The sequence below is a fragment of the Euprymna scolopes genome, chromosome 45, assembly GCF_053919585.1.
Source record: "Euprymna scolopes isolate OS-2025 chromosome 45, ASM5391958v1, whole genome shotgun sequence".
Lineage (NCBI taxonomy): Eukaryota > Metazoa > Mollusca > Cephalopoda > Sepiida > Sepiolidae > Euprymna > Euprymna scolopes.
Window position 1 is genome coordinate 36,611,328 of NC_136526.1, and position 138,907 is coordinate 36,750,234.

The following is a 138,907-nucleotide window of genomic DNA, read 5'->3' on the forward strand; positions in this document are numbered from 1 at the left end:
TCTTAAATGTGACTTAGTTGTTTAAAGCAAATTATTCATATAGAATGCTATGCCTCTAAAATTAAATGTAGTTTTTTTAAAGCAAATTACTGACCTGGCCCTTAAATATGATGTATTTATTATGGCTAACCAGTCCCGATTCCAAGGCCAGAGACCAAATTCTTGTGGACCTGAGAATACAGCCAGGCCGTGCTTAATTGTTCTTGACCAGATCTTCACCTGCCCACTGACGCATTTCTGCCATCAAGCAGAGACGAGAAAGAGAGGATCTTGTAAACGAGCTCACCCTCTGGTTGAAGAGCCACATGTCCAAATCATAGGCAACGTCATTGAAGAAGGACGGACGGTAGGGAGGGGTAAATACTAGCCGGGGTGCCCAGTGTTGCCCGGGTGTTTGGAGGTGTGTGTTGAGCAAAAACAACAAAAAAGTAGTAATAGGCAGGCTCGAACATACATACATACACATATACATACACTTAAACAGACAGGTTAAATTTATATCATTTTTTATTTATTTTTTTTTTTAATTACATTTTCACCCCAAACAAGGCACATTGCCACTTTTGTGTAGGGGGCTACTATCAGGGGCAGCAACTACTGGGGCACTATGTTAGGATTTGGGCAGCAAGATGTCGGTTCACGTTACACTTGAACTTCTGCATGTCAGTACAGTTAAGGAAGCAAGGACCTGGAATGGAATTCCAGAGTCTAGCGGTTCTGGGGAAGAAACTACTGGAGTAGAAAGATCTTTTACATCTAGGGATCTCTACTGTGTGGGGGTGGGATTTAGCTGCCTGTCGGGTTTGTCGAGGGTGTCTACATCGTGGGGGCACAATTATGTGCAGTTCGTCAGAGCATTCACCATTAAAATACTTGTAGAACAGGCAGAAGGATGCAACGTTTCGTCGATGGGACAGAGGCTGAAGCGTAGATGCCAGTTCAGGGCCTATCAGATTTGCGACTCTTTTTTTAACCTTGTCTAGGAGCAAGAGACTAGTAGCAGATGCACCAGCCCAAATGTGACAGCAATACTCCATACATGGGCGAATGGTGGCCTTATAGAGGTACAGGATACTTTCAGGTGTCAGTAGTTTTCTAGCACGGTAGAGAGAGCCCACCTTTTTCGCAGCGGCCCTAGCAATGTTTTCAATATAATTGTTCCAACTCATGTTTCCTGTGAACGTTAGGCCAAGCAGTTTGAAAGATGTACTCTCAGACAGAGAGTCACTGGCCATTGCTATTGGTGGCAGAGAAGGTCTCTTGTAATTATTGAAGGAAACCAGTTTAGTCTTGGCAGCATTGAATGTGACCATCCATTTATGTCCCCCATTCCACTACAGATTGGAGGTCATCCTCTAGTGTTATAGAAGATGTAGTTTTTTTCCCACACATTATTGGTATGGCCCTTAAATTTGATGATTGCGTTTGAAGCATATTGTTGGTATTGTTCTGAAATCAGACGTACTTGTTGAAATAAGTCATTAATACAGCTGTTACGTTTAATGCAGGCATTTGAAGGAAATTGTTGGTATGACCCTTAAATTTGACAAAGCCATTTAAAGCAAATTGTTCATATGACCCTTAAATCTGATGTAGCCGTTTGAAGAAAATTATTTATATATGCCTAGTATTTGAATGTATCGTTTTAAAGGAAATTGTTGGTATAGCCTTTCAATTTGATGGAGCCCTTTAAAGAAAATTTCTGATATCCCTCCATTCCCTCCATTCATAGCTAATTGTTGATATAGCCGTTACATTTGATCTTGTCCTTTGTTGAATATATTTTGTTTATTGAGTATATCTTTGGTTTTGAATATATTTGTATATATTGAATATATTTTTATTCATTGAATATATGTTTATTTATTGAATATGTTTTTATTTATTGAATATATTTTTATTTTTAGAATATATTTTTAGTTATTGAATATACTTTTATTTATTGTATATATTTGCATTTATTGAATATACATTTATTTATTGAATACACTTTTATTTATTGCATATATTTTTGTTTATTGAATATACTTTTATTTATTGAATATATTTTTATTTATTGAATATAGTTTTTTTATTGAATATATTTTTATTTATTGAATATATTTTTATTTATTTAATATACTTTTATTTGTTGAATATACTTTTATTTATTGAATATATTTTAATATATTAAACATATTTTTACTTATTGAATATATTTTTATTTATTGAATATACTATAATTTATTGAATATACTTTTATTTGTTGAATATATTTGAATTAATTAGTCCTTTGTAGAAAACTGGTGGTAAATCTCTTTAATTTGGTGCAGCCATTTGAAGCAAATTCTTGCTAAGTCCCTTAAATTTGACATAACTGTTGGAAGCAAATTGTTGGCGTGGCCATAGTTGTTGCGGTTTTAACCAAAAGAAAACGCCCATCAAGAAAAGATCCCGATTCAAAACATAAAAACCACGGCCAACGACCCCTCAATGAGTACTTCAACATGAATAATAATCCCGTGGACCTCTGAATAGTACAATTCCCGCTAGAATAATATTCATAATTTTCCCAGCTTCAATTTGATATGACAAATGAATATAAACCTCAAACAGATGACTCCCTACAGCACTTTAAAAGCTCCAAAACAAACACAAATCAAGAACGAAAAATGATGACCAGCACTGCAAAGCCACGGTGTCTACAACTATGTCCGCCAGACAAGTATAAATACAGCGAGTTATTCCAACCAGGCATAGATCATCCCAGCTTGTCAGGCAGCGAGGATCCCTCCATTAGGAGCCTAATCCAACTCAACAACAGCAGCAGCAGTCGAGTCTACGCGGAACGGTTTAGACTACCTCTCCGACAATGGCTGAACCCAGTAGCAGCAGCAGCAACCACTTGCCATAGACGCGCTCGATTCCCAACAGTCCAGCTTCTCAAGCCAGCACACATTCCCCATAGTCACTAGTGATGACTTCGTAGATGTGCCAGTTCAAACACCAGCTGGATACAGGCTGAGACCTCCTTCCACCATTCAGTTTCTTTATAAAAAATAAACCTGAACGGATTTATATTCCTTCACGATGGTACCCACTACGTTTGTCATCTCTTTTTTGCCATTGTCGTTTTTCGTTTTCTTCTTGCCTGTGTCATCTTTTAGTTGTAGGGTCGATTGCTACTGATATTCGGCCCCGCAACATAATTCTTTGATGAAAATTTTGATAAGGTCCTTTAATTTGACATCATCTTTTGAAACAAATTATTGATATGACTCTAATATTTGACTAGCGGGACTTTTGGAAATTCCACAGTGGACTCATTCGTATGTAATATATTGATGTTGGCATTCTGTAGATGTTCAGTGTAAATGGAGACATTCTGATATTATTGTAGCATTTTGTTAAAACTGCAAAAGTATTTGAACGTCCGGCAAAGCCCGGTCATAAAGTATGTTTAAATATGATATTTTAATTCTTGCAGATTTCGTTTATATTATTATAGAGTCAATGTTCTATCAATTTTTATATATTATAAAGTTGCGATTTCAAAAATAAAAAAAATATATCCATATGTCTTGGGTGCATTAGCTTGAATCAAAACTGAAATAAAACCTTATGAAAAAACAATAAAAAATTAAAAAAAGTGTATATATATATATATTTTATTCAATTTTCACCCCAAACAAGGCACAGTGCCACTTTGAAGTAGGGGCTACTATTGGGGACATGAGTTGCAGGGATATTATGAAGGGAGATGAGTGGCAAGATGTCTGTTCACATTACACTTGAACTTCTGCATGTCAGTACAGTTGGTAAAGCAGGATCCCGGAGGGGAGTTCCAAAGTCTAGCAGTTCTGGGAAAGGAACTATCGGAGTAGAAGGTTTTCTTACACCTAGGGATCTCTACTGTGCAGTGGTGGGATTTAGCTGTTTGTCGGGTTTGTTGAGGTTATTTACATTGAGGGAGGTATAAGTGCTTGTAATTCAACAGATCATTCACCATTAAAGTACTCGTAGAACAGGCAGAGGGATGCAACATTTAATCGATGGGACAGGCACTGAAGCTTAGTTGACAGTTCAGGATCTATCAGGTTGGCGATCCTCTTTTGAAACCTGTCCAGGAGTTGGAGGCAAGTAGTAGATGCACCAGCCCAAATGTGATAAAAGTACTCCATACATGGGCGAATGGTAGCCTTATAGAGGTACAGGATAATTTCAGGTGTGAGTAGTTTTCTAGCATGGTAGAGAAAGCCCACCTTCTTCACAGCAGCCTTTACAATGCTTTTTATAAATCTATTCCAGTTCATGTTTCCTGTGAACGTTAGGCCGAGGAGTTTGAAGGAAGTACTTTCAGGTAATGTGTTTTTGGCCATTGCTATTGGTGGTAGAGAAGGTTTCTTGTAATTATTGAAGGAAACAAGCTTAGTCTTGGCAGCATTGAATGTGACCATCTATTTTTGTCCCTATTCCACTACAGATTGGAGATCTTCATCTAGTGTTTCTGCCATTTCCTTAGATGTGTGCTCATTTGTTTTCCCCTTGTGCCTACTATAGAGAGTGGTGTCATCAGCAAATATAGTCATCTCAGAAACAATTTTATCAGGAAAGTCATTTATGAATATCAGGAATAATAAATGTCCCAGGATAGACCCCTGAGGTCCTCCCCTTTAGATGTATAACCATCGAGGACAACCTGGATTTTTCTCCTAAATTTAATTACATTATGTATTCTTCTAGTGATACCATATGATCTGACTTTCCTTAGAAGACCCTCGTGCTATACTCTGTCAAAAGCCTTAGATATATCTAGGGCTACAGCTCTACCCTCCCCTGTTTTGTCCAGTGAATAGTATATACGTTTATAGATTACAGTTAGAATGTCTGCTATGGAATGGGCTTGCCTAAATCCGTATTGATTGTCGGTCAGAAGTTTAGCAGTTGTAAGGTGATGGCCTAGAGCTTGATTAATTCTGGTCTCAAATATTTTGGTGAAAACCGGGAGCAGGTTAATGGGGCGATAATTTAATGGATCAATTCTTTTGGCAGAATTCTTGAAAACTGGTACCACAGAAACAGTTTTCTAGCAGTCAGGAAAAACTTGAGGTCTTCCAGCTATAATCGAAACCAAAACCAAACTTATGAAGAATTCTTGGGAAAATTATTTATGACAAGAAATGGAAGTACATAACAATTAAACGACCCGGATGTAAGCATGACACAGAAAATAACACACACACACTATCATATTAATAAATAGATATAGCCATTTAAAGCAAATTATTGGTATGGCTCCTTAAATTTGACATAGCCTTTGAAGCAAATTGTAAATATGGTCCTTATATTTAACATAGCTGTTTGAAGCAAACTGTTGGTATCCACTGAAATTTAACATAGTTTTTTTTTGTTTTTTTTTAAGTAAATCGTTAATATGACCCTTAAATTTAATCTAGGCGTTTAAAGCCTATTGGCATGGCCGTAAATTTGATCTTGCTGTTTGAAGAAAATTGTTGAAGCTAGTTTGATATTTAGATGTAACCCTTTGAAGAAAATTATTATTATGGTCCTAAAATTTGATGTCGTCATTTGAAGCGAATTATCAGTATGGTTCTTAAATCTGGCATAGCCCTTGAAACGAATTGTATGGATTGCCCTTAAATCTGGCGTAGAGGTTTTAAGCAAAATGTTAGTAAGGTCTTTAAATTTTACATAACGACTTAAGGAAAATCGTAGGTATGGGTCTGACATTTAGATGTAACTGTTTCATGGAAATTGTTGGTATGGACCTTAAATATGATGTAACCGTTTAAAGCAAATTGTTGTTAGGACCCTTAAATTTCACATAGTCATTGAGACAAATTGTTAGGATGGCTCTTAAATTTAATGCAGCCATTTAAAGTACAGTATTGGTATGTTTCTTAAATTAGTCAAAGTCTTTTGAAGCTTTTGATATATGACATAATCACGTTTGACACACCAGTTCCCATCAGATCACCAAAGTTAAGCAACGATGAACCTGCCCAGTATCAGATGGGTGACCGTTTGGGATTTTCAGGTGCTGTATGTACCCTCTGTATATCTCGGCATTGTTTCCAGTTGTTCTGGACTTCTCCTTGCCACTGGACTCAAACAGTGCCGATTCAGGAGAGGTGTGGTTGGGAATTGCGCAACCTTTGCCTCACAATTACATGCTCAGCTATCCCTACAGGGGGTATCCTTTGTCTCTCGAGACTAAACAGAGGCATCGAATAGTGTGCAAATTTTCATGACTGTCAAAAGCTTTGTATATATCAAGTAGTATCACTTTATCTTCACTTGTCTCTCTAACTGTATGCTACGTGCATTCAGAGATAACTATTAGGATATCTGTATCAGAATCGGCCTGCCTAAATCTATACTGTCGGTCATAAAACAGTCTAAGAGTATTAAATCGGCAATCTAAGAGTAATCTTGCTATCACTAGATTAAGTAAAGATTAAAAGTTTTAGCAAAGCCTAGCAAGAAATTTATAAGGCTATGATTATGCAGGTTATTTCTTTTCCCAGATTCATTGAACACTGGTACAACAAAGGTAATTATTCGGCTACTAGTGAAGCAAGATTCAGCAAAGCATTCCTTATGGGATTTGGATTGCGCAACCCTAGCCACACAATTACACACGCACAGCTATCCCTACAGGGGGTATCCTTTGTCTTCCAAGACTGAATGGAGGCATCGATTTGAAGCGCATTGTTGTTGTTGCCATTCAATTTGACATAGCTGCTCAAAGCAAATCGTTGGTATTCCCCTTCAATTTGGCATAGCCTTTAAAGCAAATGGTTGGCGTGGTCCTTTAATATGATGTAACTGTTTAAAGAAAATTTTTGATATGGCCCTGAAATTTGTAACATTTGAAGCAAATTGTTGTTTCGGCTCTTCAATTTGACATAGCTGTTTGAAATAAATTGTTGGTACATTTTATAATTTGATGTAGCCGTTTGAAGCACATTTTTATGATTGACCTTAAATTTGATGCATTTTTTTTTAAGCAAATTGTTGCCAAGGCCCTTAAATTTTATGAAGCCTTTGGAAGAAAGTTTTTGGGATGGTCCTTAAATCCCATGTAGACTTTTGAAGCAAATTCCTGGTATGGTCCTTGAATTTAATGTAGTTTTTCAAACAAATTCTTAGTATTGCCATTAAATTCGACAAGTTTCTTTGAAGCCAAATGTTCAGTAAATTGGTCGTAGCTCTTTGAAGCCAATTATAGGTATCTTCCGTAAGCCATTCACTCTGACTTTTTGTAGTCAGCTAGAAAGCAGGCAAATGGAAGAGTTCCACAGGTGTGTAGTTTTAAGAAACAATCTTTGTTCATGGAATCTATGTTTAGGTTTAGGCACACATAAAGATTGGGGGAAATTATTGAGAGAGGTTTCAGCTAGGTGGGTGTTTTTGTGAAAGTTTGGTGGGGATAAACCATATATTGGAGCTCAGACGAGCACTTGACATGAAAACAGCGATAAAACAGAGACAGGTTTGCAACATTTATTCTGTGGAAAGAGGTTGCAGGAAAGAGAAAAAGCATCTTCCACTAAGCTACAAAGTCTATTTTGAACTCAGTCAAAGCAGGATAAACTGCTTCTAAGCCCATATGTGGCAACAGTACTCCATCCTTGGATGTACCTGGCGCTTGTATAGGTAAGGAATTGCATCAGCAGTGAGATATCTACTCAAGCAGTAGAAGGATCCCACTATTTTTCCAGCTATCTTGGCAACAGATTTGATGTACATATTCCATTTCAGATCAGAAGTAATGGTCAAGCCCAGAAGCTTGTCAAAACATGGTGCCTTGCCCAGATGAGAGCCATTCATTTCAATTGATGCCAGATGGGGATCAGAGCATTGACGATGTAAAGATAAAAGCTTGGGTTTAGATGCATTAAAAGCAACTAGCCACCTTTTTCGCCAGTGTACCACATGTTTAAGATAAGATGAGAGGGAATCAGAGAGAAGTTCTCTCTGATTCTCTCTCCTCTGATCTTGAGCATGTGGTACAATGGGGAAAGTAGTGGCTGGTTACTTTTAATGCATCTAAAACCAAGCTTCTCTCTTTACATCATCAACATTCTGATCCACATCTGGCATCAATTGAAATGAATGGCTCACGTCTTCAGGAGGCCTCAAGTTTTGACAAGCTTCTGGGCTTGATAATTACTCCTGATCTTAAATGGAACACGTACATCAAATCTGTTGCCAGGGCCGCTGGAAAAATGATGGCATCTTTCTATCGATCCAATAGATATCTCACCGCTGATGCAGTTCTTTATCTATATAAGAGCCAGGTACGTCCAAGGATGGAATACTGTTGCCACATCTGGGCAGGAGCAGCTAGAAAGAACTTGTCTTGCCTTGATAGAGTTTAAAATAGACTTTGTAGCCTCGTAGGAGATGTCCTTTTCTCTTCCCTGCAACCTCTATCTCACAGGAGAGATGTTGCGAGCTTGTCTCTGATTTATCGTTATTTTCATGGAAAGTGTTCAACTGAGCTTCAGTCTAGTGTCCCCCCCTCGCCAAACTTTCACAAAAAACCCTCGTCTAGCTGAAAACACTATCAGTAATTCCCCCCACTCTTTATCTGTGCCTAAACCTAAACGTAGATTCCATGAACAAAGCTTCTTACTTAGAAGTGCACGCCTGTTGAATTGTTTTCCGTTTTCCTGCTTTTCAACTGACTACAATCTGGTTGTCTTCAAGTCTAACATAAACAAGTTCTTGATGAGCCGTTCCACTTAAGTTAACAAATTTACTGAATTTCCATTACTCAACTCACGATTACTATATTATCCAATTGACTACTGTACATTCTTAACCCTTATCCTCGAGTGGTCTCTGGGCCTTGATAAGTGGTGATGTCTATGTAAAAAAAAAATGCTAGTTGACTGCATCTTAGTATATATTTCTCAAACATTCTTAAAGGTGCTTGATAATAGTAGTTAATTAAAAATTGTTCTTTTATTAAATAGGCACTAGTTTTCATGCTTAAGCAACCATCAGTGTAGGAGCTGACAATTCCTGTCAGCTGGGAGATTTGAACCTAGCAGCTACAAAGTCCCCTTTTGCACCATTTTCTAAACCTTTACCTCCAGGCCACCAAACAAAGTAGCATTTTTTTAAGCAAAAATTATTGAACATAACAGAATTCTCGAGTTTTTTTTATTACATCATAAAGTATTCAATTTTTTAAATAATTTTTTGTGTCAAAGTACAAAAAAAAAAAACACAACAATAATCAATAAATATTCCATAAGTTGTTAACATGAAAATGATAAAGAAAATAGAAAGCAAAAGAACTGTATAATCTTGCAGAAAAATTTTGTTGATAAAATATATACATATAGAGAGAATAGACGTCTTATAGGTGTTGCGGACCAGGATATAAAATACCCTAACTCACTACAAGAAAAAATAATGAAACGAATTAAATGAATAAAACACAGAACTCAAATGCTGGAATAAAATAAACATGTTTATTTTATTCCATATACATATACATATAGAGAAAATAGACGTCTTATAGGTACATATACGGGGTATTTTCAATAAGTTTCCAGACTTTTCCATATGGGGACTTTTATTGATAGTACACACATGAAACTCTAGTCCCCGTTGAAATAGTCTCCTCTAGCTGCAATGCACAATTTCTGCAAAACCCCATGGAGGTCCTATTGTGCGAACGTGTCAATAACCCTTGTCACAGCTCCTTCCATCTCCTCAATTCTGTTATAACGACAGCTCCTAAGGTTTTCCTTGAGCTAAAAGAATACCCAAAAGTCACAGGGAGCAAGGTATGGATTATGGAGAGGGTGAGAAACTGTCTTGATGCCCGTGGCAGCATATTTCTTTCTGATCTTCTCTGAACACCTTGGGGCAAACTTTGTGCAGATCTTCTACATCTATGTCAACAGTTCCCACACTGATATCAAATTTTGCACTTATTGTGTCTATAGACACATGACAGTCCTAATCAATGAAATTCTATATCTGGCCAATCAACTCTGATGTTCTGACTTCCTCCCAAACCTCACAGATTCCCTGTCTTCCTCGAATCTCTTATGTCACTTAAAAATCGATGCTTCATTCATGCAAGATGTTTCAAAGTCAGACTGAAATATTACAATAAAATCTTGTAACTGATAGAAGGCACCTCATACGTCAGCTTATAATGTCTATGTTCAAAGCAGTAAAAAATATCTTTGATTAGATGAAAACCTGCCAATTATTTCTATTTTTTAAAATTAATCTTGGATTAGAGGAAAAGACACCAATTATTTCTATTTTTTAAAAATTAATCTTGGATTAGATGAAAAGCCACCAATTATTTCGATTTTAAAAATTAATAACTAACCTGAAAAAAAAAACAGCATGAAACAAAAGAGGGGGAGGGGGTAGAGAATAAAATATAAACGTCTTGCTTTGAAACGAAGAAGAAATTTTATTTACAATAATCAGTTGCAAATTTTTCCCTTTGCGGGCATTAAACTTATGAAACGCCAAGGTAACATATTATGAAAAAATAACACTGGTTCTTATAAAGATGTGTGTATCCATTAACGAATACAATAATAGTATTCAAAATAGTATCTCCTAATCACACTCGCATATGAAATTAATTTTAGGAGCGTACTCACAAATTGAAAGCCAGTCAGGCACGTGCCTTTTTCTTTTTTTTTGTTTAAAGTCCTTTTAGAATTTTCTCTCCCTCCATATTTGCGTACAAACCGTAGACATACAGATGAATTTCAGAAGCAAGACATCGTCGCTTGTCCGGATAGGAGATTCTAAAATTCCTTGTCACGTAACAAAAGGTATTTTCTTTAAAATAATTTCATTCCTAAAATATGTGCAAAACCGTAGTCACGTATTTAGTTTTCATAAGTATGCCTTGTCACATATACGGGTATTGTTGCTGGGGTGTTCTTCTTTGAAGAATGCTCGTCAAAATTCCATTCTCAGCGCCTGGCAATGAAACAACGTTCAATCTCCACATGAGCGGAATTTCAAAAGAGAAAGAATCTCGCGCTGGGTTCGTGACGTCATTACAGAGCTAGCATTTTCCTTTTCTCTAATTAAAGGGAGTGTCGTACAAATCCAAAATATACGAAACTGAAAATCATAAAGGATACGAAATACAGAAAACCATATATAAGAATCAGATAAAAAATAATAAATGTAAACAGGGGGGATGCACCATTATTGGTACAAAAAAAAAAAAAAATTCCAACAAGCTCGCCAAAAAGTACGCCACAGGCCAAATTTCATTCCGTCATAAAAACAAATTTCTACAGAAAAAAAAAACAACTTATTTTTACACTTTTATCTCGCGAATAAACATGAAATTATATATTGAAAACCGCGTTTATTATTTTTAATATCCAACAACGGAGTTGAAGTCAATGATTTCGATTTTGAAACAAAACTAATTTTTTTGATAAATCTCTGTTTGGCGCACTCATGAATTATTTTTTCTAAAGAATAAAATTGAATAAAGTTTATTTTTACAAGAATGTTTAGGCCTTTACCTAGCAAATAAGTATAAAATATATAGGAAAAAACGCGTTTATTATTTTTTAAAATCCAAATTATACATCGGGTATGAAGTTGACTTCATTTTTTTTTTTTTTTCCTTAAACGAAAGTGGCTTTGTTTGATAAAATTGTGTTTGGCTTACTCATAAATTATTTTTTTCTAAGGAATAAAACTGAATAAAGTTTATTTTTACAATAATGTTTAGACATTTACCTAGCAAATAAGTATTAAAATATATGTGAAAAACCGCGTTTATTATTTTTTAAAAATCAAAATTATACGCCGGGTATAAAGTTGGCTTCTTTTTTTTTTTCTTTTTTTTTTTTTTTTTCTTAAACGGAAGTGACTTTCATAAAATTGTGTTTGGCGTACTCATGATTTATTTTTTCTAAAGAATAAAATTGAATAAAGTTTATTTTTACAAGAATGTTTAGACATTTCTCTAACGAATATGCATAAAAATATACATGAAAAACCGCGTTTATTATTTTAAAAACATCAAAATCATACACGGGGTATGTAGGTGGCTGTGTTTTTTCCGGTGCCCGGAAAACTTGTCCCGGGAAAACTCGTCTCGGGAAAACTCGTCTCCGGAAAACTCGTCTCCGGAAAACTCGACCCCGGAAAACTCGTCCCCTTTCGCTAGGTAGGAAAACTGGTCCCTTATTGAATAAATATCGATTGAAAACACTTTTATGGTCGTTCTTGAAGGAGATATTGTTTTTTTAAAATAGACTATAGCCCCCCCCTAATATTTTTTTACAAATATTTTTACTTGTTTAATGTTTTTGTTTTTTGTTTTTTAAATAAAATCGATTTTCTAAGTGTCCGTTTTCTACCTAACTGGCTAAGTTATTAGTGGTTTCACTTCTTTTAAAGCGTTTATTATGTTCATACAAAGTTAATTACAAATTTTTTTTTGTTCTTATTTTAATGATGTTTTTTGGAGTCATAAAAACAATAATAAAAACAAAACCAAAAAATTAAAAAACAGGGAGTGATTATTTTTCGTTACTTTTTTGTTTTGGTTTTTTAATTATGATAGTTTTTTGTTGTTATGTTTTTGTTTTCTCTCATACCAAATGCACTCATGCGTTATTTAAAATTATAATTTTATCAATTATCAACATTTATTGTCGTCCTGTCAAATTTTGCAAAAAGTAACTAATAAATTAAAAACGAAATATTTTTTTGGCGCGAGAGATGCCATGTGCTAACAATCTCTCGTTAACTCATTTTTAATTTTTTAAATTTTTACTTCAAAATTCTAAAATCAATCATTAAGAGAAAAAGTAATCACTAAATAAATTTATTAATCAATTTTATTGAAAACTCCGCTATCGTTTATCAAGAATCTTTTTAATTTCATTTTTTGTTGGTTGCTTTTCGAAGGGAGATATAGGTTTTATCCCCCCCTCTCTCTCTCTCTCTAAATTATATTTTAAAAAATATTAAAATTTATTATTTTCTTTTTAAGACCAAATCTCCCTCAGTAATTTCTTTAATTTTCTATTTTTTAGCGATAATCAAGACCCATAAGATGTGATACCGGACATTATTTCTCGTTCTCACGTAACACTCGACATGTTTTTTGTTTGTTTTCTGTGTTTTTTTTTCTTTACCGAATAAACGATTCTAAATAAATTAAACAACATAGTCGGCGAGGTAGAAAAATCGATTTTACCCTTTTATAAACGACAGTAAATAAGTAAATTCTTTTTATATTAATATAAAAAAAAATGCGGTCTCGTTTATGAACATAATAAACGCTTTAAAAGAAGTGAAACCACTAAGAACTTAACCAGTTAGGTAGAAAACGGACACTTAGAAAATCGATTTTATTTTAAAAAAACAAAAACATTAAACAAGTAAAAATATTTGTAAAAAAATATTATGGGGGCTATAGTCTATTTTAAAAAACAATATCTCCTTCAAGAACGATCATAAACTGTGTTTTCAATCGATATTTATTCAATAAGGGACCAGTTTTCCTACCTAGCGAAAGGGGACGAGTTTTCCGGGATCGAGTTTTCCGGAGACGAGTTTTCCGGAGATGAGTTTTCCGGAGATGAGTTTTCCCGGGACGAGTTTTCCTAAATTCGTTTTTTCCTAAACGAAACTGACTTTCATAAAATTGTGTTTGGCGTACTCATGATTTATTTTTTCTAAAGAATAAAATTGAATCAAGTTTATTTTTATAAAAATGTTTAGACATTTACCTAGCGAATAAGCATAAAAACATATAGGAAAAACCGCGTTTATTATTTTTTAAAAATCCAAATTATACACCGCCATGAGGAGTGATTCTTTTCTGGGACGCCAGGACGCCAGCTCGCCAAAATGTACGCCACGGGCCAAATTTCATTCCGTCATAAAAACAATTTTATACAGAAAAAAAAAAACAGCCCATTTTTACACTTTTATCTCGCAAATAAACATGAAATTATATATTGAAACCTGCGTTTATCATTTATAATATCCAACAACGGAGTTGAAGTCAATGTTTTCAATTTTAAAACAAAACTAATTTTTTTTTTTTATAAATTTCTGTTTGGCGTACTCATGAATTATCTTTTTTAAAGAATAAAATTGAATAAAGTTTATTTTTACAAGAATGTCCAGGCATTTACCTAGCAAATAAGCATAAAAATATATAGGAAAAACCGCGTTTATTATTTTTAAAAAATCCAAATTATACATCGGGTATGAAGTTGACTTCATTTTTTTCTCTTAAACGAAAGTGACTTGCTTTGATAAAATTGTATTTGGCTTACTTATGAATTATTTTTACTAAAGAATAAAATTGAATAAAGTTTATTTTTGCAAGAATTATCAGACATTTACCTAGCAAATAAGCATAAAACTATACAGGAAAAACCACGTTTATTATTTAAAAAAAAATACAAATTATACACCGGTATCAATTTTTTTTGTTGTTGTTTGTTTGTTTTTCTTAAACGAAACTGACTTCATACGCGGTGTATAATTTTGATTTTTTTTCAAGATAATAAACGTGGTTTTTCCTATATATTTTTATACTTATTCGCTAGGTAAATGTCTTTACATTCTTGTAAAAATAAACTTTATTCAATTTTATTCTTTAGAAAGATAATTCATGAGTACGCCAAACAGAGATTTATCGAAAAAATTAGTTTTGTTTTAAAATCGAAATCATTGACTTCAACTCCGTAGTTGGATATTAAAAATAATAAACGCGGTTTTCAATATATAATTTGATGTTTATTCGCAAGATAAAAGTGTAAAAATAAATTGTTTTTTCTGTAGAAATTTGTTTTTATGACGGAATGAAATTTGGCCTGTTCGCACATGTTTTTCTTCACATATACACACTTACACGTAGACACACATGCATGCATATACACATCCTCATACACACACTCACATTCATGCGCATACACACACACGCCCGAGCTGTGACGTCACTTCCTTTTAAGTGAAAGCCAGACATGCACAGCCAGAACACTAACCCCAGTATAAAAGTCAACAAAACCTGTCAACTACCTTTTTTCGTCCAGACCAGCATTCGACCTGTTGAATCGATGAACCGACCGCGCGCCCTAACGTCACTTTCCCTGCTACTGTAATGTGGGATAAGCGCACGTACACTTTATACGCTTTCTCTCTCCATGAACTGGATTGACTTTCTCACTCTATCTCCCATTCGGCTTTGGTCCATCAACACAAACATGTGCGCAACTCTCTACTGAGCTTAACCTTCTCTTTCTACAGGCCGGCTTGCCACTTTGCATTTCTCTATTGCATTCCTCTTTCCTTCCACGCGCGTAGTCGTCAACGGCCGAATGAACACGTGTACACCCAAGACTTTCATTTCTCAACAGAAAATAAACGACATGTTTATTTTATTCCAGCATTTGAGTTCTTTGTTTCCTTCATTCAATTTGTTTCGTTATTTTTTCTTGTAGCGAGTTAGGGTATTTATATCCTGGTCTGCAACAGGCACGTGGCGTACTTTTTGGCGAGCTGGCGTCCCAAAAAAGAATCACTGTTCACAAACGTTAAATGGGTAAAATATAAGCACATAATGTAACGTGCATCCAGGAGATAAGCGCCCGCATGTTTGCGTGTTGTGTGGGTACGTGGGAGAGACGGATGAGGGGAAAAGACTTACCTCGAGACCAGCTCCGCGTTACCGACCAAAAATAGAAAAGAAAGACCAAGATGGCGGCCGCCGTCTTTTGTAAAGTATGATGTCTCGCAAAGTCACACAAATTCTCGGAATATGCAAATTTAGCCGGCCTAGAACGACGATGAAAAAGGGTGAGGAAAAAGACGTGGGGAGAGCGACGATTGAGTTGGCTGGGGAATCGCGTGGCTGTTGCTTCTTGTGCCGTGTGAGGATATTTTACCGTTGTTGGATTCCGTGCAGAACCGGTGTAAAAAGATTATTGAATTGCTGCAACATTTATAACATCTTTTCCTGAACTTACCGTGTTAAAGAGAGAGTCGGGCGCCATCTTGAATTTTTCCTTACACATTTCTGTTACACATAATTATTGAAAATGTGATCTTGTGATTAAATTTAATTAAAATTAACCACGTTGTTTAACAAATTAAAAAAAAATAATGCAAGATGAAGTATTAAAATGATTAAATGTATTTTATTTTATAATTGAAAATTAAAAACATTGACCAATAAAAATGATATTTTGGGTACTTATGTATTTTTGGTGCCGTGCTGAAATGATAACGTTATTAATTTGAAAACCATTCTTAATAGGGAGGTGAAGATGTTTTGTAATTATGTGCTTACAATTAAAAAAAAAGGTATCGTGAAACTTGAATTTAAACTGGAAAGAAAGAAAAAAAAGAAAAGAAAAACTACATAAAAATAGCGTGTTACCATCTGCCATCGTATGCTGCATCCAAGAACAATATATACTGTAAAATTAAACCAAACTTTGGTGCTTATGCATTTTTGGTACCATGCTATTTTAAAATATTTTTTCAGGTTAAATTAAAGTTTCACGATATCTTTTTTTTTTTTTAATTGTAAGGTGGAAGCACAGAATAGTTACAAAAAACACCCTCTCCATGTTAAGAATGACTTTCAAAATAATAACATTATCACAGTGCCAAAAATATATAAGTACCCAAAATTTTATTTTCATTGTCCAATGTTAAATTATAAAATAAAATACGAAACGTCCAAAAGTAAGGGACAAAAATGAGAAAAACAATGTAAACAGCCAAAAAACAATAAAAATACATGTACAATCAATATTTAGTAAAAGAGACCTTTCGCTCAATGACAGCTGCACATCTTCGACTACAAAAACAAATTAGTTCTTCACAATCCTCGAGATTAATTTTAGACCATTCTTCTTGAAGTTTTATCCACAAATCCTCCGTGTTAGTGGGATTTCCTTCCATAACTTTCACTCCTAAAGTCTTCCAAAGATTTTCTATTGGATTTTAGTCAGGATTTTGCGGTGGCGAATCCATAATTTCGAAATCTTGCTTGCTAAGGTAACTCATTTACCACCTTTGCCTTTTGACATCGGGCATTATCTTGCATAAAGGTAGTCGTATCGAAACTTGAATTCTGTATGATTGGCAGAACATGATCTTAAACAATGTTTTTATAGATCTGTGTGTTTACATGAGTTTGTAACCGGACAAGAGGTGTTGTACCTTGGCTAGAAAACATTCCAAATACCATGATGCTTCTTCCCCCCCCCCAAACTTGACAGTCTTCTTAGTACACCTTGCACTTAATCTTTCACCAATATGTCTCTTTACATTGTTTTTTTTTCCATCATTTCCAAATAAATTAAACTTGCTTTCATCACTGAAAAATACTTTTGCCCAATTTTCATATGTCCAAATTATATACCTGTTTGCAAATCTTTTCTTCTTATTCTTCAAACTAACAAGTGGTTTCTTCCCTGGGGTTCAATTAAACAGCCCTATTTCTTGCAGTCGTTTAGAAACAGTGTCTTGACGCATTAACACATGAGGTACTATTCATAACCCTTTTAATTTCTGTGCAAAACTTAAAACAGTCCTTTAATGACATACGCTGCATTATTCAATCTTCTCTTGCCAAAGTTTTGCGGGGTCTGCCGGTTTTAAAAGCACTATTTTGCCAGTATCATTACAGGATTTAACAAGCCTGCCTACAACACTATTGGAACGTTTCACTTTCTCTGAAATCTCTCTAATGGTGTGTTTTTCCTTGCGTAGCTTCACAATAGCTTGTCTCACAGGGTAATCAAGGTTTTGGCGTTTCGCCATGGTGCCGGCTGATACAACATTTACAAATGACTAAGTAAAGCTTATTCTTTAAAGGAAATAAAAAAAAATTGAATATAGCAAATAGTTTACATTGTTTTCCTCAATTTTGTCCCTTTCCTATTTTGAAAATAAATTGTTATAATTCTTTTTCTATCCTTTGCAAATGATTCAAATTTTAGTATGTTATTATGGACGATAACGACTACCAGTTGTCAAAATTTCAGAATTTCACAGTTATTATTTCTAACAAATATTTGGTTTTAAAATGTTGTCCCTTAGTTTTGGACGCTATTGTGTATATATATATATATATATATATATACACTTGTGCCCGATATTATTCATACCCCTCGGATCTTTGAGATTTCTATAAGAATATTGCTCAAACCAGAAGGTAGACAATATTAAAGGGATTTCAAACAATAAATCAAGCATAAGCATTTAATTTAAACTCAACAAATAAATAAATTATGCAAGTTTGAAACATTATACAAAGAAAAACAATAATGGCACTAGTTCAAAATTATTCATACCTCTCTTACTAATAGTCAATAGCATGCCCTTTATTCTTAATAACTGCCTGTAACCGTTTTGGATATTTATCAACAAGGTTTTTACAAGCATCAACACTGATTTTTGACCATTCTTCAATGCAGTAGTTCTCCAAATCCCTCAAATTTCTAGGTTTCCGCTTTTTAACCTCAGTTTTCAATATGTGCCAGAGGTTTTCGATAGGGTTCAGGTCGGGACTCTGGCTAGGCCATTCCAAAACATTAATTTGATTATCCTCAAACCATTTCTTGACTATTTTGGCAGTATGTTTTGGATTATTATCCTGTTGAAGGACCCAGTTTGGTCCTAAATGGAGCTTCTCCGCATCCTGTCTAATGTTTTTCTGGAGTATCTCCAAATATTGCTCCTTCTTCATGGTTCGATCTATCTTGACCAAACTACCTGGACCACTAGCCGAAAAGGAGCCCCAAAACATTAGGCTACCACCACCATGTTTCACCGTGGGTATGGTGTTCTTTGGGTTGTAAGCTTCTCCTTTCTTCCTCCAAACGTAAGAAGCATCCATATGGCCAAACAATTCAATTTTTGTTTCGTCAGTCCACAAAATACTTGAGAAAACGGACTCTGGAGAATTCACATGGGTCCTAGCAAACTTTAGACGTGCTGCAAGGTGTTTTCCGGTGTGCAATGGAGTCCTTCTTGGTCTTCTTCCTTTCAGACCATTTTCATGCAGAGTCCTTTGCAATGTTTGCCTTGATATTTTTATGCCAGAAGACTCCAGATTTTCTAAAATGTCCTTAGTAGTGGTGGTTAGATTTGCATTAACACTTCTTACAATATTCCGGGTGGCTCTAGCAGACAGTTTCCTTTTCCTTCCTCTACCAATCAAGTTGTTTGTTGTGTGGTGGCTCTGGAATTTTTTGATGATGCTCTGTACTGTTGCTGTAGGGACCTCAAATTTCTTGGAAATTGACTTGTAACCTAAACCATCCTTATGTGAATTCACAATTTTAGTCCTAAGATCATTACTAAGTTCTTTTTTCTTCCCCATTCTAATAATTTTTATTCTTTTATTGGTTTTCAGTTGATATCATTTTAATTTCTGAAAAAATGCAAAAAACGCAATGAAATTAATCAAAGGTTGTATAAAAGCATTCAAAATAAGAATCAAACAGGAAACAAACAATCAGAAACTCGATTAATACTGAAAAAATAAGGGGGTATGATTATTTTTGAACATTGCAGATTTTATAAATAGCTGTATATTTCTTTTATTACAAGTATCCCGAGATTTTAAAATGACAAAAATGATCAGAAGAGGTTCATTAAGAATATGTATCAATATGGACGTAAACAATAAATTCTTACAAAGTTACACCTAATAAACTCAATTTTCAAGGGGGGGGGGTATGAATAATATCGGGCGCAAGTGTATATGCACATAAAATTATGAACAGTACATGGGGCCCGAGCAAAGCTGGGCTGAACTGCTAGTATATATATATATATATATATATATATATATATATATATATATATTACTTCTGATCTAATCAGTATAGTTCTTTTTTATTTTAGTTCATCCTTTTTTTTTTTTTCCACCCTAAACGAGGCACAGTGCCACTAAGTATTTTATTTTTATTTTTATTATTCGAAAGTATTGAAATTTTTTTTTTTTATCGATATTTTTTTTTTTTTTTTACACGGTGGTCACCACTTATCAAGGCCCGGAAGCCACTCAGGGATAAGGGTTATTGCAAGTACAGTACGTTAGTTTGGAGATTTAATGAAGTGTTCACTTAAGGGGGCGGTTCATCAGGAATTTGTTTATGTTGGACTTGAAGACGTCCAGGTTGTACTCAGGTGGGAAGCAGGCAGACGGAACAGAGTTCCACAGGCGTGCAGTTCTAAGAAAGAAGCTTTGTTCATGGAATCTACGTTTTGATTTAGGCACAGATAAAGAGTGGGGAAAGTTTTTCACAGTGAATTCAGCTAGACGGGTGTTTTTCGTGAAAGATTGGCGAGAGGGGACCAGAGATTGGAGTTCAGACGAGCACCTGCCATGGAAATAACGATAAAACAAGGATAGGCTCGCAACGTCTCTTCTGTGGGAGAGAGGTTGCAGGGTAGAGAAAAGGGCAACCCCCACTAAGCCACGAAGTCTATTTTGTACTCTGTCAAGGCAGGATAGGCTGTTTTTAGCAGCTCCTGCCCAGATATGGCAGCAGTATTCCACCCTTGGACATACTTGGCTTTTATATAGATAGAGAATTGCATCAGTAGTGAGATATCTTCTGGAGCGGTAGAAGGATCCCACCATCTTTCCAGCGACCTTGGCAACAGACTTGATGTACGTGTTCCATTTCAGATCAGGAGTAAAGGACAAACCCAGAAGCTTGTCAAAACATGGGGCTTCTCCTAGATGAGAGCCATCTATTTCAATTGATGCCATATGGGGATCAGAGCGTTGGTGATGTAAAGATAGGAGTTTGGTTTTAGATGCATTAAAGGTAACCAGCCATGTCTTCCCCCACTGAACCACGCGCTCGAGATCAGAGGAGAGAGAATCAGAGAGAACTTTGTCATTTACAGCCTTTGATGTGTTGCCATAGATGGTCGTGTCATCAGCATAGATGTCAACAAATGATTTAAGTATGTGTTTAGGGAGATCATTGATGTAGACCAGGAAGAGAGTTGGGCCCAGGATTGACCCCCGAGGGACTCCAGCATTAATACTGCAGGCTTCTGATTTTTGTCCATCGACTACTACTCTTATGAGCCTATCGGAGAGAAATGATTTAATGATTGAGAAAACATTTCCAGTTATACCGTAGCTGGAAATCTTGTGAAGTAGGCCCTTATGCCATACCTTCATGGCCTTCAGCAGTGTAAAAGGGAGGTAGGAAGTCAGCAGTCTTCGTTAATCTATGGCATTTATGTTACCCCTTCCCTTCTCTCTTGGCCCCATTTTTTTGTCCAGCAGTCATAAGATGGAAGGGCCTTTTTGTGGGCAATTGTGTGTGTGTGTGTGTGTGTGCCACTCTCTCTCTCCCCCTCCTTTTTTTGTCATTTAAGACCTTGCGGACATTTCTCTCTCGCCCTCACCCTTTCGCTTACGGGATAATTGCCGTGTACTGATCTCTGAAGAGTGGAAGAAGCTTGTTAGTGATTGGCTGTTTAGGAAACAATCCCCCCAGCGATCCTCTTTTTTTTGCTGATATTTCATATCAGTTCCAGACAAACGCGTGGTGGGAGGTCGATGGCTGCAGGGGCCAATCACTGATTTGGCGCCCCCCCCCCCCAACGGCTGAGCGAAGCTGGATATCAGCGACGAAGTCGCGAAAAAATGCAGCCGGGGGTCTGGGGGGCGCTGTAAGCCCCCCAGCAGGGTACGTGTAGGAATACACAATGTCTTTTGGAAAAAACAGAATTTTGTGGTTGACTGTATCAAATGCCTTTTCAAAGTCTACAAAACTAACACAGGCCACCTCCTTTTTGTCTAATGCATTAAAGATTCGTTCAGTTATTTCTAAAAGAGCATGTTCAGTAGAATGTTTCCTTCTGAAGCCAAATTGGTATTTATAGAGGCACTTGTGTTTCTCTAAAAACTTGTAGACGCGGTCGTGTACAACTTTTTCAAGAAGTTTATTAATATTTGATAATAGAGAAATAGGCCTGTAGTTACCTACCTCTAGTTTTGAGCCCTTCTTGTATATGGGGATGACTTTGGCCAGCTTAAGCATATCAGGAAAAACTCCAGTATTGAGGGAAAGATTGATACACATACACTCCAAATGATGATACACATACACTCCAAATGCATAGAAATGCTAAATTTGCCCTCCAAACAGCCTCAGAAATGGAACAAAGTTGTGTTTAAGGTATTTATTTTAAACTTTCTTGGGTCTCCTACAAAGAGTGCGCCCCCTAAAACCCCATTTTGGCGCCCCCCCAGAAACCTTGGCTAATGGTTCCAGATAAGATTTCTTGAGAGCAAGACTTGTTTTAACAATTTAATCGTGTTAGCAGGTAAAAAATTGCAGCCATCTTGTTTTTATAAAATAAATCAAAACGGAAAATTACCTCCCTTTTGAACTCTCCTGTGTCTTAAAACAATCGTATTTGCTTATGCCATAAGCAAATACGATCATTTTCTTCAAATTCTATTGTCTTTAATAATTTTCTACCTTGTCAATTTTCGTAATTTTTGGATATAATCGTCTTAAAAATACGAGGAATTCTTAGATATCATTATTTTCATATTAAATTCAGTATTACGATTTCCGAAATTTCGTTCTGATAGTTTAGAAACGCCAAAAAGTTTCGGTAATAATGTTTACAAAATGCCTACGCACGTTCGTAGACATTTTGTAAACATTGTTTATAAAAAATAAAAAATAATACTTCTATTATGTTTTTAACGACTGTAATAGTTTATTTTGGAAGTATATTTCATAAAGAAAATTGACAACCCACTTTAAAAACAGAAATTACGAGTTTTATATATTTTATTCGCAGTTTTTTGTTGACTCTTCTGGCGGCCATGTTGTAAGCCCTAACGGTATTTTTGGAGATTACCAAAGTTTCAACTTTTCTTTCGTTCTAATTTGTGTATTTGTTTTACAATAAAACCGGAAGTTCGGTTTAGTAACAGGACGATTATTTCTTCAAGCCAAGGTACAACCGGATGTAGGGTCTCCCATGCATGCTTGCTTCTCTAATGCCAACTATAAAATACAAAGTTAACTATCTGGATATAAGAATCAAACATTTGTCGCGGTATCGATTTACATCCTCATTAGTTTACGTTGGAACAGTACAGATACAAACCGACTTTTGTAAATGTGTACATTAGCGGCGTAAATTAGTTGACAAACAAAAATTTATAAAAACTATTTATTTTTATATAAAACACATTAGACCCAAAGGCTGAAAAAAAAATCATCTTTATTATTTTTATTAGACTAAATGTACGACAATCGTAGCCACTACTGTATTGCATTTAAAATTTGGCCTTTCTAAGGTTTGACAGATTGGCCTTTTTAAGGCCAAATTTGGCCCTTTTTCTTTTTTTACGCTCTTTCATTACAAAAACATATGGCGGCCAAAAACAGTTCATGAAAGAACGCAAAACAGGCTAAAAAAAAAAAAAAAGGCCAATCTATCAAACCTTAGAAAGGTCAAATTTTAAAAACAAGGCCTCGATTGTCGCACATTTAGTACAATAAAAATGATATAAATATTAATAAAAAATTACCTTTTTCCGGCGTTATTTCAGCCTTAGGATCTAATAATGTGTTTTATATAATAATGAATAGTTTTTATAATTTTTTGTCTGTCAAATAATTTACGCCGCTAAACTACACATTTGCCCATACTTTTTTCTGTCAAAAACGTATGTGTTAAGGCACGCCCCCAAAACATTTTCAAAATCACTGCTACGTTTTTTTCTTAACGGTTGTTTTCATTCTGAAAGTGACGAAAACGCGCGTTTCATCTTCCTCACAGCAGTACTAAAAACTACGTAATTAATATCCCAGATATCCCCAATAAATTCCGTCATTGATTAATTATAGAGTGGTTATTCAGATTGGCACTTTTGGCGGCATTTAAAATTTAAGAAAAAAATGCAGAAATGTCTGCATGATGTACGTATCAGTCACGAGACAAAGATGAACAATTTTTTTAAATATCACGTAATTTTATTAAGTATATATATATATTTTATTTTTTATTTATTTCAAGAGAATCAAGTTTTACTGTTTCGACGAGGGTGAAAAAAGCGTTATATTACAATCAACGAATCGGTAGACAAGGGAAGGGCAGAGAACCGTAATCCACGTGGAAACTGTCAAAATAATCATTGATTACCCAACCTTGTTATGTTCTTTAAAAAAACATGGCATCATCTTCTTTTTCTTTTTTTTATATGAAGTTCACCACTTATCAAGGCCCAATGACCACTCGAGGATAAGGGTTATTGTGTGTACAGTAATCAAAGGGATAGTGCAGTAATAATATTGGAGAATTGGTAAGGTGTCATTACTTAGGGGGACGGTTCATCAGGAATTTGTTTGTGTTGGACTTGAAGACATCCAGGTTGAAGTAGGGAGGGAAACAGGCAAGCGGAACAGCGTTCCACAGGCATGCAGTTTGCAGTTCTAAGAAAGAAGCTTTGTTCATGGAATCTACATCTGCAACTTATCGTTGATTACCCAATCTTGTTATGTTCTCTAGAAAAACATGGCATCATCTGCAACTTATCGGTAAAAAACAGTAAAATTGTTTTTTGTGAATAAAAAAAAAACTACTGGATCAATTTTTTTGTGACTTTTGGAATATGAAATCTTCATCCTATGACAAGTGGGTACAAAATAAAAGATTTGGCTTCATTTTTGCTTATCGTTTTATAAGTGCAAACCTGAATATGCACTTGTGAGAACATGATGAGAATTAGCAGCGAACCGGATGCTAACGTATCCAGCATAAGAGACAAAATGAAAAATCGTCTTTTGCACATGGCTCCACGCATCGTTTCCGTTTGGAAAAAGAAAAATAAGATAACCACAAAAGAATTATCAACCAATGGCAGAGCTCCGCGCCTAAAATAAAGGCCGAAAATATCACAGTCAGTGGGAGCTGATGTGCCCCTATAAAACGAGGCATTTTTAGAGAAAAGAAAAAAAAAGGAGAAAAACATAGGAGGCGAAGACGCCGTGCTGCTAGCTGTTGAGGAAAGAAGTCGCCACTCTCAAGTTAAAAGCCAGGACACGTATCACCGACAGTAGCACGACCAGCCACCCACTTGCCACCCCATCGTCCGAAAAGATAAGTATGCTTACGAACATTCATTCTTGGTTAAATTATACAAGCCTGCAAAAGTTCTTTCCTTATCAATGCATACATACCTACAAACATCCTACGAACACTTTACCTCTTCTAATTAAAACTGTCATTAATAAATAAAACCGGTTCTCAACCTTCAATATTCGTCTGTCCTTAATTGCATGGAGTCAGATTCTACATACTTCAAACGTTGTCAATTAAATGTATTCTTTGTTGTGACCTCTATGTCCTCATTTCCTTCACCTCTTCTCCATCTATAAACCAACCAAAAAAACCTCCGGGCCATACACCCACATTTGTAGTTATTTGTTTGTTATTAAGCACCTCCACTGTAATATGCCAGTGAATTTTTACTCCTGTCTTTAATACTCACCTTTAAAATGACGACTGTCAGTCAAAGAGTTTGAGTTTTGTCACGGGAAGACTAGGCGCTATATATACCTTCTGGGAAGGATGGACCTGGGACCAGCACGTTCACGCCGAAAAAAGAAGTTATTAAAGCATCTACAGAGGGTATGGATAGCCTATGCTCTTCTAGGGACTCAAGGCTATGGATTGTGGCCGTAGTGTAGGTTAATTAACATTCTTAAAAGTTAATTAGTTACTATCGATCTATCTGTCGAGCTATCTATTTATCTATCCATTCAATGATATTCCTAACATAGTTTATATTATGTGTTATTTATTGTTTACAGAATAAAGTGTAGTTAGGGATACGTTCTAGACAGTCGAATAGAGTTGGAGTTTAATCACGCAAGTGAACAGACGTACTCGAAGCCAGGAAGCGAGGCTGTAAATAATAAGCACGTAGACGAAATATACTCTTGTGAAGACCATTGTAGACAGCTGAACTAAATTTATATTTTAAAAGTATGAAGTGTTGTTCTGTGGTTCCACAAAGGAATAAAGAACAGAGGTCTCAGTTGGTTACGATGTTGGTCATTACATGTTTCATCACGGAGCTCAGCAGTGAAGATAGAAGAACTTTTGAAGAAAGAAAGGTATGAAGCATATATTATTATTCTTATAAAAATATGATACCTTACGTAAATATGAATTGTAATATATATATATATATATCCGTGTGATAACTCTCATGGCTCAGTTTATACGTTGATATCATATCTTCTGGCTAAACAACATACAATTTATACGTTTATAATGGGTGTCGTTATAAGAACAATATCTCTCACCTCCTATGTAATATAGAATTGTTTTGGTGCCAATCTCGGCCACTATATAACATATGATGTTTACGTTTTTCGAATATGCTGAAAACGAATATCACTTTAAATTTAGGGCAGACAAAAAGTTTCAACCCTGGTGTCAGAGATTTTACGGTGGGAAAATACAACAACGTCACAATAAATTTTGGAGAAAAGGGAGATAACTCAATTACATTGTTTTCAGTTCTTTTCTGACTAGTATGAGTATGAATACAACAGCGAAATATGCAACTTTCCATAAAAATTGCTTTTAAATATGAAAAATTATCTACTTGATAAAATTTCATAATTTTTGGATATATTACTATTTTCGGGATGACATTTATGTAATATTGTTTTTGCTAAAAAGAACATACTTAATAAATTACTGCTGTAGTCGGATGAATTAGGGAATAAGGACCCTGACCAACTTCACTTGGAAAAGGACAGATTTCAGTTGACATCGGTTTAACTTTCGCCTTGGAATGAACGGATTTTTGTGACCAAGAGTGTGTTTTTTATATTTATACAACTTTAATTAATCCTTGGATTGATATTTTTCATTAAATAATTAAAAATTAATATTACTACTACTATTACTACTACTAATAATAACAATAATAATAATAATAATAATAATAATAAAATAGTAATGATGATGATAATAATAATAATAATAATAATAATAATGAGTATATTGATAATAATAAAATAATAATGATGATAATAATAATAATAATGATAAAATAATAATGATAAAATAATAATGATGATAATGATGATAATAATAATAATGATAATAATAATAAAATAATAATGATAATAATAATAATGATAATAATAAAAATAATAATAAAAAATAATAATAATAAAATAATAATGATAATAATAATAATAATAATAATAATAAATAATGATGATAATAATAATAATAAAAATAAAATAATAAAAATAATAATAATAATAATAAAATAATAATAAAAAATAATAATAATAATAAAATAATGATATTAATAATAATGATAATAATAATAAAAATAAAGAATAATGATGATAATAATAATAAAAATAAAATAATAATAATAATGATAATGATAATAATAAAAATAATGATATAATGATAATAATAATAATAATAATAAAAATAATAATAATAATATTAAGTATAATAATGATAATAATAAATAATAAAAATAATGATGATAATAATAATAATGATATTAAGTATAATAATGACAATAATAAAAAATAATAAAAATAATGATGATAATAATAAAAAATAATAATAATAATAAAAATAATAATAATAATAATATTAAGTATAATAATGATAATAATAAAAAATAATAAAAATAATGATGATAATAATAAAAAAAATAATAATAATAATGATAATAAAAAATAACAAAAATAATGATGATAATAATATAATAAATAATACTGATGATAATATAAAAAATAATAAAAATATTAATGAGGATAATAATATACAAAATAATAATGACAATAAAATAATAAAAATAATAATGATAATAATAAAAAATAATAATGATCATAATAATAATAATAATAATAATAACGAGTTATATTATTTATGCACTACCAAGATGGTGATAATAATAAAAAATAATAAAAATAATAATAATGCTAATAAAAAATAAAAATAATGATAATAATAAAATAAAAAAAATAATGATAATAATAAAAATAATAAAATAATAATGATGATAATAATAAAAAATAATAAAATAATAATGATGATAATAATAAAAAATAATAAAAATAATAATGATGATAATAATAAAAATAATAAAATAATAATGATAATAATAAAAAATAATAAAATAATAATAATGATAATAATAAAAAATAATAAAATAATAATGATGATGATAATAAAAAATAATAAAAATAATAATGATGATAATAATAAAAATAATAAAATAATAATAATGATAATAATAAAAAATAATAAAATAATAATAATGATAATAATAAAAAATAATAAAAATAATAATAATGATAATAATAAAAAAATAATAAAAATAATAATAATGATAATAAAATAATAATGATAATAATAAAAAAATAATAATGATGATAATAATAAAAATAATAAAATAATAATGATAATAATAAAAAATAATAAAATAATAATAATGATAATAATAAAAAATAATAAAATAATAATGATGATAATAATAAAAAATAATAAAAATAATAATGATGATAATAAAAAAATAATAAAAATAATAATAATGATAATAATAAAAAATAATAAAATAATAATGATAATAATAAAAAATAATAAAAATAATAATGATAATAATAAAAAATAATAAAAAAATAATGATAATAATAAAAATAATAAAATAATAATGATGATAATAAAAAAATAATAAAAATAATAATGATGATAATAAAAACTAATGAAAATAATAATAAAAAATAATCAAATAATAATGATGATAATAAAAAAATAATAAAAATAATAATGATGATAATAAAAACTAATGAAAATAATAATAAAAAATAATGAAAATAATAATGACAATAAAAAAATAATGATAATAATAATAAAAAATAATAATGATAATAATAATAATAAAAAAAAAATAATAATGATAATAATAACAACGAATTATATTATTTATGCACTACCAAGATAGATTTTTTATAGTGAATGTATTTATTTACAATTTTTTTTTTTTTTTTACTAGTGAGTCACAACTTATGACATGCCTTGAATAAGTTTCCAGACATTTTTCGTATGGGCACTTTTTTTTTGATAGACACATGAACCTCCAATCCTCTTTGAAGTAATATCCTCTGGCTGCAATACACTTCTTGTACTGTTCCAACAACGTCTGGATGGCCCCATGAATGTTCTCTTGCGTGAGCGTGTCAATGACCCTCATCGCAGCCTCTTTCATATTCTCAACTGTTTCATAGCGACAGCCTCTTAGGTTTTCCTTGAGCTTAGGGAATAACCAAAAGTCACAGGGAGCAAGGTCTGGGCTCTGGGAAGGGCGAGAAACTGTCTTGATACTCGTCTTCATCAAATAGTCTGTGACAAAGATGGAGTTGTGGTGCATTCCCGCAAATCTTCTGCATCTTCAGTTCCTTGTAAATAATTGTGTCTACAGTTCCCACATAGACATCAAACTGTGCACATATTGTTTGTGTAGACACATGACGGTCCTTATCCATGAAATTCTTTATTTGGCCAATCACCTTTGGTGTTCTTACTTCCTTACTCCTACACCTCTCATCGTCTCTCACAGATTCCCTGTCTTCTTTGAATCTCTTATACCATTTAAAAACTGATGCTCAACTAATGCAACATGGTCTAAAAACAGTCTGAAGTATTCCATACGTTTCGGTGGCATTTTTTTCAAGTTTAAAACATAATTTTATTGCATATCGTTCTTCTAAACTGTCCTCACATCAGATTATATTTTTTAAATTCATCAGCTGTGACAAAAGTAGGGTGTATTCCAATTCCTTTTGTGGCTGTTCATTTGAACCTGAAATCATAAAAATTGATCAGTCATCTCATAAGATGTATAGCAATAACATACTGAATTTTCAAGAGTTTATGACAATTTTAAATGCCTATACAAAACTTATTTATCGCACCTCCTAATTACAATACACTGTAATCATCTTCTTTTCTCTCTGTAGACAATGTATGATGAGGCGTACATCACGTCAGCCAATACAGATATGGCACCTTACGTGGACGACTGGACTGAAAATGAGGCCTGTACTCATTATATATGTATCAGCCTTGGGGCATAAAAAAATGGATTTTATTGTGTGGCCAGTATTTGTTTCAGAATTAGACAGATTCCTGCACGTTGTTTGTTTCAGAAGACTAGCCTGGATGCCTGGCATTGCCCGGATGTTTGGAGGTGTGTGTTGAGAAAAGGAAGAAAAGAAAAAAGGAAAAGAAAAAGAAAAGAAAAAGAAAAAGAAAAGGAAAAGGAAAAAGTGGTAGTAGGCACCCGTGACGCGAAGGCGGAAAAGAAAATGAAAGAAATCCTTACGTCTTACTCCCCCCACTCCATGTCACGACTGAAAGTTCGGAACGTTAAAATTAGGCAAAGTCAATCCAACCGATACGATGACTTGCAAAAATGGCTCGCAAAAAATCGACCCCTCCTTGTAGAACACTGCCAAGTTGAGGGTGAAAGAATTAATGTTTTTGGCTAATTTTTCGATATTTGTTGTCTGAGACGTCGAGCTTTAAAATGATACCAATCTCGTGGAAAATCCGTTGCCTCTGTTGAAAGTTTAAGGCAGACATACAAACATACATGCATACATTTAAACAGACAAGTGAGATTTATATTATAGATGGGGAAGAAGTAGGAGACGACTAAAACAAAATCTCAAACACAAGCTATCAGCGTTATGGCTGAAGAAAAATTTGACCTAAAACTCATACCAGAATATGACATAGCAATGTCTATTGTAGACTAGTTGAAAAGAGTTGATCTGATTTGCAAATTCTCGAAAGTTGTCAGGGTCAAGCAACTAGCCAGAGAGGCCTTCAATGTTTATCAGCACCTGTCAGATGCAGATCAGATCAAAAGATGTGCTGCGTAGGGCCTTTGCATTTGATCTGTGCAAAGCATACAAGCGGTTGTTGAGACACACATTCAGGCTATCAGTAGTGAGTTCTACTCTGCATTGACAAAACTGTTCAGAGGAATACAATAGTTCATTACAAACGAGTCAGCAAGTCATAACATAAAACAGGGAACATTCGAAAGAAAAACAGCAAAAAAAAAAAAAGAATATTGTCTGTCAAGGGGTGCTGGACTGAAAGAGTAAATTAAAGATTCTCTCTTGCAATGCGATTTTATTAGTGATATTGAACTATGTAGCACAATATTACTTTCTGAGCTGTTAATTTATTGCTTATATTAGTACTTATTAATTTATCTGATTTAGGTCAGTTCTACATTTGAAACACAATGGATATTATTTCCAAAGAAATGTTAATAACTTCATATTTGTTGCATGTTATTGGTTTTTCGATCCTAAACACATTTTTTTTTTTTTTGCGCTATCCAGAAAAAATATCAGTCTTATCAAAACATTTGTTGATTCCATGGAATTTCCACAGGTCCTGCTAGTTTTAGAATATTTTTCTTTCTCTATATAATGTTCTTATGTTACACATAAACATATTTGTTTATTAAATATATATTTCTTATTCTGTTGAATTTCCACAGCACGAACAAACACACGAGAGGATGGAAAAGCATGAATTTTATAAAAGTCCGTCAAAATAAATCTAGACAAAATGTGTTCACAAATCGTAGATATTGTGATCTAGGGAGTATATAAAAAGTTCTAAAACATAGTACCCCTAACCCCCCCGAGAACTCCGGTAAAAAAGCTTTTGCTGGACATACAAAAATGCGTGCAGCCGTTTTGTCTTTTATAATTTTAGCGAGGGGTACCCGGCGTTGCCCGGGTGTTTTGAAGGTGTGTGTGGAAACTCCGGGGGGGGGGGGGTTAAAAAAAAAGTAAGTATGAGGATCGAACCCGAACCCTTGAGGCGAAGTTGTAAATTAAAGTGTGAAAAAAAAAAAAAAAAAAACGTGCGACGTTAACCATTGCCCCACCGCGAGATGCTAACGGAAACACGTTTGAATTTAATTACTTGGATTCGGCAGGTGCCCATTTTAATGAGTTAATGAGGTCAAGTTTGACTGCGGAATAGTATTTCATTTACTGTGGAACGCTTTTTTTTTCCCCCAAGATGTTATAGGAAAAAGATGTAAAAGGAAAAGACTAACCCAAATGTTGAATGTTTATCTTTCCGAAATCAAGCAAATTGAATACACAGGCGAGCTACGTTGTTAACTGTAAGATATTACGATTTATATGTGATATAAAAAGTTTTAAAAAGTTGTGAAGCGACCGACCGCTTCTCTGAAAAAAGCCTTTTGTAGACATACAGAAAAAGCGAACACACATACATATATACATACACACATTTTCGCTTTTATATTTATAGACTAGCGGGGGTACCCGGCATTGCCCGGGTGTTTATAGGTGTGTGTGCTCTTAAATCAAAACAAAAGAATAAGCATTGCCTGGGGGGGGGTAAAAAAAATTTTGGTAGGTAGGATCGAACTCGAAGCACTGAGGCGAAGTTCGAAAATAAAATGTGAAAAACATGACACGTTAACCGCTTGGCCAGCAAGAAAGAGTAACTGAAAGATGTTTGAATTTATTTAAGTAGAAAGACACAGGTGTCCGCGCTTAATGACTTAATGAGGTCAAATAGAAGTCGCAGTTAATATTTTCTGCAAGACAGTTTTTAATGAGGTCAAAAATCCAGTTTGTTATTATCCAACTTTGGGGAAAACCAGCTTCCCCGTTTATTAGGGGAGTGTCCAGATGAAAGCAATTGTTTGATATGACAGTGAAAAGCCAACACTGACCAAACATTTACATTGCTTTCTGGAGACCACCCGGCTGTGGGCCAGGGAACTGCTGATTCGAATCCAGTTTCGCTTTTTTTATACTTAAAAGCGAAAGAAACATGCGGTAATCGAAAAATCCGGAAAAAATAGCGCATGAAACATCAGGCAAATTAAATACACATGCAACACCCCCATTCCTAACTTGTAGATCAAGACATTTAGACAACATATAAAAAGTTTTAAGAAGGAGCGACCGCACCGAGCACCCCCCCCAAAAAAAAATGCCTTTTGCGGACATACACAAAAAGTGTACACATACATACACAGACACATTTTCGCTTTTATATTTATAGACTAGCATAGGTGCCCAGCGTTGCCCAGGTGTTTTTAGGTGTGTGTTGAGAAAAAAAAGTTGTAGTAGGCAGGTAGGCTTAAACCCGAACCCTTGACGCGGAGGTGAAAAAGAAAATGTGAAAGAACCTGACATCTTTCTGCTTGACCACAACAGAACAGGAAGTGAAATGCGTTCTACTTAAACGATTAAAAAGTTGAGCGAGAGTTGTGTAAATTTAACGAGGTCAAATATCACGCCATAGGGGAAATGAAATCCCGCACTTAACTTTGGCTGCGAGCCAGTTATTTTGGTTTTGCTTCCCATAGATGTTGGAGAAAATCAGCTCCCTACAAAAAGGGGTGAATCCAAATGATAACAATTGTCAGATATGATGCTTTTCACTGCATTGAATAAACCTGATTGCTTTCCAGATGTTCCCAGCGGGAAAGCCGAGGAGTTGCGTTTGTTTCAATTAGTTTCACTTTATTTATATGAAAAACAGACAGAACGGATTAGCACGGATTTTATAAAAGTCAATCAAAATAAATCTAAACATGATGTCCCTTCGCAAATCAGATATTATGATCTAGGGGTTATATAAAAAGAAATAGTAACCCTTCTCAGAATCCTCCCAAAAAGCCTTTGCTGGACATACAAAAATATATATCTAGAAGATTATTTATTATTTTGTATTAGCATCAAATGGTGCATCCTACCGGATTCCAGAAATTCACCTGTTATCTCATACATTCCAACCGGGAGTTCTTTTTCTGATTCTGTGTGAAATCTACATATTTGACAGGAAAATGTGTATATGTATGGGATTTTCAAGGTTTTATGGCAGAATTAAAGTCTACGTTTTCGACAAGATAAAGGTTTATATTTACTTTTTACAGCTTTTATTGCCTTCCAATTTTTTTTTATAAAAGAAGTTACCACTTATCAAGGCCTAGAGGCCACTCGAGGATAAGGATTAAAGAGTGTACAGTAGTCGATGGGACAATGTAGTAATCGTTCGTCATGTAAATTTGCTAAATTGGATTACTTAAGAACAGCTCATCAAGAACTTATTTACATTGGACTTGAAGACAACCATATTCGAATCAGCTTGTTGTACTTTATGAGATACATAGAAATTCAAATGTTCCATTAAAGTAAAGAAATTGAGAACAGTTTTCCTCTCCGCAATTAACCATTTTCATATGTTGTTGTGTATCTTTCATTTTGGTCTCTTCGTCTAAATGGATTCCAGGACAAGAATTTATCTAGTCTTGTGGAGTATCCAGCATCGTGCTATTACTTAAGGTAACATCCCTTATACAAGGTGCACCATTCTTCTTATAAGCTAATATTGATTAGTGTGTATATGAATGTGTTTTTATGAGTTGCTGCAACAGAAAACCAAGACACACATATTCATTAATTTCTTTTTTTAGATAAGTAACAAAATTTTCTTCTTCAGTGCCCCTCAAAAATAAGCTGAGCAAGAAAAATATCACAATTTAGTATTATTTAAGTTTACATACACCCAGCTAAAAATTGATTTTATTTAAGATATATATATATACCATACTTTGGGGTAATTGCGCTAAATCTGTAGGTAATTGCGCCAACTAAAAAAAAAAGTGCTCTTTATATGTGTGGTTGCAAAAAGAGCACTTTTAGTTAGTTGGCGCAATTACCCCAATGTAGTGTGTGTGTGTGTATGTATATATATATATATATATATATAAGGGCGACTGAACTCTTTTTCTTGGTCAACGGCCAACTAGCATTGTGTATATTTGTGTGTGTATATGTGTATTGGGGTGGAGAGGGCTCCCGTAAGCCGTGGTGAAGGCAACCTTTCTAGGAGAAGCAAATCTCTGATTTAAAAAACCATAAAGCGGAAGACCATTACCCGCATTAAGCTGGTCTGCAGTTTAATTTGTTGCTGGCTATCTTGCTCTTGCTTGTTGCTGGATCTCAACATTTTGAACCGAGAGAGAGACTTAGCTGTCATACAAAGCTAAGACTGTAACATCATATTTGCATAGATACTCCCTCAGGCATTTGGGCACATGGATTTTAAATGTCTGAGGGAGTGGCACTCGTCCGACAAGACGTTGCAATCATCATATATATATATATATATATATATATACTTATTAATTTTAATTATGCATATCATTCATATATATATATGTATATATATATATATATATATATGTACACACACAAACTTGAAATAAACAAAATTGATATTTTATTCATAATTCCAGAAACTGAATACACATGCACAGCCTAGGTCTCTACATGTGTTTGCTTGTCTTACTATTTTCCATTTGACTACTAGCGAATGTCTGCTTCCCTTGAGTTCCCAGTATTTGTTTGCTAGAGTTGTTTTCATTCGGTGTTTTGTATTATTGAACATACTTTTGTGGTCATAATATCGAGTCGGTAGTCAAATGGAAAATAGTAAGACAAGCAAACATATGCAAAGACCCAGACGATCCACGTAGATTATGCCTTATGAAAAATGTGCTATCCTATACTTTAAAGAACACCAACATCTATTAAACTGTAGGAGAGAAATAGCAAACAACTGTGTTCACAGGATAAAATTTACTTCAGGATAGAGATACAAAATTATTTTAAAACTAACAATAACAATAGGAAATAAACAAATAAAAAATAAATAAACATACATATACAATCACACACACACATATATAATATATATATATATATATATATTTATATTTATATATAAACTAGCATATAAAATATTAAAATATTTTTTTAAATAAGTCAGGACACTAGATATCTACACTCCCTGCCAAAATAGCACACACAAAGGAACAGGTCAACCAGAGGTCAACTGGGCCTTTGTCCTGTAAGCACTATTGATATTAAATGCAGAATTCAAAGTTTAAAGACCAAAACAAGTGCAGAATTTGTTTCAGACATTTGAACATTACACTTTACTAAAATCTTAAGGAAAACATGCCACGCTTTACCATCTTCATGGTACGTAAAAAAATAAAAAATAAAACCTGTATTTCCTGATGAAATTTTTTATGAATCGAAATATTAAATTTAATTTAAATAAATAAAAATATTTACCTTTTAAAATTTAATTTCTTAATTGGATTCCTAACACAGTCTGGATTAGGAAATACAGGTTTTTCTTTTTTTTTTACGTATGATCTCTAAAAAAAATAACTATAGAATTACCATAAAAATACACGTTAAATGTTCAGATTCTTTTTTCACATGTAAAAATACATTTGTGGAGAACGATCAATCGATTCTAATTTTACTATTAGTTTAAAATCAATAAATATTTATCATTACTTCCAGCAGCAGAAGACATTAGTGACAATTTAAAGAATTGTTTTTGGCATTGGAAAAAAGATTCATTCTTTTTTTTCCGATTCTGATTCCCCAAATGTTATGATTTTTCCAATTCAAAATTCCGATTAATCATCCGAACACTAATATAATATTAAAGTCCATGTCGTTGGCAAGATAATTGTTCCCGTTTTAAAATTTTCATACAATTTTTTTCTAGATGTTCACGTATATCCGATAGATCTTTTTAAGATTCTAACTGTCCCTTTATGTTTTAACACGCAGGTAATTTTTCAATGTTGTGTCGACCGAAAATGACGTACATATTCTGCACAAAAATGGTTACTTAATATGATGCACTCTCAAACCTTCATCCTCATCCAGATTCCCTAACTATTACTAACAGCTTGTCTATTAATTATAATAAATTACAATCTCAGTCTAAGATTTTTATCAACTTAACTGGTCATCATTTGAAATGACAATGGATTGATATAAATCTGTAGACCGAGATCATTTATTCAATATTCTTATGAACCTTGAACATAAAACCTTCTGACACCTTTGTTACTTGTTTTTATTCTGCTTTATTCTTTATATATATATATATATATATGTATATATATATACTAGTTCATTTAATCACATAAATCAATATACAAAGAGATCATATTATGCCTATATTTTCAGTATTTACTTCAACAGTGCTCAATAGATAGGTAGAGCTAGGTAGTAAGTTATGAAAATATATATGGCAATTAAGCTATACAGAATATTCCACATTTCATCCTCGTTAGATGAATTCTCTCAAAAAAACGCGGAATATTCTGTGTAGCTTAATTGCCATATATATTTTCATAACTTACTAGATATATATATATATATATAGATTTATATATACATAAATAGACTTATATAAACATACATATACTTAAGACTTAAGTAGACTGAGACGTCATTTATTTCATGTTCTTATGAACCTTGAACATCAACCTTCTGACACCTTTGCTGTTTTCATTCTGCTTAACTTTATATATATATATATATGACTTAAGTATATTATTATAATATTTAATATACTTAAGTATACATCATTAATAGGACAATTGTTCCTAACTACGTTTTAAAATTTTCTTATCATTTCTTTCACCTATCTCATACATTCTGACCGATGGCTCTTTTTAACCCTTTACCACCAAATTGTACTTTCAAGCAGCCTTTCAAAAAAGAAAGGCTATCTTTCTTACTCTTATGACTTGTCAGCTCAACTTGTCTTCAAAGTACAGGTCTATGCATGATTCAACAACTTAATGAGGAGGTTTGTTTATGTTCCTGCGTCAATTGCATGCTTACTTCCGTCACATGTGGGTTTTTTTTTTCATTCACATTCACCCTCAACAAGGCATATCACCACTTGGACGTAAGGGGTTACAATTTGGGACCATGCCTAGAAAAGATTTACAAGATGTTGGTTTACATTATGTTTAAATCATACTGCATATCAGTAGAGTCAGGGAAGCAACTAGTAGAAAGGGAATTCCAAAGTCTAGCTGTTCGAGAGAAGAAACTATTAGAGTAGAAAGCTTCCTGAGTTTCTGAGGCAGTAAAGGATTAAGATTCTAACTATCCCTTTGTGTGTGAATACGCATGTGTTTTGTCAGACTTGATTTCTCAGAAAATGAAGATACACATTTTACACAGGAAAACGGTTTACAATTTGAGACCATGCTTAGAAAAAATTTAAAACATGTTGGTTTACATTATGTTGAACTTCTGGCATATTAGTACAGTCAGAGAAGCAGGTAGTAGAAAGGGAATTCCAAAGTCTAGCTGTTCGCGGGAAGAAATAATTAGAGACGAAAGCTTTCCGAGTTTCATGAGTAAAAACTTTTGCATGAAAAAAATTCTGGCGGCAAAGGATTAAGATTCTAACTCTCTCTATATGTCTCTTTATGTGTGAATACGCATGTGTTTTGTCAAACTTGATTTCCCAGAAAATGAAGATGCACATTTGACACAGGAAAATGGTTTTCCATCAGTGTGTATACGCATGTGTGTTTTCAATGTCGTGTCAACCGAAAATGATGCGGTGCAGATTGTGCACTTAAACGGTTTCTCCCCACTATGCGTGCGCATATGTCTGGTCAGCGTTGATTTCTCGGAAAATGCAGACCCGCAGATTCCGCAGGAGAATGGTTTCTCCCCAGTATGTATCCGCATATGTTTCTTCAGCGTTAATTTAATTGCAAATGAAGATTCACAGATTCCGCAGGAAAACGGTCTCTCTCCAGTGTGTATGCGGACGTGTTTTTTCAATGTCGATTCAGCAGAAAATGAAGACCCGCATACTTGGCAGCAAAATGGCCGCTCCCCAGTATGCACACGCATGTGCATGTTTAAATTTGACTTCTCAGAAAATGAAGATCCGCATAGGCTGCAGGAGAATTGCTTCAGCCCAGTGTGAACGCGCATGTGTTTTGCCAGACTTGATTTCTGCGCAAATGATGATCCGCATGTTTCGCAGGAGAATGGTCTCTCGCCCGTGTGTACGCGCAGGTGTTCAGTGAAAGATTGTTTGCGAGAAAATGAAAAGCCGCATATTTCGCAGGAAAATGGTTTCTTCTTCGTGTGGATACATGTGTGACGATTTAGATTTGATCTGTCCGTAAATGATGATCCACAGACTGAGCAGGAAAATGATTTCGACATTATATCTGCAAACAAATAAAAAAATATCAAAACAAATGCTTGACAATTCATTAAATATTATAAAAATAACTTAAACTATGTAAAATTACACATCAATAAATAAAAACACATCTAGAAAAAATATCTATCATTTACTGATGATAGTCATGAAATTAACATTATATCTATAAATATCAAAACATTATATCTATAAATATCGAAACATTATATCTATAAATATCAAAACATTATATCTATAAATATCAAAACATTATATCTATAAATATCAAAACATTATATCTATAAATATCAAAACATTATATCTATAAATATCAAAACATTATATCTATAAATATCGAAACATTATATCTATAAATATCAAAACATTATATCTATAAATATCAAAACATTATATCTATAAATATCAAAACATTATATCTATAAATATCAAAACATTATATCTATAAATATCAAAACATTATATCTATAAATATCAAAACATTATATCTATAAATATCAAAACAAGTATTTAACAATTCATTACATTTTTATAAAAATAACTTATGTAGAAATACTGATGTTGCCCAATCGTAAGATACACCTAACTATGATAGTATAATTCATGCAGGTTGCATATATTGTCATGTAATTTAGTTAATAACTAAAACACATATCAGTGCAAACATACATTTGAAATAGACATTACTACAGTCTTTATTTACAACAATGTGGTTGCTTGTTGTCGGCATTTGTTATAGTTATACGACAATGAGAAAAAAGAAAAAAAATGTCTATTATTCACTCAAATTGATTGAAATATTTGCTTTAGTTTTTAAATTTTATACATAACTAGCAGGCCTCTAAAGGGACTATAAGGGCATAGCCCACTTAAAACTTAAATAAAAATTTTTATTTAAGAAATCTTGTTCCTTAGAAGTGCTGGTTGAGTTTGAATAAAACAAATACGTATTATATACGTTTGAAACCAAAAAACAACGCATTATTACAAAATAAACATTTATTTTGTTTCAAAATTATGTTGAAATTCATAAATATATTTTAAGGCAAAGCCTAATCATCAGTATGTCTTTCTATCTTTTTTGCCATGTTGTTGCTGGAGCAGTGAATTAGAAAGTAGAAGTCAGTTTGTTGTTTTTACGGTAGTTTTTTTTAAATCTCGGAACGGTGCGTTAGGTCACGCAGGATTCACGTTAAGATTTCTTGTTCCTTAGAAGCGCCGGTTGAGTTTGAATAAAATAAATACGTATTATATACGTTTGAAACCAAAAGCAATGCATTATTACAAAATAAACAGACATTTGTTTTGTTTGAAAATTATGCTGAAATTCATAAATATATTTCGAGACAACATATAACCGATTTAAATGAAATTTAAATCATATGATCAAGACATTTATTCAGAGTTTCTTGTTTTTTTAACATTTCTGCTTTTTCTAACTATGTAGAAATGCACATCTACTAACTAAAAACAGGCCACCCAGTCCTAAGATACACTTAAATACTGCCCAGTAGTTTTCTTATACTGCGTCTATTCAGGTTACATGATGAGGTAGGTTGCTAGCAGTACCTCGGTGAGCACTTTCACTGTTACCCGTTGCTTGCCAATGTACATGCATTTTTCCAAGTCTGAGCGTGGTGTGAAGTATGCTGTGGACGGGGGCCTCTGTGGAATGCGGGGGTCGTTCATTTCTTTTCGAGCTAGTCCAACATCTTACCAGAGAGTCAATGCGTTGTATTTTTTCAACTAGTGACTAACTGACTCCTGAGTTGGGGTTGCAAAATAACGATCATTTCGCAACTTTTAAACTGGTCCCATCGCGGATCATCCAACCCAACTATAGTCAGAATAAATTTTCAACAAATACCAAAATTTCCACGCATTTTATTTATTTTGTTGGTCATTATGGCCGAAAGGATCAAAAGACTTACCTTTAAAAATTGATTTTCTAAAGTATCCAGGTACGACATGAACGAATATCAAAGTTTAATTTGTCGCAGGCAAGTAAGTTTAATTTTTATGACATCAAGATCTTCATATTCCAATATTTTATCTAATACCTTAAAGTGGCCGCCACTTTTTCTTGTTACATAAGACACTTGACAGCATGCTCCAAGCAATACAAAACACCACCTCTCCATGTTAAGAATGGCAATCAGTGAAAACAATAGGAAATACATTGGTATTTGTACAGTTTAATCAAGACATTAAAAAAATGAAAATATCAAAAAAAGGTTATATTGTATGTATCCGTTTTGAACTGAAGATCTCTGAAGAAAAAAAAAAAAATTCACTTAATTTGATCGAGTAGTTTTTTTTTACAGCTGAAAAACACATTTTTATGTATAGCGACTTCTTGATAGGATGCTATAAAAAAGGTATAATCAAGGACCAAGGTCTGAGGCTAAGAAATTTATCCCAACACATCAATGACAACTGGCTGAGAGAGAAAGAGAAAAAGAATGTCTTACCTCTTGCAATAGATGCCGTCAGTTGCGACCTCAGGTATTAGTCCCGTAATAATTCTTATCAATACAATAATTGATTGAGAAAAGAAAAAAACAAAGGAACTACCAAGACGGTGTCCCAATTGTAAATAAGAGAAGAAGAAAAAAAGAAAAGGAAAAAGAAGAAAAGGAACAACTACAGACACGGTGTGAACCGATTGTAAAGATGGGGGTGAAAATAATACACAAGCTAGTCAACCCATACAATTTTATAGAAGGTCTAGGGTCACATGATTTATCCATTAGTATAAAAAACAATCACAAAGGGAAAGACGCTTTCGCATCCACCTGTCAAAACCTGAGGTCATTGAAGGTAGGAAAGATTTTCTTATATATGAGAGCGCGTTGAAGGCAGACATTTTTGATTTTTTTTTTTTTTTGTTTGGAGTTTATAAACGCCACGGGAAGATAACTCCATGTAAAGCGCCGACACTCCCTTCCCATCTTTAATAACTAGCTTTTCTTCCTAAAAATCGAATATTTTGCTCGGTATCATAACAAATTGTTTTTTCGCTGTAAAATAAAAACTACTTGATGAAATTAGGTGTCATTTTTGTCAGAGAACTTCATTCCATAACAGATACGTACAATTTAGACTTTTTTTTTTTTTTGATATTTTCATTTTTTAATGTCTTGATTAAACTTTACAAGTACCAATACATTGAATAATAAAGGTCTTAATATCATAAGAAATACTTGCCGGCGACAAATTTAACTGTTATATTCGTTCACACTAGACCCAAACACACCTAGAAATCAATTTTATAATGGTGAGTCTTCGTTTTGTCCTATATATCACATTGACCTTTTTTCTGTTTTTTTTTTTTTTTTTTTTTTAATATGGAGAAGATATTGGTATCGAGAAATAATCGAATAATGAAATTTCACTAAATTATGTTTTCTGCGTTAAATTAAAAAAAAAAGTAACGCTGGACTTGAATTGAATTTACAAAAAATACAACAAATAAAAGGCGAAAAACGTTGTGCTTTGAAAGAATACTTACATTTTTGTTACGTACTTTTGTGATTGAAGTGTTTTCGTAGAAAAAGGGGCAAAATATTAACATAAGGTTTTACGATTAAATCTCGTATTGATGCTCGGGTAAGTCGTTCGTTTTGTTAACTGTAGTATTTTGGGACAGAATTTCATTACAGCTTAGCTTGTCCTAAGAACTAATTTGTTCGAGGTGATAAAATAACTAGTCTTTAATATTCATTGTTACCCACAATGCAATTGAACAGTATTTACTTCCGCCTGTTTACATTGGCTTGTTATCTAAAAGTTGGTTTTTTTTTTATTTTGTTATTGCATATTACATGTATCCTCTATTTATTGATAAAAAAATAAATTAAAAAAAAACATAAGCTCGCAGACAACATTGTTTACTAGTTTGGAGTTCCACTTTCCGCGGAATAGACGCAACTCCGGTGACAAGCAAAAAAGGTTCCTTCTTATTAATGTTCCCTCGAGGAAAAAAAAAAAAAATTAAATAAACATGACTTGGAAAAAAATAATGCTTCTTCGTTAATACAAAAAAGTTCACAAATCGAAATATTAAATTTCAAGCAAAACGAATAAGGTAAAACTTGTGGAGAACGCTCTGTTTTACAGAAATTGAAATTTCGTTCTCTTATAATTATTATTTTTTTTTAATTACGCCCCAAAATCGAAAAAGTAATCAAAAGAATAGCATTCAACAATCGTACTTATATATATAAACGAAATATGTTTTTGGTAAAACTTGCGGAGAACGCTCTGTTTTACGGTTATTTTAAAAATAGAACGGAAATTTTAAATTCGTTCTGTTTTAAATTCGGTACGCTAACTCACCGTTCACATTCGACATGTCAACTTTTATAGGTTTTCGGGCATGCTGACAAGGTTGTGGGGTGTTTATTTCGAAAGCCGTTCTTAACAGTGTGAGGCTAGGAGGGGTGCCTATTCCGAAAGCCATTCTTAACATAGGTGGTTGAAGATGTTTATTTGTTGTAAGCATATCCGAAAACCTATAAAAGTCGACATTTCCAATGTGAACGGCGAGTTGGATTTATGTAAAATAAAAATACCTAAAATCTGTGCCTAAACCTAAACGTAGATTCCATGATCAAACTTTTTTCTTAGAACTGCAGGTGTATCAGAATTTTTGTAGGAATTTTTGACACCCCTAACACGAAACTGCGAAAAAAATATAAAAAAACTCGTAATTTCTCTTTTAAAAGTGGGTTGTTTATTTTCTTTATGGATTATACTTCCAAAATAAACTATTAAAGTTGTTTTAAAAGTAATAGAAATTTTTTTTTTTTTACTTTAAAAAAAACAGTAATGAATTTTACGAACTCAATATTTTTCAATTTTTAAACTTTAGAAATCTATCAAAATTTTTCTATTGATTCTATTTTTACGATATTTTCAGGGTCAATGTGAAATTTTATGCTCTTTCCAATAAACTGAATATAATATTTTAGACAAACGCTCTTTTTTTTTTTTAATTCACGCCCCAAAGTAAATAATTAATTTACTCACCAAAGTTTTATATATCACAAATTGAAGAGAAAAGGTCAATAAATAATATATTCAAATTTAAAACAAAAAAAGTAGTGTTTTTTAAAAATTTACCTGCAAAGTCCGAAGTTTAAAACCTTAAAAAAAAAAAAACACGTTGTTTGGTTTTTGTTTGTTTGGTTTTTTTTTTAATGAAACCTTGGTCCTTGCTCCTTTAATTGAAAAAAAAAAAAAAATTAAGGCTTGAATTACATTTTTCGAGGGGTTATAAGCTTGGAAAGACGGGGTGGAATTATTCACTATTTTTCACGAAATTTCTGATACACCTAGAACTGCACGCCTGTGGAATTGTCTTCCGTTCTCCTGCTTTCCAGCTATCTATAATATGGTTGTCTTCAAATCCACTGTTAACAATTTCTGATGAGCCGTTCCACTTAAGTTAACAAATTTACCGAACTTCCATTACTATCGATTACTATATTGTCCTTACACTCTTTAACCCTTATCCTTGAGTGGATTCTCGGCCTTGATAAGTGGTGAGGCCTATAAAAAAAAATGTATACCGAATTAATTTTTTTCGTTTAAAAATTAAATTATTTCGTTTTCCTTAATAAAATTTTATTTTTTCTTAAAAAAATTGGTAAAACTTGTGGAGAAGGCTCTGTTTTATGGTTGTTTTTAAAATGGAACGAAAATTTAAATTTCGTTCCGTTTTAATTTTTTTTTTTTTTTAATTGCGCCCAAAAAAAATCGAAAAAGTAGTCGAAAGAATAACATTAAAAACAAAGCGAAGGTTTTTCTGTATATAAAAATAAAATTTTATTTACAAAAAACAAAATAATTTAATTTTTTAACGAAAAAAGTCAATTTGGTATACCTTTTTGTTTTTTTTTTGTTGTTTTTTTACACAATTCCAACTGACCGTTCACATCGGAAATGTCGACTTATATATATATTCGGGTATGCTTACGACGAATAAACACCTCGTTCCCCATGTTAAGAACGGCTTTCGGAATAGACAGCCCCAACCTTGTCAGCATATCCGAAAACTAGGTACGTGCAAAATGAATGGAGATGCTCAAAATGAATAAACATTTTGACCCCTCCCATTACTTAAAAATTCACCAAAAATCGGCAGTAACCATGGAGTGCCATGGTTGTTCATCTTGCATATAGTGGCTCAGGAAGGCCAGCCTCTCAGCATCTCGATGACACTTCAAGTCCGGCATTCCCAAGCCTCCCTCACACGGACATTGAATACAGACCTGTCTGCTCACCCAGTGTCTTCCTCTGTCCCAAAGAGTTCGACAAGAGCTTTTAGGTGTTGTGCAGGCAGGGGAAGTATGGCCAGTCGGTAAAGGATGAGAGGAAAGACGTAAGTGGCGCACGCCTCAGCTCTACCCTTTAAGGAAACTTTCCTAGGAAGCCACGAATTGACTGCAGCCTCCACCTTTGACCGTACCTCCAACCAATTCTTGTCAAGCTGGAGACCCGGTCCAAACCACACGCCGAGGATCCGGACCAGGCCATCTGTCCAGCTGAAAGGCGCCGGGAGGTTTGCGTTGCCACTCCAGGTGCCCAACCGCAGTCCGACCGACTTGCTGCGGTTTATCTTGGCCCCCGGTATTCTTTCGTACTGTGCGAGTGCCTCCGACACGACCTCAATGTCTCTGAAGCCCGACACGAAGACCGTGACATCATCGACGAACGCGGATACCTTGGCAGCTGAGCCGCCAGGCAGAGCCATTCCGTGCAGGGCCGAATTTGCCTCCCCATGTCTCAGCTTGCGGAGCAGAGGCTCCAAGGCCAGGACATAAAGCAGGGGCGACAGCGGACAACCCTGACGAACCGACCGAGAGATAACAAAAGGTTTCGAGCGCTTTCCGTTGATTTGCACAACAGCCATGGGCTGTCGATACATTACAGAGATCCACTTGCAAAAGTCCGGTTTAAAACCGGCGGCCTCTAAGACAGATGCCAGGAAACGATGTTCGACCCTATCGAAAGCTTTGGACTGATCTAAGTTGATCAGTGCGGCTTCCGTGTCGTCATCTATTCCCCCCTCTAGGATCGTGCGGATCAGGTGCAAGTTGTTCTGAATCGATCTCCCCTTCACAGCGTAGTTCTGTTCTGGTTCAACCAACTCATCGATAGCAATCTGCAGCCGATTCGACAGGACCTTGGCCAAAATCTTCAACTCTGTGTTTAGCAGAGTTATGGGCCTGTAGTCGTCTAACTCTTCCCCTCCATGCCCGTCACCTTTCTTCAGCAATGTGATCACTCCCTTGGTTACCTGCCCTGGGACTGATCCCTGAGCAAACCAATGGTTGAACATATCCGTCAGAAGAGACAGAAACATGGGCGACAGCCTCAAGTACAGTTCGTATGGCAGACCATCAAGTCCTGGCGATCTGTCACAGCTGACCTGCTTCAGCACAGTAAAGACCTCCCGCTCCGTCACCCGGCCCTTGCAACTAGCCACCTCAGAGTGGGGAGAGTCGGCCAAATAGTCGCTAAACTCAAGGACCGGGAGATCCGGCTGCTGCGTAAAACGCTCGTCGAAATGTTCTCGAAACCCCTCGGAGACCTTCCGAGTCGATTCCAGGGTGCGTCCATCCGGATGTCTGACTTTCGCAATGTATTTGTCTGAACCACGCCTAGAAACCTCACGGCGCATGTCTGCATCAGAATTGACTGCTTCGTTGCCTATCTTTCTAAGCCTAGCTCTAACTACTTGGCCTTCGTAACGCTCGCTAGTCTCGCGTAGAAGGTCCTGCTTAGCTAGTTCCTGACTAACCCTATCACCCTCCCCCATAGCCCGGGCTAGTTTCTCCTCTAAAATTAAAGTGTGAGGCGCTGGGCATACTTGACGGAGAAGCTTCTGATCTTGGCTTTGAGACCTAACCACCACTTACTCCCGGTAACTGCCCCCACTAGTGCCTTTTTAATCAATTCTCTTAACTGATCTCGGAAGTCTTGTATCTCCAGAAGGGAGGTGTTTAACTTCCAGTACCCCGCTAACTTAGGCCTATTTGCTAGCTTCAGCCGGGCCATAACTAATTTATTGTCCGTCTGGCCTAGCCAAGTGAACGTGGAACAGGATAGGAAGTCTACTTCGCCTCTCCTAACTAACATCCTGTCCAAATAGGTATTTGGATAGGAGGAAACGCTATTGATCCACGTCCACATGTCTCGCCCTGTATGCTCGACCCGAAACCTGTCGACCAGACCGCATCTAGCCATCAGATCAACCAGGCTGGACTCACACCTCTCCGACCCTCTAGCTTCGCCTCCTACCTTATCTATCTTGGGGTCTAAGATGGTGTTCCAATCCCCCATTAGCACTACCCGCTTCCGACAATCTACAAACACATCGAGCTGACCGAAGAATGAGACCCTCTCACGAGCGGTGCTGGGTGCATGAACCGCGACCACCCGAAACACAGAATCTTTTACGGCAACATCGGCCACAACCAACCTGCCCTCCGCATCCCTATGAACAATGTCGACCGTCGTGGACAAGGTGTGTTTAACAAGCAAGGAGACTCCCTTCCCCCACGGGCTGCCATATGCTGAGAAAACCTCAAAATCTCGCGCCAGCACCTGACAGACCACAGAAGAAACGAAATGCGTCTCCTGAATCGCAGCGACATCCACTCCAAGGGACAAGAGGTCGTGCCGAAGGCAAGGCGCCCGGCCCAATGATCTCAAGCCCCTCGCATTCAGACTAGCCAAATTCAAAGCCATGGTACCTACTTTAAGATGTGTTACACTCAGCTTCGAAATCAGTCGGGGAAAGGACGCCGACACTGTATGCAATGCTCAAGGTGGTCAGGTTTTTCATATCCTGACCTTCTCTCACAATGCCGCCAACGTCCAAAGAGAAAGTCAATTTAAGGGCCCTATAAAGTGACGGATGAACCAACACTGGGACCCTTCCCTTGCATTGTTTTGAGAGTTCCTCAAGGGAAGGGTCATTTTTTCTAATCAGTTCAATTCCCGGAACAGCCCCTTCAACGGCCTCCAGAATTGTCCATAAGTTTGTCTTGCTGGCCTCTGGAAGCCTGACAAAAGTTGTTAGCAGTGGGGTGTCCGGGAAATTAGAGGGAACATTAATGTCTTTTCCCCCTATCTGTTGGCAATCCAGCAGAGGTTTTAAATTTTTTCTCTGTCGGTGGTGTAAATCCATTGCCACAGACAGGGGGTCTATAAAACACAGTTTCTCCCTCATTTCAAGGGGAAGAGTCTCTGATGCAGTAAGTCCGTGAGCGGGAGAAGTTGAAGATTCTCTCCCCCTCCTGGGTTCACTCTTTTCTTTTTGGGGTGGTGGATCGGCCTGCATTTGTGTGGGGACAGGTGTATGTGTGGTGTCTGGTGTTGGTGGTTGTGTGGTGTCTGGTGTTGGTGCCGTGTCTGGTATTGGTGTGGTGTCTGGTGTTGGAGCGGTGTCTGGTGTTGGTGCAGTGTGTGGTTTGGAGGGGGGAAGTGGGTTGTGTTGTTGTTTGGGGTGGTGTATGCTCACAGGGAGTGGAGGCCACCTTTTCTTCCCTTTTCCTTCTTTTCTTTTTCTTTTTCTGCATTTCGAGTGAACCGGAAAGTGGTGAGGTTGGGCTCTTCTCCCTCTCACTAGCTGATTCATCCTCAGAGGAGCAGTTTTTCCTCCGCTTGGTCCTCGTCTCGATTGGTGTGGGGACCGTTGATTGTTGCTGCTGCTCTGGTTGCTGCTTCTGTTGTTGATGTTGCTGCTGCCGGTGCTGCTGCTTGTCTGGCTGTTACTGTTGTTGCTGTTGCAACAGTTGTTGTTGCAGCTGTTTTTGCGGCTTTGGCTGCTGCAGCTCTTGCTGCTCATGCTGATGCTGCTGCTTATGTGGTTGCTGCTGCTGTTGTTGTTGTGGCTGCGACTGTTGTTGCTGCTGTTGCTATTGAGCAGGTGGTTGGGTTGATGTGGAGATAGATGTGTTTTTCCGTTTATGCCCTGCCAACGTACTCCATTGATCCTTGGGCTTTGCCAACTCAAGGGCTGATGTTGGTGATTCCTTAGTTTCAGTGGCTGTTGCCACCCCCGCCACTGGAACTGTGTTTACTTGTGACGCTGGTTGGCTTGGAACTGCTTTTTGGGAGCAGTTTTTTGCCATGTGGCCCTGCTTCAGACAAGACCAGCAATGAGGGCGCCGACCCTCAATCACCACTGTCATGTTGGCTTCCTTGAAAGATATTGTAGCTGGTGTGCCTAGAAAGCCTTCTTTTTTGACACGCATTGCTACTGTATAACTTCCCAGGTGGACACCATTTTTGGAGCGTGCCGGGTCCATCCGCTCCACCTCTCCAAAATTACTGAGGAAAGCTCCCAGCAGTTCTGTGCGTAGATCAGCAGGAGCATTGAATATTTGTACTCGGATTCTCTTCCTGTCTCGATACTCTGACAGTAACTTAATACCTGCGCATTTAAGTTCTGTGCATGAGAACTTTTCTGCTTCATCCTTATTGGGGAGCAGTACGTCCCACATCGCGAAGCTCCTCTGGTGTATATACTTGGTCGGTATATTCAGTTTCTGGAGGAGCTCAGCCATTTCCTCTTTTTTCATCCCCTTGAGCTGATTTGCTCGGATGTCCGAAGTGATGAAGGATAGGATCTTATCCTCCATCGTCTCCCAGCCCCCAGGTATTGGCTTGAGGACGTTTCCCTCAATATATTCCTTGTACTTGGTAAGGTACAAGTCTTTATATTCCTGTGGGGAGAGTCTTTTATCAGCGGTTTTACCCCATGCAGATCTCTTTGAGGTCTTGGGCGAGGGGTCTTTTGTGGGGTTAAAAGATCGTTCTGCTGTCTTGGAGGTGTTTTCTGAGACAAGTTTCCCTTTAGAGCTTAATTGTTTCATACTTTGATTGGGTGTGTCCAGCACTGCTCCCTTATTTGGGGAGCTTCCCTTTGGGGGCGCATCCCCCTTCATAATGTCTCTTGAGGCAGCTATCTCCTTGCCAGCGTTCATTTCTGGGCTGTATACCTCTTCTTTTTGGGGGGAGCTGCCCTCGTGGGGAGCTTTTCCCACAGTAATGTCTTTTGGGACTGCTGCCCCTTGGTTTTGAGGATCTCGTGGGTGTACCTCCTCAGTTTGGTAATTTTTCCCTCTTTGGGGGAGCTGCCCTCGTGGGGAGCTTTTCCCTGGGCACTGTCTTTTGGGGCTGCTGTCTTTGCTTTCGTGTTGTCCGGGCAGTACGCCTCCTTGGTTTTGAGTGTTGCTCCCCCATGTGGGGGGTCGTACTTTGCGGGAGTTATCATTTCCTTGCCTGGTGTTGTTTCTTTTTCCTCTCTTCCTGTATCTGTGGTTTCCATGGTCAGTCAATGTGTATGGTAAAATCCGGAAAAAAAAAAAAAAAAAAAAAAAATTTTTTTTTTTTTTTTCAGTTTTGACTGACGTGGAGACGGCGTCCAAAGTGGGGAGCCGACTTTGGCGTCAAAAAGAAGTGGCGTCAAAGGCGGCAAAAGGGGAGATAGAACTGAGAGAGGGAGTGGGAAGTTAGTGGAGGGAAGAGAGAAAGTGTTTCCGACCCTCCCTCGCGGGAAGGTCGTAAATTATCAGCTTGGATCCCCCCTCACGGGGGGAGAGCAGAGAAAAACAAAGTGGGGGTGCAGAAAGCTTTTCAGGTGTTCTGGGCACGAGAATGTGTCGGCAGAACAGCACTGCCTTGCATGATGTAGGTATCAGAACAGATACTACACTTTGATCTTGGCCCGAAGGTGGTATTTATTTGCTCCCCCACCGAGCAAATTAGGCACAAGGCCGATTTTTAATGTGAGGAGTTAAGAGGAAATGGGGACCAACTCTCCGGGGAGTAGGGGAGCTGGATAGTGACAATTGGTATGAAGGATTGCCCCTACATTGACCAAGGTCTGATATGTGGAGTTACCCCCACATATGGTCTTTGCTTGCAGTATCTGTCGGAAAGATACTACACTTTGATCTTTACCCGAAGGCCACGAAGGTGGTCTATTCGCGACCATCCCTGCTGTGGGATTTATTTGCTTCCCCACTGAGCAAATTAGGCACAAGGCCGTTTTTTAATGTGGAGATAGGGGAAGGGGGAGGGAAAGGGGGGGACCAGCTCCCGAGAGGTAGGAAATGGGAGCTGGATAAGTAACTGTTGGTATGAAGGGTTTCCCCCTCAGTGACCAAGGTCAGATATGTGGGGTTACCCCCACATATGGTCTTTGCTAGTCATAGCTTGACCATCCCTGCTGTGACCATGATCTTTTCCCATCTAATAGCCTTCAATTACAGATCACTTTCGTACATCAACATGAAGGCAGTTTGACTGTAATGTCAATCATTTAGTCATGTCTTCTTAGTAGGATACTTGCTGGGTATCAGGATTCACAATCAGGGAGAAATTAAGCTGTTTTATCTGGAATTTGTGCATCAGTGTCCTTTCTTTTAAATTTAACATCCAGGTTTTTTGTTTTTTTTAATATTTGAATATATTTTTATTAGTGGCATGTTATTAGGAAATTAGGAAATAAAAAATATTTTTTAAAAATATCTATTTTGGTTAAAAAAAAAAAAACTATTTTGTGTTAATATAAGTTTTTTTTTAAAACTAACACGACCCCGCAAAAAAAAACAAAAAAAAAAACATGCATTCAAAAATTTCAGAATTCTGGTTTCGCCATATTATCAAAAATAAATAAATAACTAAAATGAATAAATAATTATTTATTTATATAAATAATCCAATATTTGTATGGTGTGATCAGTTTCTAATACATCGTTCTACTAAATCAATCCCCCATATTGAAACCACCTGACAAGAACAAACACACCCTTCTTATATAAATGAATTTTCATTTATTAATCTAAGGCAATGATATTATTCAATGTATTCCGTATTGTTTTCACTGGTGGCCATGTTTGTTTTTGCACGTGCGTGCATTCAATTTTTATTTATTTTGATAGTATGGTAGATGATTGTCCAATCGATAATACGAGGGGCATACAATAAGTAATGCCCCTGACCCACTTCTCATAGCAGTAGAGCAACGAAACTTGGCACAGTTATTAGCCTTTCTCTACATAGGAACCACCCAGAGTTATGCATTTTTCCCATTGTTTGATGCAGCTCTGGAGACCGTTTTTGTAGAACACCCCACGTTGGTCCTCCAACCATAACGTGACTTTAGAAATCAAGGCTGCATCATCTGGGAGACGCTTTCCTTTCAACTTCATGGCTAGGATGAGGTGAAAGTCAGAGGGTGTAAGGTCAGGAGAGTAGGGAGGATGGGGCAAGATTTCATAACCACATGCCCATGCTTCTGATCTGGTGACATGCGAGTTGTGGACTGGAGCGTTGTCCTGCAGGGGGAGGGTACTTTTGCTGATCTTGCCCCGCCTCTTGATTTTGATAGCTTTCCTTAATTTCCTCAAAAGTGAAGCATAATAGGCTCCTGTAATTATGGTACCCTTTGCCAGAAAATCTGTCATCACTACTCCATTCTGGTCCCAAAAAACTGTGAGCATGACCTTGCCAGCGGAGGGCTGTACCCTTGCTTCTTTGGAGGTGGTGAGTGCAAGTGCTTCCACTGTATTGACTGGACTTTGGTCTCTGGATCATAGTGATGGACCCAGGTTTCATCCTGTGTAATCAGTCTTTTGAAAAACTTTGACTCATCTTCTTGGCACATCTCCAAATTCATCCTCGAGCACTTCTCACTTCTGGAATGGTGTGAGCAACCTGGGAATCCACCTGGCAGACACATGCATATGCAAATGGTCATGAATGATAGTTTCCACAGACCCTGTACTGATCTTGACATCTTGGGCTATTTGGCAAATAGTAATGCACCCATCTTCCAAAATGGCAGCCTCAACTTGACGGACAGATTCCTCATCAATGGCAGGGGGGGGGGCGACCAGGTCTCGGAGCTGTTTCCACAGACTTCCGGCCATGTTTGAATTCACGATGCCAGCGTTTTACAAGGTCATATGATGGGGCATTATCACCATAAGTTTCTTTCATTTCATCAAAAGTCTCCTGTGGTGTGCGTCCTTTCAAATACAAAAACCGGATCACTGCTCGACATTCAACAGGCTCCATTTCACACCTGACTCAGTTCAAACACCTGTAAAACAGAAACCACAATTAGTTCAGAGCTGTAATTTGCCACATAACCCGTAGAGATATAAATCATTGCACATGCAAAATTTCAGCTAGATCAGACAACTGAAAGTGGGTCAGGGGCATTACTTATCGCTTTCCCCTCGTAATCCATTGAAAATACTGGAAAAAAGACGAAATGGAAAAAATTCAAAGAGGGTGTGCATTGTACAGGTCCCTGCTATTTTTTCCCCATACATTAAATACAAATTCGATAGATGACATTGAAAGAAATGTCAAAATGCACAGTGATGGAAGATTGCTGAGATGCAACAGACGACACCTACAAGACACCAACAAGAGCTACATAATTCCCGGAGACAAACCATGTGTAACACACCCAGGCAACAGAATAGTTGGGATAATATAACACCACTGTCCCAACTGCACACTGACCCATTGAAGGCCAGAGCTCCATCTAACATCAACAATGAATACATCCCATCAGACAACTCATGTCAACCAATTGAATCGAACCAAAATAATAACCTAGGGCCGACCCAAAAGAACACGGTGAGCCCCACTGAAATACAAGGACTTTATACTATTCAAATAAACAATAAATAATATATATATATATGTGTACATTTTTTTTTTTATTACATTTTCACCCCAAACAAGGCACATTGCCACTTTAGTGTAGGGGGCTACTATCAGGGGCAACAACTACTAGGGCACTATGTTGGGATTTGGGCAGCAAAATGTCGGTTCACATTACACTTGAACTTCTGCATGTCAGTACAGTTGGGGAAGCAGGGACCTGGAATGGATTTCCAGAGTCTAGCGGTTCTGGGGAAGAAACTACTGGAGTAGAAAGATCTTTTACATCTAGGGATCTCTACCGTGTAGGGGTGGGATTTAGCTGCCTATCAGGTTTGTCGAGGGTGTCTATGTCATGGGGGCACAAGGGTCTTCAGTTCGCCAGAGCATTCACAATTAAAATACTTGTAGAACAGGCAGATGGATGCTACATTTCGTCGATGGGACAAAGGCTGAAGCTTAAATTTTTTTATTTCTTTTTTTTTACATAGTGATAACCACTTATCAAGGCCCGGAAGCCACTCAGGGATAAGGGTTATTGCAAGTACATTACGTTAGTGTGGAGATTTGATGAAGTGTTTACTTAAGGGGGCGGTTCATTAGGAATTTGTTAACGTTGGACTTGAAGACATTCAAGTTGTAGTCAGGTGGGAAGCAGGCAGGGCCTATCAGATTGGCAACTCTCTTTTGAACCTTGTCTAGGAGCAAGAGACTAGTAGCAGATGCACCAGTCCAAATGTGATGGCAATACTCCATACATGGGCGAATGGTGGCCTTATAGAGGTACAGGATACTTTCGGGTGTTAGTAGTTTTCTAGCATGGTAGCAAGAGCCTACCTTCTTTGCAGCGGTCCTGGCAATGCTTTCAATGTAATTGTTCCAATTCATGTTTCTTGTGAACGTTAGGCCAAGCAGTTTGAAAGATGTACTCTCAGACAGGGAGTCACTGGCCATTGCTATTGGTGGCAGAGAAGGTTTCTTGTAATTATTGAAGGAAACACGTTTAGTCTTGGCAGCATTGAATGTGACCATCCATTTTTGTCCCCATTCCACTACAGATTGGAGGTCATCCTCTAGTGTTTTTGCCATTTCTTTAAATGTGTGTTCATTTGTTTTCCTGTCATGCCTGTTATAGAGCGTGATGTCATCAACATATATACCCATCTCAGAGGTAATTTTGTCGGGGAGGTCACTAATGAATATTAAGAACAATAGAGGTCCAAGGATAGACTGCTGAGGCACTCCCGTATTTATATCATATTGTTTAGATGTACGACCGTCGAGGACAACCTGGATTTTTCTCTTATCTAAGAAGGATTTAATTATGTTAAGTATTCTAACAGTGATACCGTATGATCTAATTTTCCTGAGGAGACCTTCATGCCATACCCTGTCAAAAGCCTTGGATATATCTAGAGCTACTGCTCTGCCCTCCGCCGCTTTGTCCAGTGAATGGTATATACATTCAAATATTACAGTAAGGATGTCTGCTGTGGAATAGGCTTGTCTAAATCCATATAGTTTGTCAGTCAGAAGTTTAGCATCTGTAAGGTGACGGACTAGAGCATGGTTAATTATGGTTTCTAATATTTTGGTGAAAAGTGGGAGGAGGCTAATGGGGCGATAATTTTATAAGTCAGTTCTTTCGCCAGAATTCTTGAATACTAGTACCACAGAAGCAGTTTTCCAACAACCCGGAAAGCAAGATTCATTAAGGCATTTGTTGTAGAGTTTGGAGAGAACTGGAGCTACTTCGGCTGAGCACTTTTTTAATAGCACAGCTGGGATGAGATCGAGCCCACATGCTTTTGAAGTATCAAGGTTTTTTATGATAGCATGCACCTGAGCAGGGGTGATTTTTAGATCGTCTAGCGTGGCGTCTGTCCGCAAAGGAAAGTCAGGCAGGGGGTGGTTCGAAGGGTCCAGTGTAGAGTTTGAGGCAAACCGACTGGCAAGCATATTAGCCTTGTCGGTTGCTGAGCAAATAACCTTGTGATTATTGTTTAGTGGGGAATTGTTGATTGCCCATTATTTACTACATTGTTGTAGATTTTCCAGAAGTCACGAGTTCCTAATTTTTATGCTTCGATGCGTTTTTTAGTGGTTTCAGTAAATTCTCTCTTAGCTGTCGCTATTTCTTTCTTAACGTTACTTCTAGCTTCTATATACTTCTGTCTGTTTGAACTGGACTTATGTCGGTTAAATTTGCAGTATGCATGCTACCTTTGAGCAATGGCAGTTGCGCAAGTAGAAATAAACCATTGGAGAGAGTGGGGCTTGCTATAAAATTTCCGCATGGAAACATGTGCTTCAATTGCTGTTTTGAACCATTCAGTGGTCTCATTTGTTCACTGTTCAGCAGGAAAAGAAAAAATATTTCCCCATGGGGCATCTCTGATAAGATCTCTGATGGCTTCCCAATCAGCCTTTTTATAATATCTCGTTGTTTTGAGCCCTGGCTCTTCAGTTTTTGGGTCTTGAGTTTAGGGCGATTTCGACCATTATCACTGCATGATCAGCGTTCCTGAGTGGGCTGTTAGCATTTGTTATACAATCATCGGGAACTGATGTCAGAAACAGATCTAGAAGTGATGCGTGTTGTTCTTGCTGGTCAGGGAAACGGGTTGGAAACGTAACCATTTGTGATAGGGAGTGAGATATAGCGAAGCTATGTGTTGTGCTGCCCGCTGCATCTGTGTAAGTGGAGAATCCAAGCCAGTTTTTGTGGTGGACATTAAAGTCACCAAATACATGTACTTGTGCGCTAGTGTCGAGGGAGAGTGCTGTGTCTATGCTGTCAGAGACTTTGTTTATTATGGTGCAGTCCTGGGTCGAGGGAGAGCGGCAGAGAAAATAAAAGTAGCTAATGTTATGTTGTATGTTTAGTCTAAAGCACATAAAGGCTTGATCATCCGTTTCTAGGTTTGTTTCTCTAGTCAAGGGGAGGGTGTTACGAATGTAGACTCCAAGTCCGTGCATATGTCCGTCAGAGTCATTACGGCTGAATGAGAGATATCCAGGCATATTAAAGTAGTTAGAAGGGATGGGGGAGTGTAGGTTAGTCTCACTTAGTGCTAAGATATTCGGGGTATTTGTTAGGAGAAATGCTTCAACATCAGCTAAATTAGTTCTAAGCTCACGGATATTCGTGAATGCAAGCCTCAAGGGAGGAGGCAAGATGGATTTGTTTGTCCCTAGGCCTGGTTTAAGCTTTTTTTTTTATTATACTGTCACCATGTTTTTAAGGAGTTTCAGTTAGGTAAGGGGGCGCTGAACAAGAGGTTATGCAGGGTGTCAGATATGCAACACAAGTAGACCATTAGCTGACCTTTCTTCAACCAGGACTGTGGCCTCAGGAAAGCCTATTGGGGATGAGTGCAGAGTTCCTTTCCATGCACGACATGGCACTATAAACATCCCGATATTATACAACTGTTGATGGAGCAGCTGCTCTAAGCGCTACCAGAGTTAGGGCACCTGTACTACCAGTCGGAAACAGCAGCCAGGAACTGTCAATCTGGTAACCTCAACCCATCAGAAGAAGGTAAACCCAATTTAATTGCACAGGCATGTGTGGTACTCAAGCACTCCCAAGTGCCCAGTTTGGGGGGTGGGATGTGTCGGGAGTGGGGAAAATGGCGTTCATTGCCCTAGACAACAAGATCTACCACTAAGTGTTTTGTCGAATCACTCTGATAGTGTCTCTGCACCTGACTAATAGGCAAAGAAGGAGTAGGGAAGCTGGGTGATAGACAGAGCGTATCTACTCCCTAAGCAGTTTAGGTTTGCAGACCGATAATTTGTTTGAGTCATCAGCTCTAGGAAGGTTGCCATGTGGTAATAAACACCTTTTCTCAACGAAGAGGATGTAACAGTAGGATAACTCTGTAAATTATAAGAGTTACCGCCCTTGAATTGAGTCGTAGACGCAGTAGTAGTTCCATCAAGATGGCCGAATAAAGCAGTTACTCGTAATCTCGTGTCTTAAGTGTATTCATTACAATTATACATGTCACATCGTATTTCATATATATATATATATATATATATATATATATATATATATATATATATATATTAAATACAAATTCGATAGATGACATTGCCAGAAAAATTATTTTTATTCAAATGAATAAATTTATTCACTAATATATATATACATTATATATAAATATATATATATATATATATATATATATATATATATATATATATATACAGAGAGAGAGAGAGAGAGAGAGAGAGAGAGAGAGAGAGAGAGATTCTTCAGAATAAAAAAATGCAATATATCAACTGGTATGCAAATCCAGTGATTATCGGTCTTATAAAACATTGTTGGATGTAATATTTTATATAAGACAATCCAAGCTACATAAAATTGCTCAATATACAAGATAGAGCAAATGAATTATATATTAGGTATTTAAATATTTTGATTTGAAAAGGTTAATTTTCAAATATAGTACTCTATTTGTTTGCCAAGAAAGAATACAGTGTAAAAATATATTTCCTTTAACCATGAGTTTTCGATATTTACTTATCTAAGGAAATATATTTTTAAACTGTATTCTTTCTTTGCAAACAAATAAAGTTCTATATTTGAAAATTAACCTTTTCAAATCAAAATATTTAAATACCTCATATATATATATATATATAAATATATATATATATATATACGAGTGGCGTGCATTAAGTAATGCCCCTGACCAACTTCGAGTTGTCTGATCTAGCTGAAATTTTGCATGTGCAATGATTTATATCTCTATGGGTTATTTGACAAATTACAGCTCTGAACTAATTGTGGTTTCTGCTTTACAGGTATTTGAACTGAGTCAGGTGTGAAATAGAGCCTGTTGAATGTCGAGCAGTGATCCGGTTTTTGTATTTGAAAGGACGCACACCACAGGAGACTTTTGATGAAATGAAAGAAACTTATGGTGATAATGCCCCACCATATGACCTTGCAAAACGCTAGCATCGTGAATTAAAATATGGCCGGAAGTCTGTGGAAACAGCTCCGAGACCTGGTCACCCCCCCCCTCCTTCTGCCATTGATCAGGCATCTGTCCGTCAAGTTGAGGCTGCCATTGTGGAAAATCAGCGCATTACTATTTGCCAAATAGCCCAAGATGTCAAGATCAGTACAGGGTCTGTGGAAACTATCATTCATGACCATTTGCATATGCATAAGGTGTCTGCCAAATGGATTCCCAGGTTGCTCACACCATTCCAGAAGCAAGAACGTGTTGAATGCTTGAGGATGAATTTGGAGATGTGCCAAGAAGATGTCAAAGTTTTTCAAAAAACTGATTACACAGGATGAAACCTGGGTCCATCACTATGATCCAGAGACCAAAGCCCAATCAATGCAGTGGAAGCACTTGCACTCACCACCTCCAAAGAAGGCAAGGGTACAGCCCTCCGCTGGCAAGGTCATGCTCACAGTCTTCTGGGACCAGGACAGAGTAGTGATGACAGATTTCCTGGCAAAGGGTACCACGATTATAGGAGCCTATTATGCTTCACTTTTGAGGAAATTAAGGAAAGCTATCAAAATAAAGAGGTAGGCCAAGATCAGCAAAGATACACTCCTCCTGCAAGACAACGCTCCGGTCCACAACTCACATGTCGCCCAATAAGAAGCATGGGCGTGTGGTTATTAAATCCTGCCCCATCCTCCCTACTCTCCTGACTTTGCACCCTCTGACTTTTACCTCCTCCCAGCCATGAAGTTGTTTTTGAAAGGAAAGCGTCTCCCAGATGATGCAGCCTTGATTTCTGAAGTCACGTTGTGGTTGGAGGATCAACCTGGGGTCTTCTACAAAAACAGTCTCCAGAGCTGCATCAAACGATGAGAGAAATGCATAACTCTGGGTGGTTCTTATGTAGAGAAAGACTAATAACTGCGCCAAGTTTCGTTGCTCTACTGCTATGGGAAGTGGGTCAGGGGCATTACTTATTGCACACACCCCTCGTGTGTGTGTGTGTATATATATATATATATATATATATATATATATATATATATATATATATATATGTATATATATATGTATATATATATATAAGTATTACAGTTAAGTTTACCAAAATAATCCAAGATGGCAAAATTAATTTAACCAACATTTTGGATTTTGATTTATGGATTTTACCGTTGTTGGATATTTTACCTTTCACCAGGCTATCCATTCACGTAAAATCACCTTTTTCTTCACCCTATTCCCTCTCCTTCACTATTTGTGACCAAGTAAGGTCAATGACTTACTTGTAGTTTTATCAAATACTTTTACAAGCAAAATCTGATCCCGTATTTTGCTAAATTCTACCCTCTGATGAGAAAGAAAGTATTTCTTCAAAACTCCGCAGATTAAGGACTATCCACTTATTTTGTGCTTCCTTTTTTAAATTGAATATGTTTTTAACTCTTTTTCAAAGTGTTTTAAAATGTTTTATTAACTACTACTATACTTTTTTTGTAGCCAAGAGCGGAGGTCCGCTTGAAATATAAAAATAACAATAAAAATATTAAATACAAAAAGTAACATCGTTTTTCATGCTTCAAAAACCCCTCATAACCTTTAAATCATCCTCCCTTTTCCATTGACTAGCATTAATTTAAACCTTTGCCACTTCTGGTTTGGTGACGGACGCAACGGCAAAGACGTCACATTTTTTTTTTTTTTGCATTCTTTTCCTTCTTCACAATGCAGGTTCGAGCCTGCCTGCTTACCACCACCTTTTTTTTTTTTTTTGCTCAACACACACCTCCAAACACCCGGGCAACGCCGGGCACCCAGGTTAGTATCAAATATAACATAGTGGTCCCATCTCTGGTGTGGTCTAATCATAAAATATGCTTAAATATATTTTAATTCATGCAGATTTTGTATTTATTATTAGAGAGCTAATTCTTTATTGATTATTATATTGTGCCCAATATATAGTAATGATTTGAAAAGTTAATGACTTTGGAGCCATTAGCTAGAATGGAAACCAAAACATTTAGCGTTTCAACCTTAGTCGTCATTATTTAAAATATTGACAGATGGATAAGAAAATGTTAAAAATTAAGCGACTTTAACATAGAAATGTATATCTATGTATGCGTATAAGTCACAGGTTTAGTCCATTTACCTCTGCCTGTTACATGATAAGGGCTGTCCCCTTTTCATGTAAGTATAAAAATAGAGAGATTTAGTTAAAATGAAAATAAAATGGGAGAACATGGGAATCGAACCCTGGAGATAAGTTTTAAAGAATAATAGGTTTAAATGGAATGTCCAGTGTAGAAGTGTAAGCCACTTTGAGCTTCAGATGGTTCGCTGTTACACACAAGTCCTGGTAGGTGACTTGTTTGTAGTAGACAGTTCCACAGAACAAAATATTCTTACCGTGTCGAAACCCGGGAAAGAACATGTGAAATTGCTCCAGAAAAGGGTTAATATTTATGAAGCAATTCTGGTTCCTGATTGGTTTGTAGCAGAACGTGAATTAATTTGATTCGTCAGTTCTTAGCAGCATCGTTTATAAATAGAATCGTCCGACTGTGTGGGATCATACCCCATTATAGGATCAAAATATTGCAACATCCAGTAAATTGTTAATACTGATGAAATAAATAATAAATAAACTATTCATTGTTAGAAGAATGTGGATAATAAAATATGGGTTAAATGAATTAGATATGTAGGTTGAATTCCTTTGTGAAAACAACAAAGAAAAAAATGGGAAATCAGAATGTTCAGAAACGTGCAGGTCGCGCATGTTGATGGCACGGGAATTGTGGTCATGTTGGCCGGACATGCATGGATTTCTCAATATAGGAAGTGAGAGTAGTTAGTAAGTTAGTTAGTGAGAGGCAGAAGCAGGGAGAGAAACTCAGAGAGAGTCTGGGGATTCGAACATCTAGAAGCGAGACGGTCACTTGTGAAACTTAGAATGAAGCTTTGAATTTTTGATGATGAAAACCACGGCCGGTCGTGAGAAGAAATAAAACCATCATGTGTTTTTGTAGACGTCGTCTTTGTGTTGTGATTTCAGCAAAAGGTAAAGTGAAAATTGTTATTATATGTCTATATGTCTGTGTTATAAAATGTCATGACATACACATCTCATATCTACAATGTGAACTCTACATCTCATATCTACACTAAGACTGTCTGAACACTATCTCTTCACTCGAAGAGTTTCCATATTTCACTTCTAAGTAATGAACATTTTTAAAATATATGAATCGTTATAAACAAACAATCTCTCTGAGTCTACACAGCATCCCTCTTAATACATCTCTAAGTTAACGACAAACTCTCTCTAAGACTCCCTAAGCATCACTTATAATAAGACTCTCTCAATGAAACCCCTATATAACATGCCAAGTTCAAGTTTTTTTATTTAATTTCGACCTCTCAAGTCTTTAGACCAAAAATTGACAGAGTAGTCTGGTAGAGACCAATCCACACACACACACACACACACACACACACACACACACACACACAGATAAGATCATTTTAAATATATATAAAAATGCTAATCGACTATATGGAAAATGCTACAGAAGTAAAAAAATGATAAAAATAACACCTCATGTATCCAAAAAAAAAACGAAACAAAGTTTTAAATTAATTTCAAAGAAAATGGAGTTACCATTGACTGGTGCCACACAATATAGTCGTGAAGGGTCAAGGATAATGGAGACACGAAGGAGGGAAAGCACTAACCAGACTTCTACTGAATAAGTGCAAAGAAGACTGAGACTTTTGACAGGCTTGTTGCCACCCAAATGCAAGTGAAGGCCAATAGTTGCTGCCAGCAAGAAATCAATGGTAAGCGACTGTTGCAATAACAGAAATTCGTTTGTAAAGATTATCAAAAGAGATGGAGAGTACTTGAAAATCCTGGAGACTTGTCACCCAGATTTCAGGGAATACAACTGCTGATGGCCCGTGTGAATAAAAAAAAAGAATGGCTGGAAAGATACAGCGAATAACAATAATGAAAACAGCTGAAATATTAAGGAAAACCCTTGAATGCGGAGACTAATACACATAAGCCACATGCGTGGGGGCCAAACGAGCTGCTGCAAAGGCAAAACATGAAGAAGTGTTACATGGAACCAAGAATATTGAAGCTGCATATTTATTAGTGATGGGACAATTCCAATATTTTTCACGATTCCAATACAATTACCGATTCCGTCTTAAATTCTCAATTCCGATACAGTTACCGATTCCGATTCTTTATAACTTTCTAAATACTTAGATATATATATAGCTGTATTTTTTCCCTGATGACCATAAAGACACAGGTGTTAAGTGTGCAGATATGTTCCTAAATGTAAAAATATATTTGTGGGGCAAGATCTATCGATTTTACCTTCACTAGTGGTTTAAAATCAATAAATATTTATTATTTTATCATTATTGATAAATTTTGATTCAAACAAAGTCGCATACAAGAAGACAATTAAAAAAATCGTTTTGTCATCGGAAAATCAATACAAATTTTTTCGATTCCGATACCAATTCTGATACCCTCAAATATTCCGATTTTTCTGATTCCCGATTCCGATTCTGATCAATCGTCCTTTATGTTCTCTATCACCACTCCATCACCGCCCCCCCCCTTCAAAGTGATGCTAAATAGCCGAGAAGAGTCTAGAAGGATGGAAAGACCAAGGAGAGAGCACTGACCAGACCTCTGCTGGACAAGTGTGAAGAGAAAAGTTCTAGAAAACTTTTGGAAGAAAAGGGTATTACTGTGTTAGCTGACTGATCATCACAGAGTCCTGACCTCAACCCTATAGAAAATCTTTGGAGTTTTTTAAAAGTTAATTTAGGAAAGTATACACCAAAGAACTTGGATCAATTATGGGCAAATGTTAAAGAGGAATTCAACAATATCTCAAATTCTTGCATAACATAACTCTATGATTCGCTGCCAAGAGTCTAAGACTATTCTTTTAAACATTCATTTTAATTAATTCCCTATCAGTTTTTTTTTCGGTTTTCTTATGGGATGATCATCTTTAGTTAACTATTATGTGTAATTATATTCATGCAGATATTCTACATGATTTATACTTGTGTAAAAAGTTTATAGTAAACACAAAATTGCTTCCATATATATTTATGTATAAATATATATTTTTGTTTCAAAAGTTTTGCCTACAAAACTCCTCCAAGAGTTTTTGGTCTACAGACATGAAACTTCATATATATAAGGTATTTGAACCCATGCAAAACTTTATATTTGGTTTTTAGCCCGGAAAAATCAGTAGAAAAGTGTGAAAATTAAAAGAAAAATAGAATTTGCAAGGTGAAGGTTGAATGCAGGCATTACGAATATGCATACGTAATGTAGTAGCTATTGCCTCATATTTTAACTTTTAGCCTTGCAGCAAACATGCCTTCATAGCGCAATTATTAACGGTAGAGGAAAAAATAAACTGTAAGACGAACGTTTTTGTTTCGATTATTAATGGTGGACAATGCACGAGTCATTATTTTCAAAACTTTTTAAATCATTACTGTATATTGGGTCCAATAAAATCTATATATATAAAAGCGAAAATGTGTGTGTATGTATGTTCGCTTTTTGTGTATGTCCGAGAAAGGCTTTTTCTAAGAAGCGATTGGTCAACTGACTTCATCTTAAAACTGTTTATATCACGTCTAAATCATAATATCTACGAATTAACAATGGGGGTCGCCTATTTAATTTGCAAGCCTTTGAAAAGATAAATATTCAACATTTTTTGATCGCACCATGTGTATTAAGCTTTTTTCGTATAATAAAAGTGAAACTAATTCTGGCAGCATTTTTCTGGTCGCGATCGCCGGAAACGTCTACACACACACACACACACACACACACACACACACACATACACACACACACACACACAGACATTCAGCTTTATATTATATATATAAACTATTACTATGTATTATATACAAAAACTTATAATTTTAGGCATAGGTAAACTTTTACACTATAGAAAACACTTCCTATATTAACATATATAATCAGTCAATAAATTACATAAAAAATACACATCCATATTTGAATTATAAAGGACATATTTGTTCCAAAAAGAATATAAATTGCATCATATCTTTTAAATATATTAACGGCTATATGACGGTATATAAAAAAAACAAAAAACCTAACTCTTTTTCACAATGCTATGCTCCCTCTTTTTTTTTAATTTCCAACGACTTTTTTTGTCTCTGAAATGGAACACGGTCATTAATTAATAAACAAAAATATTTTTTCAAATATTCGTATGGGTGTTTTTTTTTCTTAATATCACCTATCCAGAGGAAGTCTTGCAATAAAAATAAAACGTTGATGAACACATGGCTTTGTTCATTTTTTATTTCTGTTTCGTCAGAATACTATTTCCATTATTCTTTTATATATATATATATATATATATATATATATATATATATATATATATATATATATATGTCATTTGTTTTTGTTTTGCGATGAATTCAATAATATATACGAAAGTACATTTTTACCTAAATGCTAGTTGGGAATAAATTTCCCTTTCACCAATTTTGGTACCCTCAAATGGAGAGCGGAATATGTATTATTTTTAAAATATAATTATCCACAGCCACTCTGATGAGTCGTAGACGACGAAACATGTGTCAGTGGATTTTATATATATATAATTACATATTATATATATATATATATATATATATATATAATTACATATGTATATATGTAATTACACATATATATATGTAATTACACACACACACATATATATGTAATTATATATATATAATTATATTTTATATGTATATAATTATCCACTGACACGTGTTTCGTTGTCTACAACTCATCAGAATGGCTGAATGATATCAGTGGATAATTATATAGAGAGTGGCTGAATAGATTCAGCCATTCTGATGAGTCGTAGACAACAAAACATGTGTCTGTTGATAATTTTATTTTTAAAATTATATATATATCTTTCTTGCAGTCACTTGATCTAGCCATAATCCAGGACAAGAATTAAGCTAGTCTGGTGGAGTATCCAGCTCGGTGTTGTTACTACAGACAAAATCACTAAGAATAATAAGAGTATAGTAGTCATACTGAGAGGATCTTATTTGGGCTTCAAATGTTATTTTCACTATTTAAATAGAGTTTACTTGTAAGATGAAGTATTCTTATGTCAGATTGTCCTAAAGAGTTTACATGCCAGAGGACAGTACCTAGCAAGCACTAAACTTCTTTAAAATTCTTTCAAAAAAATTTTCTTTTTTTTTTCTAGTTGGAATGAAGCATATCCGCTATATCATATATTCCAACTTGAGCTTTTAAATCATAATGGTTTGTACCTTTGCACTTGCTTCACTTGGTATATTTGCCTGATAATCTTTGAAATTCTTTCTCTAAAATTACTAGAATGATAGAAATCTTCCTAAGATTCTAATTTTTCTTTTTAATCTTGTTATCTTTTCCCTTGCAGCTCTGTTTAATGCATTATCATTGGGAGCACTAACTTCTACTAAGGTTGCTTCTTTCTTCTTTTTTTTCTATATTACTATGGACTTGCTGTGAAATTTGATATTCAACTTTTTACAGATGTTCCAGCGGGCTTTGGGGGGGGAGCCACCCCTTAACTGCCATTGCTCTCAGACATTGTTTTTGGACAGCCATTACAATTCTCTCTTGCTCGTAACAGAGCGATCCTCTTTTCAGCCAGTCTATGGAGCCTTCCTTATCCATATTGTACTGGGTGAATTCATCCAGAAAATACTTAGCACACTATTGTTTGGCCCATTCTTCCAGTTCTCTGCAATCAAAGTTCTTTGTGTATTTCTGGCGACTCTTTTGGGTTATTTTTTCTATAGCAGACTTGTTTTCTAATTCTGTCTCATTTGTAAGACAGTCTTGTCCCAAAATGCTTGGCCAGTTTCATGGTGGTTGTGCACCATTCACCATTTTAAGATTTAGATTCTAGGAGCTCATAAGATGTTGTCCAATGCCCACGATAGTTGCACGGTGCTGATAGTCAATCTCTGAGAGACCCATACCCCCTGTTTCTCTGGGCGGATACAGCCTAGGCAGAAACTAGTTTTGGTATGTTATTCTGTAGTGTCAGCATTTTCCGTGTTTTGGTATCCAGTCTACTTATGTCTTTTTGTGGCCAGTCGCCAATGCTAAAGCTGAATGGTATCAAAACTGAAGCAAACTATGTTTCTTCAGTGTTTGCATCTGTTTGATTCTTTAGTTGTAATTTATACAAAAAACAGAGATGAACAAAATGTACATGAAAAATCTTTCTGGGCTGCTGTCTAAGACATTATTTCTGCAAATAAAGAAAACAATGATATGAATGCCTAAAATCTTATTCTTCACATCATGTTCCATATTATAATGTTCTTGTAAACGTAATCAAGCATTCTGTTTGTATTTCTCATATATATATATATATATATATATATATATATATATATATATATATATATATATATATATATAAAGCTGAGCGTGTGTGTGTGTGTGTCTGGTCACGAATAGGCTCCTTTATGGTTGACTATTTAAAAAAACTGATTACATATAATGATAGATGTATCAAGACACAGGAATGGGTATGTTTGATCTGGCAGAACGGTGGTTCATTAAAATTGTGGGGTCTGCGTTCGCGCCTGGTCCACAAAGTGTGGAAATAAAAAATTTAAAAATTAAAAAAAAACTTTTACAAGTGTTTTTGATATAGATGTACATAATAATACTTCGATAAGTATGTTTTAACTTAAATAGGGATGGTATAATAAAATTGTGGGAACTTTTCATATCTATCTGCGTAAGTATACTTTGATAATTGTTTCAATTTGAAGAAATATGGTATAATAAAATTATGAGGTGTTCGTTCACACCTGACCTCCATAGAATGGAAATATGTCACAAAGTTTAACAAGGTTTTTTAATATAGATCCACAGAATATTGTGATAAGTGTTTCAGTGTGAACAGGTACGGTATAATAAATTATGGGGTTTATCTACTTTATTTTTACTTTCATCATATTTTTACTTTGGTTTTGACACCCCCAAATTTACAACCCTTCCTTTTCATAACCTATCATACTTTCATAAATCAGAGTCCATTTTGTGTAGGCTGTTTTTGAACCCAGTCAACGACGGGTACTTTTGCAAGTATATATATCGTTTTAACAAAATCAAGACAACAAAAGTTAGATTGATAGCAACAAGTAGTGTATTTTCATTGTTCGTTACAATTGTTTCACGACCATTCGGAAAATTTCAAACCTTATATCATTTGAAATATTCACAATAGCCTCTCTTCAGACGCGGAGAAAAACACCTTTTAATGAACAATATGGAATCCACTTTCCTTTTAAGGAAAACCATTTGATAAAAAAAAATTACCTACATTCAAAGCTTTTTTTCCGTTTGTTATGAATTTTTTATATCAACCTATTTTTGTATCTCTCCTTTTAAATGTTTCAATGGATTATTCATTTACCCTTGCAACCAATAACCTGTTTTCACTTAAATTAGTTTATTATTATTTTTCTCCAAGTTATTTATTTAAGTTTTTTTTTTTAATCTTCCCCATTCCATATATATATATATATATATATATATATATATATATATATATATGTATATGTATACATATATATATATATGTATATGTATACATATATATATATGTATATATATATATATGTATATATATATGCTTTTATTTATTTTTGTTACCGATACTTTTTGAATGAATTCATTTATTTATATGAAAGTGCATTTTTACCTGAATGCGAGTTGGGAATAATTTTCCTCTTTGACCAATTTGATACCCCCTAAATGGGGAGCGGTATATATGTTATTTTCAAAATATGATTATCCACTAACATGGGTTTCATCATTCAGCCACTCTGATGACGAAACACATGTCAGTGGATAATTATATTTTTAAAATTAAAATATATATATTTATATATATATACATATATATATATATTTATATATCTATAAAAGTGAACGTGTCTGTCTGTCTGTGTGTCTGTCTGTCTGTGTTCATTTCCCTACGCAATAACTCCGTCAATTTTTAGTCTATGGACTCGAAATTTGAAATACCGGGTACTGAGATTTGGGAAAATTGATGTGATGGGTGTCAGCCAGAAATTTGGCTGTTAAGGGGTCAAATTTCAACGATTTGACCTTTAAGATCTCTACCAAACTCCTCCGACAATTTTGAGTCTAGACACTTGAAATTTTAGATATAGGTTCCTTGAACATGGATCTTACTTAATAAAGTGATTTGAGTCCGAAACAATAAATTTTAAGGGGTCATAATAGGGGTCAAAGTTTTAAAAAATTAACCATTTTTTTTTTGTTTTTTTTTGCTTTTTTTGCACAGCATACACCTCCAAACACCCGAGCAACGCCGGGCACCCCTGCTAGTATATATATAAATTTGGGAATAAATTCTGTAAATTAAAAACTTAGAAGAAATTTGTTATTTGACTAGGAATACAAAAATTTTAATTTTTTCCCCTACTCCATGGAGTTTAAATAAATATCATCAAAGGAAATATAGTTTGGCAAAATAATATTTATAGCTAGTCTATAACTATTGCTGTTTTGCCATCAATTGAAAACTAATGTTTGCATGAAATTAATAATTCAGTGTACATATGCTTGTCTTTTCCAATTTAATTCATGTGAAACATTAGAACCATATATTTCTCCCCAGTTTGTATACGCACATGATTTTCATAAAATGAGGATCCGCGCATATATATATATAGTAATTTATAAAATATATCTGGCGATTAAGCTACACTGAATATTCCGTGTTTCATCCACTTTAGGATTCTTCAGGCTTATGCGCATAAGCCTGAAGAATCCTAGAGTGGATGAAATGCGGAATATTCAGTGTAGCTTAATCGCCAGATATATTTTATAAATTACTAACTAGCTCTACCTACATATTGAGCACTTTTGAAGTAAATACTTAATGTTTATGCATAAATTTATACTTTTGTATATTCATTTTCTGTGAGGAAATGAAGTAGTTATATATATATATATATATATATATATATATATATATATATATATATATATATATATATATATGCGAATCCTCATATTCATATATATATATATATATATATTGGTTTATATATGTCTGTGTATATGTGTATGTTTGCATATATATATATATATATATATATATATATATATGAGAGAGAGATTTGTATATACCTGTGTATATGTATATATAGGTTTGTATATGTGTATGTTATGCTCAGGTCATGTCATATGCTACTGGTACCATGTAACCCAATACTACCTGCCTCATGGTCGGGTCACCGGCGACTAAACTGGTTCCCCCACCAGACTTGTTTGGTGAGGAGGGCAGCTAGTCTCCCTGAAGGATTAAAAACAAGACCTTCCAAAGGGCGAATGTTCATTCCTTTATTGGGGTCAATGGCCAACTAGTACTGTGTATATTTGTGCGTATGTATGTATGTGTTGGGGTGGAGAGGGCTCCCGTAAGTCGCAGTGAAGGCAACCTTTCTAGGAGAAGCAAATCTCTGATTTAAAAAACCATAAAGCGGGAGACCAGTACCCACATTAAGCTGGTCTGCAGTTTAATTTGTCGCTGGCTATCTTGCTCTTGCTTGTTGCTGGATCTCAACATTTTGAACCGAGAGAGAGACTTAGCTGTCGTACAAAGCTAAAACTCTGTAACATCATTTTTGTATAGATACTCCCTTAGGCATTTGGGCTTATGGACTTTATGTGTCTGAGTGAGTGGCACTCGTCTGACTAGACGTTGCAATCATCATATGTGTGTATGTATATGATTTTATATATATATATATATATATATTTTGTGTACAGAAAGTTGTTAGTTGAGACAGGTCATTGGTACCGTCGGTTTCAAGCCCGATAATAAGGCCCGTTTAAGGTATCCTTATCGAGCTCTCTTCAGCCAATATTCGTCGAATATTGGCTGAAGAGAGCTCGATAAGGATACCTTAAACGGGCCTTATTATCGGGCTTGAAACCGACGGTACCAATGACCTGTCTCAACTAACAACTTTCTGTACACAAAATATAAGTACGCTCTTAAAATTTGGATTTTCCTTTTAATTGAGCACTCTGCTGGAATTCTTTTTCCAAAAAAACTAATCATATATATATATATATATATATATATGCTCCATATAATGTCTGGCTTATTTCATTCAAAGACCTTGTCGTTTTTAGATCATTCTTTAGTTCTTGATTTTTTGTTCACTTTTTCTTTTCAGACCAAAGACATTTGTGACTGTGAAATAAATAACGAGTGACGTTCTTTTGGTCTTTTTCCATATTGTCTGCATTTGTTGTTTTATTTTACTTCAGTTGAACTTCTCAGAAATCAAGGGGCCCACAACCTGGGGCTAACACTTGAACTCTATATGAGATACATAGATATTCAAATGTTCCATTTAAGTTCTTTATCTCTCAAACACCGAGTTAGTAAAGAATTGAGAACATAGTTTTCCTCTCCCCAATTAACCATTTTCATACGTTGTATTATATCTTTTATTTTGGTCTCTTGATCTTACTGGATTCCAGGACAAGAATTTATCTAGTCTGGTGGAGTATCCAGCTTCGTGCTATTTCTTGAGGCAACATCACTTGGAGAAGGGGCACCATTCCTCATAAAAGCTAATGTGGGTTAGCCATAGTGAGGAGATCTTATTTGGGCAGCGAATACTATGTGATTTTGAATATTTGGTCAGGGTTTATTTCTAGAAAAAAAGTATCCTCATGCTAGGTTGTTCTGACAAACCCCTGTACAGAGAGACCTAAGACACTCGAGGACAGTGTCTAGTAGGCATTCAAGTTCTCTCCCATTTGTTCAGTATGCATACGCATATGTCTTTTCAAATTTGATTTCTGTGAAAATTTAAATCTACATATTTCACAGGAGAATGGTTTCTCACCAGTGTGTACACGTATATGATTTGTCAAATGTGAATTTTCATAAAACGAAGACCCGCATATTTCACATGAAAACAATTTCTCTCCCGTGTGTATACGCATGTGTTTTGTGAAACTCGTCCTTTCAGAAAAAGATGAGCCACACAGTTCACAGGAAAACTTTCTCCCTTCTGTGTGTACGCGTATGTGGCTTCTCAAAGCCGACCTCTCTGAAAATGAAGATTTACACATCGCACAAGAAAATGGTTTCTTTCCCGTGTGTGTATGCGTGTGTTTCATCAAAACCGATTTACGAGCAAATGAAGATCCACATATTACACAGGAAAATGGTTTCTCACCAGTGTGTAGACGCAGGTGATTAGTCAGATGTGTTTTCTGCGAAAACGAAGATTTGCATATTTCGCACACAAACGGTTTCTCTCCAGTATGGGTCCGGATGTGGTTTGTCAAATGCGATTCTTGAACAAACGAAGATTCACAAATTTCGCAGGAAAATGGTTTCTCTCCAGTGTGGATACGATTGTGGTTTATTAAGTTTGATTTATTAGAAAACGAAGATGTGCACATATCACAGGAATATCGTTTCTTTCCCACATGCACAGACATGTGTTTTTTCAGCATCGTTTTATATAAGAATGAAGAGCCACAATGTATACAGGAAAACTGTTTATCTTCTGGACGCTTCAGCATTATTTCTGTAGATAAATAAAAAAAATATTAGTACAAATTGATTGTATGGCGCATTATACAGCATTAACTCAATCTGTATTTTAATCAATTTTTTTTCTTAAAACAAAATATGTACGTTTATAGTTTTTAATTGAATTAATGTTTGCTTATGAAATATATAATTCACAAAAAAATATGTATAAAGAAACACTAACTTATAAGCACTCTCTCACAAGAAAAACAATTGAATTCAAAGCCCAGGTGTAGACGCCAATTAATTGTATTATTATTATTATTATTATTATTATTGTTATACAGCAATAACTCAATATTTCAATCAACTTTATTTTCTGATAATAAAATATGTACTTCAACAAAATTGAATTAATGGTCGCTTAAGAAATATGTCAAAGCATGTGTTTTGGAAAAGTAATTTATATAAGCAGTGTGTATAGGATTGTGGTTCATAAGATTTCATTTATTAGAAAATAAAGATGCACACATATCACAGGAATATATATACACACACGTTACATTATTAGTTATTTATTTAAAAAAATCTAGAATTTTAAGTAGGACAGCCGCCAGTGTATTTGCAGTGTAAGGGTGACTGAGAACTTTAGTTAGGATTAGCATAGACTACCCAAGGTACAGTGATGAGGATAACCAAAGACCTCCCCTCCCTAATTTTTGAGTGGCGGTATGCCCAGTTTTCTGTTTTGTTTTTGCTACATTTCAATAGAATAAAAAAAAATAAAGGTTTCTGTTTAAAATCTTATGCATGCTTCCGAGTTCAACGGAAAGATTCTCGAGTTCAACAGACAAAAAAAAAACGAAAAAAAAAAAAAAGCCACCCCCCCTCCAAAAAAAAAACCCACTAATTTGACAGGAAAATTTTCTCGTTTGACAGAAAGATCCCCGAGTTTTACAAGATACACCTGAAGAAGGTCGGGGGTTACATCGGCTCAAACATTGTGAGAATAACAATTAAGATGAGAACAGGCGTGTTTTTTCAGCTTCGTTTTATACAAGAATGAAGAGCTACAACGTGTACAGGAAAATTGTTTATCTTCTGGATGCTTCAACATTACATCCGTAGATTAATAAAATATATATTAGTACAAGATCAATTGAGTGTATGACATATTATACAGCCATTAACTCAATCTATATTTCAATCAACTTTATTTTCTGAGAATAAAATGTGTACATTTACAGTCTTTAATTAATTACAAAATTGAATTAATGTTTGCTTATGAAATACATCCAAGCATTTTAATAATATGTTTTGGAAAATCAATTTAAATAAGCACCTACTCACAAGAAAAACAATCGAATTCAAAACTTATGTGGAGATGCCAACTTTATGATGCCAACTTTAATCATGCTAAGAAATGCAGCAAAGCATTTTAATATTGTGTTTTACAAAAGTAATTTCTAAGGCGCACATTTGGTTTGGATGTTTTATGCAAAGTGAATGGGTCAGAGATAAATACACGTTTCTCAGAAAGCTGTTGAAAAGTTTTGGATTTCTTCCTTGGAATGGAAAAGAATTTGAGGAAAAATGTTGATAATTTCACAAAAATAAATATAAAGAAACACTAACTTATAAGCACCTTCCCACAAGAAAGAAAATTGAATTCAAAGCCCATGTGGAGATGCCAACTTTATGATGCCAATTACTTTTATTATGTAATCTACAGCAATAATAACTCAACTTATATTTCAATCAGTTTTATTTTCTGACAATAAAATAAACAAAATTGAATATATTACAAAGTTAAATTGATGATTGCTTAAGAAATACATCAAAACATTTTGATATTGTGTTTTGGAAAAGAAATGCAAAGTGATCGATTCAGATATAAATGTATGGAATGGAAAAGGATTTGGTGGAGAAAAATGTTAAGTTCACAAAAGAGTAACTATAAAGAAACACTAACTTGTAAACACATGCTCACAAGAAAAACAATTTGAATTCAAAGCCCATTCTTTGATTTTTGATAAAAATTCTGGTTGCGTCCCCAGGAGGTCCAAAGGGGTTAAAAAAGCCAAAAATAGCACTTTTTGGGACATAGAATCTTTTTCGACCATTAAATGTTACTGAAAATTACCCAAAAGCAGGATTAGCAGTGTCAGAAATTTCGTGAAAATAGTGAATAATTCCACCCCATCTTTCCAAGCTTATAACTCCTCGAAAAATGTAATTCAAGCCCTAATTTTTTTTTTCAATTAAAGGAGCAAGGACCAAGGTTTTATTTAAAAAAAAAAAAAAAAAAAACAATGTGTTTTTTTTTTTAAAAAGGTTTTAAACTTCGGACTTTACAGGTAAATTTCTAAAAAAGCGATTTTTTTTTTGTTTTAAATTTGAATATATTATTTATTGACCTTTTCTCTTCAATTTGTGATATATAAAACTCCACGACATAAATTAATTATTTACTTTTTAATAGACATTTCAAAATGAGAGGCGTGAATTATTCGACCCCCTATCTTTCTAAGCTTATAACTCCTCGAAAAATGTAATTCAAGCCCTAATTTCTTTTTCAATTAAAGGAGCAAGGACCAAGGTTTCATTAAAAAAAATTAAAAAAAGACAAAAAGAAACAATGTGTTCTTATAAAATAAGGTTTTAAACTTCGGACTTTACAGGTAAATTTCTAAAAAAGCGATTTTTTTTTGTTTTAAATTTGAATATATTATTTATTGACCTTTTCTCTTCAATTTGTGATATATAAAACTCCACGACATAAATTAATTATTTACTTTTTAAGAGAAAGTTGAAAATGGGTGACACTTGGGGGGGCGTGAATTTAAAAAAAAACGTTTGTCTAAAATATTATATTCGGTTTATTGGAAAGAACATAAAATTTCACATTGACCCTGAAAATATCGTAAAAATAGAATCAATAGAAAAATTTTGATAGATTTTTAAAATTTAAAAATTTTAAAATATTGAGTTTAAAAATTGAAAAATATTGAGTTCGGAAAATTCATTACTGTTTTAAAAAAAAAAATATTTTTATTACTTTTAAAACAACTGTAATAGTTTATTTTGGAAGTATAATCCATAAAGAAAATAAATAACCCACTTTTAACAGAGAAATTACGAGATTTTTATATTGTATTCGCAATTTCGTGTTAGGGGTGTCAAAAATTCCTACAAAAATTCTGATACTGCTAAAGCAGGATCACATGAATATACAACTGGAAACGTAATATTTGACCCAGTACAACAAAGACTTTTTATAAATAGTGCAGTTTAGATTTAATGTTCGAACTGAATCCTTCTGACAATTTATCTGCTTCCATACTAAGAAAAACATACGACAACTTTGCGACAACATTTTTATTTCATATATTTTCTTTTCTCATATTGATAATTTCAGGTGGAGATGCCAATTAATTGTTTTATTATTATTATTATTATTATTATTATACAGAAATAATTCAAACGATATTTACATCAACTTTATTTTCTGGAAATAAAATATGTACTTCAACAAAATTGAACTCATGGTTGCTTAAGAACTACAAAGCATTTTAATATTATGTTTTAGAAAAGTAATTTATATAAGCATCCTCATACAAGAACAACGATCGAATTCAAAGCCCATGTGGAGACTCCAACTTGGTGCTGATTAATTGTATTACATATACAACATTAACTCAATCTATATTTCAATCGACTTTGTTTGCTGAGGATAAAATATGCACAACAACTAAATTGAATCAATAGTTGTTTAAGAAATATGTCAAAGCATTTTAATAGTGTGTTTTGGAAAAGTAATTTAAGTAATTCTAAGGTTTGTATGTTTTAGGTGAAGAGACCTATTAATCTGAAGCATTCAACAAGTTTGATATATATATATATATATATATATATACTTGTATATTTTGGCAGCAAGTCATTATTCAAGCACGTCTGATTGAACACAACCGAGTTCTTTTTCTTTTTGATTTTGTTGAATAACTTTTCAATTCGCCGAGCAGTTTTTTTTTATTTGGGCTGGTATATTGTATATTATGGTGCCCAATAATTGTTGTTCGGCAATATTCTTCTCAAGTGCTTTCAATCTGTACATCCAATCGTCGTCAGCAGTGAGTGTTGTTGTTGTCATTTTCTTTGAGGTTTGGTGTATTTATAGTAATTTTTTTATTATTGGTGATAAAGATGGGCGCAGGATGCTTTGCATATTCCGCACACAAACGGTTTCTTTCCAGCCGCCAATACCCCTCAAAAAAAAAAAAAAAAAACGAAAAACATATTTTTGTAAACTGCTTGTGAAAACTTAATTTTTTAGATCAATTAAAAACCATTAAAAAGAACATAACACACACAAAATATAAACCATTTTTTTTGTTTTTGAAAACTTGTTATTTCAAATGTCTGCTAAAGATTCATCCGCGATGTGATGTCACTTCACTATAAGAAAACACTACTGAAGGCGGTTAAATGGTGCAAAATGGTCCCAGGGTCAAGAAGTTAATACCATGCAAACAGTAAATTATCAGATTCATTGTCAGCAACCTCTAAAAAGACAAATTACATCAATGTTCTATTGTAGCATAAAGTAACATTTACTTTTTTATTATTAAAACAAAATGGGTTTAAGGCTCCTAAAATTCGTACTAGAATTATCCGTAAGGACCTGTGGCGTAGTGGTTAGAGTACTGAGAAAAATCAATTGTAAAAGTGATATTCACCTGAGGGTTGAAGGTTCAATCCTCAGTGTGGGCGACTGAAATATACATTTGCGAATTACTTAGGACCTCTATCCAGTCATGGCTGACGGAACAAGAGCATGCTACTCCCATGAAATAAATAAAGGGTTCCGCTCGAAATTCTGTCCAATTTCCTAAGTTTGACAGAAACATTCCTGAGTTCGACAAGATACATCTGAAGGTTGGAGGTTATATTGATCAAAACGTTGTGAGAATAGTAGTCCGATGAATAATAATACAAATGGAAATATTTTCATATCAAAATTGTTTGTTTTGCAGTTTAAATAAATAAAATGAAATATTTTACTTTCTTCGATAGATATATAGGAAAGTTCAAAAACAACTTACTGCTACACTATGTTAGATTAAAATTATCCAAATAGAGAATTGTTCTTTCTCTTTAGGAGAAGAAAATACATGCATGCTTGGACTACCTTCATGAAATTACCACAGCCATTCTCTAAAGCAACGAAAAATATTTTTTATGCCTGCTAGTATAACCATGTGCTTGAACACAGTGAACTGTAGGCAGACTTTACCTACATGTCGCTTTGGCAATGACGTCATGCGTTCATGCACACTGGCCTCCTTCCATATTTTGGTGGCTATAGCTATTGCCACAATGTTCACCTTTGACAAGAAAATATATAATCCATCATGACTACTGCCAGACTCTCGATCCTGGGTACGACTTAAAAGACATTCAATGGGGATTGTAGAGCTGTCCCTTAGTTACCATTGGCCCAGAGTGATAATAGCTGTTAGGGCATCTGGTGCTACCAGATCAGGCACTCTGAAGATATTGGCTTCTTCAGCAAAAAATGCATCAAACATAACAGACGACTGAGGACCGCCTATAAATTAAATATTCCCTTGGCACTTTCTCCTTTGGATGAAGCCGATTTAACCTGCCTATGAGGGTGAATGGCATACAACAAATAAACTCTGACAGACTGACTTCTACACCTGTGTGTGTGGTAAAATTATATGAACTTTTTTCGCCCCAAAAGGATTTTATATTTTCTTGCCTTCTATACCCATGGACGTATTCCATTATTAACATTTTTCTCTTTTCCATTTCGTTTCTCTTTTCTTGTGGACTTAATCACCTTTTCTTTTTATATTCCTCTTTTGCCTCCCCATGAGGGCAGAGTTAGACACAATGTTGGTTTTTACTGTGGGGGGGGGCAGCTTCCCAAAAAGGGGCACTCTGGTTAGTAAGAAAAATAAAAAAAATGTATCAGTCATGGAGGATTTCTCCTCCATTACCCGTGACGAGAAAAGTGGAGTACAGCATCAGAACAGATATTACACTCTGATCTTGGCATGAAGGCTAAGAAAGAAAAAAAGCAACCCTTTTTTCTTTTTTCCGTTCCTCTTTTAATAACATGTTAACAAAGATTGTGTACGGCATAATCACGTTGACAAACCGGTTCCCGTCAGATCACCGAAGTAAAGCAACGATGAGCCTGGCTAGTACCAGATGGGTGACCATTTGGGAATTCTTGGCGCTGTATGTGCTTTCTGCTTATCTCTGCATTATTTCCAGTCATCCTGAACCTATACCTGCCACTGGTATTCAACAATCTCGACTCAGGAGAGGTGTGGTTGAAGATTGCGCAACTCTTGCCACAAAAATTTCACGTGCAGGAGCCCTTACCGGGGGTGGGGGGGGAGGTGGTATCCATAGTCTGTCAAGACTGAAGGAAGTCTTTAACAAAGATTATCAATAAAGTTGTTTGAAATGTTAGAATGAGACTTTGTTTTTTTAATTAGCAATATAACAGTTAGAAAATAGAAAACAAGAAAACCTCCCAAACATAACTAGGGAATAGTTTATAATAGGATTCATAGTTTAAATAAGTTTATATAATCTTTAATGCAGCATTCGAACGATGAAATATTAAAGCAAATATTTTATTTAGAAAAAGTTCAGTATGAGTACAAGTTGGAAATAAAAAATGCAATAAAACAAAATGTTTTACGAAATTTTTTTTTAATTTACTTATTTATAAAGCTGTTGTGGAGGTTTCATTCCTGCTCAAGATAAGAATACTTATGAACCGTTACCCCCAACCAGAACAGGCCGAGCAGAAAGAAAATTCAAGAATAAAAAGCAATGCACTTTGTATGAAAAATAGAGCTTAGGCGTTTGGAAAAAGTTTAATCATTGTAGTTTCGCATACCATACCAGCAACAGCCAAGTGGCACTGTGTCTTGTCTCGGGTGAAAATTCAATCAAAAAATAATCTTGATTGCATTTATGTGGATACATGAAATAATAATAATAATGATAATAATAATACTGATGATGATGATGATAATAATAATGATAATAGTAATGATAATAATAATAACAACAGTAATTATAATAACAATAATAATAACAATAATAATTCTGATTTCGTTTATCAACGTCTCTCTGGAAAGGGATGGGATTCATTTTTAGAGGATTTCCCTTAATCCCGGCTTTAAACTAGGAGCTTCATAGATCAAGGGTTTTCCTAAGGGTGTTGGTGGTACCTATAATTGCAGAGGTCTGAAGGCCACCTAAAACATCAGGGATTTGTAGTGTTTTCAATTGTTGGGATTATTTGTGTTTTAACCTCATGTATACGCCTTATCTACAAGGACAATGGAGTATAATTGCTCTACTTCTCATTCTCCTTCTCTCTCACATTCCTGTCCCAGGTATTAAAAAGTCTACAATCTGCCAGTTTTTTGAGACCTTGTCAATGACGACCAAATCCAGATAATTATGTTCCAATTGCTTGGTCGTTATGACACTTTTGTCCCACCATTCCTCTACCTTGCCATCCTCACTTGTTCTCACTTCATCAGCCACCCACTCAAACCATTTTCCAGCACACTTCACCCCAACCCTCTTACACACTTCTCAATATATCCGGAGTCCCATGCGATCGTGTCTTTTGCAGTACTCTCTTTGGGCCAGTCCATTACACCCTGCTGCAAGGTGTGCAATTAACTGAGGTCTTACCACAAATCCGGCATTCTGCAGCAACTTCCTCTCCTAGAACCACTTTTTTGAACAATCGTGTTCCTAATGCCTGCTCTTGTGCTGCACAAACAAAAGCTTCAGTACTCTTACCCAGCTCTAAACCATTGCCATGATCTTTCTTATGATGTTGTGAACTACTCCTTGAACTATTTTTCCTCGCTTTTCACCTTCCGGCGATCATTACTCTTCATACTTGGAATCTCTATGATATCGTCTCTAAGAAGAACCTCTCTTAACTTCTGAAGTACTTCTTTTTCTACAGAAGTCAAAGTTCGAACTTCATCACCACTTCTCCATACATCTGCTCCTTTCACTGGTTCCATTGTCTTAGAGTCAATGATCTCATCTGCCTTAGATCCTTCAAACTCCTTCTCATCACTTCTCCTAATCATAGGATTCCATTCCTCCTCAGTTATCTGCCTCCCATCATCGCTTACATTTCCCTTCTGCACTTCCACTTTCTCAGTTCTTTCATCAGAGTTAGTTTCATCAGTTTTACTTTCATTATTCATTTCATTCCTAACCATCCGTTCAATCTCTTCCCTTGCAATCACTGAAAGTAGGTTGTTATTTTTAATTTGTTTTAGCTGGGATACCAAACTCGCAACACTTCTAGCTCCTCCTCCTCCTCCTACTCCTCCTCTCCACTTCTCACAAAGAATTCCCACAGTACTCTTCTTTCCTCATCCGTCCATGGTTTTTTGACATTTCCTGCTCCAACTCCCTTCGTGTCTTGGGACCCTCTCTGGCAATTCTCACTCCCCCTTTATCAAGCCACATCCCCAGAATTTCGAACAGTTGTATGATGATGACAGGACCCACCCTGTTGACCAGTGGGACACCTACCAGATGTGAAACCATCGCAAGATGTTCCAGCCTCATTCACATCGTTATTTTCAATATTTTGATTTGACATTCTCCCATAAATGGGGTTAGTGAATTTTAGGTTACACCATCGATAGTTTTATCGAGAACTCATCTCGCGGAGGGTTCTCCACCAAGGTCAAAGATTCCCTCCCGAACTTTATCCTCCACCACCACCACTATTACCATTACCACCACCAACAACAATAGAAATAAAATCTACAATGATAATGGTAATAATGATGATGATAATAATAATAATGATAATAATAATAACAATATTAATAACAATAATAACAATAATAATAATAATAACAATAATAAATAGTGAATATCAAGAAGTCAGAAGTGAAACAAATGTATGAAACTAACCAGAGAACTGAAAGGGATATTGAAGATAAAGAAAGTTAAAATAACACCAATAATCATAGGAGCACTAGGAACATTCCTGATAAAGTTTGAGAAAAGAATGAGAGAAATTGGAATCAGGGGAATGGCTGAGAAAATACACCAAGTAGCAATAATGAAAACGGGTGATATATTCAGGAAAACTCTTGAATGCGGAGACTAATATACATGAGTTATATATGCTAACTGGCCATATAAAAACTGCAACAGAAATAAAACAAAAGATATAAGAACATCACATGGAAGTAAGAAAACTGAAATGATAATTGTACGTCCTTGTCCCCCAAAAATTTAGAGTTGAGATCAACTGGCACCACACCAAATAGTCAAGAAGGGTCGAGGAGAATGGAAAGACAAGAGGAGAGAAAGCCTTTACAAGACCTCCACTGGATGAGTGCAAAAAAGACTAGGATTTTGGGAAGATTTATCGTCACCCAAATTCCAGTGATGACCCATGATCATTCGCAGCAAGAAATCAATGGCAAACGACTTTCAATAATGCTAATTCGTTTGCAACGGTTGAGAGGTGAAGAGTACTGGAAATCTGGGGAGACTTGCTATAACGCAGATTTCAGAGAACACCAACGATTGTTGTAAGTGATGATGACCTGTGTAAGAAATAATAATAATATATATACATATGTGTTATATATATCTATATAATACTAAAACTCTGTCGTTCTTGGTTGTTTGCTTGTTTGCTTGCGCACTATCCTCCTCCTACTTCTACTGTGCCGCCTCTTCTTGCTACTACTATTACTTCTCTTTACAACTACTACTATGCCTTCTCATTTGGCCTTCGGGACAAGATCAAAGTGTAGTATCTGTTCTTCAGATGCTGCACTTAAGATAATTTGTACCAGTCAATGGAGGGGAAACCCTCTATACTGGGACAATTATTATTTTTGGTAACCAGAGTGCCCCCTTTTTGCCTACTTTTAGGGAGCTGGTTTTTACCTCACATTAAAAACGGCCTTGTGCCTAATTTGCTCAGTGGGGGAGCAAATAAATACCATCTGTTCTTCAGATGCTGCACTTCTATTTCTTGTTCTCTTTCGGTGGAGGAGAAATCCTTCACGACTGAGACAATTTTTATTTTTGTACCTTTTCTCCACGTTAAAAAACGACCCTGGTGTCTAACTCTGTCCCGTGGGGAGGCATAGTAAATAGGTACTACTATGCCTTCTCTTCCTCCTCTTACTACTATTACTACTACTACTACGCCTCCTCTCCCTTAACCTACTATTACTACTACTGGTTATAATTCAATGGCTGTAAGTTTTTTGGGTTTTTTTTCAAAAATAAACAATCATAAACAGAATGACTCACAGAAATCTATCTATATTCTTTTTTTCATTTTAATATACTTTCATAGAAATGTTTCTGTTATGTCACAAAAAAACTATTTTCTTTACGTCACAAGTGTCTTGCTCATACATTACTTCCATAGCTAATATAACATACTGACCCCTTAAGGGGATGTTTTGCAACTATTCTGTATTACAACTATACTGTCGCAATTTTCTCACAAATAAATCAACTTTGACCTGTTGACAACATTTTTTTTTTTTTACTGTGTATGTTTTCAGTGGCCTAATTTTTTTTGTGTGTGTTTTAAATTATCCAAATAAACAATTGTTAATACTTTCTGCACTTTTTTTTACATCGTTCATTTCCGTATTACGTTAAAGTTATTTTAACATAATTTTCTTACAAATCAATCTACTATTTTACAATGTAAATAGATAATAGGTAACTTTACACGAATAAGGAGGATTTTTTTTTTTTTTGTTTGAGTGATCCGTCTGATTTTTCATTTTAATATACTTTCATAGAAAGGTTTCTGTTATGTAAAAAAAAATATATATATTTTCTTTACGTTACAATACATGAATTCCATAGCTAATATAACATACTGACCCAACGGGTCACGGGTAGTCTAGTATATATATATATATATATATATATATATATATATATATATTTCTGTCTGTCTGTTTGTCTCTCTCTGGAACTGACAAAATAAGATTAAAAAGCAAGTTTAGCTGTTTTCCCATTACTGTCAAACTAGCCTATTCAAAAACGTAAAAGCATTATCAGGAAAGAAAATGGGGTAAATGTGCAAATCAGATGCGTAAATTATCACTTAAAACTATAAAAAGTTTTTTCTTTTTCTTTTGTTGTTTTAGTAAAACACAATTTAACCCAAAGGCCTTCATCACCATTATTATTTATGATTTATTATTAAACATAATGTGTAACACGTTAAGGGAAGCATTGCCGGTCATTTTTTTAAATTTTTTTATCATTATTATTTTAGACTTATATAAACTCATAAAAAAACTGTTTTTTTCTTTGTAAAACATATTTTTAGACTCAAAGACTTAAATGGAACCATTAAAAGCTTAATCATTATCATCATTATTGGTACTAGTGCACTTATTGATCCATGCTAAAATAATAACATTATTTAGAAAGCCATTCTTAACATGGGGAGGGTGTCTTGTACCTATTCTGCCCTTTAACCTTACAATTTAATAAAAAAAAACAGATATCATCAAAATTTAATTAAACTTGAAAATACTATTTAAAAAATAGTGTGGATCAATAAGTTCATTAGCTCATTATTATTAATAACAAATTTAAAAAATACATTAAAAATTATTAAACATAGATTTTTAAGTCTAATAATTTATGCATCTGCAATGTCTAATTATGGAAAATGGCACTGGAATTTAATTTATAAAATAAAAAAGTGACACTGCACTATAATAGCGAAATTTAGAAAACGAAAGAAATTGATTAAAAAAAAAACAATGGTATCCACCAACGTTTTTGTGTTAATTTCAGCTTAAAGCAATGATATCTACTTTATTGGTATGTCAGAAGTACTTAAATTTTTACCGCTTTACTTTTAAAAACCAGAAAAAAACATGAGTTTTCGAGCTATTTTGCAAAAAATCCCTCGCCATAATTCCTTGGCATAAAAATACGGCAAGTAACTCAGTTATGCTAAAAGCAAAGCAAGTGACTTATATTTATGATTGTTAACGCAAAAATAAAAATTAAATAAATAAAATAAATAAATAAAAATAGTCATAGTTACATGCTGTTTTAGGTGTATCAGAATTTTTGTAGGAATTTTTGATACCCCTAACACGAAACTGTGAATAAAATATAAAAAACTCGTAATTTCTCTTTTAAAAGTGGGTTGTTTATTTTCTTTATGGACTATACTTCCAAAATAAACTATTAAAGTTGTTTTAAAAGTAAAAGAAATATTTTTTTTTTACTTTTTAAAAAACAGTAATGAATTTTACAAACTCAATATTTTTCAATTTTTAAACTTTAAAAATCTATCAAAATTTTTCTATCGATTCTATTTTTACGATATTTTCAGGGTCAATGTGAAATTTTATGCTCTTTCCAATAAACCGAATATAATATTTTAGACAAACGTTTTTTTTTTAATTCATGCCCCCCCCATTTTCAAATGTCTATTAAAAAGGAAATAATTAATTTACTCACCAAAGTGTTATTTATCACAAAATAAAGAAAAAAGGTCAATAAATAATATATTCAAATTTAAAAAATAAAAAAGTAGTGTTTTTTTTTTAGAAATTTACCTGTAAAGTTCGAAGTTTAAAACCTTTCTTTTTTTAAACCTCGTTGTTTGTTTTTCTTTTGTTTTTTGTTCTTGCGACCTTGGTCCTTGCTGCTTTAATTGAAAAAAAAAATTAGGGCTTGAATTACATTTTTCGAGGAGTTATAAGCTTGGAAAGAAAGGGGGTCGAATAATTCACGCCTGCCATTTTGAAATGTCTATTAAAAAGTAAATAATTAATTTACTCACCAAAGTGTTATATATCACAAATTGAAGAGAAAAGGTCAATAAATAATATATTCAAATTAAAACAAACAAAAAAATTAGTGTTTTTTAGATATTTACCTATAAAGTCCGAAGTTTAAAACCTTAAAAAAAAAATAAAATAAAAATTTAAAAAAACGCGTTGTTTTTTGGTTTTTTTTTTTTTTTAATGAAACCTCGGTCCTTGCTCCTTTAATTGAAAAAAAATTAGGGCTTGAATTACATTTTTCGAGGAGTTATAAGCTTGGAAAGATAGGGTGGAATTATTCACTATTTTTCACGAAATTTCTGACACACCTAATGTTGCTTACTTCTCCCTGAAATTTCCAGTGATTTTTTTAGCTAAACATTTTATTTTCACTAATTTTCATAAAAAAAAAACGTTGGTACTTGCACAGTTTAAACAAGACATTAAAAAAATGAAAATATCGAAAATAGTTTAAATTGAACGTATCCGTTATGGAATGAAGTTCTCAAAAAAAATAAATAAATTTCACTTAATTTCATCAAGTAGTTGTCTTTTTTTGATTTTTTTTTTTAACAGCGAAAAACCAATTTGTTATGATACCGAGCAAAAGGTTCGATTTTTAGGAAGAAAAGCTAGTATTAAAGATGGGGAGGGAGTGTCGGTGCCTTAAACTGAGTTATCTCCCCGTGGCATGTTAAAAAAAATTCAAAGATGTCTACTTACAACGTGCTGTCATAAAAACATGTTTTTTCCGCTGTAGAAAAAAAATAAAAATAAAAAATACTCGATCAAATTAAGTGAAATATTTTTCTGAGATCTTCAGTCCAAAACGTATACGTACAATATAACCTTTTTTTTTCTCGATATTTTCATTTTTTTAATGTCTTGATAACTGCGCAAGTGCCAAAATGTTTTCTGTAATATTTTTTCTACCTTATCGTTTTTCGTCATTTTTTTTTTTAATCTATTACTGTAACGTGACAATTAAACAGAGGCCATTGGTTTGCATTGAAAGTCAATATTAAACATTTTGAATTTTGCTAGTATACTGTAACTGCACCCCCCACACACACACGCAAAAAATTCTGTGTGACTGTACACATAGATTCGAAAAAGTTGTCAAAAAACAAATATATAACAAATAAACGTTATCAAAGGCAAGATAAGTTACTTTTCTATCTAACTGGATATATTTTTCGTGTTTTTATTCAATGTAACATGTTTATTCAGCTCGAAAACCATACAGTGTTTACCGATGTATTGGAAAATTCAAGATGGCGTCAGACTCACTCTTTAACACGGTAAGTTTCGGAAAAGATGTTATAAATAAAAAACTGGATAAAATACTGTTAAAACTCGCTCAATATATGTTACCGTAACATAGGTTGACATATATTCGGCGGGTTTTTAACCGTATTTTGTCTAGTTTTTTATTTATAACACCTTTTCTCAAACTTACAGTGTTAAAGAGGGAGTGAGGCGCCATCTTGAATTTTCCAATACATCGGTAAACACTATATGTTTTTCGAGTTGAATAAACATGTTACATTGAATAAAAACACGAAAAATATATCCAGTTTGGTAGAAAAGTAACTTATTTTGCCTTTGATAACATTTATTTGTTACATTTTTTTTGACAACTTTTTCGAATCTATGTGTACAGTAATACAAACCCATGAAAGCTTTACCAGGAAATAAAATTAACTGGAATTTAATTTATGAAAATATAAATAAATAAGGGATGAAAACAATAAGATAGAAATTATACTTACGTTTTGTTTTTACGTACTGTTTGTGATTGAATTTTTTTCATAGGACATTTCCATGGTGCAATATTTATTTTTAAAAAAGATTTTACTATGGTATTTATTTTTAAGGCTTAGTTAATTCTTTCGTTTTGCTGTTCATAGAATTTGGAGCAGATCTTAGGATTGTTGCAGACTGGCGTGAGAACTTTGTGATTTATATATGAAAGATGTTTAGATAGACAGGTATTGCCGTCCCATAATGCAAAAGACGAAATCTACTTCCTTCAGTGTTGCTGTTGCTGGCTGCAAAGCTTCTACAGGTTGCGGGTCACTTTAGACGGCAAGTCAATTAAAATAATCTTTATGCGAAAATGTTTTTGTTTTTTTTTAATCTTATTTTGAAAAGAAACACGGGTTTGTATTACTGTACAGGTAAGAATATGTAGGTAAGAATTAACGGCACTTTTGCCACCGTGCTGCTGAAATAATAACGCTATTATTTTGAAAGCCATTCTTAACATGGGGAGGGGGAGGGTGTTTTGTAACTTTCTGTGCTTCTATCTAACAATTTATTATTAATTATAATAATAATAATAATAATAATATATCGTGAGGCTTGAACTTAACCTAAAAAAAAAACAAAAAAACTATGCACTTTCTGAACGACAGTGCCATGAGGCGAATGTATGTATTTTAGTTTCACGAACATCCAATAGAGGGCGTTTCTCATTCAAAGAACAGGGGTCGATAACTCGTACCTTTTTGAAAGTTCGTACAAAAACCGCTATAATTTTTTTTTTTTTTTTTTTAATATATTTTTCTACATTGACAAACTAAAATTATATTTTGATATATTTTTATACAATCCTATTGTGCAAAAAAAATTTAAAATAGGAAAAAAAAAACTAAATAATTCTCAAACAAAAAAAAATAATAAAAACTATAAATGTTTTATGTTTTTGACATTTTTATTTTCATTTATAAATCACTCATTTAAAAGAAATAATATTAAAACATCAAAATTATATTTTTGGTTATCTTTCAGATGCAAGGTTCATTGTTTACTTGCGGTTTTAACGATGTAAGATTCCGTTGTACGGAAGACCAAATCGGCCAAAATGTCTATGATGTTTTATTGGCGCTTTTCTTCGTATTTTTAATAACATTTTTTTGCACCATTTACAAGTTCTTTTTACAAATAATTTTTTTAATACTGTAATAGTAAAATAAAGATACATTTATTAATTATACGAAAAAAGTATCTCGTAATGTTTTCACACGAGATTTTTTTCCTGTTGATTTCTCTTTTTTTTTTAATATTAAAATTGATTTACTATTTAAAGTGATTTCAAAGCCTTTAACATGACGGAGTTTATAATGAAAACCAAATTACCGTTAAAATTAAAATAATCTTTATTAGAAATTTGTAACAAAATAACAAAATTATAAAACTATTAGATTAAAATTGAGAACTTTTAATTAAACAACGTGAACATTTTATAATGAGTGTTTTCATGAAATGTATTTTTAATAATAAAAAGTGAACTTTTTTTACTTACACTTCATAAAAAAAACGTATCCAATATAGAATGTTACTAAAATAATTTTACTATTACAGTATTAAAAAAATATTTGTAAAAAAAAAACTTGTAAATGGTGCAAAAAAATGTTATTAAAAAATACGAAGAAAAGCGCCAATAAAAACATCGTAGACGTATCAATTTAAATATTTAAATTCAGTAAATAAATTTAAATATTTAAATTATGGCCGATTTGGTCTTCCGTACAACGGAATCTTACATCGTTACAACCGCAAGTAAACAAGGAACCTTGCATCTGAAAGATAACCATATTTTTTTATATAAAAAAAATGTTTCGCTTTTCCTATATTTTTTGTTATTTATTTCGTTATTATATATTTTTGCGTTTTCGGAGACACTTCTTTATATTTGAGGTTCACAGTAGATGGCGTTTCTCATTCAAAGAACAAGGGTCGATAACTCGTCTCAGTCGACTCATGGCACTGTCGTACAGAAGTGCCAAAAACTATTTTAAAATAGTGCGGTGGCAAGAGTGCACAAGCATCGAATTAATAAGACCCCCTCCTATTTTCACATTAATAATAACTTTCTTAATTTTCCCATGGATGTTAAAATGCACAAATGAATTACTTTAAAACATTCAGAGCAATTTAGTTTTAAAAAAAAAAAAAATCACATTTTGGGTTTGTATTACTGTACACATAGATTCGAAAAAGTTGTCAAAAAATAAATATATAATAAATAAATGTTAGCAAAGGCAATATAAGTTACTTTTCTACCAAACTGAATATAATTTTCGTGTTTTTATTCAATGTAACATGTATGGTTTTCAAGCTGATTACAGCTTGAAAACCATACAGTGTTTACCGATGTATTGGAAAATTCAAAATGGCGCCCGACTCTCTCTTTAACATGGTAAGTTTGGGAAAAAGGTGTTACAAATAATAAACTAGACAAAATACTATTAAAAAAACACCGAATATATGTTAAGTTATGTCACGGTAACATATATTGAGCGAATTTCTAACTGTTTTGTCTAGTTTATTATTTATAACATCTTTTCCCGAACTTACCGTGTTAAAGAGAGAGTCGGGCGCCATTTTGAATTTTCCAATACATCGGTAAACACTGTATGGTTTTCGAGCTGAATAAACATGTTACATTGAATAAAAACACGAAAATTATATCCAGTTTGGTAGAAAAGTAACTTATCTTGCCTTTGATAACAATTATTTGTTATATATTTGTTTTTTGACAACTTTTTTGAATCTGTGTACAATAATACAAACCCCACATTTTCTTATAATGATTATTTGGTGTTTACTTAAAAATATAAAAATACAGAATAAATGATGATTTTTAGCGATTTTAATACCAAATGTATTCATTATAAGACTGATTTTGATCTCGATAGTTCGAATTGAGTTGTCTTATGCTGGATCAGAATACATAGCCAACACCAAAATTCACGTCTTTTTTCTTTCTCCAAAGCCCGAAGGTTACTCAAACATAAGGGTTATAGAGTGGGCAGTGGTTACTGGTACAACAGTGTAGTAATCGTTAATGGTGAAAATTGGATATGATTTGATTATTTAAGGAGATGGCTCAACAAGAACTTGTTTACATTAGACTTGAAGGCGGTTATATTGTAATCAGGTGGAGGCAGACCAGTGGAACAAAGTTCCACAGTGCGGCGTCATAAATTTTATTTTCTTGGTTAAAAACAAACTACTTGATCAATTTTCATGGTTTTTGGAATATGTCATCTTCATTCCGTGACGATTATGTACACTATAAAGGTTTTTCTATATTTTTGTCATTTTTTAATAAATGTAATTTTAAATAAGCACCGACTGTTTTAATTTATTTCGAAAGTTTAATCAATTAAATATACTGTTCGTTTTCAAAAATAAAATATACAATATAATAAATGTTGCTATTAATCAAGTTTTTGTTTTAACTTTTTATTTGCCATAAGGTGATTGTCTGCCCTTGTTTCAAATGGAACTCTTCTAAAATGAAAGTAAATCATTTTCATTAATGGTCTAAACTGCAGAAGTGCCAATATTTTTCAAACAAGTTGTTGGATCAAATTAAGAACAAAAGTGAAATCCTATTTCAGTCACCTAAATTATTTAGAGTGAAATGGTTTATAATTTTATTTTGTTTCTTTGTAAGACGTTAGACACAAGGTCAATTGAGTTTACAAACGCCACCTCATTAGGTGAAATGCACTCTGGTCAACAAAAATACCTTAGCAACCCTGTCAGAATTCCCTGGTAGGGGTGACTCGGCGATTAGCAACAAACTGATCACTTCTTGGAGGGAAGGTAAAGCCTCGGACGGTGGACCTCCTAGGATTGAACAAAACCAGAGTTACTGCTAGACTGACTGTTACACGAATGACCCGGTCTGAGCTGGGTTGACATGCTAGTGTATATATGTGTATAGGTGAATATACATATATGTATGTTCATGAATTAAAATGTGGCACGCGTCTGCGGATGAAATGTCAGAAATTGACAAGCTAAACGGGAATTGTTTCAATATTTCTCACAAATATAAACAAACCTTGTTATTGTTATGAAAAATGTAACAGAAAGGAATCTGGTTATGTGGATGTTTTGAAAAGATTGACAGGAAAAAGTGACAGAAGGAAAAAGACAGCAGTTGGAGATTTGATTGTCAATCGAGTAGAAGCCACGATAATTCTCTCTGTCGCTCCCCCACTCTCTCTCTCTTTATCTACCATAAGCAAGAACAACAGGAGAAATAAAAAACGGACTGTTGCTTACATCAATGGTTGTTGTGTTTTGAATTCTTAAGAAAAAGGGTTTATAATATAACATGACTACGAAGGACGTATCCCTAGATGGCACAAACAACACTTACTCAGTATATGCCGAGTTAATATATTTAAAATGTTTGGATCGATTATACTTGAAGCACTTCTGAATGTGAATGAAAAAGAAGATATATTTTTGCTTAGCACACGTTACAACAACTGAAGAAGCAATGCTCGTCTCATATTGGTGTACATGGCTGTCACCCCAAGAGGAAGCCTCTTCTGAAGGCAATACATAAGAAATCCCGCAAACAGTTTGCTGAAGATATGTCAACAAAGCCCATAGATTATTGGAACCATGTCCTATGGTCTGATGAGACGAAATTTAATTTGTTTGGTTCTGATGAACTGCCATTGCTTTAGACTGTGTGGTTATGAATGGGGTTGGAAAGACCTCTTTAACCTCAGTAGCTTACACAGAATGCATCAGCAAAGATTGGGTTCAGGAATAACGGTAAATCTGCATATGTGGCAGTGACCAGGTGAGGAATACAAAGATAAGTGTGTGGGAGATGTTCTTTTCTCTTCGCTGCAACCTCTATCTCACAGAAGAGATGTTGAAGCTTTATCGTTATTTTCTTTGGAAAGTGTTCGACTGAGCTTCAATCTATGGTCCCCCCTCGCCAAACTTTCACAAGAAACACTAGACTAGCTGAAAACATTATCAATAATTTTCCCCACTCTTTATCTGTGCCTAAACCTAAACATAGATTCCATGATCAAAGCTTCTTTCTTAGAACTGCACGCCTGTGGAATTGTCTTCCGTTTTCCTGCTTTCCAGCTGTCTATAATATGGTTGTCTTCAAGTCCAACGTGAACAAGTTTCTGATGAGCCGTTCCACTTAAGTTAACAAATTTACCGAACTTCCATTACTATCGATTACTATATTGTCCTTTTGACTACTCTACACTCTTTAACCCTTATCCTTGAGTGGCCTATCGGCCTTGATAAGTGGTGACGCCTATGTAAAAAAAAAAAAAAAAAATGCCTACAGTCAAGCATGGTGGTGGGAATGTCATGGTCTGGGGCTGCATGAGTGCTGCAGGTATTGGAAGTTACATTTCATTGAGGGAAACATGAACTGCAACATGTAATGTCAAATACTGCAGCAGAGCATAATCCCCTCCCTCCAGAAACTGGGTCGCAGAGCAATGTTCCAGCATGACAATGACCCAAAACACACATCCAAGACAACCACTGCTTTACTGAAGAGGCTGAGGGTAAAGGTGATGGACTCCAGACTTAAACCCAATAGAACATTTTTGGTGGAGGTGCACAAAGTCTCAAATGGAATACTGTTGCCATATCTGGGCAGGAGCTGCCAAAAACAGCCTATCATGCCTTGACAGAGTACAAAATAGACTTCGTGGTTTAGTGGGGGATGCCCTTTTCTCTACCCTGCAACCCCTCTCCCACAGAAGAGACGTTGCGAGCCTATCCTTGTTTTATCGTTATTTTCATGGCAGGTGCTCGTCTGAACTCCAATCCCTGGTCCCTCCTCGCCAATCTTTCACGAAAAACACCCGTCTAGCTGAATCCACTGTGAAAAATTTCCTCCACTCTATATCTGTGCCTAAATCAAAACGCGGATTTCATGAGCAAAGCTTCTTTCTTAGAACTGCACGCCTGTGGAACTCTGTTCCGTCTGCCTGCTTCCCTCCGGACTACAACTTGGATGTCTTCAAGTCTAATGTTAACAAATTCCTAATGAACCGCCCCCCTAATTAAACATTTCATAAAATCTCCTCACTAACGTGATGTACTTACAATAACCCTTATCCCTGAGTGGCTTCCGGGCCTTGATAAGTGGTGATCACTGTGTAAAAAAAAAAAAAAAAAAAAAAAAATATCCACCAGCTCCGCAACATCGTAATTGAAGAGTAGAAGAGCATTCCATTGGCTACATGTGAAGCTCTGGTAAACTCCATGCCCAAGAGAGTAAAGGCAGCTTTGGATAATGATGGTGGTCACACAAAATATTGAGACTTTTCATGTTGTATGTTAATATTGACAAATTTTCGTAAGGGGTGTACTCACTTTTGTTGCCAGGGATTTAGCTTTTAATGGCTATATTTTGAGTTATTTTAAGGGGAAAATAAATTAACTGTTATATATGCTGCAGAGAGACTACTTTTCATTGTGTCAAAAAATCATTTTTTTATGAAGAGATATACTTAAATATTTGAAGAAATGCGAAGAGTGTAATAACTTTTGTGATGCTCTGTACGTGCCGATCAGGAAATAAAAGTTAGGGTTAGCTTTGAAGTATTTGCCATGAAGATGTAATGCACAATTTTTTTTGTTATTTCACCTCAAACAAGTCATAGAGTCACTTGGACGTAAGGCGTTATTATATGGGATCAAATTTACAAGGATACTATGTAGGGAGTTGAACAACAAGACGTCTGTTAATATTACACTTCAATTTCTGCATGTTAGTACAGTCAGGAAAGCAGGGGCCTAAGAAAGAATTCTAAAGTTTAGCAGTTCGAAGAGAGAAACTATTTGAGTAGAAGGCTTTACTGCATCTAAGGATCTCTACATATAGGGATGGGATTTTGCTGTTTACCAGGTTAGTTGGGGTTATTACGTTGAAATGTTTTGAGTTCGTCACAACACAGCATTCCATCAAAATACTTATAAAACAGGCACAGAGATGCATCATTTCGGTGATGGGACAGAGGTTGGAGTTTTGTTGCTAGTGTGGAATCTATTAGGTTGATGCTTTTTTTTTGGACCCTGTCTAAGAGCAAGAGACTAGTAGCAGATGCACTAGCCAGATGTGACAATACTCCATGAATGGGCGAATAGGGGCTTTGTAGAAATACATCCTACCCTCTACTGGGCAGGAGCTGCTAGAAAGGACTTGGCCTGCCTTGATAGAGTTCAAAATAGACTTCGTAGCCTCGTAGGAGATGTCCTTTTCTTTTCCTTGCAACCTCTATCTCACAGAAGAGATGTTGCGAGTTTGTCTCTGATGTATCGTTATTTTCATGGAAAGTGTTCGACTGAGCTTCAATCTATGGTCCCCCCTTGCCAAACTTTCACAAGAAACACTCGTCTAGCTGTAAACACTATCAATAATTCCCCCTACTCTTTATCTGTGCCTAAACCTAAACGTAGATTCCATGAACAGAGCTTCTTTCTTAGAACTGCACGCCTGTGGAATTGTCTTCCGTTTTCCTGCTTTCCGGCTGACTACAATATGGTAGTATTGGTATTTATTTGCTTCCCCACTGAGCAAATTAGGCACAAGGCCGATTTTTAAAGTGAGGAGTGAAGGGGGAATGGGGACCAACTCCCCGGGGAGTAAGGGAGCTGGATAGTGACAATTGGTATGAAGGGTTGCCCCTACATTGACCAAGGTCTTATATGTGGGGTTTCCCCCACATATGGTCTTTGCTTGCAGTATCTGTCGGAACAGATACTAAACTTTGAGGTATTTATTTGCTCCCCCACTGAGCAAATTAGGCACAAGGCCGATTTTTAAAGTGAAGAGTGAAGGGGAAACGAGGGCCAACTCCCCGGGGAGTAGGGGAGCTGGATAGTGACAATTGGTATGAAGGGTTGCCCCTACATTGACCAAGGTCTTATATGTGGGGTCGCCCTCACATATGGTCTTTGCTTGCAGTAGGATTTATTTGCTTCCCCACTGAGAAAATTAGGCACAAGGCCGTTTTTTAATGTTGAGATAGGGGGAGGGGGAGGGAAAGGGGGGACCAGCTCCCGAGATGTGGGAAATGGGAGCTGGATTAGTAACTGTTGGTATGAAGGGTTGCCCCTTCAGTGACCACCAAGATCAGATATGTGGGGTTACCCCCACATATGGTCTTTGCTAGTCATAGCTAGTCTTTGCTTGCAGCATCTATCGGAACAGATACTACACTTTGATCTTGTTTATATATTTTATTGCTTTTAAAATTTTGTAAATACAATTAAGTAAAAAAACAAAAGATTTTCAAACAACAAAATTAGGCACAAGGCCCTACAAGAAATTGGGGAGGGGAAGGGTTCAGGGTCTTTGTGACTAAAGTGATTAAAAAGTAATAAATGTAGACTTTGGAGTCTTACTCTTGACTGGCAACATTTACCAAAATACCTCATTCACTCTATGGATCTTAAACTAACTAATAAATCCCCAGCGTTTAAGAATCAAAACCATATTTACAATTTATAAACAGTTGTCTGTGTGTTTGTGTATGCATTTTTTTTTTTTTTTTTAAATATATTGATTTTGTGTGTGTGTGTGTGTGTGTGTGTGTGTGTGTGTGTGTGTGTGTGTGTGTGCATGTGTGAAAAAATAAAGTTCAATTTCATTGGTAAATAAAAAAGTTTTTGAATTAAGAAAAGGATTGCTCGTGGAGAGGGAAAAACTAATTAAAAGTGTTCATATCAAAAACAAAAAATAAATCCTACTGGGTTGTTAGTGAGACCCCCCTGTACTAATCTAGGTGACTAGACCCCCACTGTTTTCTGGGGAACCGAAAACAAGCAGGGCGATCCCTAATGGGGATTGGGGAAAATATCTTAATGGCAGTGTGAGAAAACAAAGCAACAGGTGGAGGGGGGTTGGAAGGTGGCCTCTGAGTAGGGGAGTGACCGGGGATGTTGAAAAAGCAAGGATGTGGCACAAAGGGGATGGGCAGAGTCAGAGGTTCTCTAGTACCAAAAACTAAAATCAGGAACAGGATCTCATTTATACCACCAGTCAAGAGTTTTCTGGAGTTTTTCTTAGCTAGAACCTAAGCGGGATGGGTTCCGAAGGCCCCAGCACCGCCCGTGCCATGCTTAAGGAGGGAACACATATTGAAACTTGGCTCCTCGACGGATGCACAAACTAGTGCTGTGCACCCACTGCTTGTCAAATTCCACTCTAGGCAACCTCCTCCAATCGCATCTGATCTTTACTTTAAGCAGATGTTTAAAGTAAACGATCAGATCCCGTTCCGGAACAGATGTCCCTTCACGGACCAACTTGAGGCGCGTGATCCAAATCACCATGCGCGCTACTGCCAGGATCGCCAGGACAACCATTCTTTCCTCCCTGGGGAACGGCGGCTCCATGTTGTACACAAAAAAACCATCGTCGAGATTGAACGGACATTCGGCATTGATGTGAGCCGTTACCCCCTCGACGTACTCCAATAAGGGCTGGATCCGGTTGCAACTAAAAAACGCGTGCCCGATCGTTTCGGGCTCGCGTTCATCACAGCGTGGACAGAAGCCGCTCGTATTTTCTTTATACCGGCAGAGTTCGTCGAGAAGGGGCAGCGCGTTACGGACCAGTCGCCAGGTGAGGGAAAATTCCGAGTTGTTCAGAATCTCCCGTCCCAGCGCCCAACTCCAATGAGAACGGACAACCTCCATCGACCATCCCATCCGCCTACAAAGTGGATCCTTCGCGGTCCCCTCCACTAGCTCCCGATATAGTTTCTTTCTTGGCTGATCGAGGACACTGGTCCCCGGCAAAGCTCTAAGAGCGGTCCGGCATTCGGAGAAGAACTTAGACTCCCCCCTCAGTCTACGACGACCTTCTACGAGGGGTTGGGTTTGAGATTGGGAAACGAGTTCTCAACCACAGGGACCCAAGGAGCGTCTTCTTCAAGCGAACGACCCAGGAAAGCCAATCTCTCGGCATTTCTATGACACAAGAGACTGGGCTGACCCAAGCCTCCCTCGCTCGGCCTCTGGACACAGACCTCTCTGCAGACATAATGCTTACCATCGTTCCACAATAGTGAATCGAGGCGCCCTTGCAAGCGGGTTAGTCGTTCTGCAGGGAGAGGAAGTACAGACAATCGGTAAAGGATGAGCGGAAAGACGTATGCCGCACACGCCTCCGCCCGACCCTTCAAGGACAATTTCCTTCCAATCCAAGTCTTCACCGACGATTTGACCTTGCCATATACTTCCGACCAATTCTTTTCCAGCTGAAGTCCCGGTCCAAACCAGACACCGAGAATACGGACCGGTCCATCGGTCCAGCTGAAAATACCTGGAAGTAAGTTTACCCCGGTCCAGGCCCCCAACCGCAGGCCGACAGACTTGCTGCGGTTGAAGATGGCCCCTGTGACTTCTTCGTATCGAGTGAGCGCCTCGACCACCGCTTGAACGTCCGTGTGGCAAGACACGAACACGGTGACGTCATCAGTGAACGCGGAAACCCTGGCTCGTGTGCCTCCAGGGGGGGCTATTCCGCGCAGGACTGGTGTAGCCGCCTCGTCCCTTAACTTGCGAAGGAGGGGTTCCAACGCCAGGACGTACAACAGAGGCGACAGTGGACAACCCTGACGCACCGACCGAGAGACAGCGAATGACTCTGACAGCTTATCGTTGATCTGCACCGCTACCGTCGGCCTATCATACAGGACAAAGATCCACTTGCGGAAGTCCGGATTAAATCCGGCGGCCTCTAGCACAGCTCCCAGGAACCGATGGTCGACCCTATCGAATGCCTTGGACTGATCTAAACTGATCAGCGCGGCTTCGGCGTCGTCTTCTGTCCCCTCTATGATCGAGCGTATCAAATGCAAATTGTCTTGAATCGATCTCCCCTTCACAGCATAATTCTGGTCCGGTTTGATCAAGTCAGTGATGACAACCTGCAAACGATTCGCAAGAATCTTTGCCAAAATCTTTAACTCTGTGTTTAGCAGAGTCAAGGGCCTAAAATCGTCAAAATTTTCCACCCCACCATGCCGTTGACCTTTCCTCAGCAATGTGATCACTCGCTTGATCACCTGTCCAGGGATGGAACCCTGAGCAAACCAATGGTTGAACATATCCTTCAGAATAGGGACCAACATGGGCGACAGCCTCAAGTAGAACTCGTAGGGTAAACCATCAAGCCCCGGGGATTTGTTGTAGCCGACCTGCTTCAATGCAGTAATGAGCTCATGTTCAGTAACAAGACTATCACAGTTAGCCGCCCGAGCCGCCGTGAGGTGGGGCGAGTCAGCCAAATAGCTGGCAAACTCCTCGACCCTGAGTCCGGGTAGTTGGGTGAAGCGCTCCGATAGATGCTCCCGAAACCCCTCGCAGATCTCTCGAGTCGAAACTAGGATGTGTCCTTCCAGGTTATGTACTTTACGATTGTACCCGTCCGAACCGCACCTTAAAGCAGCCTTATGCTCAACAACGTCAACATTCACAACCTCGTTGGAAACTTTCATTAATCTAGCCCTAACTACTTGACCTTCATACCGCTCGCTAACCAAGCGGCTGAGGTCTTGTTTAGCTAGTGCTACCTCTAGGGGATCCCCCCCTCCACCGCCCGGGTCAGCTTATCCTCTAAGCACTTCTTTGCCTTAGCCTTATCTAACGTGAGGCGTTGGCTGTATTGGACTGAGAAGCGCCTAATTTTGGCCTTAAGACTAACCCACCACTTACTCCCTGTAACCGCCCCCACTAAAGCTTGCTGAATTAAATCGGTAATCTTCAACCAGTAGTCCTCCAACTCCAACAAGGTGCTGTTGAACTTCCAGTATCCAGCTAGTTTAGGCCTAGCACTTAAGTTCAACCGGGCCATAACGAGTTTATGGTCCGAGTGTCCTAACAAGTGGAACATGGGGCACAATAGAAAGTCTACGTCGCCTCTTCTAACTAACATCCGATCCAAGTAAGTACTCGGATGGGACGGCATTACAGGATGCCACGTCCACATCTCCCGCCCTGGATGATCCAGACGGAATCTGTCGACGAGATCGCACGAGGCCATCAGGTCGAACAGAGTGCTGTCACACCGCACCAACCTACTAGCCCCCTTCCCCGACCTTATCTATTTTGGGATCAAGGATTGCATTCCAATCACCCATTAAAACTAACCGTTCCGGATCCACTAAGAAGCCCCCCAACCGTCGAAAAAAGGATGCCCTCTCTACAGCAGAATTGGGAGCATAAACAGTGACAATCCGAAAAACACTACTATTAACGGCAACATCAACAACAACTAGCCGCCCGTCCTCGCCTGCGTGAACAACATTCACCGACGCTGACAGGGTGCGACTCACTAGCAAGGAGATTCCACGACTATAAGTATTGCCATATGCTGAGTAAACATCGTAATCGTTCACCAGCACCTGACAATCCTCGTCACAAATAAAGTGGGTCTCCTGGATAGCGGCAATATCAACCTTGAGGGACACCAAGTCTCTCACAATGCGCGAGGCCTTGCTTTGACACCTGATGCCCCTCACATTCAATGTAGCTAAGTTCAAAGCCATGTTCACTTACCTTATTCAGTGTCACAGACGGGTCTGAAATCCTTGGAAGTGAGGACATGGCAGGCCTGGCCGAGGCTGCCGGTAAGTAAGTCTGCTGAGGGTACTCCGTCCTTGGCCACACCTCCCCCGTCCAGGAGGAAGGTTAGTTTAAGTGCCCTGTAGAATGAGGGGTGTATATACACAGGGACTCTGCCCTCGCACTTGAAAAAGAAATTGTTCAGTGAAGGATGATCCCTGTCCACCAGCTGCTGGCCCCGGATCGCATCCTTCGCTGTTTTGATCATGGCCCAGAGGGCTTGTGTTCTAGACTCCTTGTTGATCCTAACAAAAGTGGTCAACATGGGCGCGTCCTTGAACTTGGTGGGATCCGCGACGTTGTCACCGTCCACGTGCACCAGACTCCTCAACTTGTTGTAGCGGATCTTCTACTGCCTTTTGAAGTCCGGTATTGGTAGGTGGGGGTCGAGTTCGCAAATTCTACCTCCTGGCAGGAAAGGTAGTTTTTTGGTCCGTTCCGTGCGAACTGCCATTGTTCGGGAAGGGGGGCTTTTAGGTTGGGGGAGAGGGGAGGGGGGTGGAGTGGGGGTAGTTGTATCAGTTCCTTCCTGAGGTAGTCTATCACAGGGTGGGGGTGGTGAAGGGTTTCTGGGGGCTTTGGGGAGATCTGGGGAGGGGGGTGGTTGCTCAGGCTGCTGAGGTAGTGGGGTGACAAGGGGCTCAACTTGCGGGACTGTTGCCGTGTCTTTCTCCATGGGGGTAGGGGGGTCGGCGCGAGTCTTTCTGCTTTTCCTCCTTCTGGCCCTCCTGATTTCCGTGGCGCTCAGTTTTGCCGGAGCTGCCGTTACCTCCTCTTCCTCAGACACTACCTCCTCCTCAGACTCTTGTAATTTCCTCGTTTGAGGAGGGAGGTGCCTGCGTGTCCATGGCCTCTTGTTTTTCGGGTTGGTCTCTGATTACCATCTGTGGGGCTTACTGTTGGGGGGATCTTTCCTTTTTTGGTGACCGTCACCCAACCCGTTTGTACTTCAGAGAGGCTTGTGGTTGGAGCGGGAGCGGAGGCTTTAACTGGTGCTGCTTCTTTTCCAGTTGTCTTGGGCGGGTTTCTAGTCTTTTTGGGGCAGTCTTTTGCCATGTGCCCCTGTTGTTGGCATTGCCAGCAGTGGGGCTTTCTCCCTTCTACTATTAGGGAGAGGGTCCAGTCCCCGAACATCAGTGTCGCCGGGATTCCAAAGAAGCCGGCCTTGTCCAGGACCATCTGAATCTTGTAGTCCCCGGTCATTATGTTCTTTTGACCGCGGACTGGAGTTACCTCCTCGACGTCCCCGTACTGGCTGAGGATGGCTCCCAGTTGGTTTGCTTCCATGTAACAGGGGACGTTCAAGGCGGAGACATTTGCCCTTTTTCTGTTCAGGTACACCGGCTGCAGCTTGATGTTCCTGCTCTGGTGTATGGTCCTGGATAGTTTGTCGGCGGCTTCTGGCATGGGGAGCAGCACATCCCACTGTGCGTAGCTCCGTCTGCAGACATAACTGGCTGGGATGTTCTGCTCCAGCAGGAGTTTCAGCATGGTGTCTTTGTTGACACCCGTCAGACCCCTCGTCTTTGTGTCTGACGTGATGAAGGAGAGGACTCTCTTCTCCAAGCCTTCGACCTGACCCGGGAGGGGTTTGATTGTGTTCCCCTCCGTGTAATCTTTGTACTTGGAGTCGAAGAGCTTCTTGTAGTCCTCCGGCTTAATTTTGTTGGGTTGTTCTTTGGGGCCCCATGCTGATCCTCCCTCCAGTTGGGTGTCTGCTGGTCCAGGGACAGGAGTTGTAGGTGAGGCCGTTGTAGGGCTCGCGGTACCAGGGGTTTGACCTTTACCAGTCAGAGTTGGCCAGTCCGCATTGGTCCTCGCGTGCTGGCTTTCTCTGCTTTCCGGGTCGTTCCCCTTTTGTTTCTTGTTCTGCTGGGTGGCATTCTCATTCAGGGTTGCAGGTGCCTCCCCTCCTGGGGATGTGTTTCCAGCAGCAGTTTTTGCAGTTGCAGTGGTGGGGGGTGAAGCTGCTCCCAGTTTGCGTTTGTTGGAACTGTCTGCCTCCACCCTGGTTTTCCTCTTCCCCTCATTGCCCTCTTGGGGAGTGCTGAGGGGTGGGTTCTTGATCTCCTCCTCAAACAGCGCTTTTAGAGAGGCTAAGGTCGCATTGACCAGCTCCTCTGTCTTGTCTGCAGCGCTGTTTTCTTCCAAATCTCCATCTGAGGGGGAGTTGCCCTTTTGGGAGCCGGTGTCACTGGTCTCGCAGACCCGTCCGCTTTTTGGGGGACTTGAGATGCTGTAGATTCAGCTTCCGTAGCTTTTCCCCCTGTCGGCTGTCCGACTGCTGCATTGTTCGACGGGCTGCCCTCGTGGGGAGCAGCAGTTGCAGGTGGTTTCCGGGGGGTCGCCGCGGGCTGCGGCCCTACCCCTTCATCAGTAGTCAAGGTCGCCGCGCGCAGGGGCCCTGCCTTGCTTTCTGGCGCTGTCTCGCCGGGAGATGCATCAGCTCCCTCACATGGGGAATCGTCTGCAGGGGTAATGCTGCGCATTTGGGGTGACGTACCCCTCCTGCCTGGCATTGTGGTGGTTGCACTGGCCGCTGACGCGGACCAAAGTGTAGTGGGGAGAAAAGAAAACCCAGGGGAATGGAAGGGGAGGAGGGGACTCCGAAGAAATTAGAGTTTTTGACTTCCCCTCACGGGGATGTCGGGTTAGCAGCTCAGATCCCCCCGCGAGGGGGGAGAGCAGAGAAGAAAGATGCAGTGGATGCTAGCGGGTCAGAGTGCCGCGTCGCAATTAAGAGAGAGAGGGGATAGGCATCCCTGCCCACAGAGGGGAGCAGAAACGAAGCACCCGCCCTACCCCACGTCACCCTACCCACTAACTACCCCAACGGAAGTGAGAAAGTGAACCTTGTCTGCTCGATCCACTGGGAGAGCAGCGAAAATAGACAAAGTTTTGGCCTGGCAGGTCAGAGTGCTGCTCAGGCAATTAAGTGGTGAGAAATTAGACCATCCCCTGTCTCTAGAGGGAAGAGACCGGAACAAAGAAAAAACGCATGCAAAAACGAAAAAAGAAGGTCTCAATTACCAGCTAGTGGTGTTGGTCCCGAGATTCCAGTCTCCCAAAAGAGGGGATCGGTTTTCGGGTTCAAGCTCCCACAAATGTGGAGTCGGTCCTTTAGGTCCTGACTCCCCAAAGGAGGGGGTCGGTCCTTGCTAACAAAAGTTAGTATGAAAAAGCACCTTAACCTAGCCTGAAAGCCCGGTGGTGGGTGGTCAAGTTTCGTAACTGAGAGAACAGATGGTATTTATTTGCTCCCCCACCGAGCAAATTAGGCACAAGGCCGATTTTTAATGTGAGGAGTGAAGGGAGGGGGAAGGGAAAAAGGGGACCAGCTCCCAAGAGGTGGGAAATGGGAGCTGCTTAAAGGTCAGGCATGTGGGGTTGCCCCCACATCTGGTCTTTGCTAGTCATAGCTAGTCATAGCTTGCAGTATCTGCCGGAACAGATACTACCCTTTGATCTTGTCCCCCATGGAGAAAGTTTCTTGTAATTATTAAAGAAAAGAAGCTTAGTCTCGGCAGCATCGAATGTTACCATCCAGTCACAGGCTTATTCTACTACAGACTGGACGTCTTCTAAGATTTTAGCCATTTTTTCTTTTTTCTTTACAAAGAAGTCACCACTTATCAAGGCCCAGAGGCAACTTGAGGATAGGGATTAAAGGGTGTGCAGTAGTCAATGGGACAATATAGTAATCGTTAGTTGTGGAAATTTGGTAAAGTGGATTACTTAAGGGGAATGACTCATCAAGAACTTGTTTACATTGGACTTGAAGATGACTATGTTGTAGTCAGCTGGAAAGCAGGTAAACGGAGGAGAGTTCCACAGGTGTCCATTTCTAAGTAAGAAGTTTTGTTCATGGAATCTACGTTTAGGTTTAAGCACAGATAAAGAGTGGAGGAAATTATTGATAGTGTTTTCAGCTAGACGAGTTTCTCATGAATGTTTGGCGAGGGAGGACCATAGATTGGAGCTCAGACGAGCACTTGCCATGAAACTAACAATAAAGCAGAGACAGGTTCGCAATGTCTTTTCTGTGAGAAAAAGTTTGCTTAGGTATGTGTTTATTTGTTTTCTCCTCGAGTCTGTTATAAGGCATGATGTCAGGTTTTTAGGTCAGAGAAGACTCAGAGTTATTTGGATCACTCCGATGTGGCACTCAATACCATTGAGAGTTAATCTTATCTTTCATCTATCCCAGAATGCATCAGCAAGATCCAAAGAGGTCCTTGCCACAAGTTTCTGATATAACATCTTTCTAAATCATACAAAGTCACTGGATCCTGGCAGTGAAGCTCGGCATTCATTGAAGAACTGCTATTGCTTTAGACTGTGTGGTCATGAATGGGATTGGAAAGACCTCTTTAACCTCAGTAGCTTACACAGAATGCATCAGCAAAGATTGGTCCAGGAATAACGGTAACTCTGCATGTCAGTGACTTACCAAGACCAGATAAAATTGAAAACTTGGATTTATAAGACCAAAAATCCAAACTTGATCCACTTTCAGGGCCCTTGGCGCAGTGGATAAATGTGTTGAGCCTCTACAGTTCTAGGTGAGCATTGTCCGAGGATAGCAGTTTCAATCCTACAAAAAGCAGGCCTGAGGATTAGTTGACCAAAATGAGGTGAGACATCAACAACTATGGAAGGCAGTAATTTTTTTTTTTTTTTTTTTTTTTTTTACACAGTGATCACCACTTATCAAGGCCCGGAAGCCACTCAGGGATAAAGGTTATTGCAAGTACATTACGTTAGTGAGGAGATTTTATGAAGTGTTTAATTAGGGGGGCGGTTCATTAGGAATTTGTTAACATTAGACTTGAAGACATCCAAGTTGTAGTCCGGAGGGAAGCAGGCAGACGGAACAGAAATTATGGGGGATACAATTACAAGACTCAACATTCTTATCCTGTCACGGTTAATCACCTGAAGAAGGCCAGAGGATGAGTTAGCAGAAACGTGGTGAAACAACAACAACTTTACCACTGAGTTATATTTCCAGATGTCAATAATTCTGTTTTGTTTTAAGAAGAAATAATTTGTTGAAATTCTATTATCTCCCTTGGCCAGTATAACATAAAATATTCCCCTGCAAAAATTATTCTTTTTTACCTATAAGAGAGAAAAGCTATTTTTAAGATCGGATTTCTTCAATTTTCGATATTTATCGGATGATTTTCTGTACAAAGCATATCTAAGAACAATGCCAGACAGATAAATTAGCTTTGTGTGAAATTTGCAAAAGATAGGCTCATCCGTTTCAGAACCTATGAGGAAGGCCCTCGTGAACACACATACACGCATGCACACACACATGCACGCACCCACACACACACACGCACGCACACATACATACACACACACAAAGTGACTTTTATGTAACAGTAGATATTACAATAATAGATTAAACTAGGATTTAAAAAAATTATTTAAAACTGTCTAGTCATAAAAACATTATTTTTAAATGGTTCTTTGTCTTTTTGCTTAGGATTAAAGTGTAGACTCAGTTTTCAGAACCCCAGTAACATCAGATACTTTACTATAGTCTAAAATATGTAAGAAGATATGATAACACACATAAAAAATATATATTGCAGAATATAAACTTATTAGAAGCTGATTATGAAACAGATATGAAAATTAAGAATCTACAAGTGGAAATTCTACAGAATGAACAAGTGAAGCATGCATGTTCCCCCGTGATTGCACAGTGAACGAGGCATAAAAAAAATTAATAAGTTCAGCATTTGCCCCCCCCCCCCATTTAGCCCCAAAAGTCCCTAGGGGATGTCAAATCCTGGTGAAAATGAACAAACGGTGCAGTTTTAGGCCTTAACATATGTAAATCTGAGTTCTGCACTATGCAAAAAAAGAAATGACTAAGTCCATCATTTGCCCCCCCCCCGAATTAGCCCCTAAAAGTCCCCAAGGACTTAACATGTTTAAATTTGAGCTCAGCACCATGCAAAACTGCTAAATAGACATACACAGAAAAATTGGGACAAATATGGTAAAACAGTCCCAAAAATGGAGTGTTTTTATTAGTCCTAAAAGAGCCCCTGGGACACACCCAAGAGTTATCGTGAAGTATAGACAAACAAAATATATAGAAATCAGTTAGTTACAACTTTTCAGAAAGTTTTATAAAGATCTAACACATCAATTTTTTTTAAATAAGCACACAAGTGTCAATTCTAGCCATTTTAACACGAAAGGCACCCCCTAGGGGGGGGGGCAGATATTTGGAAATGAATTGTAGCATGCAATCTAGAAATTGTTACCAACTTGATTTGTATAGTTGAATGATTCAATCACGGATATTAAAATCCCCAAATACATGTATTTGGATGCTGGGATATATTTGATGCTTCCGTTCAGTCTTGAAAGACAACGGACACCCCTTGTAGGGGCAGCTGCATATGTAATTGTGAGGCAAGGGTTGCACAGTCTTCAACTCCACCTCTCCTGAATTGGCACTGTTTGAGTCCAGTGGCAAGGAGAGGTCCAGGACGATTGGAAACAATACCGAGATAGGCAGAGAGCACATACAGCAGCTGGAAGTCCCATTAAGTATTGACCAGCTTCAACATTGCTTGTATGTATATTTAGGCAGCATTTTTCCTCTATGGCATATTTCATTAAATAAAGTAGACGTTTTTTGTCTATTAATTCTATTTTCGATCCTTTCCAACTTCTGAATAACAGTCTTCACTCTGGCAAGAACTGGCTGATATAATCACCATATTTATCATAAGTCCGAGTACTTTCCAATCCTTCAGGATTCATCGTCAGGGATAAATTAATCTAACTGGTTTTAAACAATTTATAAAGTTTTTTTTTTCTTTTTTTCTTTTTATAAATTGTTTAAAACCAGGAATTCTGAACGATTTGAAAGTACTCGGATTTATGATAAATATGGTGATTATATCAGCCAGTTCCCACAAGAAGTGAAGACTGTTATTCAAAAGTTGGGAAGAATAGAAAATAGAATTAATAGACAAAAACGTTTATTTTATTTAATCAAATATGCCATATATATATATATATATATATATATATATATATATATATATATATATATATATATATATATATATGGTGTTCACAAAGTCTGGCTACATTATGTAGCCAGACTTTGTGGATACCCTGTAGATTATGTAGTCAGACTTTGTGGATACCCTGCAGATTATGCAGCCAGACTTTGTGGGCACCATGTAGATCATGCAGCCAGACTTTGTGGGCACCGTGTAGATTATGAAGCTAGACTTTGTGGACACCCTATATATATATATATATATATATATATATATATAGAATATAATTATCCACTGACATGTGTTTCGTCGTCCACGACTCATCAGAGTGGCTGAATCTCTCTCTCTCTCTCTCTCTCTCTCTCTATATATATATATATATATATATATATATATATATATATATATATATATATATATATATATATATGAGAGAGAGAAAGAGAGAAATAAATAATAAAATATAAGTTTTGTTCATACAAATATATCATGGCTTCACACACAGAACATGATTCAATCGTTGTTTAGTAGGCTTGATTTTTTCCGGTTCCAAACATTTTGGATTACAAAGAAAAATTACTATTGTAAAAAAGAGTGGGTTGAATAGAAACTCTGAATCTGTGCATATGCTTGGCATTAGAATGTCAAAATGATTGCAGAGTGTCAGTTAGATGTCACTTAAAGCTAGGATATCCAAAGTGCTAGGAAGAGTTGAAATGATTAGCCAAGACCGGAGAAAGTGTAGGCTAGACTCGGTTAATTCCCGGATGCCCGGGGAAGTTAAATTATAAATAGATAGGCAGACAAATGGATAAAATAAATAATAAAATATGTTTTATTCATACAAAATTATCATGGCTTCACATGCAGAAATTGATTCAATCGTTGCTTCGGAAGACTTGATTTTTTTTTCTGACTCAATATAAAGGTCTGGTGTTTTGGAGCATGAAAAATGAGTACTATTGTAAGGACTGCATCACTAAACACAAATTATTATTTTTGAACAAGCTTACCTATCATTTAATTATTTCGATTATGTTTTAGGCATTTTTGTTTTTTGTTGTTTTTTTTTTATTTAGCATAGACTACTCCCCTCCAGAAAAGAGTCAAGAATGATTACCATTGGGTTAAGTATTGCTGTCAGGGTCGTCTGTATATTGAATGCATAGTAGAAATCTTCATTATAGAAGTATTAGAATGCAGTGCCTATCTTGTTTGTCCAGAGTCCATCATGCCCCTATTGGTATTTTGTTTATTTTTTTTCAAGAGTCAGATACTGGTCCATCAAACCGTGTATATATATATATATATATATATATATATATATATATATATATATATTGTTCTCATTATAAGTTATATCTCCTATTTGGTTTTATCAAGCTTTTACATCTGGTTGAGATTACTTTATAAATATTATTTTTTTAATATTTATAATTTACTTTAGTTTTTATATCTCCCTCCCTATATATATATATATATATATATATATATATATATATATATATATATATATATATATATATATATCGACTAGTATAGTGACATTCTGTACTGAAGAATCCCGAAAGGATGAAACACTAGTGTCTGTAGGTATTTAATTATTATAGTAAATAATTATGTCAGCCCCTTTAAGAAACTCGTTTCTTATCGTTGAGCAGTTTCAGTTGAATTAAAAAGTCGGTCAATTTAGCTCTTATGGATAGATCATCATATAATGATTAGATGACTCTAACTGACTTTAAAAAAATATTTAAAAATAAAATCTTTAAATTTCAATGTTATTTCACATGGTTAACGGTAGCCAAATGGATACGGCCCTTGTTAATCAAGTCAGAGATGGCTTGTGTCGCCGGGTTTGAATCTATCAGCTGGTGTTAATCGTGACTCCCTGCACTGAAGATTCCCAAAAGGATGAAACAGTCGTGTCTATAGGTATTTATAGTAAATAATTATATATATATATAAATATAATTATGAAACACTAGTGTCTGTAGGTATTTATAGTAAATAATTATATATATATATATATATATATATATATATATATATATATATTGTGTGAGTGTTTACTAGCAAGGAGAGCCGACGTTGCCTGGGATTGAATGGTGGCCAATGTTTCACACTCTTATTGTCATCAAAATCGATGAAATCGCCCATTTTTCAATCAAATCAATTGATTTAATTGGCTATCACAGTGCACCACTGCACCATTACTTTGTTTGTCCGTATCGTAGGAATGTCTCTGATTCTAGACTATGTTCTCTAATCAAGAAGAGAGTGGTCCAAATATAAACTTTAAATCTGTGCGGATGTTTCGTATTAGGATGTCAAAATGATTGCAGGAGTGTAAATTATATTCAATTCAAGCTTGGACGATCAGGGAGTTAGTAAACTCGTTATGGTAGAGTAAAAACGATTAGAAAAGATTAAGGAGAGTGTAGGTTAGACTCAGTTAATTCTAGGAAGTGTTACATGTCATTCTGGGAAATGCCAAAATTATGGCTGGTTTTCCACACACACATACTGAGCTGGGTGCACACACGCAAGGGTTGTTGACAAGTCTTCAAAACAAGAAACATCATCAGAAATCATAACATTGTGTAGAAGCTTTAAAATTCAACATTCTTCAATTGTGTAAGTTTTCGAAAATGTAAATAGCTAAATTGGAATTTGGCTTTGATATATTTTTCGAGGAGGATCTTGTCATTATAATCAAATGAATTCGGGTCAAAAGGCAAAAAGAGTGACAGAAACCGAGCTGATTGATTTGTCATTTTGTCATCAACAACATTCATCAACACACCATCTCTCTCTCTCTCTCTCTCTCTCTCTCTCTCTCTAGCATACTGTGAAAGTATTGTTAGGAGACTAAATCATCATTCTTTTTATACAACCAAATTATTAATGTAACTCTTTAAAAAACAATTTATCTGTATATACAGATAAATTGTTTTTTAAAGAGTTACATTAATAATTTGGTTGTATAAATTGAGAGATTTATCTGTATATACAGATAAATTGTTTTTTAAAGAGTTACATTAATAATTTGGTTGTATAAATTGAGAGATTTATCTGTATATACAGATAAATTGTTTTTTAAAGAGTTACATTAATAATTTGGTTGTATAAAAAGAATGATGATTTAGTCTCCTAACAATACTTTCACAGTATGCTATAGAGAGAGACATTCATAAGCATCTGACACCCAGTTTAATAGATTATCTATATATCTATAAAAATGAACGTGCCTGGCTGTCTGTGTGTGTCTGTGTACATTTCCATATGCAATAACTCTCTCAATTTTAAGTCTTAAGTTTTAAGACTCGAAATTTGATATACAGGGTACTGAGATTTGGGAAAATGTTTGTAATCTGTCTTCGGCCAGAAATTTGGCTGTTCAATGATTTGACCTTCGAGAACTCTACCAAACTCCTCCAACAATTTTGGATCTAAACACTTGAAATTTTAGATATAGGTTCATTGGACATGGATTTAACTTAATAACTTAAGAGCCCAAAATAATAAATGTTAAGGGGTCATAATAGGGGTCAAAGTTTAAAAAACTGACTGCTTTTTTTTTTTTGCTCAACATACACCTCCAAACACCCGGGCAACGCCGGGCTGAAATGCTAGTATATATATATAAGTAGAACAAAATCAATATATTCTAGTAATAAACTTACAATATTTCTATTCAAAACAAGGAATACAAAATAAACGTGAAAGGTTCCTTATTTTTTATTAGAACCGTATATTAAATAAAAATACTTCAAATGCCTTTCTGCACAAGAACTATTTCCCTGAATTGGATTTTACTTCTGCATTCCACTATATGATTTTTCTACACGGGTTTGTCACTCTTTCTCTAATTATGAATATTTTTTAAAGAGATCCTTAAGGATATCTCACGGAAATATTTTTGGACGCACTAATCGCCCCTACCTATTTCGAACTTTTGGATATCACTTGATATTTATTTTCATGGTTAAAAAAATGTATCAGATTAGGAGGAGCAAACATTATAATAAGTTAACCGCTAGACTTTGGAATTCCATTCCAGGTCCCTGCTTCACCAACTGTACTGACGTGCAGAGGTTCAAGTGTAACGTGAACCGACATCTTGCTGCCCGAATCCTTACATAGTACCCTAGTAGTTGTTGCCCCTGATAGTAGCCCCTACACCAAAGTGACAATGTGCCTTGTTTGAGGTGAAAATGTAATAATAAAAAAAATAAAGAGTAAAGTTACATAGGAACTTTATTACAAGACAGACTTTAAAACATCCAGAGTAGAAATGGAAAAAAATGTGACAAAAGCAAAAAAGAAAGAACAAAAAAAGAAGAATATAATAAATAAATAATAAATTAAAAAAAAAATTTTTAAAGAAGAGACTTCAAAATAAAAGCATGATTAGATAAAACATTTAAAGTTTAGAAAATTGAAGCAACAGATGTCTGGGTATGCAGAGTGTAGGTTAGACTCAGTTAATTCTAGGAAGTGTTACACGTTATTCTGGGCTACGCCAAAATTATTGCTAATTGTGCACACATGCATAATGAGCTGGGTGCACACACGCAAGGATTGTTGACAAGTCTTCAAAACAAGAAACATCATCAGAAATCATAACATTGTGTGGAAGCTTTAAAATTTAACATTCTTCAATTGTGTAAGTTTTCGAAAATGTAAATAGCCAAATTGGAATTTGGCTTTGATATATTTTTCGAGGAGGATCTTGTCATTATAATCAAGTGAATTTGGGTCAAAAGGCACAAAGAGTGACAGAAACCAAGCTGATTGATTTGTCATTTTGTCATCCACAACATTCATCCACACACCATATCTCTCTCTCCCTCTCTCGCTCTATAGCATACTGTGAAAGTATTGTTAGGAGACTAAATTATTATTCTTTTTATATAACCAAATTATTAATGTAACTCTTTAAAAAACAATTTATCTGTATATACATTCACAAGCATCTGACACCCAGTTTAATAGATTATCTATATATCTATAAAAGCCACCTAGTTTTCCATTTCTCCAAACAGCCAATTTGCAAAGGGGGACAACTCAAACCACACAGAGCCATCTAGTTTTCCATTTCTCCAAACAGCCAATTTGCAAAGCGGGACAACTCAAACCACACAGAGTCATCTAGTTTTCCATTTCTCCAAACTGCCAATTTGCAAAGGGGGACAACTCAAACCACACAGAGTCATCTAGTTTTCCATTTCTCCAAACAGCCAATTTGCAAAGCGGGACAACTCAAACCACACAGAGCCATCTAGTTTTCCATTTCTCCAAACAGCCAATTTGCAAAGGGGGACAACTCAAACCACAATAGATTAAATAGACAAGGCAGTAAACAACAGACGAGCTGCAACAGATGTCTTGGTATGGTATTATCGTTTCTCAGGGAGAGTTACTTGGTTAAGGAGCCTCCTGGGAATGCAACTAGCTCCCTGGGTGAATAAACAATATCCAACGATAGGCATATGTTGGAAACAGCAACTCAATGGGTCAATATGTCGTTGAATTTAACCAGCTGGCATGGGTTGCTTCTTGTCTTCATTGCATCGTTACAGGCATCTTTCCATCGTCGGCATTAATGGCATGCTGAAATTTAACGCTGATACAAAAATAGCGAACAAATGCATTTTTATAAAAATATAATTTATTTAAGATTTAACAATGAGCAGCATATTTTTATAAAGACCAGTCATATTTTTATAAAGACCAGACACATGCTATTACGCATCCGTCCGTCGACCCCAGAATCAAAGCTTCAACTGTTTTTAAAACAATACAATTATATTTAATTCTCTCTTTCTTCATTGAAAAAGAGAAAAATATATATAGAGAGAGAGAGAACGACATAAAAAAGAGAGAAAGATATAGTCATACAGTTTGAACCTTGTTTTGTTTTCAAACAACGAGTTCTCCAGGTTTGACCTTTCGTTTTCTAGGATCTCACATGGTTTTGACTTAGTTGAATATTATAAAAAGACTGTCATTCAAACCTTCCCAAACCCACAAAGCACCTGCATGAAATGTTTTTACCTTCATCACAAAGTCAGGCACAAGGTGAGAAGCTAAATATAGGGGTTATTAATGTAGAAACCCCCAGCTCCTTCGAAAGGGGTGCTGTCGATTGTGCCACATGGGAAGTTAACACACGGTAACAATTCTGCTTCATTGATTTTTGTTGTAAGCTCTCAGATGCAAGCCTCAAAGAAGGAGGTGAATAGGTTTCATTTTTTTAGGTAATCGTTTTGTTAAACTTCAATACAAGATGGTTTATCAATATTTTTCACGTTTCTTTTTCCTTTCTTTGCTTCCCATGTGTATAGGGATGTGTCTTTTCAAAGTTGATTTCTGAGAAAATGAAGATCCGCAAATTTCACATGAGAACGGTTTTTCCATTGTGTGTACACGCACGTGTTTCGTCAGAATTGATTTGTCAGAAAACGAAGTCTCACAAATCTCACAACAAAATGGTTTCTCTCCCGTGTGAATGAGTTTGTGCCTTTTCAACGTCGACCTCTGTGAAAATGAAGAGCCACATGTTTCACAACTGTATGGTTTCTCCCCAGTATGCACATGCATGTGTCGTTTTAGAGTCGACTCCACCGAAAACGGGGATCCGCATATTTTGCAGGAGAATGGCTTCTCTCCTGTGTGTATGCGCGCATGTTTTACAAGACTTGATTTCCGTGAAAATCTACAGCCACATGTTTCACAAGAAAATGGTTTCTCACCAGTGTGTATACGCATGTGATAGGTCAAAGGTGACTTTTTAGAGAATGTACAGCCACACACTTCACATGAAAACGGTCTCTCCCCAGTGTGTACAAGCATATGTCCTTTCAGATGTTGCTTACGAGAAAAGGAAGAGCCGCAGGTTTCACAGGAGAATGGCTTGTCTCCAATATGTATACGAATGTGCCCTGTTAGGTTTGATTGCTTGGAAAATGAAGATCCACATATTTCACAGGAGAATTTTTTCTGTCCAGTGTGTATTGACATGTGGTTATTCAACTGGGATTCATACCAAAATGAAGATTCACAAAATGTACAGGAAAACGATTTCTGCTCGGTTGAACTTGACATTATTTCTGTAAATATAAATATGCATCAATAAAACTAAAAAAAAACAATCTTGTTATATTTAATGTTTATGTTATATACTGAACGAGAAGTTTATTTTTATTTGAAACAATATTTAATTCATTCATTTATTGCATTAATGTGAAAATATTGTGTTTTTTTAAATTTAATTACAATGATCAATGATGATTATTAATGAAGTTGGAGTTACTTAGAGCAAAGACGAGAGTTTATCTAACATGTTAATCATTACAATTGCTTTATATATATATATATATATATATATATATATATATATGTGGAAATTTAACTAACTTTCTTGGATTCTGCATTTTTGGATTTTACCGTCATTGGATACTTTACCATTCACCAGACTATCCATTCATGTGAAATCACTTTTTTATTCACCCTATTCTCTCTGCTTCATTTTTTGTTATCAAGTAAGATCTTTGACTTACTTGTAGTTCCATTAAATACTTTTGCAAGCAAAATTCGATCCTGCATTTTGCTAAATCTTACCCTCTGATGAGAAGGAAAGTATTTCTTCGAAACTCTGTGGATTAAGGACTATCCACTTATTTAGTGTTTCCTTTTTAAAATTAAGTATGTTTTTAACTCTTTTTCAAAGTGTTTTTAACATGTTTTATTAACTACTTGTTATTATATATATATATATATATATATATATATACTTCTTTATTGTTATATAAACATGCTCACATCCCGCTGCTACAAACAGCCACTTGTTTCAATCAAACAACAGATATCATCAGGCAGCGACTTGACTATTCAAATGCTCAATGAATATTCATCTGTTGTTTGATTGAAACAAGTGGCTGTTTGTAGCAGCGGGATTTGAGCATGTTTATATAACAATAAACAAGTATTATCAGCTCTTTTTATTGAGCACTATCTAACAACCTCGTTGAATTCACAAGTCCATTACTTTTGAATAAAAAACCCCGAGTATATATATATATATATATATATATATGCATGTTAATACAAAAGTATAATGCCAATTCTGTAGAAAATTCTTACTGTAAGAGCTCAATGCTAAACAGAGCATACATAATGATTAAAAGAAAAATACAACAGAAATATACTTAACTCTCAAAACAGCCTTTTCTTATGAGCTGGGCTATTCAGATCAGCATTGAACCTACACTAAAATTCACAGGCAATATTCATAGTTATTAGAAAAATATCTAATAATTTTTTCTCTTATTATTTTTTACTGATTTGAGTTTCTGAAAATACCTATTCTAATCAATAGGTTGGTCAATCATTATTTTGTATGTGCTGGGAGAGGAAGCCTGATAGCTTCCTTAAGTGTTGCATCTGTTTTGCATGCCTCTCTGGAATTGAGCTTCAATTTCCCAACCATAACTGATAATATAACCAACTAGGGACAGTTTATAAGCAAAAATAAATCCATTAATTTTTTTTCATACTGAAAATAAGCACAGCCAAAAGGAAAGGAGTAAGTTTAATGCATCTAAAACCAAGCTTCTCTCTTTACATCAACATTCTGATCCACATCTGGCATCAATTGAAATGAATGGCTCTCGTCTTAGGGAGGCCTCAAGTTTTGACAAGCTTCTGGGCTTGACCATTACTCCTGATCTTAAATGGAACACGTACATCAAATCTGTTGCCAAGGCCGCTGGAAAAATCGTGGGATCTTTCTATCGATCCAATAGATATCTCACTGCTGATGCAATTGTCTATCTATATAAGAGTCAGGTACGTCCAAGGATGGAATACTGTTGCCACATCTGGGCAGGAGCTGCTAGAAAGGACTTGTCCTGCCTTGATAGAGTTCAAAATAGACTTCGTAGTCTCGTAGGAGATATCCTTTTCTCTTCCCTGTAGCCTCTATCTCACAGAAGAGATGTTGCGAGTTTGTCTCTGATGTATCGTTATTTTCATGGAAAGTGTTCGACTGAGCTTCAGTCTATGGTCCCCCCTCGCCTAACTTTCACAAGAAACACTTGTCTAGCTGAAAACACTATCAATAATTCCCCCCACTCTTTATCTGTGCCTAAACCTAAACGTAGATTCCATGAGCAAAGCTTTTTTCTTAGAACTGCGCGCCTGTGGAATTGTCTTCCGTTTTCCTGCTTTCCGGCTGACTACAATATGGTTGTGTACAAGTCTAACGTAAATAAGTTCTTGATGAGCCGTTCCATATAAGTTATCAAATTTACCGAATTTTCATTACTAATGATTACTATATTGTCCAATTTCTACTGTACACTCTTTAACCCTTATCCTTGAGCGGCTTCTTGGCCTTGATAATGTGGTGAAGCCTGTATAAAAAAACAAAAAAAAAGTATTTTTGACGGAGTCTCTCTTTAAAAATCTACTAATTATCCAATTAGTGTGAAATTTTCACTGATTATTAAGTGAAGAATGAACTTTAAAAGGGTATATGCTGTTTTCTTTCATAATCAATATTTTATATATATATTTCTGCCTACGGCCCTGTTCTTTATTTGTGGGTACAAATATGCTTAAAATAATTAACCGAAATTGATCAAAATATATTATATTGTGGGGATTGTAGATAAAACAAACAAACAAACAAAAGGAAAATGGATTCCATATTGTTCATTAAAAAATTATTTTTCTTAACGTCTGAAGAGAGGCTGTTCTTGTGAATATTTTCAAACGATATAAGTTTTGAAATTGTCCGAATGGTTGTGAAACAATTGTAATGAACAATGAAAATAAACTACTTGTTGCTATCAATCCAATCTTTGTTATCTTGGCTTTGTGAATATAATATATGAATGTTCGATTACAAAAACTGGTAATCTTAAAGCTTACTAATAAAGTCAACTTATACTGACTTAAAATTTATTGGTATATGAACGATTATCGAATTCTCAATTACATAAACATAATAAAATTTGGAATATTATAAATAAGATATATATATATATATATATATATGTCAAAGAATGAGAGTTCAATATAGAAATGTTTTAATTTAAATAAAATAAAATATGCATCAAGTGCACTTGAAAGCAAATCAGAACGTAATATTAGGAAAATAAACAAATATTTTACTTGTTTGAAATTTATCACAAATATATTTCGGAGGAAGACTCCATCGTCAGTATGTTGTTTTGTTTCTTTTTTTTTTCTTCTTCCTTGCCATGTTGTTACTTTGGAGATTAGGAAGTTACCTGTGCACAGTTCAAACAATTCAAAATACAACCACCAGATACAATGTGCGGCTCTATACAGACTTCTTTCTCCAAAGTAACAATATGGCAAGGAAGAAAAGAAAAAAAAAGAAACAAAGGACACACCAAAGATGGAGTCTACCTCTGAAATATATTTGTGATGAATTTCAAACAAGTAAAATATTTGTTTATTTTCCTAATCTTACGTTGTGATTTGGTTTCAAACGGACTCGATGCATATTTTATATATATATATATATATATATATATATATTGCTTATGAAAAAAAGAATTAAACTCTTCACTTAATCGTCAAATCAAAGTTAAAAATACATAATTAAATATAGTTTAGTTAGTCCCCCTCCAAGCCTCCATACTTAATTTTAAACTATCGTTAATTTTTTTTTATTATTTTGTTATGCAAATCTATAGAGTGATATAAAAAGTTGGAATTATTTGAAATCCAGGTATTTATATTATATTTTTGCATATTCTTATAGCTAATTATCCCAAATCTTATTTAGACGAAAAAAAAATTATTTGATTCCAAAACCTTTAAAAAAATTTTAATATTTTAGCAATCAAGATAAAATGACGGTTTATGGTGTGGTTTTGGAAAATTTAAAATTCTATTAAAAATAGTAGAAAAAAAAATTTATATTATTCTGCTTTTTATATGATAACAGTCAGGCTTTTATCTTTCAAAAAAAGTTGTTTTAAAATAATGGATTTTAATTGATTTTAATTCATTAAAAAAAAACAACTTGGTTTTTCTTTCACTTTTTGGCCATGCTTAACTGAAAACCATAAGGTGTTTTTTGTTTAAACAAAATAATACATTTTCACTAAGATTCAATTAAAAATAAGGGGTTTATTATATTCCGTGATCACTATTTTATGAATACTGAAATTTTCATTAAAATTGGTTTATTTCCTGATTTCTGGTAAATTTTCACGTAAAGAGAGGGGTCAAAATGTTTAAACATTTTGAATATCAGCCATTAATTTTGCATGTACCTAATATATATATATATATATTTAGTTGAAATAAAAAATCAGTCAATTTAGCTCTTATGTGCTAGGAGTGTCAGAAATCAACATTACAAAGGAGTGATAAACATTTGATTAATTAGACTTGCTATGTTTCGAAGCTTATAACAGCATGAATAATGTCATTTCAAACCCTAATTTTTTTCAATAAAAAGAAGCAAAAACCAAATTTTAAAATAATAAAAAGGTTTGATGGAAAAATATACAATATTTTTTCAAATCGGTTTTCTTTAAAAAAGATTTCACGAAATTCAACTAATTTTAACTTAATCCAAATCTAATAAATATAAATGCCAAAAAAACACTTACCTATAAAAAATACTAATCAATGGATGCTTCCATTCTTCATTTATAAGAATTTGTCCATATTTATATTTTATATTCCATGTGCTTTTTAAATAAAAGAATTATTTTAGTAAGGGTCCAAAACAGTTATCCGCTGTTAGCAAAACAGTGTTTCCTCCCTTTTTTCCAGTTGTCGAATATGGATACCTAAAAGGGCCATAATTAATTATTTCAAAAACATAAAAACAACACATACGCATGAGCCGTCGTGCCTTGTACATGAACAAAATATGGGTCACTCTTCTTGAAATATGATCACATTTCACTCATCAGTTTTTGCCGTTTAAACACAAACCACCTGACCAATTTTCCATTTTTTTTATTCTCTTAAAGAAATAAATGAGTTTTTGATTCAATATATTTTATTTCTTCTTTATGCAGTGAATTTTCTTTTTGATCTAATAAAATTTTTCTTTTTGATCTAATAAAAAAACATTGAATGAAATAGAAAAAATTGCTGCAGGCATCTAATATTTACTGGACAATATAACCAAAATATGAGATTTCACTTACAAAAAAAAAAAATCAACATGGTTTTTAAAAAAAGAGGTTTTAAACTTTTGACTTTACAGGTAAATTTGCACAAAACTATTCTTTTTTTATTTTAAATTAGATTATTTTATTTATTGAACTTTTATCTTCAATTTGTGATATATAAATCTGAGGTGAGAAAATTAATTATTTTCATTTTAATAGACATTTCAAAGTTTCACATTAAACCTGCAAATATCGTAAAAATTGAACCAATAGAAACATTTTGATAGATTTTTAAATTGAAAAAAATTTAACTCGTAAAATTCAATTCATTTCGTAGAAAAAAAATGGCTGCATGAACGCACGCAGGGTCTTTGTAAACACTGTTTTTTAAAAAAATAATATTTCTATTATTTTTCAAAAAACTTTAATAGTTTATTTTGGAAGAATATTCCATAAAGAAAATAAACAACCCACTTTAAAAAGAGAAATTACGAGTTTTTTTATATTTTATTCACAGTTTTGTGTTAAGGGTGTCAAAAAATTCTGACACGCCTACTTATGCGCAGATTATCATATAATGATTAGATCACTCTGGCAGACGGTAAAAAGCATTTAAAAAATAAATGTCTAAATTTCAACAGCATTGCTCGCGGTTAACAGTAGGCCCAATGGATTAGGTCCTTACTAATGAAGCCAGAAATAACTTCTGTTGTCCATCGACCAGTGTTAATTGTGACAACCCTCACTGGTGATTCTCGAAACAATGAAACACTAGGTGTATCAGAAACTGACCTTACGAATGCGTAAAAAAATATTGAATAATTCGACCCGTTGTCTTTCCAAGCTTATAACTACTCGAAAAATGTAATTCAAACCCTTTTTTTTTTCAATTAAAGGAGCAAGGACCAAGGTTTCATTTAAAAAATTAAAAAAAAAAAAAAACGTGTTTAAAAAAAAAAAAAAGGTTTTTAACTTCGGACTTTACAGGTAAATTTCTAAAAAACACTTCCTTTTTTTGTTGTTTTAAGTTTGAATATATTATTTATTGATCTTTTATCTTCAATTTGTGATATATAAAACTTTGGTGAGTAAATTAATTATTTACTTTTTAATAGATATTTCAAAATAGGGGGGGGGGCGTGAATTAAAAAAAAAACAAAAACGTTTGTCTAAAATATTATATTCGGTTTATTGGAAAGAACATAAAATTTCACATTGACCCTGAAAATTGAATCAATAGAAAAATTTTGATAGATTTTTAAAGTTTAAAAATTGAAAAATACTTAACTCGTAAAATTCAATTGATTTCATTACTGTTTTTTTTTAAATAAAAAATAATATTTCTATTACTTTTTATACAGCTTTAATATTATTTATTATTACTGATTTTGGAAGTATAATCCATAAAGAAAATAAAGAACCCAGTTTTAAAGGAGAAATTACGAGTTTTTTTTTTTTTTATATTTTATTCACAGTTTTGTGCTAAGGGTGTCAAACAAATTCCCCAAAAATTCTGACACACCTACTTATGCGCAGATTATCATATAATGATTAGATCACTCTGGCAGACGGTAAAAAGCATTTAAAAAATAAATGTTTTAATTTCAACAGAAAATATAACGATTATACATTTACGGTATTAAAATGCAATAGTTGCGTTGAGTTTTTGATTGTTTATATATTAAAATTAAAATGTCGGAAAATTTTATCTGTTTTAAAATAATTTCAAAATATGAACTAAAACTAAATTAATTACTTGATAAAACTCTTTTTGTTTGTTTGTTTGTGTTTGTTAACAACTTTGTTTGTTTCAGAATGAAAATAACGACAATTTGTCCGTATTCAGTAAACAGGATTATCTGTATGGTTGAAAAAAAAAAAAAAAAAAAATTTAAATCGATTGTTTATCCTGCGTTAAATTTAAAACTTACTGCAATACCAGGAAAAAAGAATGGGCTCGAATTTAATTCGTTAGATGGAGAAAAAATTGAACGGTAAAAACAATGAATTTGAAATTATACTTACATGTGTTTTTTGTTTTGTTTTTTTGTTTTTTTTTACCTATTTTTAGAGTTGGTGTGTTTTTTTTTTTTTTTAATTTTTTTTCATAGATAAAAAAGAAAATCAAGATGATATCAAGGAACAAAATACTAAAAACTTAACTGTTTTAAAAATCATTTTGAACAATTCAAACACTAGTGTGTTTCATAAGAGGTGGTGAGAAGGTTTCATGGCGGACATGAGAATTCACCAATTCTACCCACAATGCATTAGTCCATGTTTAGTCTTCATTGCCTACTTCCGTCCGTATACACACGTGCATCAAAGTGTAGTATCTGTTCTTCAGATGCTGCGCTGCTGCAGTGCTGCTGCTGCACTTCTTTTGTTCTCTTTCGGTGGAGGAGAAATCCTTCACGACTGAGACAATTTTTATTTTTGTACCTTTTCTCCACGTTAAAAAACGACCTGGTGTCTAACTCTGTCCCGTGGGGAGGCATAGTAAATAGGTACGTGCATATCCTGTGGATGGTATTAGATGCAACAGTACAACACTGTTGGGTATTTAGGGTTTGTATTACTGTACCCATAGATTCGAAAAAGTTGTCAAAAAATATTATTATAAATAATAAACTAGACAAAATACTGTTAGAAACTCGCTCAATATATTTTACCGTGACATAAGTTGACATATATTCGGTGGTTTTTTAATAGTATTTTGTCTAGTTTATTATTTATAACACCTTTTCCCAAACTTACCATGTTAAAGAGAGAGTCGGGCGCCATTTTGAATTTTCCAATATATCGGTAAACACTGCATGTTTTTCGAGATGAATAAACATGTTACATTAAATAAAAACACAAAAAATATATCCAGTTGGGTAGAAAAGTAACTTATCTTGCCTTTGATAACATTTATATGTTATATATTTGTTTTTTGACAACTTTTTTGAATCTATGTGTACAGTAATACAAACCCGGTATTTATTTCCCTCTCAATGCGAAAAATGAGACACAAGGGTCGGAAAGTGGGATTTTAAAGTTACCGCCACCGTGGCGGAGTACTATGACCCTGCAAAAAGTGCCCGGGCAGCCTCGTCGGCATTTCTCGGTAGAGGCGCCTCAGGCCATTTACAATAAACTAATCCCTTCTTAAAGAGACGAAGCAAAGCCTGGGAGGGTGAACCTCCTAGAACTGCACAGGACTAGCATCATACCGCAACCAACATGGAAAAGGTCATTGCAGTAGAATGGTCTAGAAACTATGTTGATTTGGGGGGGGGGGTGACAAGATCAAAAATAAAATAGAAAAATAACGGGCAATCTTGACAATCGTAGGTTGAAAATAGAAAACTATGGCTGTCCGAAGCTGACGTCACTTGGGAAATGAAAAATGCGAAATCTGGATAAAGCGAAATGACAAAAAAAGAAAAAAAAAAAACTTTTTTGCGTTTTCTCTTTTTCCGGCTTTTTTTTTTTTTTTTTTTTACCAAAATCTTTTAAAAGTTTCATTCATTTAATGAGAATTTTAATAAAACAATGAAAATTTATTTAAAAATAAAATTCGCTTGATATATTAATATATCTGAGAGAGGATAGCTCTAAGCTCTATATGAGTATTTTTTACTAATATAAAGAAAAAGAAAATTTACAAGTATATTTTTTTAATTCTTCTATTTTAATTTTAAGATAATTTTTCATTGTTTTCGTGCAAATTCTCGTTAAATGGATGAATCTCTTTCAAAAAAGATTTCGATAAAATCAGAAATACAAAATAATAAAAAAAATCGGGTTTTTTTTCTAGTGCTTGATAATTTTTTTTAAATATGGTTTTAAACAACAGTACTTAATTAATTGTCATGTCGAAAATAGTACTATATCCAAAATTTATGAAAATTTATCGAGTAGAAAATTATTTATAGTTAAAATAATTTTTACGGAAAATGTGAACACCTTACAGATTGCACATACAGGGGACCTTCTTATCTCCTTTTTCGTCACTTTAATGGCTTCCGACATTTGTAACCTATAGCGATAGACATTTTTTTTTTTTTTTTACTAAAAACGCAATAGCAGTTATTCTACACAATGATTTTTATAATTTTTGGATATATTAATATTTTCGACATGACAAACTGTTATTTTTGCTTAAAACCACATTTTTTTTAAATCGATCTGTCAGCTCTATCTTAACAAGCAATTATTTTATTTATTTATTTATTTATTTATTTATTTTTGTCAAAAACCATTAAAACGTATTTCATTCCAATATATCCGGAATTTGCTTTTTTTCATTTTCCAACTGTCAGCTTCGTGCGTCCATGTTTTCTATTCAACCTACAATTGTCAAGATTGCCAAATAACGGCTGCGGGCTGCTGTTATAGCAGGAATATACTTGGAAATTAAAAGTAAAACTAGAAAAACATTGGATCCACAAATATCAAAGTTAGATGTATATTAAAGAAGGGAGAGGGTAGAAAAGTGAATTTAAAAAATGCCATTTATGAGTCAGTTTTCCTGATGATTTCAAAGCAAAGAATCATAGTTTGCCTACTGCATCAAAATTAAATATGCTGTATAGCACTGAGGGACAACACATTCTAGACCAATCGACAGGTCAGAGAGAACTCAAAATTGTTGAGATTTCTTGAACCCAATGCCCAACTCCAATTTGAAGAGATCCTTATCTTCAATCATCTCAACTGCCCGCTGAGTGGGTCATCAGCGGCCCGTTTACTATTCCCCTATTAAATCAGAGATAGGTCACTGGACTTTGGAAGCCTTTTGAGCATGGTTTGACACTCTCTAAAGAACTGTGTATTACCCCTTGGCCTATGACGACCCTCAGACAAATGGTCGAGAATGGGGTTGGGAAAGGCGCTGTTGATCATGGGGTTTCATTCATATTTCTCTGTCAAAGACTCAAAAAGTCTCAGCATCTTAATGACACGTCAAGTTAGACATTCCTAAACTTTCCTCACCTGGACATTAAATACAAACTTGCTTGCAAATCCAATGCCTCTTCTTGTCCTAAAGAAGCAAGAACAGGAGGTATTAAAGGGCATCAGCAGTGAGATATCTACTGGATCGATAGAAAGATCCCACCATTTTTCCAGCGGCCTTGGCAACAGATTTGATGTACGTGTTCCATTTAAGATCAGGAGTAATGGTCAAGCCAAGAACCTTGTCAAAACTTGAGGTCTCCTGAAGACGAGAGCCATTCATTTCAATTGATGCCAGATGTGGGTCAGAATGTTGATGATGTAAAGAGAGAAGCTTGGTTTTAGATGCATTAAAAGTAACCAGCCACTCCTTTCCCCATTGTACTACGTGCTCAAGATCAGAGAAGAGAGAATTGGAGAGAACTTGGTCGTTTACTGTCTTAGATGTGCTACCATAAATGGTAGTGTCGTCAGCATAAATGTCTACAAATGATGTAAGGATGTGATTTGGAAGATCATTAATGTAGATCAGGAAAAGAGTTGGGCCCATGATGGACCCCTGAGGGACACCAGCATTTATACTGTGAGCTTCTGATTTTTGCCCCTCAACTACTACTCTTATGAACCTATCAGAAAGAAATGATTTAATAATTGAGAAGACATTTCCAGCTATACCATAGCTAGAGATCTTATGAAGTAAACCTTTATGCCATACCCTATCAAAGGCCTTAGATATGTCAAGAGCAATTGCCCTAGAAAGGTTGCCTCCGTCGAGAGATTTGCTAATCCTATGAGATATAACTGTAAGCACATCTGCTGTAGATCTAGCAGAACGGAAACCATATTGAGTGTCACTAAGAAGTTTATTTTTGTTGAGATGGTTGATTACTTCTGTATTTAACACAGATTCCAGCAACTTTTGCTCTTCTATTAGGGGAGTTGTTCTTTTGGGGAGCAACCCCTTTAGTGTTTGCCTCTGGGCTGGGGACTCCTGTTGCTTCCTCTTCAACATAGACGTCTCCATAACTGATAAAATCATAAGAATGTAAAAAATTCAGTTTCAGAAATGGTGTCCAAGGTTGGGATTTGGTGCCAAAAAGAAGTCACATTAAGGGTCAAGAGGAAGAGAGGCAGTATTGCCAACCCTCTCCCCTTGTCACTCGAGAAGATCGACAGCTCAGATCATCATAGATGGGAGAGCAGAGAAAGATGGACAAAGTAAACTAGATAACGTAGAGCCCTGCTAACAATACAAAGGAATAAAAAGGTCTAAAAACATCTCTGATCAGAGAGTGGACTTGAGTATAGCGGAGTCAATAGATGGTCTTTTTGCAAAATCAAAGATGTAGATACATTGCAAAAATTATAAATTTACATTTTAAACAAGTTAGGCACAAAGCTATTCGAAGATGTATTAAAATGTGTTAGTTATTCTTTTTATGCAGTCAGAGTTTGTGGCCTCTTAAATGCCGGCTGAACTAGTCAGTATTTAATTCTCTCTCAGGCGAGAAATGTGACACTCAGATCGGAAAGTGGGATTCAATAGTCATTCCCATAGAGGAGCAGCACTCTGACCCTGCAAAAGATGCCCGAGCAGCTTCATCAGCATTCCTCAGTAGAGGCGCCTCAGGCAATTAGCAATTAACTAAGCTTTTATCAAAGAGAGGATGCAAAACCTGGGAGGGTGGACCTCCTAGAACTGCACAGAACAAGCATTACACTGAAATCAGCAAAGAACTGGTCATTACATGAATGGTCTAATCGCTGTTGATTTTGGACAAAAGCAAAAAAAAATCACCCGGCTGAACTGACGATATCAATTCCCCTCCAATCACGAGAAATGTGATATCAGGATTGAAAAAAATGTATATATGAGAAATGTGATATCAGGATTGAAAAGTTAAATTGTTGCAGAGGATGGTGCCAATCGATCATACAATTTACAAAGTAGACGCAATAGCAAAGAGAGATGACAAACACAGATGATTGGTTAAAGATGATGGCTATTGTGTTTTATTTTACCGAGAGAAAACTGTCGCAGTGTGCTTGCATCATGGTTCATATTTTGGTACGCTGGGCATTTTTTTTCATTTGTGAACAATCTCATACACACCGCCTGGTGGCAAATAACCCTTTTCTCATGTCAAACTGAGGTGAAGCAAATCTAATTTCAACTCTTTCTCCATTAAAATAAATAGCAGAGACTTTTATTCTGAGCTGAATCAAATATAAACACATTAAACTTAAGTCTGAAGTTCTATTTATTGTGTTATTGTGATTAATTAAGCAATGATTTAATTCTATGCATTTTTTTCTAAGAGCGGCACTTGTTGTAACAATACCTTCTCATAAATACAGCGCATTAGCGACTAGCCCAGCAAGCAAGCGAAGGAGCAGGAAGTCTCCCGAGATGCGGCTTTAACATTCCCAGTCAAGTCGAGTCCAGCAGCCCAAGGATCTCATGCAGCAGCAGTAGTTCAAACAACCGTTGTCAAGGCTATATTTTTCCACAAAGAACTCCTGCAGCCTTCCAGCCCTTGGTGCCTTCTGCAGCCTTCCAGCATCGGTCGACGTCAGGTTACCACACCAGAACCTGCAACACCCGGTCACCAGTTCCAGTGCGATAGCTGTCAAGCTACCCCTTTCAGAGCTGATCAATGTCAGGCTACACACTTTACAATGTCTGGTTACTGTTTTCCAGTATTCACTGATGTCCATTTCAGTAGTCCACTGATGCTCGCTTCCAGTATCCACTGATGTCCAGCACAGCAGGCCGCTGATGTTGCTTTTTCAGCCCTCACTGATGTCCAGCTCAGCAACCCGCTGACCCAACATTCTGGCACCAACTAACATCAAATGGATCGAGATTAACTCGAACTGACCAAAATCTCCAGGCCTTTTCAAATTGATTTCTTTTCATGAATAAAAGGTGATTCGTCGTCTTTAAACCTACTTAAGCCTTTTGTCATTCTTCCTTTTGTTTTGCTGTTTTCTTTTTGTCTCTGTGTTTTAATATTTTAGTTGTGCGGTCAACTGGTTTAATCACCAGTTGCTCCCCTCTGCAACAAAACGTTAAATTGTGTGGAAATGGAGATCATGAAGCAGGATCATCTGGACAGAAAACAGACATCTCACAGGGTTGAAATTCTTGTGTTCTTGAGGTAGGATGACGTGCCTCAGTTTGATCCGGTTTGTATGGATAAGATCTGATGCTGGATATTTGTAGCCGGACGTTAACAGGTGCTGAACACTAGCACAGGTAGTTAGACATTAGTGGACTCTGAAATGGTTAACTGGACCTCAACAGGCACTGGAGCTTGTAGATAACTCACAACAAATTAATAAATGAGAACATTTTCCGAACACAAATATTTGAAAACCACGGCATTTATTGTATCCAAATGTATATAATTATAAAAACATTTATTGTATCCAAATGTATATAATTATAAAAACATTTATTGTATCCAAATGTATATAATTATAAAAACATTTATTGTATCCAAATGTATATAATTGTAAAACCATTTATTGTATCCAAATGTATAAAATTGTAAAAACATTTATTGTATACAAATGTATGAAATTATGAAGACATTTATTGTATACAAATGCATATAATTATAAAAACATTTATTGTATCCAAATGTATATAATTATAAATTTTTTTACTGTATCCAAATGTATATAATTGTAAAAACATTTATTGTATCCAAATGTATATAATTATAAAAATATTTATTATATCCAAATGTATATAATTATAAATTTTTTTTACTGCATCCAAATGTATATAATTGTAAAAAGATTTACTGTATGCAAATGTATATAATTGTAAAAAGATTTATTGTATGCAAATGTATATAATTATAAAAATATTTATTGTATCAAAATGTATATAATTATAAAAAGAATTTATTTTTTCCAAATGTATATAATTGTAAAAATTTTTATTGTATTCAAATGTATATGATTGTAAAAACATTAATTTTATACAAATGTATATAATTGTGAAAACATTTATTGTATCCAAATGTATATAATTGTCAAAAAAATTATTGTATCCAAATGTATATAATTATAAAAAAGATTTATTGTATCCAAATGTATATAATTGTAAAAACATTTATTGTATCCAAATGTATATATTTATAAAGACATTTATTATATCCAAATGTATATAATTGTGAAAACATTTATTGTATCCAAATGTATATGATTGTAAAAACATTTATTGTATCCAAATGTATATAATTGTAAAAAATCTATTGTATCCAAATGTATATAATTATAAAGACTTTCATTTTATCCAAATGTATATAATTGTAAAAGAATTTATTGTATCCAAAGATATATAATTGTAAAAACATTTATTGTATCCAAATGTATATCATCATAAAGACATTTATTGTATCCAAATGTATATAATTGTAAAAAAATAATTATTCTATCCAAATGTATATAATTGTAAAAATATTTATTGTATCCAAATGTATATAATTGTAAAATATTAATTGTATCCAAATGTATATAATTATAAAGACATTTATTTTATCCAAATGTATATAATTGTAAAAACATTTATTGTATCCAAATGTATATGATTGTAAAAACATTTATTTTATCGAAATGTATATAATTATAAAGACATTTATTGTGTCCAAATATATATAATTGTAAAAAAAAATTATTCTATCCAAATGTATATAATTGTAAAAATATTTATTGTATCCAAATGTATATAATTGTAAAAAGATTTATTGTATCCAAATGTATAAAATTATAAAAACATTTATTGTATCCAAATGTATATAATCGTAAAAAGATTTATTGTATACAAATGTATATAATTGTAAAAGCATTTATTGTATCTAAATGTATATAATTGTAAATATATTTATTGTATCCAAATGTATATAATTGTAAAAACATTTATCGTATCAAATGTATATTATTATAAAAAAAAAATGATTGTATCAAATGTATATAATTGTGAAAACATTTATTGTATCCAAATCTATATAATTATAAAAACATTTATTGTATCAAAATGTATATAATTATAAAAACATTTATTGTATCCAAATGTATATATTTATAAAAACATTTATTGTATCCAAATGTATATAATTGTAAAAATATTTATTGTATCCAAATATTTATATGTATAAAAACATTTATTGTATCCAAATGTATATAATTGTAAATATATTTATTGTATCCAAATGTATATAATTGTAAAAACATTTATTGTATCCAAATATTTATATGTATAAAAACATTTATTGTATCCAAATGTATATAATTGTAAAAATATTTATTGTATCCAAATGTATATAATTGTAAATATATTTATTGTATCCAAATGTATATACTTATAAAAACATTTATTTTATCCAAATATTTATATGTATAAAAACTTTTATCGTATCCGAATGTATATAATTGTAAATATATTTATTGTATCCAAATGTATATAATTGTGAAAACATTTATTGTATCCAAATGTACATAATTGTAAAAACATTTATTGTATCAAAATATTTATATGTATAAAAACTTTTATTGTATCCAAATGTATATAATTGTAAATATATTTATTGTATCCAAATGTATATAATTGTGAAAACATTTATTGTATCCAAATGTATATATTTATAAAAACATTTATTGTATCCAAATGTATATATTTATAAAAACATTTATTGTATCCAAATGTATATAATTGTAAAAATATTTATTGTATCCAAATGTATATACTTATAAAAACATTTATTGTATCCAAATATTTATATGTATAAAAACTTTTATTGTATCCGAATGTATATAATTGTAAATATATTTATTGTATCCAAATGTATATAATTGTGAAAACATTTATTGTATCCAAATGTACATAATTGTAAAAACATTTATTGTATCCAAATATTTATATGTATAAAAACTTTTATTGTATCCAAATGTATATAATTGTAAATATATTTATTGTATCCAAATGTATATAATTATAAAAACATTTATCGTATCCAAATGTATATATTTATAAAAACATTTATTGTATCCAAATGTATATAATTGTAAAAATATTTATTGTATCCAAATGTATACACTTATAAAAACATTTATTGTATTCAAATATTTATATGTATAAAAACTTTTATTGTATCCGAATGTATATAATTGTAAAAACATTTATTGTATCCAAATGTATATAATTGTAAAAACATTTATTGTATCCAAATGTATATAATTGTAAATATATTTATTGTATCCAAATGTATATAATTGTAAAAATATTTATTGTATTCAAATGTATATACTTATAAAAACAATTATTGTATTCAAATATTTATATGTATAAAAACTTTTATTGTATCCGAATGTATATAATTGTAAAAACATTTATTGTATCCAAATGTATATAATTGTAAAAACATTTATTGTATCCAAATATATATAATTGTAAATATATTTATTATATCCAAATGTATATAATTGTAAAAACATTTATTGTATCCAAATATTTATATGTATAAAAACATTTATTGTATCCGAATGTATATAATTGTAAAAACATTTATTGTATCCAAATGTATATAATTGTAAAAACATTTATTGTATCCGAATGTATATAATTGTAAAAACATTTATTTAAAAGTCCGTGTAAGAAAATAGTATGTTCCTATTTACAATGCCTCCCCACGGGACAGAGTTAGACACCAGGGTCGTTTTTTAATGTGGAGAAAAGGAACAAAAATAAAAATTGTCTCAGTTGTGAAGGATTTCTCCTCCACTGACAGAGAACAAGAAATTGAAGTGTAGATCTGAAGAACAGATACTACGCTTTGATCTTGACCCGAAGGCCACTAAACAAATTTGTAACGAAATCAAAATTTGATTTTTATTTCATTTTAGTAAGAAAAATAACGAAATAGTAATTCGCTCTCACTAAAATAATAAAAAGGGGAAAACATTGTTTCTGATAAAAATAAAAATAAAGTTCGCTCCATTTTGTTTTTGAGTTTCCGATTCGATTTTTAAGTTTTATAGGTGCAGACGATTTTTTAAACAGTGATTTGGCCAGTGTGTTCTCACATAGACGTTTGCTGATTTTTAGAATATGAAACTTTCATTCTATAACGAGTATGTACGTCATAAAGATTTGTGTGCTTGTTTTACTATACACTTCGATACAAAATGTCAAAAAACAAATCTATAACTAATAAACGTTATCCTTGGCAAGATATAACAAATAAATGTCATCAAAGGCGAAATAGATTACTTTTCTATCTAACTGGATAAGTTTTTAGTGTTTTTATTTAATGTAAAATGTTTATTCGGTTCGAAAATCATACAGTGTGTATCGATACTTGAAAAGCATTTTTTTAGTTTTAACTTATTTTGACAAACTTAAGTTTGTGAAAATGATTTAAAACTAAAAAATTATACAAAATACTGTTACACACTCAATATATGTTACTGTGACATGGGCTGACATTGTAAGGAAATTCCACACATAGGTTTTGCCATGGCAGAATGAAAGAAAAACCAGTCAGAATTACAACAGGCTCACCTTTTAAACTTCAACGTAAATTTTATTAAAGCAAAAAGATCCAAGTTGCAAAAGATGCAGCATTTTCAGCTACCTGCCATAATGGGTTGGTAACACCGAAAAGGGGAAACAGTTCATCTTCAATAAAAGCTGGGTAGAAAACTCTGCCGATGAAGACCGCTGGAATGGGTTGAAGAGTTGAGTGATATTTTCCAAGATGGTTACTGTAAGTCCGATAGCCTCGCGGAGTCCACTGTAGATAACTGTTCAATTGTCAGAAAAATGGCAGGTCAAATTGTAGACCTTAATTTCGTCTCTGGCAGACATTATATTGTAATGATGAAAGTCAATGGATTCACAGAGCACAACAGCGTGCAATAATATAATAATTTGCCCAACATAAGGGCATTGATGTTTGCAAATCATAATTACATTTCGCCCACATTAGGGCATTAAAACGTCTCAAAGAGACAAAGTAATTTTGAGGCTACAAGCCTCGAGTGAGAATTCGCTACATCCTTTTCAGCCCTCGTCTGTCTTGAATCTGGATAAATTTGGTGCCAAACACATCCTCGACAATTAGTAAATAACAAGCAATCTGATTGGTTCAAACAAAATCGTGAATGGACAAACCGACCAATAAAGAGCCTGTGTGAGAAATTCCACATACAACCGCCATCTTTCTTTTAGGCCGGCCATACAGCTATAGTAGCCAGTCTGTGATTTGAATGTGTCAGGTGATTTGACTTGGTGCCTTTTTTGTATTCATGCGTTTATTTTTCAATCTTAGAAAGAACATGGAACGGTATAGACTCAAACCAGCGGCTCTCTCACTAGGGAGTTAAGACAATTCCTTCATGGACACCAAACAGTCGGTGAATGAAGGACACATCTCTACAAGCAGAGACAACTTATTTTGCTGAACCTATTCAAATCAAGGAGGACATTCTACTACTGTTCGGCATGTTATTATCGAATTATTGGATCTTATCTCATTTCATCTTGAGTCCCAAGGGGTTCACATTATGCCTGATTATAGTCGCCATCATTCCCGCCATGTTCTCCATGATTATCATGGATACTTTTCAAAGGAACAATGAATTAACATTCCAACAATAGGAATTCATACTAAAGGCTCCATGCATACGGTACCAAATCGGGCCACCGTTTTGCAAAAGACTATACCAGAACCAAAGAACTTTCATTGCTGTTACATTGTGAATAAATTTTGGAATTCATTTGCTTCTGCAGGGAGGAAATTGAGTGTGTAAGAAAGAAATTTCTGACACCAGCTTATTTCTGCAGAATTTCTTACAACATATATTGAGTGAGTTTCTAAAAGTATTTTGTATAATTTTATAGTTTGAACTCATTTCCCCAAACTTAATGTTTCAACAGAGACCTCGCCGCCATTTGTCTTTTTCAAATATATCGATAAACACTGTATGATTTTTTAAAAAATATCGATAAACACTGAATGATTTTCGAACTGAATAAATATTTTACATTAAATAAAAAAAAACTAAAAACTTATACAATTAGGTGGAAAAGTAACTTATCTTGCCTTTGATAACATTTAATTGTTATAGATTTGTTATTTGATAACTTTTTCGAATCTATGTGTATAGTAAAACAAACGCAGATTTTTAAAAAAATATTAAACTAGCCTGGGTGCCCGACGTTGCCCAGGTGTTTGGAGGTGTGTGTTGATAAAAAAAAAGTAGTAGTAGGCAGGCAGGCTCGAACCCATACCACGAAGGAGGCAAACAACATGAAAAAAAAAAAACCCGACGTCTTTGCTGTTGCACCCATCGCCAAACCGGAAGTGACGTAGGTTTAAATTAAGGCTAGACAATCGAAAAACGGGGATGACTTTCGAAAATATCAGTGAAAAAAGCGACCCCCCTCCCTGTAGAAAAGTGCTAAGCTGAAGGTGAAGGAATTAATGTTTTTGGCCAATTTTTCGATATTTGTCATCCGAAGGGTCGATCTTCAAAATGATACTGATCTCGTGAAAACCCGTTGCCTCTGTTGAAAGTTTTAAGCATACATACATACATACACACATAGGCAGTCTTGCAGTTAAAAGTTCGACAACTCTAGAAGGGTCACATCAGTGTTTTACACCATCAAATCACGAATATTACGAATTATTAGTTTTATTGTTTATTTTATTATTCATGTTTAGTTTATTGTTGTCTTATGTTTTTAATAATTCGTAGAAATGCGTGTCCTTTCTCACGCCGTCTCCACAACTCTTCCATTAGATGAGAATGGAACAAATTTTCATTAGTCGCTACCATCCTCATCTTCCTTTTCACATGTGACCAGAATCCCTCCACAATTTATTGAATATTAATTACATATTTTTTTATTTTAAAACTAATAATTTGTAATATTCGTGATTCCCTATCTCAGTTGGTTACATTTCCGACACGTTTCCCAGACCAGCAAGATCAACATGCCTCACTTCTAGATCTCTTTCTGACAACGGTTCCCAATGACTGTACAACAAATGCCCACAGCCCACTCGGGAATGCTGATCACGCTGTGATAATGGTAGAAATCAGCCTAAATTCTCTCCCTAAAACTGAAGATCCACTACTCAAAACAATGAGGTATTACAAAAAGGCTGATTGGGAAGCCATCAGGGAGCTCATCAGAGATGCCCCATAGCAAAATATCTTTACTCTTCAAGTGGAACAGTGTGCAAATGAGACCACAGAATGGTTCAAAACTGAAATTGAAGCACATGTTCCCACACGGAAATTCTATAGCAAGCCCCACTCTCCCCAATGGTTTATTTCTGCTTGTGCAGCTGCCATTTGTCAAAGGCAGCATGCGTTCCGCAGATTCAACCGACATAAGTCCAGCTCAAATAAACAGACGTTTATAGAAGCCAGAAATAATTGTAAGAGAGTGATAGAGACAGCTAAGACAGATTACTCTGAAACCACCAGAAAACGCATCGAAGCACAGACATTAGGAACCCGGGATTTTTGGAAAATCTACAACAGCGTAGTAAATAATGGACAGTCAACTATTCCCCCACTATCAAACAATCATGAGGTTGCTTGCACGGCAACTGACAAGGCTAATCTGCTTGCCAGTCAGTTTGCCTCAAACTCCACACTGAACTCGGTACACCACTCACTCCCTGATTTTCCTCTGTGAACAGACGACACACTAGACGATTTGAAAATCACCCCTTCTCAAGTACATGTTATTATAAAAAACCTAGACACCTCAAAAGCATGTGGACCAGATCTCATCTCGGCTGTGCTATTAAAAAAATGCTCTGCCGAGGTTGCTCCAGTTCTCTCCAAACTTTACAATAAATGCCTTAACGAATCTTGTTTTCCCGACTGTTGGAAAACTGCCTCTGTGGTACCAGTCTTCAAGAATTCTGGTGAAAGAACTGACCCACTAAATTATCGCCCCATTAGCCTCCTCCCGCTTTTCGCCAAAATATTTGAGTCCTTAGTTAATCAAGCCCTAGTCCAGCACCTAACAGCTACTACACTCCTGACTGACAAACAATATGGATTCAGGCAAGCCCGTTCAACAGCAGATATCTTAACTGTAGTTTCTGAACATATATACCGTTCATTGGACAAAACAGGGGAGGGTAGAGCGGTGGCCCTTGATATATCTAAGGCTTTCGGCAGGGTATGGCACGATGGTCTTCTAAGGAAAATTAGATCATATGGAATCACTGGAAGAATTCACAATGTAATTAAATCCTTCTTAAGTAATAGAAAAATCTAAGTTGTCCTCAACGGTCGTACATCCAAACAATATGACATAAATGCGGGAGTACCTCAGGGGCCTATCCTTGGACCTCTATTATTCCTGATATTCATAAATGACCTCCCTGATAAAATTGTTTCGGAGATGGGTATATTTGCCGATGACACCACTCTGTATAACAGATATGAGGGGAAAACAAATGAACACATATCCAAGGAAATGGAAGAAACACTAGAGGATGACCTCCAATCTGTAGTGGAATAAGGACAAAAATGGTTGGTCACATTCAATGCTGCTAAGACTAAGCTGGTTTCCTTCAATAACTACAAGAAACCTTCTCTACCACCAATAGCAATGGCCAAGAACACATTGCCTGAGAGTACTTCTTTTAAACTCCTCGGCCTAACGTTTACAGGGAATATGAACTGGAATAGATACATTGAGAGCATTGCCAAGGCTGCTGCAAGGAAGGTTGGCTCCCTCTACCATGCTAGAAAACTACTTACGCCTGACAGTATCCTATACCTCTATAAGGCCACCATTCGCCCATGTATGGAGTACTGTTGTCACATCTGGGCTGGTGCATCTGCTGTTTGTCTCTCGCTCCTGGACAGGGTTCAAAAGAGAGTTGCCAACCTGATAGGTCCTGAACTGTCATCTAGGCTTCAGCCTCTGTCCCATCGACAAGATGTTGCATCCCTCTGCCTGTTCTACAAATACTTTAATGGTGAATGCTCTGACGAACTGCAAACACTTGTACCTCCCCGACGTAACTACCCCCGACAAACCCGAGAAGCTACTAAGTCTCATCCCTTTACAGTAGAGATCCCTAGGTACAAGAAAGCCTTTTACTCCAATAGTTTCTTCCCCAGAACTGCGGGTCTTTGGAACTCCCTTCCGGGATTCTGCTTTCCCAACTGCACTGATATGCAGAAGTTCAAGTGTAATGTTAACAAACATCTTTCTACTCATCTCCCTTCATAATGACCTCGCTAATTAAGTCCCTGATAGTAACCCCCTGCTTCAAAGAAGCACTGTGCCTTGGTTGGGATGAAAATTGAATGAACAAAAAAAATTTAAAAAAAAAAAAAGATTTAACGGTGTAAAATACTGATGTGACCCTTCTAGAGTTGTCGAACTTTGTCCGGATAAACTGCAAGACTGCCCATACACACATACATAGATTTAAACAGATGAGATTTATATTATAGATTAAGCGTAATTTTAAATAAGCACCTAAAAATATAATATTAAGAAATAAAAACAAAACATCTCGAAACGTGTGGGAGCGTAGAAGAATACTGTAAAAAGTCCATTTATAGTCTATAGAGCAATAAAGGCTTATTTCGTCTAAAAATCCATTCTGCCAGACAACTTTAAACAACTTCAAAATATTCTTAATTGTTAATTTAACCATCAATGCATGGCGGAAGTAAACAATGCATTGTGGGTAATAATAATAATTAGTCCGCTGTCCGCCATGACACCGTTTTCTTACGATATCTTATTTTGAATGAGACTTCAGGGAAATATGTCATCAAGGTCTTCCCTGAATCTATGAATAGCAAAACAAAATAATAACCCAAGTCTTAAAAAGAGATTTCATTGTGAAATATTTGCTTTAGTTAATATTGTTTCCTTTTTCTTATGAAAACTCTTTAACAACGGAAGTACGTAAAAAAAAATGTAAGTTATTTACAACTGGTTGTTTTCTTTGCTTAGTTTTGAATTACATTCTAGTTCATCTTGTTTCCTGTGCAATTTTTCAATTTTACACAGAAAAAAAGTTAGGGTTTGTTTTACTGTACACATAGATTCGAAAAAGTTGTCACAAAACAAATATATAACAAATAAATGTTATCAAAGGCAAGATAAGTTACTTTTCTACGTAACTGGATATGTTTTTAGTGTTTATAGTTAATGTAACATGTTTATTCAGCTGGAAAAACATACAGTGTTTACCGATGTATGGGAAAATTCAAAATGGCGGCCGACCCCCCCTCTCTCTCTCTCTCTCTCTCTCTCTCTCTCTCTGAGGCGGCGGTAAGTTTGGGAAAAGGAGTTATAAATAAAAAAACAGTCAAAATACTGTTAAAACCCCGCCGAATATATGTCAGCCTATGTCACAGTAACATATATTGAGCGAGTTTTTAACAGTATTTTGTCTGGTTTTTTATTTATAACTAATTTTCCCAAACTTACAGCCTCAAAGACAGAGTTGTCTGCCATTTTAAATTTTCGAATATATCGGTAAACACTGTATGTTTTTCGATCTGAATAAAGATGTTACGTTAAATATAAACACTAAAAACATATCCAGTTTGGTAGAAAAGTAACTTATCTTGCCTTTGATAACATTTATTTGTTCTATATTTGTTTTGTGACAACTTTTTCGAATCTATGTGTAGGTACAGTAAAACAAACCCAAAATATTAAATAAAAATTTCGGTGCTTCTCCACTATTGGGACGAAATTTTCTAGTCAATAAATGGAGTTTTCAGATAAAAAAAACAATTGTTTCTACTGATTTTTTTGTTGTTGTTGTTGTTGTTGTTCAATTCTAATAAGTTACAATGGTAGCTTCCAAATAATGCAGTCGAAATTACCTGAATATTACGGAATTATTAAAAAAAAAAAAAAAAAACACAGGTAGATGTATAGCTTAATCAAGACATTAAAAAAATGAAAATATCGAAAAAAAAGTTTAAATTGTATGTATCTGTTACGGAATGAAGTTCTCCGGAAAAAAAATCACTTAATTTCACCAAGTAATTTTTGTTTTACAGGAAAAAAAACAATTTGTTATGATACCGAGCAAAAGGTTCGATTTTTAGCAAGATAAAGCTAATTATTAAAGATGGGGAGGGAGTGTCGGCGCTTTATGGAGTTATCTCCTCGTGGCGTTTATAAACTCCAAACAAAATTTAAAAAAAACCAAGATGTCTGTCTTCAACGTGCTCTCATAAAAATGTGTTTTTTCGTTGTAAAAAAAAAAAAAACTACTCGATCAAATTAAGTGAATTTTTTTTTTCAGAGATCTTCAGTTAAAAACGGATACGTACAATATAACCTTTTTTTTTTCGATATTTTCATTTTTTTAATGTCTTGATTAAACTGTACAAGTACCCCCCCCCAAAAAAAAACGACTTCAATCAGGTGAAAAATTGCGATCATCTTGTTTAAATCGAAACGGAAAATTATATTACTTTTGAACTCTCCTGTGTTTTTCAATCGTTTTCATCAAAGTCTATTTTTATTTTCTTTAATAAATAATTTTCTACCCTACCGATTTTCGTAATTTTTTGGATATAATCGTCTTTAAAATATGAGGAATATGTAGACACCATTGTTTTCAAGTGAAATTCAGTTTTACGATTTCTGAAATTCCGTCCCAATAGTGTAGAAACGCCAAAATTTCTTTGTTTGATAATTCGATTGGTATTTGTTTACTCTCAGTCCACCTCAACACTCATCTTTAAAATGACGCCTGTTAAAAATGGTGACCGCTACCAACATTTCTTTAGTAATACGTTAGAAAAAAAACGTCGTACTATTCAGAAACCTACTTGTCTGCCCCAAATTTG

General features: G+C 35.2%; 2 protein-coding genes, 1 long non-coding RNA gene and 1 pseudogene across 3 annotated transcripts in view; 2 read left to right on the forward strand and 2 right to left on the reverse strand.

The window, feature by feature from the left end:
* Positions 1-35,756: 35,756 nt before the first annotated feature.
* Positions 35,757-121,465, reverse strand: LOC145269168 (uncharacterized). The gene is made up of 9 exons (XM_080124777.1): positions 121,106-121,465; positions 113,211-114,022; positions 109,435-109,471; positions 71,800-72,605; positions 62,631-62,743; positions 53,458-53,490; positions 49,205-50,538; positions 42,734-42,832; positions 35,757-39,214 (listed from the first exon to the last, which is right to left on the reverse strand). Exons 2-9 carry the CDS (start codon positions 114,015-114,017, stop codon positions 38,451-38,453), a joined length of 3,993 nt encoding a protein of 1,330 aa, XP_079980903.1. The 5' UTR covers positions 114,018-114,022; positions 121,106-121,465; the 3' UTR covers positions 35,757-38,450.
* On the reverse strand, positions 75,768-87,870 carry LOC145269448 (uncharacterized). The gene is made up of 3 exons (XR_013865063.1): positions 87,204-87,870; positions 85,222-85,313; positions 75,768-76,815 (listed from the first exon to the last, which is right to left on the reverse strand). It is a non-coding gene; the product is annotated as an uncharacterized LOC145269448 (long non-coding RNA).
* Positions 78,708-78,824, forward strand: LOC145270004 (5S ribosomal RNA; annotated as a pseudogene).
* A 15,232-nt stretch (positions 121,466-136,697) lies between the features above and the next one.
* LOC145269169 (uncharacterized) overlaps positions 136,698-138,907 on the forward strand; it is a 43,326-nt gene continuing 41,116 nt past the window's right edge. The window contains exon 1 of the mRNA XM_080124778.1: positions 136,698-137,009. The gene's annotated coding sequence lies outside the window, so the exon portion shown is untranslated. The remainder of the gene's footprint in view (positions 137,010-138,907) is intronic.

Coding starts and splice junctions, on each gene's coding strand:
- LOC145269168 (XM_080124777.1), bottom strand. CDS start 114,017: ATGTCAAGTTCAACCGAGCAGAAATCGTTTTCCTGTACATTTTGTGAA. Junction 109,472..113,210: donor AAAAGAAACGTGAAAAATAT/TGATAAACCATC, acceptor CTTGTTTTGAAG/ACTTGTCAACAACCCTTGCG. Junction 62,744..71,799: donor GAGAGAACTTGAATGCCTAC/TAGACACTGTCC, acceptor TTATTGCAACAG/TCGCTTACCATTGATTTCTT.